Below are 144179 nucleotides of genomic sequence, written 5' to 3' on the forward strand. Positions count from 1 at the left end.
ACTTCTAATATGTGGAAAAAATGCAATAGCTTGTTAATTTATTGAGTGCCCATTCCTAGATTAAAGAACATCATTTATGGCTAGGAAGATAGCTCAGTAGTAAAGCAACTGGGTACCTTATGCAAGGCCCAGGGCTTGATCCCAAGCATCTCTCTCTCTCTCTCTCTCTCTCTCTCTCTCTCACACACACACACACACACACACACACACACATACATAAACAAACAAACAAATAAAGTAAGCAACATTTCATTTTCCAAGGGTTTTTGTGTCTGCTTTTGTTTCTCTGCTTACTTCTAGTGAGACATAGTCATATTGTGAACAAGACAAAATCACCAGCTAATCAATCAGATCAATATGTGTCTTATTTTGTATGCAGATATTTGGGGAAATAAGCATGATGTGTCATAAAAATAAATGAACTGCTTATGATGGAAGCTTTGATATGTATACTCCAAATTTATGTGAGCTGTTCAGAAGAATGTTGTGAACTTCTTTTTCCCTTTTAAGTGACTTTAAGTAGGCATAGTTGCCCCTCCCAAAAAACTTTTGAATGAATTACAGTTCTTACTAGCAATGTTTATGGAATACAGAAGCTTACCAGTTTGCTGGAGAAGCAAAAAAGAAATCAATCCAGAATAGTCAGTTTGAAATCTTCAATCAGCCTCGGTGCATTGCATAAATTCTGTTAGAAGAGTTCTTCTCTCCTGGGTAGTGATCAAAAAGTGCCAAATTCTCCAGGTGGGAAAAAATGGAGAATAAAACATCAACAAGAAATGTGTTTTGAATCTTCCAGGATTTCTTTCTGTTTTATGAAATATTCACAGTTTCTTCTCCTTTGTAAAATAAGCATAATAAGATTACTTTGTTCTCACAATCCACAGAGTGTTTCTGTAAATAACAGATAGTTCCTCCATTACCATAAAATATGTGGTGAAGAGATATTCATTTAAAAATCAATGAAATTTTTAAGTTTGAGTGTGCTCCCTGACCAAGGTTGAAGACTCACAGAAATCCTCAGGTGAGAAGAAGGCCGGTGTTCACGTAAAAAGATCATCACTCAGAAGAATGAATGTTACCCAGTGGGGAGTGGCATGCAGATGTCCCTTCCAAAACCAGAATGATGCTTGGTCATGTTTGATTAGATTGGCTATGGCATGGATACATGGCAAGAGTTATACAGACTTGTGGTCTCTGGAGATTTTCCCTGTGAGACCATCTACGGCTCCTGAACCTACTTTGTTAGAGAAGAAGCAATTAAGCTGCCTGGAGGGATAAATCTGATTATTATTCTTTTAAAATTAGATTTTTAACTGATAATGAAAAACATAAAAATTGTAAAGATGTATTGAGGTAACCTGACATGTCTACACATGAATGCATAGTGTAATGCATTAATTAGGTCAAACACGTCTAATCTCTTGAAATATTTATCATTTCTTTTTTTATTGGTGCATGTTTATTGTACAAAATAGTGGGTATTGTACATAATAGTGAATATTACCGTGGCACATTCATACCTGAATTTAACAAATTTTAACCATTTAATTTCTTTTTTAAAATTTTTTTGTTTTAATTAGTTATACATGACAGTAGAATGCACTTATATACTTTGATAAATCATACCTAGATGGGATATAACTTCTCATCTTTCTGAGTATACATATTGTAGAATCACATTGGTCATACAGTCACATACATACATACATACAGTAATAATGTCTGTTTCATTCTACTATCTTTCTTATCCCCACATCCCCTGCTTTCCCCTCCTTTCACTTCCCTCTATCTAATCTAAGGTAATACTATTTTTTTTTTGCATTACAATTCTTAATACACACATATACCACAATTTTTGTATCTCTCTTTGTATATAAAGTATGTTGACCCCCAATTCGAGTCTTCATACATGTACTTTGTATAATGATGTCCATCACATTCCACCATCCTTGCTAATCCCCTGCCTTCTCCCTTTCCCTCCCACCCCTCTTCTCTATCTAGAATTCATCTATTCCTCCCATGCTCTCCCTCCCAATCCCACTATGAGTCAACCTCCTTATATCAGAGAAAACATTAGGTATTTGTTTTTTGGGGGGGAATTGGCTAACGTCACTTAGCATTATCTTCTCCAATGCAATCCATTTACCTGCAAATGCCATGGTTTTGTTCTTTTTTAATGCTGAATAAAATTCCATTGTGTATATATGCCGCATTTTTTAATCCATTCATCCACTGAAGGACATCTAGTTTGGCTCCACAGTTTAGCTATATTCAAACTTCTTTCTTCTAAGTGAAATCATTCAATAAATGTCTTTCTGCCTTGACTTATTTCACTTAACGTAAGATCTCTAACATGTTGTTATAGATGTCAAGTTTTCATTTTGTTTCATAACAGACTAGAATTTCACAGGGCATATGTACTATGTTTTATTTTTCTACTCATCCATTTGTGGATGGTTGTTTCCATTTCTGGCTATTGTAAACAGTGCTGCAAGGAACACAGATATGCAGATGTCTCTGCCCACTGATTTCACTTCCTTTGAGTTCATACTTACTAGGGGGAATGCCAGATCATATTGTAGTCCCATTTTTATTTTTTTGAGGAACTTTCAGTTTCTCAGAATGTCTGGAGTAAGTTACATTCTCATTGACAATGGGCAAGGGCTCCATTTCTTTCTACATCTTTGGCAGCACAAGTTATCTTGAGACTTTTTGATGAGGCCAATTTTACTGCAATGATGTGAAATCTCATTTCGGCTAGATTTGCATTTAGATTTTTATAAACCCATAGCAATTTATAGATCTCCTTTTGTGAACTATTTATTTAGGCTTATTGCCCCCTTTTGATACCATGCTATGTATTTTTTACCTATTGATCTTTTGAAGTTCATTATATTCTAAATATCAACCAATTTTTAGATGCATACTTTTCAAATCTTTTCTCCCATTGAGTAAATTGTCTCTTCTCTTTATTGATTATTTCCTTTGGTGTGCAGAAGTTTTGCATTTGATATCAATGGGTATTTGGTTATTTTTCATTTTGTTTCTTGTGCTTTGGAAGTGTTCTCCAAAAATATCTCTGTGCATTCCAGTGTCCTGAAATGTTTTCCCTCTTTTTTCTTATAGTAGCTTTTTTTTCTTTTTAAGGCTTGCATATAAGTCATTAATACATTTTAAGTCGTTTTTTGGAAATGCAGAGAGAAGTCTGCTTTTCTCATTCTGCATGTGTATATCTAAGTTTCACAGCACCATTTATTGAAAACAACTGTCGTTTCTCTGAAGTTTTTTAGTACCTTTGTCAAAAATCAGTTGTTAGTAGATGTGTGGGTTTACTTCCAAGCTCTCAATTTTGTTCCTTGGTCTATGTGTCTGCATTTACAACATGCTGATGTGAATATCACAGCTCTTCAGTTTATATTGAACTCATTATATTAATACATCCGGCCCTTTTTCTTTGTCAGTATGGCTTTGGATAGCGATTGCATTGATCCTATAGATTTCTTCGTGTAATTCAAATATTTTAATAACATTGACTCCTCCAGTCTATGAACATGGGATGTTTTTCCATTTTCTTGTATCCTTTTCATTTTTCAAGAAAACTTCAAAAGTTTTATTATAGAAGTCTTTCACTTGTTTTCTTAAATTTATTCTTTGATTTTTTTGTAGTTATTTCAAATAAGCTTATTTTTTATTCCTATTTCAAATAATTCAATATAGGCATATAGCAGTGTTTCCAATTTTTATATGTTCATTTTGTATTCTGCAACATTGCTGAATTCATTTGTTGGTTCTAATAGTTTGTGAATGTCAATCTTTATATCAATATGGATGCCTTTACTTCTCTCTCTCTCTCCTGATTGCTGTGGCTGTTACCTCCAATACCATGTTGAATAAAAGTGGTGAAATTTTTATCTTTGTCTTGTTCTAGAGTCCAGAGAGAAAGCTTTAAGCATTTCCCTATTCAGTATAATGTGAACTTTGGCTTATGGAAATGGACGTTAGTATTTTGAAGTGTGTTTCTTCTTTACCTAGTTTGTTGGGTATGTGTTAATGTGAAGGGATGTTAAATTTTACCAAATGCCTATTATGTAACTGTTGAGATCATAATAGGGTCTTTGTCCTTTGATCTGTCAGTGTAGTGCATCACAGTTGTTGATTTACCTATTTTGAGCAACCCTTGCATCCCTGGGCTGAGTCCCAGTTGGTCATTGTGAAACACCTTGTTATTATGCTCCTGGATTTAGTTTGCTAGTGTTTTGTTGAAGCATTTGCATCTGTGTCCATCAAGGTTATTGACTTCTTATTTTTTAGCTGTATTCTTATGTGATTTTTGTATCAGGGTAATTCTGGACACATATAATATATTTGAAATAATTCCTCCCTCTGCTTTTATTCAAAACAAGGAGAGGAGAATTTGTATTACTTCTTTCTAAAGATTTACTGTAACTCAACTGTGAAGACCCTTTGTCTGGGGTTTTCCCTTGGTGGGAGATGTTTTATAACTGATTCAGTCTTGTTACTTGCAACTGATGTGTTCAGGCTTTCTATTTCTTCATGACTAAATCTTGGCTCATGTATCTGTCTATAAATGTATCCTTTTTTTTTTTTTTTTTTTAGATTTTTCAAATTTGCTTGCATAACCTCTAATGATACTTTTAATTTCTGTGGTGTCAGTTGCATGGTCTCCCTTTTTGACTCTAATTTCATTTATTTGAATCCTCTTTCTCTTTTTGTTCATTTTTCAAGACAATGATCTCTCTATTTTGTAAAGAAACCTCCGTTTTCCTGTTTCTTTGTTCAGTGCTTTTAGTCTCTATTTCTTTATTTCTGCTTTTATGTCTATTCTTTCTTTCTTTTCCCTTCTTTTTGGTATAATTTGTTCTTGTTTTTCTAGGTTCATGATGTACAGTGATTGGTACTTTCTCTGAGAGTGTGTGTGTGTGTGTGTGCATGCGTATTATTTATGTGAACTTCCCTCAGTACAGATTTAGCTGTATCTCATAGGTCTTGGAATGTTGAGTCTTAAAGTTCTTGGTTCCAATAAGTTCTTAATATTTCTTTATTTATTGGCTGTTCGAAAGTAGATTTTTAAGTTTCCAAGTATTGTATAGTTTTCAAAGTTTTTCTTCTTGATTTTTGGTTTCATTGTGTTGTGGTCAAAGGGGGAGTTTAATATGTTTTCAATTTAAAAACTGTGGAGTCTATTTTTGTGGCCTATCATATGATCGATCCTAAAGAATGCTCTATGTTCTGATGAGAATAATGCCTATTCTGCAGCTGTTGGATGCCATTTTTGGATGGAATGTTCTGTAGATATCATTTTGGGCCATTTCAATTGGGTAATATTTAATTATGCTATTTATTGGGTGATTTTCTTTTGAGAGCCATTGCTGAAAAGTAGGATGTCAAATCCCAAGTTACGTTTATTAGCATCTTTTCTCTGAATTTATATATTTTCTTTGAGTATATATTTGCTTTATATATCTCGGTGCTCCAGTATTGTATGTATACACATTTAGAACTGTTATTTCCTCTTGCTGAATTGATCCCTTTATCATAATTTAGAGAGCCTGTGTTTGTGTCTTTATATTGTTTTTTGCTTAAAGTCTGTTTAATCTTAGGTATTGGGTTCCACTTGGACGGTGTACCTTATTTCATCCTTTCACTTTCTGTCTATATGTATGCTCAGAGTTGAAGTGACTCTCTTGTTTTTGTATCCACTCCTCTATCATTTTTAATTAGAGAATTTAATCTATTTTATTCAAGGTAATTTTTGATAATATAGTTTAACTCATCCACTTTTCAGCATAATTTTCTACTTTTATTGTAGTCTTTTCTTTATTTCCTACTCTTATGCTCTCTCTTTGATTAAGTAAGTTTGTTTGGTAATCATTTTTGATTCTTGTGTATTGTTTTTAGTTTGTCTGTCATAGTTTGTGCTTTGTGGTGACTAAAAGGCTAACAAAAATGTATCTTTCGATTCAAACAAGCTCTTTTTTTTCCCACCGCCATAGCACTTAACATGATTGTAAAGGTGACAACAGAAACAGCACAGCAAATATACTGATAAGAAAACTCAACAGTGACACTCCATTCCCTCCCATTTCAAATTTTTAATATCACATTTTATGTCTTTCTATATAACCTCTAACAGACTAATTTAAATAGTATTATTTTTATTATTTCTTGTCAGTGTTCATAGTAAAGATACGAATGTTTCAGAAATACAGTGAATGGCTAGACAGTGGATGGCTTACCTTCAAATCTTCATTAAAATCTTTTTCTGTCACATTGAAGAACACCTTTTCAGCATTTCTTGTAGGACATTTCTGGTAGAGATGTATTGTCTCAGCTTTCATTTGTTTGGACACACCTTTATCTTTCTTCATATATAAAAGATAACTTTCATGGGTATTGTATTATTTTTTGGCACCGTTTTTCTTAGAGTACTGTGACATATCTTTCCACTTTCTCCTAACCTGTAGGGATCTCTGCTCAAAAGTGTACTTTCTACAAATCCAAACATGCTTATGTGTTATGTTTCTTTTCTTCTGTAGCTTTGAGAAATTCCTTTTTATCTTTCACCTTTTGATTATGAGATATCTTTGGGGAGGTTTGGTTGAATTGAAGTGACTTTGAACTTCTTGTACCTGGATATTTGCATCCTTCTCTAGGTTTTGGAAGTTTTCTGTTATGATTTCTTTGAATAATTTTTCCACTTCTTTGCATCTTCTAGACCCTATTGAACCCCAATAACCCAAGTATTTCCTGTTTTAGTACTATCCCAAAGTTCCTGTAAATTTTATTCACTCTTCTTAATTGTTGTTTCCTTGTTCTCTTCTGACTCTGTATTTTCAACTAGCCTGTATTCAAGTTCACTAATTCTTTCTTTGGTTTTATCTATCCTGCTGTTGATGCCTTCTATTTTCTTTTGTCCACTTGCACTGAGTGTATTTTCAACTCAAGAACTTCTGTTTGAATTTAAGAAACTGCTTGCATCTCTTCTGTACATTTCTCCATTAGAGAATTGAATCAATTTGCTCTCTTTTCTTCAAGATCATTGAGTTTCCTTAAAACAAAGTTTTTAAATGATTTACCTGTGGTTTCTCCTCTGCTGATTGCTAAATGGTTAGTTTCTGGCATTTTAGTTCAAATGTTAGGTGAGATCGTGGTTTCCTTAAACCTCTAAATGCTTTCTGGTGTGCATTTTAAATGGACATTGATTGGACAATAATCCCTGTCTTTCTGGTATGAAGGCATTTGTGACTTTCTTCTTAGAGTTTAAAGCAGGCTGCCTGTTTCTCTGAGGTTATAGCCCCTTCAGCTCTTTTAGCACTGAATGGCACCCAGGTCAAGTCAGCCAGGCATCTGCTGCTGGGGTGTCATCAATTTCAGCACTAAAAGGCAGCCCCCGCACAGGTTTGTCCCAATCCACTCTTCATTTGTGGTTCAGCATGACCCAGATAAGTGTTAGAAAGCATAGTCCACCCCCAAAGCCACCTGATGGGGACAAATTAGGCCCAGAAACAGTGTCATGGTCGTTAGCCGGCTCTGGGAAGAATCATCATGAATTGGGCAGCCCCAGGCTCCTATTCCATGCTGGAGGTCAAGAAAGCTGCAGTTCTGTGTTGCATTCTAATGCCTCAGCCTGCCAAGGCCAACACAACACTGGAAAGAACCAAGGTCACAGGGGGTAATTACTTATTGGTGAATTGGACTCTCTTGGCCCAAGACTGTTGAAACTGAAAAGAAGTGCTGAAGAATACAAGTCTGATATATCAGGGTCATGTGTCTTTTTCTGGCCCCAGAGGTATTCCAGAGGCTTTGCACAGCCAGACCTTGGGAAATGATCTTTCTCATGTGTCCAGTCGTAGCATTTACCAGACCAGCACTAAATTCCAGGGCAAAATCCTGAAATAACTATCCTGATCCATTCCCAGGGAATCAGGTCTTTCTTCACACTGTGTGGTCTGAGGTAGGGGTAATTTGGGCAGTCCATTGTCCACCTAGGTTTATAGTGAACTGAGCTGGTCTCAAATATCACAGTTGCTAAGACCTGCAAAGTCTCAGGGGTGAACTGAAGCCCATACTACTTGTAGCACTGGTGCAGGTTAAAACTGAGTTTCTGCAACTCAGATGGAAGTCTCTGCTTGAGGCCTGAGGGTATCTGTGTTTTCCCAAGATTTTACACCTTTCTCAGTAGAGGCAAGTGTCATGGCAAAATATTTGTTCTGTACATCTCAATTGCTTCACCTCAAATTCAACTAAGAGGTATAACCTCTTCTAATTTTAGCTTCTTTCTGGTAACAAAGAAGATAATGATGTTTTGTCATCTTCATAGGATTTTTAATAACATTTTAAAATTACATATAGAAAATGAAAGATAGTTTTTATCACTCATCTGGGATTTGATGTGTTAAATATTAATGTCTGGCACTTACATAATTTGATACAGCATGGGTAACTAAGTGGTACTGAAATAATTTTCTTGGTTCCAGATGGTCTTGCCCCTGTTTACTTAGGCAGAATATATAATAGTTCTAGATAATGGACCATAAGATTAATTATTATTAATATTATTAATGATAATTATTGAATTATAATTAATTATTAATTATCATCATTATAATAATACCATTGTTGTTATGCAGATTGAGGCATACACAATATTCTTCAGTTGTCTTTCTCTAGCCCTGATAATCAGCAGGCTTCCTATTCTAGCAATGATTCATGCCTTCATAAACAGGCATCTTTGAGTGAGACATACTGAGAAAGTCCCCCACTTATTCATGAAAAAAAATGTAATGGACATGAACTAGCATAAGATATTATAAGTAAGATGCAAATCTTTTAGAGGTTAAATAATGCCCCCTTAATCAGAAACTAATATCTGATATCTCTAAATATCAACTTCTAAGACTATGGCTTTGCAGTTGTAATTAAATTTAGTATAGAACAATGAGATCTTAATCTGGGTTATTTATTGAGCCCTATGTGCTGCTTCCAAATCCTGATAAGAGAGAGGCAGGAAAAGTGGTAGATTAGGTACTTGTAGGTCTGTTACTTCATGGAAACAGACCTGTGAAGAAAGTAAACAGGCTGAGAAAGAATGTGAAATGTGTAAAAATCAATTTTGTTACAATTATGAGCGGTTGTCTAAAAAATTAATTCAATGATGAATCAATAAAAATGTGACTTCAAATGATATTTAAAGAAGTCTTTGTCAACTGCCAGCTGACCCAAAGGAAGGGAATATAGGCATCAAACCACACATGATGAACACTTAAGAAACTCACTAAATACAAACTATGTCCAGAGCAAGCAACAACAAAATTTTCTTGGAAAGTGTGAAGAATTCCATTTTCAGAGTTACTACAATATAATATTTTAAATACATAGTTATTAATGACAACAAATCGATACATAAAGAAATAAGAAACAGATTAGTAGAGAATTTCTCATCAGAAATCCTGAAGGCCAGAAGAGAGATGACATATTTAAGATTTTTGAAAAAAATCTAAAATCTGACCAATCAGTCTATTCTAAGGAAACTTTCCCTCAAGAAAGATAGATAAAATAGAGCTTCTAAGGTAAATAAAACTTGAGAGTTGGTCGCTGGTAGAGCTGCCCTACAGGAAATGCAAAAAATTATTTCATCCTAGAATTTAAAGATTCTAGAAAGTAACTAAAAGCCATATATGATCATCACGTTATACCGCATAAATATATGATTATTGGTCAAGTAATAATTAAAGTATATTTTATAATAAAGTAAACAGTTAATATTGAAAAAGAAAGAGAAATTTATGGAGGTAATTATACAAGTAAATAAAATATAAGTATTTTGTATTTTTTGTTTATAACTTTAGTCTTTAGTCTATGATACATGGCTTTAAAATGTATAAAATATTTATTATAAACCCATGGTATTGGGTACAAAGTATATAAGAAGAGATGAGGTATCAAAAATTTCCTGAAGTTGTAGGATTTGGTCAACATATTACAACTGAACTTAAAGTTTAATTATTTTATTCATTTATTTAACAAAATATTTACTGAGAATGAACTATAATATAGGCTTTATTCAGGCTCAGATGATCACATTTGAATAAAAGAGATAAGTCACTGTTCTCATAGAATCTGTATTCTTGTTGGGTAAGATAAATAAGAAGCCAATAAGCAAAGCCATCGTAGGTGAGTGTGGAGAAGGTCCGTGATGGTAGCGTGGTACAAAGGAGGCACTCCATAGAGTGAATGGAAAGTGTTAGATTCTGCAAAGACCTGGGGGGAAATGAGAGCATTCCTTAGAGGGAGCACCGAAGGCAAAGGTCCTGAAGCGTGGCCATGACTGGAGTTATGGGAAGACAGAAAGGAAATTGGTGAGGATGAAGTTGGGCACAAGATTATGGAGGTGAGAGGGTTGGAAAGATGGTGCAATCGAGAAAGGAGGCACTTTCTACTTGTCCTGCTGCTAGAAATTTGAATAACAGGAAGAGCACTGCATAATGACTTTATCCCTTTGGAGAAGGGAATAAGATGGTTCTCTGTGTGTGTGTGTGTGTGTGTGTGTGTGTGTGTGTATGAATTGCCAATTTCTAAAAGCATTCAGTAGATGGGAGGAAGGCCAGGGAGATCTGGGTGGGTGGAAAGGGGAGGGAGAGAAGTGATAATGGGGACTAAGTGGAGTGAATTATATCCCACGAATGTTTAGTTATATCGAAATGAATCCCACTCTTATATAAAGCTATAATGTACAGAAAAAAACATAAGAAAATATGACTAATAAAACAAATAAACAACAACAACAACAAAAATAGGAAGTACTGATGTTTTACAGCCTTTCTGGAAAGAAAAAATGTACATCAATACTAGGTTTCAGTGTACCTTATAATTAGTCTGATAAATTGTCATATGTGAATACATTAAAATGCTTTTAGTTCTCCATTTTTCTGGTAATCTTGCAATTTTATCCCTTTAAGCATTACAATATGGGGTGTTGGTTGTATAAAATGACAAAATCAAACAAATATTTGTTTATCTGAGAAGCTAGCTTTATATATCATTTGTAAAAATGTGCAAAGAAGAACATACTTCATTCAATAGCATATCTTTTTTTCCCTCAAAATAGGACTCTTAGAATAATAGAGAAATAAATAAAAATATTAGATATAATTTTATTTTTATACCATATTAAAGGTTAAATGATTTTTGAACACTATTAGTCTGGGTTCTACAGACAAACAGAATCAAGAGGACATGTATAGACAAGTGAGATTTTTATTATGGGTCTGGGCTCATGAGACGCAAAAGCTAAGAAGCCCGTGCTGTGTCCTCTGCCAACTGGAGAACTAGGAATACTGCTGGTGCAGTTCATTGAGACTTGAGAAGCAAAGATGTGATGCGTGTGTTTTAGAGACCGAAGACCTGAGAGGCTGTAGCTCTGAAATCCAAGAGTGAGAGAAATGGATGTTTCAGTTGGAGAAGGAGGAGAAGGAGAAGGAGAATAGGAAGAAGAAGGAGGAGGAGGAAGAAGAGGAAGAGGAGAAGAAAAGAAAGGATAATCTGCCTATTGTACACTATTTTGTTCTACTGTGAGCTCTCCATGGATTGAATCAGACCAAAACACATGGGTAAGGAAAGATTTTGCTAAGACTACTGATTCAAAAACTAGTGAAAAAACTCCTCACAGACACACTCTGAAAAATGTTTTACTTGTTGTCTTATTATCCCTTAATATGGTCCAACTGCCAGACCCCCCATCCTGCCCCTCAAGAAGTTGCCATGACCAGCCACATCAAAATCAATTCTGGCAAACTTGCCACACCAATGTAGGTGTATGTTGTCCTCACAGGACGGCCACTTCACTTCTTCTCATGGGCTTTTGTGTGCACTTGGTTTACAAACCCATTGACATGTGGAAGAAAAATATTGCATGGAAAATGATCGTACACATCAATATCTTTAATCAGTGATTTAACAAGCAGGCCCCAAGATATCACAGATATTGTTATCTAGGTGTTATTTTTATGGACATTAAATTTTTTTTCTCAGATGAAAAATTTTTTCAAAGGTAAAGGTATTACTTTAAGAAGTTGAATTTCAGTGTGAGTTTAAAATATGATTTGTTACATGGATAAGAAATCACAGGGATGAGGACACATATTTGAAGACACATATTGTGAATCTCAAAGAATTAAAATCAAATTGGTAAAGATTATTTTGCCTTCAAAAAAATCTTTGAGAATGCACTCTTGACCTCCTTGTTCCTCAGGCTGTAGACCATAGGGTTCAGCATGGGGATGACCATGGTGTAGAACACAGAGGCAACTTTGTCTGTGTCCATGGAGTGACTGGAGCTGGGCTGTAAATACATAAAGATAACAGCTCCATAGAAAATGGAGACTGCAGTGAAATGAGAAGCACAGGTGGATACAGCTTTCCGATACCCTGCAGCTGAGTGCATTTTTAGGATGGTAATAAAGATAAATATATAGGATACAAAGATAAGTAGGAGAGCAAAAAAGATATTGAAGCTGGCTACATAAATAAGAACCAGCTCATGGAGATGTCTATCAGAGCAAGACACAGCCACAACTGCTGGAATATCACAGAAGAAATGATGGACCACACTGGACTTACAGAAGGTGAGACTGAACGTGTTCCCAGTGTAGATGGAGGCATTCAGGAAACCACAGACATAGCAGCCTATGATCAGATATGCACACACACGTGTCGTCATGGTAGTGGTGTAGTGCAGGGGCTTGCACACTGCTGCATAGCGGTCATAGGCCATTGAGGCCAAGAGGTAATTTTCCACATTGGCACATAATGCAAAAAAGAACATCTGAGCAGCACAAGCATTGTAGGAAATAACTTTGTCTCCTAGAAGGAGCCCGGCCATGACCATAGGAGTGACAGCTGAAGAGTAGCAAAAGTCCACCAGAGACAGGTTACTAAGGAAAAAGTACATGGGAGTGTGGAGACAGGAGTCCAGGAGAATCAGCAGGATCATCCCCAGGTTCCCAACCAGAGTGACGGTGTAGATGAGGAGGAAGGTCACAAAGAGAGGAAGCTGCAGACCTGGGTCCTTGGTCAGTCCCAGCAAGATGAACTCTGTCACTTCTGTTCTGTTCTCCATCGGTTACCTGAGAATCACTAGATGCTAGGTAGCAATGAGGACAAAGGAAGAGAATGGCAAAGGCATTGAATTTTAATTGGGGCATATAAGTACAAGATATATTCTTTCATTATCCCAATAACTTGTTCTTTTAAGACTCCTTGAGAAACACATTTCTGCTTTAATTACATAGTGAGTACAAGCTGTTGGATCTGAGAAATCTTAATAGGTCATCTACTAAATTTAATCATCATGTATAATTCTTAGAGGCATTTTAATATTTTGAAGAAAATGGCTTGTGTGGGTGAATCTGTTTATCACTCCTCGGCTCAGTAACAGCTGACACAACCATGTTTCTCATCTGCCAACAACTGCTGTAGACACTTTAGATTTTCATCTTAGTTTCCTCTCAACAATCTTATGGGTTTAATTGGTGTTACATCCACTTAAATTATGAAACACAAGAGATAGAGCCCTTAATACGTATTCACACAGTGTTATTTGTCAATCACTTGCTCTGGACCCAGGTGAATTTCTAACCCAAGCTGAGTGGATCCTAAATCTCATAGTCTAAAATGAACATAAAAGAGATTAAACTTAATTGAAATTACAATTACTCCTCCTCTCATCTACTTTGTTTCAATCTCAGTGTTTGATATTTCATAAGTGAAATAAATAAAGAGTGAGTGATTGGATGTAAATTTCATCTCATTCGTACTATATTTGCCTCTCATGGGAGCCCTAAATGAATTAACAAGATCTAAATTGCATTGTGACCTTTTCCTAACTCTCCCGTGCTTATTATTCTCAGCATATCTGCATAGGTTGACTATGAGGACTATGATGTGGCTATAAGCATAAACTATGATTAGGCTGAGGAAGAATTTAACTCTTTCTGATTTCGTTCTTGTTCCTGGGGATTTAAAGCAGGGGCACGTTGCCACTGATCTATTTCCCAGCTCCTTTTTAAATTTTTTTAAAAAATTGAGATAGCATCTCAATAATTTGCTGAAAGTCTCCCTAAGTTTCAGAGTCTGGCCTTGACCTTGAGATGCTCCTGCCTCAACCTCCCAATTTTCAGGGATTTCAGGTGTGGACTACTGTACCTGGCAGAGTTTACCTCTTGAGTCACCATAGCAAGTCTATGTGCAGTAGATGTGGTGGGATAACTGGTGGGTGGGAGCATGTTCAGCCTGCAGAAGCAGTTCTGAGAGGAGGTGTATCTGATACAGCAGATACAGGGCTGAGGTTCCTGGCAGAGACACATATCAGACCTACTGTTTACCACCTGGGTATCATTGTCCCTAACCTAACTCTCCTGAACATCATGTTTCCATTTGCAAAATGAAGACAGTATTAAAACCTATTTTTAGGTATTAAGAAAGATACTGTGTAAAGGACAATGGATCTTATATGTGTCTGGCAAGCAGAGCCTGGTGAGTCTTGGTTATATTATCATTAGAATGCAATTATGGTCTTTATTTTTTTTTATTCATTTATTTTGGCATAGTCAGAGGCAGAAGTTTATTTAGAAAGATGGATACACATTCAAGGAAGAATGCAGGCTGCAGCCCTGACTTGGGCTTGGGGTCCAATATTTATAGAAGGGCTGGGTCAGTGGCTGGATTGGAAGTGGATTTAGGGTAGAACTGCAATTTCCCACCAGTTTTTCTGCACTTGTGTATTTCCCTCATTTTACAAGGGCAAGGACCAAGAGTGTGAGCCAAGGTTTGCAACTGTGTTTTCTGCACATCAGTGGCTTGATTCTGCATTTCAATGGCTTGTTTCTGTATTTTCTCTCCTTTTCCTAAATCCCCATCTCCTCCCCACACCCCAGACTTTGGTCCCTTAATCTTAAGTGCTAGTGAGGGGTGAAGGGGATCATGGTTTTTATCATGGTTTGATCAGGTTGGATGCTGACTATCAGTTCTGGGTGAGTAGAAGTCTCCAAGCTTCTCTTCTAGCCTTTTTCCTGCACAAGGGCCTGTGAGATCTTTTGTGCTCTCCTTAAAGGCTGTTCTTACTTTAAGCACAAGATTACTGCTCCAAAAGTTTCATGTGAGCGACTTAAAGAAAAAAATTTCCCTATAAACTAGTAATTTAGATGGGGTAAAAAGTCCATTCTACTTAAAAAATTATTCTTTCTGTCATTACTGTGACCAGGTGGCCAAATCACAGAACAAGGGTTGAAAATTCCCTATTTAAGGGCTGTCTTTAGCTCACAGATCTCTTTTGGTGGCAAGTCTACATCTTAAAACACATTATTTGAATATTTTCTTGTGTTAGTAACAGTATTTAAATATTCTTTAATTGAAAGAATTTTGGGGAAGCATATCTGTCCAATACTACTATTCCCTACTTATTTTTACTAAGACTTTGGTTATTTTCACTTTATGAAGACATGAGGTTGGTCTAACTTAACATCTATGACCACTTTTAGCATGTACCATCTTGCAAAATCAATAAGGGTTTCACATAGTAGTGTGTGTTTGTGTGTGTGTGTGTGTGTGTGTGTGTGTGTGTGTGTGTACACTCTCTCACTTCTGGGTGTATGTAGGCCTATGCCAGGTAGGGTTACTCAAATGATCTACCTCATCCCCTGGATCTCCCTTTTATCAAAATACAAGATTGAAAGCTATCCTCAATCTAATAACAAGTGCTTGCTTTTAGTCATGCCATTCTTAATGATTGCCAATATGCTAGTAAAAGTCAGCCTGAGATTATGTGGGAAAGTTTAATATGCAGGTCGGAGTTTATTAGTTTGTTGAGGAACCTTTTCTAGTTTAAAGAAGTATGATTTCACTTTTTCTGATTTTTGTTTTTGTTTGTTTGTTGACCTCAAATGAGAAGTAAATATATAGTGAACAAGACAAAAATCACCAGCTAATCAATAAGAACATTATGTGTCTTATTTTGTGTGCAGATTTTTGGAGAAATAAGTACAATGTGTCATTAGTATTACAAAATCACCCATGATGGAAGCTTTGACATTATACCCCCTATTCACCACAGTTTCTCAGAGAAATGTTAAAGATTTCTCATTCTCTTTTTAAGTAACTCTAGGAAAGCATAGCTGTCCCACTACTGTTGCATGCATTACCCTTCTCACTGATGATGCTTTTGGAATGCAGAAGCTTACTAGTTTGCTGCATGAGAAAAAAGTTGATCCAGAAGAGTCAGTGTGGAGGCATCAAATCAGCCAGAGTATAGCATAAGTTCCAGTAGAGCAGTTCTCATTCGGGTAGTGGTCCAAAGTTTCCTCATTCTCTAAGAGAGGGAAAATGGGGGGAGAGATCCTTAACATAGATCAAGTTCCAAATCCTCACTGCATTCTTTCTGTTTCCTGGAAGAGTCACTTTTTCTTCCTTATTTATAAAATAAACATGACAAGATCACTTCTCTCCTAAAGTCCCCACATCAATTCTGTATATAACCAATAAAGAAGGTCTGTAGAACATCTGGTGAAGAGGTTACCATTTGAAAGTCCGTCTATATGATTTCTTTTTTTGGTGCTTTCCCTGACCAGGTTGAAGACTCACAGTAAATCCTCAGGCCAGAAGAAAGCTCTCTGCACTAACAATGCTTGGCATTTAGGTGGGTAAGCAAGGACCAATGGAGCATTGTGTGGAGTGAGCTTCTTCTGAGTCACACTGGGATTACAGAGAGTGATACCTGGATGCCAGGAGAGAATTATAGAGACTTGGAGATCTCTGGAGATTTTCCCCATGAGACCATCTACAACTCCTTATCCTTCTTTGGTAGGGAAGAAGCAAATAAACTGTCTGGAGGGATCAAGCTGATTATTATATTTTTAAAAGTAAAAATTTTAACTGATAAATGAAAAACAAAAATTGTCCAAAAAATAAGATATTAAGAAATGTTTGTATAAATGAATACATTGCACAATGTTTTAGAATATACACCTATCTCCTAAAGCATTTGCCATTTCTTTCTTAATTGGTATATATTAATTATACTGAATAGTTGGTATCCTCTTGGCATATTCGTACATGCATACAACACATCATTATCCAAAGTACATGCATGAAGACATGAATTGGTATGAATGTACTTTGTATACAACCAGAGATATGAAAAAATTGTGCTCTAAATGTGTAATAAGAATTGTAATGCATTCCATTGTCATATATAAATTTTTAAAAATTAATAAAAAATTGATCATGCATTGGGTTTTAAAAATACTTTTATTGATGAATCATAATTATATACAATAGTGGGCTTAAGTGTGATATAGTTTCCCTTACACATAGTGTAATCTGTTGCATTTCATTCTCCTAACTTCCCCTTCTCTCTTCTCTCCCTCTACCTAGTCCCCACTCTCTAACTGTACTGTTCTTCCTTCTATTTTCATGAGATACTTTTTTCCCCAAAATGTACTCTAGCTTTCGAATATGAAACAAAACACATGATCCTTGACTTTCAGAGTCTGACTTATTTCACTTAACATCATGTTCTCTGATTTCACCATCTGCCTACAAATGATATGATTTTGTTCCTTTTTATGATTGAGTAAAACTCCATTTGGTATATATACCTAATTTTTATACATTTACCCAATGACAAACATACACACACACATACACACACACACACAAGTCTGTACACTTTAGTTCCTTTGGATAAATACCAAGAAGTACTATAACTGGGTCATATGATGGATTCCATTCCTAGTCTTTTGAGCACACTTCATACTTATTTCTATAGTGTTGTTCTAATTTAATCTCCCACCAGAGTGTATTCACTAGCATGTTCGAATTTTCCACCTTCATAAATACATTAAGTCAATTCCTCATAATACAGTTAAAACAATATATAAGTGTATTCCCCTTCTCTCTCTCTCTCTCTCTCTCTCTCTCTCTCTCTCTCTCTCTCTCTCTCCTCATTGTCTTGAGACTCTACCCAAACCAGATTTTATAGAGTTACAGAGTTTTGTTCTGGTGGAATAGAACCTTAAAGATTAAATTTCTGATTTGATTCTGGAGTTTCTAGAATTAGAAATTAAATTAAATTAATGGAACTCTATATAGGCCAAGAAAAGGTGGTTATGCTATTGTAGCTGATGCAGCAGTCCTGAAAAACAAGTCTGATTGTCTTCAGGACCCCTTGCCACTGCTCTTCACCTTAGCTCTCTAGCTAGTTTCAGGTCCCAGAAGTTCCTTACGCAGTATGTTATAGATAAGGAGGAGGTGCGCTGATCTACAAAACCACTACTTGAGTTTTCTAATTTATGTAGAAATAAGTCTTGGGCTTAGGTATGGCCATAGATATTAATAGTATGACTGTGTGAAAGAAAGAAAAATCTGAATTAGGCCCAAATTGCTATTATAGGTCAAAAAAAGATAAATTCTGCATTAAATGTTGTGTGTCAAAGAGTTACAAGGATTCCTAAATTTCTTTATATTTGGATGAAACAACAAAAGGTGGTCTTCAACATATGAAGTAGAAATCCATGACACCTTTTGGTTTATTTTAGAAGAAGGGATTCAAAGCCTTAGGTAAACTGCAGTGTCAGAATGGATTTGTTATTGTAAACGTGCTTAGCCACTTGTGAGTTGATAAAGAAAACACACCTTATACCACAGCAACGAGAAGAAATAATTTTGTAAGGAGAAATCGAAGCATCTTTTTAGAGCTCTATGATTACACATCCCTGTAGGCCAGACCTTAAAGTCAGAAGTGAGGCCTCTTAATTGGAAAATATTAAAACATGGGAATGATTGAATCCCAATGTGGCAGGGGCCAACTGCCAAAAGCAAGATGTTTGTGATTAACATAATGAATAGCAGATTCAAAGTAGCAGCAAGAATAGTGGGATGTGTGTAATCCTATAGCATTGCTTTTCCAAAAAGTTAACCAGAAATTAGGTCTATTAAATTTAAAAAAAAATAGTTTTTAGTTGTCAATGGATCTTTTATTTAATTTATTTATATGTGGTGCTGAGGAGCAAACCCAAGGCCTCACACATGCCAGACAAGCTCACTACCCCTGAGCCAAAACTCTAGCCCCTTAAATTCTTATTCGATATATATATAAGAACAGATTCTAAGTCAAGTGATCAAAATCTACCTGATTCATAAGAACAGTCAAAATCTGTCAATCAATTCCCAGACTTAAGTAAATTTAAAGATCAAGACATGCTCTAAAATTTTTAAATGTTGGTGCAGTATAATATACATGTTAATGGTATTTATTGTAATTTTTTTATTATGTGCACATAACATAACTTTCCTCCATTTTATTCCCCAGTACTTCCTCTTTATCTCTTTCCTTCTTCCCTCAGGGTGAACCCTTCCTCTACTCTGCTGGTCTCTCTCTCTTCCATTTTCATAAGATCCCTCTTTTATACCTCGATTTTTCTAACTTCCACATATGAGAGAAAACATAACCCTTGATTTTCTGCATACTTTATAATGATTCTTTATAATCTTGCTATTAATACTTTTCCTTGCCTTATCCAAAATTTTAATGGTGTTTTTTACTAGGGCAATTTTTACTCTGATAAAGAAAATAACTAGATCTTTTGAGGGCTACTCAATGATGGCTCTAAATGGACACTCAGATGCACAAAACATCCCAGTGGAATATTAGTACGAGGAGGGCACTTATGCTTTTGGCATGAATTGTCCCCCAGAGGCTCAAGTGTTGAATGTTTGGTCACCAAATTCAGCAATATTTAGAGATGGGGCCCTTGAAAAGTGATTGGATCACTGGGCTCTGACCTCATAAGTGGTTAGTCTATCAAGGCATTCATAATTTGAATGGACTATTGGGAGGAGGTATAAACTGTAGACAGGTGGGGGCATATTTGGAGGAAGTGCACCATTGGGGATGGTAGCAAGAAGTTAGGTGATTTCTGTGAATTTACTGATGTGGTTCAGAAACTTTTTGAACTGATTTGTGAGAGGTTTGGAAAACTTTGAAGATGCAAGTCAGAGAAGTCTTAGTGTGGAGAAAAGGCTGTGCCCTGCTGAATTAGTGTATAATGTATACAACAGTGGTTTTCAGGCTGTTCCCTGCTCTGAATAGATAGAAGAGTAGTTTTAAAACTGTGCCTAACCCTCAGTTACTCTATTTCATAAAGTGGAAGTTTGCCTTTAGTTAGTGCATTTTCAGTACACATGCTGAGACAGAACGACTCTACACCTTGTTTATACAAGTAAACAACCACCATCTCCCAGCACAACCACAAATTGATAATAATTTATATTTTCCAACTTATCAAATTAAATTAGGAGTACCAAATCAAATTAAATTACTAAATTTATCAAATTAAATTAGGAGTCACAAATCACATCAGGAACACCAGGCACAGGAGCTTATCAATCTCATCTCCTAAGACCCAGAAAATGAAGAGCCCTCAAGACTGAACACAGTCACACTGATCCTGTCACCCAGTCAATCATCAGGAGCCTTGCCCATCACCACAGTGATGAACATTTGATTTCTTTCCCACTGGACTTTGGCACAGCGTGATTTTTTCCTGCCTTTGAAGAGGGATCACTAACTGCCTTCCATCCAGACTCTCTGCCTGGACAACTCTGCAGAACTGATTTGTTAAAATCCTTGTCTGAATACCTATTGTGACTCTTTGATGCTTGACATTAATATCTTATTCTACTATGTCCTTGGCACAGGATTCTGCAACCCTGGGTCACCTTAATCATTTCTTAGTCTTTCTGTGAAAAATAAATATATATTTCACACAATGATATGCATTTAATTGTGGAACACTAGACACATATAAACCTGCTGAGCTTACCATCCATGTCACTCCAGGTTGTTTTGGATGGAACTTATGATAGCAGATTAAAGGACATAAGACTCCCATTGGATTTGGTCAATAGTTACAGAAGCAGGTAGAAGAACATTATAGGCTGTTGAAAAGACTTGTACTGTCTTTTTTGTCACAGAGCCCATTACCAGAGAAACACCAGTCATGGCTGTACAACAGGTGAAGATAAGATGGTTGTAGGAAACCTTGGCAGAAGAAATTGCCATTAGACTTCATTGTAGACTAAAGCATACAAAACTATGTGGGCAGCTATGACATGCTGGGAACTGCCCATAAAGATATCGGATGTTGGGTTGGGGATGTGGCTCAAGTGGTAGCGCGCTCGCCTGGCATGCATGCGGCCCGGGTTCGATCCTCAGCACCACATACAAACAAAGATGTTGTGTCTGCCAAAAACTAAAAAAAAATAAATATTAAAAATATTCTCTCTCTCTCTCTCTCTCTCTCTCTCTCTCTCTCTCTCTCTCTCTCTCTCTTCCCCACTCTCTCTTAAAAAAAAAAAAAAAAGATATCTGATATTGTTGCTGTATTCCAGAACTGTCTTGCCTGCTCTCTCTTTGGTGCTTATCAAGGTGAGAGTCCTAGCCCATTAGCTTATTTCTCTCAGCAGGAGAAATGTGTGCCTAATTTAGAGGTGGGATGACTTCCAAACTCAATCTCTTTCCCCCAATACTGTGGGTCACATGATAGTCCTAAACTGGGCAATCACAAGTTCTTTTATTCCATTATAAGCTTAATTAATAACACCTATTACACTAAAGTCACACATTACATTTTAGAGGGAGCTGTGGACTCTGCTTTTATTAAATCTCCTAACTGGAGAGGCTTATTTCTTGTCTCTTTTTGGAGGAAGAGTCCACTCTACCTTTGAGATCGCCTCCCCTTTTGTTTTCTTATTGAGAGGTAATGGCCAGAACCTCTTGCCCTTCAGCAGTCACTTCCACAACTGTACCAGGGTGGCATTAGGTTATTGGTCTATTTTCCTCTGATCTACTCCCTCTGCTATTAAGTCTACCCACATGTGTCTATGAGAAGCTCAGAGAAGTCTTTCCAATTTGGGCTGGGTGTCACTGTTTCCTGTCACAATCTTTCTGTCTCCCCTAGATCTGTACTGCTTGCTGGAGGTGCTGCCTTATTAATGGAAAAATAGTTAATGTCATGGCATAATAAATGGGTGGAGAGGCTGTGTGTTACACTGCACTCCTCATCCTGGCAGCCCAAGTCATACTGTCTGGTCCTGGGAAGAGTAGCATATTTAATTCCCAGTATCCACAAGTAGCTTTATAGTTATTTCATATAGGCCCAGGTACCTATGGGCATAGAAATATCTCTGGAATTTTGCCAAGAAGCAGCCAATCTAGTAGTGTCCCAACACTTTCATCTGCAGAACTGATGTAAAGCTCCTGACATAAAGCTGGGTGAGCAGCTATCACATTCAACATAATTCCATCGGTTCCAGGGCCCCACAAGCAGAGCAGACATGCCTGTATTTGGACCCCAGGTCCACCAGCTCCATGGAGATATGTGGTCTCATACGAGTATGTAAACATGTCTCTGGAGTGAGGTGCAGATCTGGATTCACCCAGCACAGGGTGCTTCTACTGGGGCTTCCTCCATTCATCACTGGTCTACCTTTGATTATATTTTCATTCTCCACCTCAGCTTGTATGTCACTAGAAGTAGAGGACTCCCTGAGTGGGTCCTAGGTCTGAGGGTTCCAGTTTTCACTAGTCACTCCGGCTGACTCTGGGCACTCATACTGACTCTGGGGATGTGCTTTTCCCTCAGTTTAGCCTATTAGCCTGCTATGGACAGTCATCTGTAAATTCTAGGCACCACAGCAGCCCATCCTTGCTGTTAACTTGTGCTAAAGTAGCATCTTTTTCTAGTTTTAACGCTTCCTATATTCTACAGAGCTGAGCCTCAGTGGCTAGCTTCTGGTATGTGACTAACTTTATTGCATACAGCAGGAGCTTTGTCCCCACTGCAGCAGCAGCAATGCTTGTTCCTTTCGCTTTTCTGTGACCACTTTGGACACTGCTTCCAACACTTGCAGCACCCCTCTTTGTATTTTTAGGGTGTCCTTTTATTCATTGATGGCTCCAACCTCTCTGATAGAAAAGTCACCTCCAACCACATGGAGACTTATGGCCGGCCTGGGATTTTCCTTTCAGACACCAAGTCCCTCCCCAATTCTGGAGTCAACTCAACAAGTCCCCCTGTGGAATCCTGCTGACTATGCCAATTCTTCAACCCCAGGGCTATAAACACCCAAAAGCATACTGTTTACTGATCCCCCAAAACGAACATGGGGACCAAGCAGGCAGGTTTTATTACTTACTCTCAGTGACACTAGGGCAGGATAAAATGGAGGGATGCCTTATGTCTGCAAGCAGAGGAAATATATAGGATAGCTTGCATGCCTACTGCACAGGTGGATTTTCTCAGATATTTTATGAGTATATTCCTTTACTGTAAAACCAGGATCAATGTGATTAGATTCTCTCCTAAAGACTGGAACTAAGGGAAGTGGGCAGCTTCCCTTCTCCGTTTCCTTTGTTAGAATATTCTTTGGAGAGCATCTTATCTCACTGCAAGCTTACTTAGACACTCATTAGTGTTTCATTCAGTATACATTTCAGCAAGAAACTTGTCCATATCTTGTCCATATCTGAGAATGTGTGTGAGGCTGAATATAAATCTGGTAGTGAATAATAATTAATCTGGTGGTGAAAAGATTAAGGAACTACAGCATCAGGCAGAGGCATGGTATTGCTGGCAACTTTTACCAGGTTTACAGTGAGAGTCAGAAAGAGGAAGAGAGCAGAAATATAAAAAATATTTCAGTTTGGCTAGAAAAACACATGTGAAATTGGTACCACGGAAGGTGTGGTTAGTGAAGAGATAAGCACCGTTAACGAAAAGCTAGGTACTTTTTCACCAGAAGAGTAGAAAAGATGCTTGAGAACATTTCAGGAACTGAATAGTGTAGAGTTCAATAGTGTAATGTGAAAACTTGTTTGAAAGTCTTTGCTATGAGAAGAGAGTCCTGGGTTCCCTTTTCCCACAGGGTTGCCTAGAAATTTTTTCTACAGAGTTTGTTTCAGGCTCCTAGGCACTCAGAGCCACCTGTGAAACTGGGCTTTGATACTGTTTCTGCTGGTAGCAGACCTTGGTGTCTTCCACCTGGTGTAGGTTTTGCAGGCATAAACAATGTGAAGGTTTGGATCTGGGGTATCTCTCCAAAAAAGCTCCGAGTCAATGCAAGAATATTTGGAGATAAAAATAATTGGATTGCGAGAGCTGTAACCTAATCAAGCCATCCTAGTTTGAATGGACCATCTGGGTAAATGCAGGCACGTGGGGTGTAGCTGAATGAAATGAATCACTGGAGGCATCCCCTGGAAGGGTTTTTCTTCTTGCAACATCTCTCTCCCTACTCCACTCCTCTCCTTCCTTGTTGCTATGAGGAGAGAAGCTTCTCTTTACTACAGTTTTGTCCCATGATGTTCTGCCTTACTTTGGACCCAGAGCAATGGAGTCTCTCACCTATGGACTGAGACCTCTGACCATGAGCTAAATAAAAATTTCCTCCTTTAATTTGTTCTTTTTGTGTATTTTTTTTTTGTCACAGTGATAAAAATATCTGACCAAAACAGAGACTGGTACCAAGAAGTGGGGTCATAGCTAAGACAAACCTGACCACATGGTTCAGAAGCTTTTGGAGCTGGTTTGCAAAAGGTAGTTTGAAAAGTTTGGAGATGCAGGCTGGCAGAGGTGAAGCTTAGTGGGCAGTTCTGGTGGGAGCTCAGAAGACTAGAATGCCAATAGAATTATACATCATGCTCATGAGGTTTTGGAGGATTCTATTGGAAATTTGACTAGAAGAAATTCATGCTACATTCTGGCAAAAAAAAAAAAAAAAAACCTAGTCAACTTTTTGCCCGTGTCTTGAGATTTGGTGTGAGGCTGAATTTAAAGGTGATGGACTAATTAATGTGGTTGAGAAAAGTTACAGCAGCACAGCATTCATCCAGTGGCATGGACATTTCTGGTAGCTTTTAGTCAGCTTACTGTAAGAATTGAGAGCAGAAAACAGCTAAAGGATTTTTAAAACTTGAAATTTGGCTGGAAAAGTACATACAAAGCTGGAGCCAAGAAAGTTGTGTTTGTTGGAGAAATTACAGTCCTTAATGCTATGCTAAATACTTTGCACAGAGAAAATAGAAGAGATGGCTTGAGAAATTCTCAGGAATTGATAAAACAACATCCATTGCAAGCTCAAGGATGTAAAAGTAAAAATTCCTTTGAGAAGGGATAATGAGGAAACCCTGCTTGCAGAGTGGGGCTAAAATGTTGTTTCACCATTCTGGGACACATAGGTACTCAGAAGGCGCTGCAGCCATGATACCAGGGGATCCATGCACTAAATGAGCAGGTGGTGTACTTGGCAGCATTCTTATGGTGATGGTTTTACAGGAAGAGAGGATGCTAAAATTAAGGGGTCATGAAGGTTTCCCCTGAGATTTCAAAGGAAAGCTCGAGAAACCAGTAAAAGTATGGCAGGGTTAGAGTCAATACCCTGAGAAGGTAATATATAAAGTTATGAAGGTGAAGCTGGAACTGGGATGGAGACCCCAGGGATTAAGAGATGCCAGTAATGTGAACTATTTGCTGAGAAAAGCTGTTGTCTGCAGGAAAAAAAAAAAACTAAAAGAAAACCCATATGTTCTGCTACTGGCAACCAGAGCTGCCCATACACTTTTGGAAGCACATCTCCCTATCAGGTGTTCTAGAGATGCCGTACTTGGAGTTACTGGACCTGTTTGACTGGCTGGGCTTTAGTCTTGTGTTGACCGTAATTCAATTCTGTTCCTTCATTCTGTACCCATATTCCTCATTTCAGAATAGAAATGTTTACTCTGTGCCACTGTCTATTGGATATAAGTAACTTGCTTTTGGTTTCTACAGGGACTCACAGTAAAGACTTTGCTTTGAGTCTCAGATGATATTTTTGACTTGGATTTTGGGTAATGCTGAAACTGTAAACACTATAGGACTCTTGGAGATAAATTAAATGAATTTTATATTGTGAGATAGACATAAATTTGGGGAGAAAGGGGGCAAATATTTTGGTTTAGCTATAAGGTCTTCCCCCAAAGCCCTTGTGTTAATAACTGAGTATTTGGAAGTGAAATGACTGGATTGTGAGAGCTATAACACAATCAGACCACCCTAGTTTGCATGGATGACTGAGAGATAACTGTAAGCAGGTGGGGCATAGCTGGAGGAGGTGGGTCACTCAAGCTGTGCCCTGGAAGTATTTACTCTTCCTGTGGCCCTTTCCTTTTTCTCTGCTTCCTTGCTGCCATGAAGGTAGTGATTTCTCTTTGCTGTGCTCTTCCCCCATGATGTTCTGCCTCACTATGAGCCCAGAGTGAAGGAGTCCGCTGTCTCTGAACTGAGACCTCTGAAACCTTGAGACCCAAATAAACTTTTTCTCCTCTAACTTTTTCTTTGGGGGGTATTTTGATCACAGTTATGAAAAAGCTGATGGGTGAAAATGGGATTAATTCAATGGCTGGAGAGTTTACATAGAGTTTACTACCAGGGGAGTTTACATAGATTCTAGTGAACTACAAGTCAATTTTTCCATTTTCTCATTGAGATTATCATTCATCTGAATCATCCATTGAAGAAAAATTTTGCATTTCTTATGATTGTTTAATCACGAGTAACATGAAAACACTAAGCTACTGTTTCCTAGTAGAGGTAAGGAAAATTGCACAGGAAATACAAGATATTCCTTAGGGTTGTCTTAGTGTTATCATTCCCATTGAATGGGAAACTATGACAACTCAAATAAAGGCTAGTAATGTTCTTGGCCCTTCAGGAATGGAGATTTAGATCACCCCTACATGTTAAGAACAATAAACAAATGAAATGTTCACTGAAGGAAGGAAAATAAGAGAATGGGTAGTAGAACTAGGTATTTAGAACACTAGTTATATTCCCACAAGAAGTTAAAATTAAGAATACAGTTATGAGTATTTCTTCTTACGTTGTTTATGAGCATATGTGTGCTATTTGAAATATATTTATTTCCCCCTCTCTCTTCTCCCATTATCATGAATCACTTGATGTGTTCACTTTAGTTCATAGTATTTAAGTACAATGTTATTACATTTACATAACAGTTATTGGATATCAACAGTAAGTGTAAACATCATCCAAATTATTGGCATCCTGTGGTGAGGAGAGATCAGTATGTGTTTGCTTATACTCAGGACATTATATTATGTTAGGTGGGCGAATTGCCTTGTTATTGCCTTATTTGGAGATAAAGTATGTTTTAAAGAAATGTGTATCAGTGCCAAGTCAACAAATGTAGGACTTGTGATGATTAATTTTAATTCATCAACCTAGGAAGTGTTTTTAGATGATATTAACATTTAATCCAGTGAAACTTGGGTTGGGCAAAGTATGAATGAGTCTCATCTAATGACTGAAGATCTCAACGTAACATAACCACTTGCTTCCTGAATTACAGGGAATTCTCCAACAACTGCCTTTAGAGTGATTGCACATCAGCTCTGTGGAACTCTTCTTGAGGCTTCAGACCTGAAATACACAATTAGTTCTAGTAAGTCTTTCTTTGCTGGCCAACTCTGCAGACCTGAATCTGCCAGTCTCCATAATTGTAAGAATGAATTCCTCATAATGTATCTCTCTCTTTCTCTTCTCTCCCTATTTCACACACACACACAACACACACACACACACACACACAACTCTCTGTTTCTATGGAGAACACTAACTAATAAAACTATTTGGGGAAATTAATACATGAATGATATAGGAATAAAAAGGTACATGACAAAAGTAATTCACATAAAAGGAAGTTGTATCCAAACATTTTAGGAGCAAGAACATACGCTAGATCAAAACCAGAAAAACTACAGCAGTTCTTTATTATCATTTATTACTGAACAATAAGTAAATGAAACTTTTCAACAAGGTAGACAATGGAAGAATGGATTTGAAAGGATGATTAAACTGTGCAATATTTACAAAAAAGCTACTTATATACAAAGACACAAATAGCATGAAAATTAAATGATGGAAAAATATTCACTCATTATCTGCTCCTGGAAAACAAAAGAAGTTATTATTTGACAAAATAGGCTTTAAGAAAAAAATATGTTAGAAGAGAAAAATAAACAATATATCTGGAGGCACCAGTTATTGAAGAGAATATTATTAAAAACAAATGTGATGGACATTATTACCCTCGGTCCATGTATGACTGCATATGTGGTGCAATGCTACACTGTGTACAATCAGAGAAATGAAAAGTTGTGCTGCAATTGTGTACAATGAATAAAAATACATTCTGCTGTCATATATACCTAATTAAAATAAATTAATTAATTTAAAAAATAGTCATCTATCAACTGGTTCTCAAAATATATGAAGAAATGTAAACAAAATTAAAAGGAGATCTAGACCATTCTATAGTAATAGACTTTACTATGTGACTTTTAATAATGAATAAAACAGATAGAAAGAGGATCAAGATGAAACTGAGAATATGAATAACATAATAATCCAAAAAGTCTTAACAGACATACTGAGTCTTCTGTCCAAGAACTGCTTATTCTGAGTTGCACATAAAACCTTCCCAAGGACAAACTACATCTTAGGCTAAAAATCTATTCTCAATAAACATAGGAAGATTTAAATCTCATAAAACATCGTCACCCACCACAATGCAATTGAAGTAAAAATCAATAACAAGAAAAATTTTAGTATTCCTACATGTAAGAATACATTATAATCAATAAGTAAGAGAGGGAAAGAAATTAAAAATAATTTGAGACAAACAGAAGCAAAACAACAAAAAAGTAAATTTTGGCAGAAGCAGAAAGTTGTCATTGTAAGTGTCTATGTTAAATAAGTGGAGTGATCTCAAGGAAGTAAGCTGACTTCAAATTTGCAGGAAATACTATTATAAAGTGAAAGCTTAAACTGAAAGTAGCAGAAGGAAGAAAATAAATATTAGATCAGAATAAATAAATAAGATATAAAATAAGAATAGGGATAATCAATAAAACCAAATATTGATTGTGTGGACAAAATGACAAAACTTTGAAGACTATGAAAAAAGAGAGAAAATTAAAATTAACAAAGTCATAAATAAAACTGAGAATATAACCTCTGACCTTATATGTCCAAGAACCAAGTGAATTTCGTGAATAGCTCTATTACAATATATTGGAAAACACTGAAAAATTCAGATTCCTGAAAATACCCACCCAAGCAAAATGGACTATAATAAAGAACTCTAAATATACTTATAAAACTGCAAATAATCAATTAGTAAAAAACTAATATTTCAACAAAGCAAACCCCAGGAGCAGATAGTTTCTCTTTGCATTCTCCAAAACTAATATATAATTGTAATGTATCATAGTGTCATGGAAAAGACTACATGTTTTGGCTGTTTTCTATGGTTGCTATAACTGTATTGCATATATGAAGTTTAGACAGCACATATGGATTCTAAACCAGAAGCTTGAAACCATCTTCCTGAGCTGTGACCAGTGTGTCATCAGAGTCTTAGTCTCTACATCATCTCTAGGTGCAACTCCAACATTCACACCTTCTACCTTGAGGTGGCAGCTATCATAAATGTTAATATCCCCTGCGTCCATGGTCTTCTTGCCAACTCCCCTGTTTTCTGTGGTTGTGTTTTTCTGACTTTATTTAATAATATGCATGGTATTGGCTTTAAGGTATCCATGGTTAATTTCAATGGCTTCTCAGTCCTAAAAGTCTCAGTTAATCATACCTGCAGAGTTAGTTCCTGTGTGCCAGGTAGAATAACCAAAAAAGGTTTTAGAAAATAGCACTTGACTAATTATAGGGCCAATATGGAGCTTGTCAGTATTCGATATGCCAGTCACCGTGTTTGAATTTTTCCACCAATGCATAATAATTTCAAAATTAAAGACCATGAAATATGTGCCACATCACATGGAAAAGATCATAAAGAAATGAGTTCAGGTACTATGCATCTCAAAAAAGTTAGAAGCATAATCATAAAGATTATTTTGCCTTTAAAACTGTCTTTGTGAATGCACTCTTGACCTCCTTGTTCCTCAGGCTGTAGACCATAGGGTTCAGCATGGGGATGACCATGGTGTAGAACACAGATATGATTTTGTCCGTGTCCATGGAGTGACTGGAGCTGGGCTGTAAGTACATGAAGATTAGAGTCCCATAGAAAATGGAGACTGCAGTAAAGTGGGAGGCACAGGTGGACAGAGCCTTCCTATGTCCTGTATCTGAGCGCATCTTCAGGATGGTGATGAAAATGAATACGTAGGATATTACGATAACTATAACACCAAAAAAGATATTGAAGCTGGCTACATAAATAAGAACCAGCTTATTCACATGTCTCTCCGAGCAGGAGAGAACCATGACTGCTGGAATTTCACAGAAAAAGTGATGGACCACATTGGAAAGACAGAACACAAGACTGAACGTGTTCCCAGTGTGGATGGAGGCATTCAGGAAACCAATGACATAACAGCCTAAGGTCAGCCACATACACATACTTGTCGTCATGGTGGTGGTGTAGTGCAGGGGCTTGCACACTGCTGCATAGCGGTCATAGGCCATTGAGCACAAGAGGAAATTTTCAACAGTAGCCGAGACTACAAAAAAGAACATCTGAGCAGCACAAGCATTGTAGGAGATGACCTTGTCTCCAAGGAGGAGGCCAGTCATGACCTTGGGAGTGACAGCTGAAGAGTAGCAAAAGTCCACCAGAGACAGGTTGCCCAGGAAAAAGTACATGGGAGTGTGGAGACGGGAGTCCAGGAGAATCAAAAGGATCATCCCCAGGTTCCCAACCAGAGTGATGGTGTAGATGAGGAGGAAGGTCACAAAGAGGGGGACTTGTAGATCTGGGTCATTGGTCAGTCCCAGAAGGATGAACTGTGTCACTTCTGTCCTGTTCTCCATCTATGTTATCTGAAGAAGACTGTGATATTCTACAGCATGAGAAAAATGATAAGAAAATCATAGTGAACTTGGGAAGTATGCATATCCTATGTAGTCTTTCAAAAACTTGCATGCTAAAAATTCTTCACAAAAAGCATTGAACTTAAAACCATGTTTGGGAAATAAAAAACCATGTTTGGTGTACAAGTTATATATATAATTATTTATAACAAATTATATATAATTGTATATGTAACAGGGTTACATACTGTCAAATTGAGGAACATTCATGAATTACAAACAATTTAAAATTTTTATGCTATTTAAACTGTGATTAGATAATTCATTACCCTTTGGAAAATAACATAAGGGTAGGTACATCTCTGCAACCATGTACTTCTGCTGAGCTGTCAAAGCTGGCCCTTCCATGTTGCTCACTGACCTACAACTGCTCTAGACATATCAGATGTGTATTCATTGTTTCCTCCCAATAATATTAGGAGTTTGGCTGATTGCAATATTCATGCAAATTATGAAGCAAGAGAGGCTTGGAAATCTCTTCACTTATTTGTAAACAAGTATTACCTGGCAATTTCTGTTCTGGAAACCTTTAACTCATTGTGAGTGGTCCCTGAGCTTAATCGTCTAATCTGAATTCAGACCAATGTGAATTTTACTCAGTGTACAATTACACCTTGTCACCTTTAGTTCCAACACTGTGTTTGGGACATCACAGAGAACTGGGTGAGTGACTGATTGGGGGATCATTTCCTTTCCTTCAGTATATGTTTGTCTCTAGTTAGAGGTAAAAGAAGCAAAAAATCATCCAGAACAGTGTGGTGATCCCTCTTTCAACTAAGAATGGATCCTAAATGAAACAGCAATCTCTGAAGGGCATGTTGACTTTTTCCAGCACCCTCCTACTTGTTTTTGCCAACATGTCTACACATGTTGATGGCGAACAGGATAACTTTTTAATTAGGTTCAAGAGGGATTTAAATCTGGAATCTACACAGATTATCCCTGAGAATAGGGATCACAGATCTAGAAAAACTCTATTCAGCATGCAGAAGTGATTTAGTGAGAAGCCATGTCATCAGATTTAGCAGACACAGAGTTTGGGTTCTAGTAAGAAACTCACATCAAACCTACCATTAACCACTAAGAATCACCAATCCTAACACAACTACCCTGAGCACATTATGTCCACCTGCAAAGTGAAAATCACAAGGAGAACTATTATGAGGTATCATGGTGGGAATCAAATAAGATATGCAGAAAAGATAACAAAATACTGGGTGTAATCACAGCATGTTGAATGTAGCTATCATGTTCTTATTAGGATGGGATCATGGTCTTTATCTTGATTTGATGGAGGGCATGCTCACATGCAGGACTTAGTTGTGGGTGAGTTTGAAGTTTTGAAGCTTCTCTCCCCAAAGAGCATTTCTCCCACACTAGGTCCACTGACGTTTTGTGGTCTCTCCACTGACATTCTGTCCTTGCCCCAAGCATGTGACTGATGCTCCTGTAATTTCAATGGGCCACGCTCTTAAAATTTCAACAGATGAATAGATAAAAACATGGGGTGTATGTGTGTGTGTGTGTGTATATATATAAATAAATATTACTCATCCTTAAAAAACAATGAAATTATGGCATTTGCTAGTAAATGGATGGAGCTGGAAAATATCATGCTAAGTGAAATAAGCCAATCCACAAAAGCCCAAAGAAGAATGTTTTCTCTGATATGTGGATGCTAATTCACCATGGTTGGGTAGGGGAGCTAAGAAAAAATAGTTACTTTAGATTAGATAGAGGGGAGTGAAGAGAGAGGAGGGGGTATGGGGATAGGAAGGACAGTAGAATGAATCAGACATTATTACCCTATGTAGATATATAACTGTATGACCAGTGTGATTCTATATCATGTACAACCAGAAGAATGAAATTATACTCCATTATATATGATGTATCAAAGTGAATACTACTGTCTGTATAACTAATTAAAACAAATAAAAATTATTTCTTAAAATCAATATATTTAGTTTGGGTAGAAGAGTTCGTTTTTCTTTACAACAACAACAACAACAAATATTCTTTCTCTCCTACTGTCATTCCATAGGCAAATCTCAGAAACCCAGGGTTAAAAGCTCCCAGTTTATGGGCTGTCTTTAGCTTTTGCTCTACGTTCCCTGTCCTGTAATATCATATTTAAATTTGTTCTTTGTAGTAACATTATTTTTATTTTTTAAAAAATTTCCATTGAGCCTTTGGAAGAATATCTACCCCAAAGTAACTATTGTTCCCTAAAATTGCATCTCCTAAGAATTTGACTTCTCCACTTTCTGTGAAGTCATTGTGTTGGTCTAATGTAACACACATCACCTTAACCAACACACTATTTCCACAAGAAATTATAAGGGCTTTAGGCATTCATGTGTGTTTAAGGTAGAGAGCATACTATATTTACATAGTCTTTTAAAAAATTGAGGATTTGAGAAGTTTCTGATCTTCCAAAATTACCTAGCCAGAATGAGAAAGTCTCAAAATGAAACATTTAATGTCATCTTCTCCAGAATCTAAATGAATGCTTTCAGCTCCCTCATTGTCAAAGTGTATGGAAGTTCTAGTAATGATGAGCAGGAGCCTGCAGGGAGGTGAGAGAGAGCAATTCAGAGCTTCTTAATCCTGAGGACCCCTTTCTAGTTTAAAGAAGGATCATTTCTCTCTTCTAGGATTTTTTTGGTGGGGGGTTGTTTGTTTGTTTGGCCTATAATGAGTCATATATGCATAGTGAACAAGACAAAATCACCTGCTAAACAATGAATCTTCTTTTTCATATTTTCATGTGTATTTTTGTAAAAGTAAGCATGATGTGTCATGAGAATCACTAAATTCATTGTAACAGGAATTTTGACTTTTGTATCCCAGAGTCTTCTCAGTTTTTCAGAAAAGTGTTGAATTCATTCCTTTCTCTTTTAAAATAACTCTCAGGTATTATGGCCACCCCACTGTTGTTGTTGTTTTTTTTTTGCATAAATTACACTTCTTATTAAGAATATTTAAGGAATACAGGGCTTACCAGTTTGGTGTAGGAGAAAAAAAATCTCTCAATTCAGAATAGTCAGTCAGAAATCATACAATCCACCATGGAGTACTGCATATATTCTGTGAGTGGATCTCTCCCAGGCAGTGGTCAAAACTTTCCAAGTTGTCCCAGGCATGGAGAAATGGAGGGCAGAACACAAACATGGGTGAAGTTCCAAATTTATCATGAATTCTTTCTGTTTCATTGAAGAATCTCCTTTCTCCTCCTTATTTGTAAAATAAGCCTGATAAGATTATATCTTCCACATAATTCATGGACTGTGTCCATAAACAACAAGAAGCCCGGTCTCTAATACATCTTGGGATGAACTTATCGCTTAAATGTCAAACAATGGGACGATTGTCTTTGTGTGATTCCCTGACCCTGTTTGAAGGCTCATAGCAAGTCCTCATGTCAGAAGGCCTGTGTGTCCTCAGGACAATCATCAAGATTAATAAACAATGACCAATGAAGCATTGGCACGTCATGTGTTCCTTCAAAAACAATGTGACATTGAGTCCTATACATTTTTTTTTCTTTTGAGAATAATACATAGAGATGTGGAGAGAATTATATAGACTTGGGGATCTGTGGCGTTTTTACCTGTGAGACTCTGCAGTTCCTCTTTCTATTTTCTGGGAAACAATCAATTAAACTACCTGTGGGAATCAATAGGCTAACATAATATGCACGTCTTCGTATTGCCTTTTTGTTTTTCAAAAGTTCTAGTTAGTGCACAATTCATATACAGTAAAATACACATTTTATAGTAGGTAGTTCTAAGGACTTTGTCAAACACATGGCCCTATAACCACTCGCACAATCATGTAAAGCTTTTCATTTGAGCTTCTATTGGATAACTTGCCCATGTCAACTGTTTTCATCCAATTGGTTTTGTCTTTGGTAGAACATCTCTAGCTATTAATATGGAGTACTGGAATACGTTGCCTTTGAATTCCACATTTTTACTTAGTATTTGAAGTCTATTCCTATTTTCAACTGTATCATTGTGGAAACTTACGTATCAAAGATTAGTAAGCCTATACATTAATTCCATTCTGTAAGGAACATTTGCCTTTGCTTTAGTCTTTGATTATTACATCTTAGACTGATCTAGACAGTTGTTTCAACATTTTTTGTGTGAGTGAATATCAGCTTTATGGCACATGTGTAAATATAAAGGAGTCTGATTGATTCGTGAAAAGATAAGTACTTCTTGATTGAATAAAAAATTTTGAAACTATTTTCTGAAAGTCTCTTCTCCTTTGAACTCATAGCATGTATATATAAATATCATTTATATACAAGCAATCTATTTGTGTTGTTTCACATTTTTATTTTTATTTGGTATTTAAGTTTTTGAATTATTTTCTTATATACTTTAATTTTTGGTATTCTTTAATACACCTATAGAAATTTCTTTAGCAAAATTTATTTTTCTTCTTAAACAGCCACTGAGATGAGAGATGAATGTGAATTACATAGGGGGTCTAGATGCAAGCTACCATTTCCTTATATGACAGAACTGAAGTAAAAGGTAGTTTGGGGAATACCAAGGGCTTGTTACACAGAAATACCACAGAAATACCCCAAAAGAAAGCAAAACCTCTCTGACTCCAAAGGCTGGTTCCTGTGAATTTTTCTAATATTTTTGGAATTTTATAGTATTTTTAGAAAATTAGTGATTAGTGAATCAGGAACAAAATCATGTCATTTACTGATAAATGGATAAAACTGGAAACCAATGTGCTAAGTGAAATTAGCCAGCCATAGAAAATGTCAAATGCTTTTTCTCATACGTGGACAAAGAGAAAGTGATATCATAAAAATAGAAGGTATACTTACAGAGTAGAGAAGGGATTGGGAAGGTATGTGGGGAGGACATAAGGGAGCATCAGGAATGAAATCTATCGAATTATGCTATGTTCATGCCTGATCATAGTACAATGAATCCTACTTTTTATATATATATATATATATATATATATATATATATATATATATATACACACACACATATATAGTTTATATATATAGTATGTGTATATATTACTTTATACATATTATTTACATATATAATATATAACTATTGCTTATATACATAGCATGTATATATATCATTTATATACAGTATATATACATATTATTATGTATTATACATATTATTTTATATATATTTATACACTATTTATATATGATATATTATATTATAAATATTATTTTTACACATTATATATAAACTATATTTCAATTATTTTGATTGTATAGAATTGAAATCAACAACTTAAAATAATAATAAAAGGCAGATCAGCAGAATAAACTATGTTGATCATGTGGAGAAAGAGGAGGTGAAGAAAAAGGAGGTACTTGGGAATGAGACTGATCAAATTACATTATATGAACATATAAATATTGAATAATCAATCCCACTGTTATGTGTAATTGTAATCTACCAATAAAAATTTAAAAAATAATAATGAAGAAAGTTAATACGCATGGAATTTAAGAAATATTTGTTAAACTTCCAATTTTCTCAAGGAAAAGGACAGAGGTTTCAGACCAAAGTTGTCAAAGACTATACACTCTTGAAAGTATTTTAGGAACTGGGACTCTAGCTCAGTGGTAGAGTGCTTGCCTTGTATGCACAGAACCCTGGCTTCAATACCCAGAACCAAAATAATTAATTTTTAGAGAACTCAACAAAATTAGCAACAGCACCCATAACAAGCAATGACCTTGGTGATGGAGAAATATTTGATTTACTATGTAACCAAACTAAAATATTACCAATGTCCAATTGTCAACCATAAGGAATATATATATGAAAATAAATAATAAAATATTTCTCATTCACAGAAAGCAGAAATTCACAGTAACCAGCCTGAGAGGATGAACATTATATTTAGAAAGAAAAGAATCTAGATCAGCTGTCTTAAATATACCCAAAGTAATTGAGGAAATATTGAACGAGGAAGTAGAGCAATATAGGAAAATGATGTTTCATAAAAATTTAATATCAATAAAGACACAAAAATTTTAAATAGACCCAGATAGATTCAAGATCTAAAAACCTTAGTAAGTGAAATTAAAAAATTTATTAGAAAGTTCAAATGGTGATTTGAGCATGTAGAAGAATCAGCAATGTTGAAGATAAATCAATCACTATAAATCTGTAGAAAGAGTAGAAAAGATTCAAGAATGAGTAATAACTTAATGGAGCCTAACAGACCTATTGCTTGCCCCACAGTCACCAACATATGGATAACTGGAACAAAAGGAGAAAAAACATGAAGAATTGAAGAATAGTTAATATAATATGACTAGAAGCTCACATTTGATAAAAGATGTGAACCTCCTCTTCCAAAATATTTATAGAACCCATGAAGCCTTAGTACAAACCTAAAGAAATGCACACATACATCATAATTCAACTGCTCAAAGTCAAAGAGAGGAATGTAAAAACCGGAAAGATAAGAACCTTGTTACATCTTGAGTAACTCGAGGGATTACTAATCAGATTAATAGGGGTTTTCTCATAAATAACCATGGAGCCAGAAGTAGTAAGAAGACATATTCAATATTTGTGAGTAGGAGAGAAATCTTGAACAAATCTACATACAATAAAACTATTGTTGCTGTCAGTTTCCCTTCATTGTACCAAAAGACCTGACAAGAACAATGTAGAGGAAGAAAGTTGATTAAGGTTCATAGTTTTAGAGATTCACTGCATTGTTGCTCATCTTCATAGCTCAGGCAGCTCCCGGCCCCAGGTGTGGCAGAATATCACAATGGAAGGGTGAAGTGGAGGAAAGCATCTCAGAACATGGCAACCAGGAAACAGAGTGAAAAAGAGCTCTGCTCACCAGAAACAAAATGTAAACCACAAAACACCCCTCAGTGGCCTGCTTCCTCTAGCCTGTACTTACCTCCATTACCACCCAGTTAATCCTTATCAGTAGATTAATCCACTGATTTGATGAACGCTCTCATCACCTAGTCATTTCACCATATAATTCTTGCATTGTCTCACATAAAAGATTTTCGTGGGACAGTTTATATCTAAGTCATGAGAACTATTCTTCAAGAATCATGTACAAAACAGAAACTGCATGAGATAAAGGAAACCTGAGAGTTGGCCACTGGTAGAACTGCTTTTCAAGAAATGCATAAATTTTCCTCCAACCTGAAATGAAGTGACACCATAAAATAACTTGAACCCACATGGATACAAGGTTCTTCATCATAATTAAAAAATTGCTTAAAAATAAAACAATTTTGAAAAGATATCAAAGTCCTGCTGAAGATGACTGCCTATAATAATTAAAAATACATATAATTGCATAGTATTGCATTTTTTGTTTTAATTCCACTGTTCCTCACTCATGGTCTTTTAAATATACAAAGCATCAATTATAAATCTATGGCAGTGGGCACAAATATATGAACATGTAACTTTTAATAAAATGACAAGAAAAAGGAGGAGGTATTCCATACACTATTGGAGCTTTTTTGTCAGCCTACTAACTAGAGAACTACCGGTTCTTCCAGGTCTTGAGCATGCTCCCTCTTGCATATTGGTCTTCTCAGTCTCCATATTCATGGGAACCAATTCCATAAGTAGATAAAAATAACTTATGAGATATTCTATTAGTTTTATTTCTTCTGAATATTTGATAACCTTTTTTAAACCAGAATTTTGTATTGATATTGGTTCTAGAGGAGACCTACTTTAAGGATGAGTTTCCTGAATTGGTTCTAGAGATTGGGAAATGGAGCCCTATCAGATGGGTCAGATATAAATTCACGCAAGACTGTTTTCGGTAGTGAAGAGATCTAGCAATAAAGACACACAAAACAGCAACATTGAATACTCACATAAATCAACTACTGCAATCCCATGCACCCAAGTGAACATTTGCTATAATTTAAAAGTACTTAAATCTCTTAAATATTTTTTGGAGTCTAAGACCAAATTTGATGGTTTTAAAAGGTGGGACCTTTAAGAATTGATTAAGTTTCATCTAGAAGGTGATTTAGATATTCCCTCATGATTGGATTTAGTGTGGGTACCGGAGAGCTTTGGGAACTAGCTATTCTTTTGTTGCCTCTGCCTTCCACTTTATGAAGATATAATAGTCTCCATTTTGGCCGTGTGTCAGGTTGATTTAAAATACAAATAAAATTTTTAATCTGCCAGGGAATCTACTACAAAAATGATGCCATGGGTTGGGCATGAAGATCTAGATGTCGTAATCAGCAAATTTGAGAAGATTCCAATGAAGATGAATAAATGGAAATCCTAAATTCTGATTCATCTTCTTTATCTGTGGAATAAACCTTTCTTCCCACCACTACTAGAGAGTAGTAGTGTCAGACTGTCCTGGTGTTTGAGGGAATTAGCCATACATTCTTTTCTGAAATTTGGACCACTAAGTGACCTACAATGTATACTTGAAGTCCTTAACACACTGTCATGGTGTAGAAGCAAAGATTCCAAAGCTTAGGGTTATTGGACTATTATAATGGATTTGTTATTGTAAGCCTCATGCGCACCCCAAGAAGGCCTAGGAAACACACCTTTTACCACAACTATAAGAGAAAATAATTTTGTGAGGGGAGCCAAAACACCTTTAAAGAACTCTGTAATCACACCACTTTTTAGGCCAACCATCAAATGAGAAGTGAGGTCACTGAATTGGTGAAATAATCATAGTGAAGCTATGTGACAGGAAAACTGTGTGATACTGTCAAAATGCACAGAAAATTGAAAGAAGCAGTCAAAATATTCTGATGTGTGAGTCTTATGGCATTGGCAAGGTGATTACGGAGTTCCTGGAAGCGAAATAGAAAGCCACACTATTAATTATTATTTGATGTGTGTGAGCAGAGATTCTAGTTAAGTGAACAAGTCCATGAGAATCAAAAAAGCCAAGAGACATTATCACTCAGTCTATTCTCATAGGTGAACCAGTTAATGGCTCCAGGATCCCAATAACTCACAAAGATGTATGTTGTATATCTTTGTCTAAACCTTCTCCAATGTATTTTATAATCCTTTATCAGAGTAATGTAAACCAGATAAAGGAGATAGCTGGGACTTTGGATGACTACTGGACTTTAGTTCTAAAACTGATGCTATTTTTAGATGAAAAGCATTATTGTCGTCCACTCTTAATCTCACACCAGTAATATTAACGAGTCAATAGTCCATTGGGCCCAGTGCATTTCCATACCATTATGTGGTTAAGACCAGAGTTTCAAAATGCATAACTAAAACAGTTACACTTAGCCATTGGCAGAATTTCCATATCATTTGCTGGCCTATGAAGTGCAGCTGTTATGGTTGGAAAGGCCATGGGGAAGTCAATGCAACTGCATATACCTAACAAACAGTATGTCAAAAGCAATTCCACGTGCTTGGAGGAATTTCAGAATGATTCCACTATCAAGGACTTCAAGTGCAAGGGTGGTGAGTCCCACGATATAGCAGTCATATTAACGATTTGGCCAGTGCACAAAGCAGACATATCTTGGAGAACAAAAGTAAGTTATGTGGAGTTAAATAGAATGTACACTCAAATGATAGTCACTATATTAGATGTGGGTTTTTTTTTGTGAACAATTAACACATCATCTGGTATTTGGGTGGTAGCTGGTTTTTCTGTTTGTTTGTTTTTTATCCTTGTTAGTGATGATAACCAGAAGCTATCTGCTGAAAACACTTTCAATGTCCCACCTCAGGGCTGCTTCGTCCCTCTGGTCTACTTGGTAATTTAATCCTCAGGGAACTTGGTCACCTTTCCTTTCCGCAAGATACCACTCGGGCCCATTAGATGGTTGACATTATGGGGACTGGATATAGTGAGGGAGAATTTACAAATATTCTAATATTATTAGAAAGCCATTTGAATGTCAGTGAGTGGGAAATAAGTGGTAGGGGTCATTTTCCTCAGTGAAAATGGCCCCTTCCATTTATTTCCTCAAGGGCCATTTTCCTCAGTGAACTTTATAGAAATTCAGTTGTTTGTTGCATCTTGAGATATTTCTTTGAAATTAAAGGATAAATTACTTCATCTGGCCTGCCTTTCTAACATATACATAAATGAGTAGCTGTCTCTGAATTTTAAAGACAACCTATCCTTTTTTTGGTGTTACTCAAGTCCATTTTCCCAGTGACCTGAAAAGCTGCTAGGATTGAATGGGGTCCAAGTAAGAGAAAAAAATATATATTTTAGAAAAATATATTTTTAAAATTTCATGTATTTTATATTATTATTTATAACAGTACAAATATATATCATTAATAAAATATCTATATTTTATTGTTTATATATATATATATATATATATATATATATATATATATATATATAAACAATTAGAATTTTGTGAATAACTATATGACAACAGATTGGAAAATATTGAAAAAATACAAAGTTCCTTGAAATACTCACACTAGCAAAATGAACTACAAAGAAAAAAGAACTCGGAATATACTTATGAAAAGTGCAAATAATAAATTATTTTTCAACAAAAGAAAGTCCAGAAACAGATGGGTTCACTCTGAATTCTCTCAAACTAGCATATAATTGTAATGTATGATGACAGGGAAGAGACCCCACGAGTGTTTTTGCAGGTTTCCTATGGCTGCTCTACCAGGATTGCAAACATGAAACTTTTGATGACTCATATGGATTCTTTGACAGTTTTGGAAAACAGAAGTCTGAAACCATTTTCCTGAGTTGCAGTCAAAGTTTCATCAGAGCCCTGGTCTCTATATCATTTCTGGGTGCCACTCCATCATCTATCCCTTCCACCTTGAGGTGGCTGCCACCTCAAGGTGGAAGGGATAGATTACTGAAGTGGTAACACCACTTCAGTGCTGCATCCATGGTCTTGTTACCGACTCCCCTGATTCCTGTGGTTAAGTTTTTCTAACTTCCTTTCATCATATGCATGGAATTGGCTTTAAGGCATGCATGGTTAATTTCAATGATTTCTCAGACCTGAAAGTCTTAAGTTGATCAGACCTGCATAGTTCCTCTGAGCCATGAAGAATAACAGTAAAAAGTTTTGGAAAATATAACTTGACTATTCTTAGGGCCATTAAGGAACCTGTCAGCATTTGGTATGTCAATCACACTATGCACTGTCTGAAATTTTTCTACCAGTACAAAATAACTTCAAAATTAAAAATATTGAAAACATGATTTAAAAATTTTCCAAGTGGAGAAATATCACTATAAATAAAGAAATGAATGTTAGTGTTAACTACACTATTCCAAAGTATCAGTATGCCCATATTAGCACATTCAGTTCCAGATATATTGATGTTGATGCCTATTATTGCATAGCAATAAAAAATTATCCATGGGGGCACAGTACTATGCTTGAGTATTGTATAATGTTGAGTTTTTTGAGGATTAAATTTAAAATCCAGGATATAGTGCATGATATAGGCATATTGAATATACCTTATATCTGCTATTGACAAATACTGTCATGTGTATGTTCCACGTGGACTTTTTGAATATTTTCAATTATGTGTGTGAAGTAATTTTAAAAATATAACAACGAGGGAAAACTTTAATTCATCTCATACTGAATTTATGGTTTCCTGAATAGTACTTAATCGACATTTTACTTGCCATTTAATGACAAACCCCTTGTAAGTAAAAATTATGAGTGTTTGAAATGATCTACTCCATGGTGGAATTTCTAGGAAATGATTTCCTTAAAAGTGTAGCATGTGCTGGGCACAGTGACACATGCCTGTAATCCCAGAGGCTCATGTGGCTGAGGCAGGAGGATCGCGAGTTCAAAGCCAGCCTAAGCAAAAGCAATGGGCTAAGCAACCAAGTGAGACCCCCATCTCTAAATAAAATACAAAATAGGACTGAAGATGAGGCTCAGTGATCAAGTGCCCCTGAGTTCAATCTCTGGTATTCCCCTGTCCCCCAATAAAGTGAGGCATGTGAGAATTGAGACACAATGTAGTAAAGCTGTTGAAGAAAAGGAAAAAATTCACTGTGTCCCTACAATGCATGTTTATCTAGATGGTTTATTTCACTAAAGACTTGGCAATCAACAAAGGTCAACAGACTCATAATGAGCTTAACTATTTTATTCACCCTTCAAACAAATATGTATTGAGAATTTACTATGAAACAGGTATCTATGCAATTACTGATGGTCATGTTTGAACAAAACAGGAAGTCCTTGCTCTTACGGAGTTTACATTCTGATTGGGAAAAAAAATAGGAAACTAGTAAGTAAATATATAGTAGGAAAGTGTTTATAATAACACGGTAATGAGACAGTTTGTGGTCAGGGAAGGACTTTAGGATGGGGTAAGAAAAGACCTGAATGGTATGAGGGTGTTCCTCACAGGGAACAGAAAGTGAAAACACCCAGAGATGTGAACAAGGTGAAGAAATTTGTGAAGAAATAGCATAGAAATCAGAGATAATGGAATGAAGTAAAACATTAGGGACATGACAGTAGAGAATAAAACTCAACAAAATTTAAAAAATAATAGTAGTATGAACAATTTCAAAACACAGAAAGAAAAATGTACAGCATTATTGATTTCTCTGTGCAATTTTTACCATGTCTAAAAAATTGAAGTAGTAGTAGATAAACATATTAAAAACTGCTTTTATTATTCTTTCATTTAACTAGTAAGATGCCGCAGTCTGGCTGGGCACAATATCACGAGCCACTCAAACAGGAACAAACTTTATTTGAAAAAACCGCCAATACCACGTTGGTGCCCGGGAAGCTTCCCTATCCACCCACGCGGCGTTTCGTCGGTTCCTTCCCGGAACTCCAGCGCAAGCGCCTCCCCCAGAATTCCCTCCTACTGCACTTTCCCAACCAATGGGAACTCTCCAGGAGTCCCGCAGCAGGAGTTCGGTATCCATATGAATGTAATTTTTAACATAATCATATCATCTCAATGGCTAGCTGGCATCACCTTTCAATCAAAAATGCCATGCATCATATTAATTGGCTGTGGCTCCCAGCAGTAAGAAGACTATTTTATTCTTTCAAAATTTAAATCATGAGTATAATGGTTGTATAACATAATACATTCAAACAGGTTCACTAATTCATATGAGATGCCAGATGCATGTGTTTCTTGTTAAAAATTGCAAAGAACAATCACAGAGTTGATTTGATACTGTACCATGTTTTCATAATCCTTAAAAGCTTGTCTATGAATCAGGGTTCTGTAGCAAAACAGCATCAATAGAACATGTACAAAAGTATAAGAGGAGATTTATTATAAGTATATGCTCTTGAGGTTATGAAAACGTAGTAGACCTACACTGGGCTGTATGAAAGCTGGATGTCAAGGAAACTGAAGTGTAACTCAATCTGGTTCAAAGACCTGAAAAAGTAAATGTATGTATCAGTGTACAACGTGTGGGGGTGAGGATAAGGAGAAGGAGGAGGAAGAGGAGGAGAAAGGAGAAAGATGGGGAGGGAAAGAGAGACAGAGAGAGATTGATTTACCCTTATTATGAGGAAAGATTATTATTAGTTAAATCTACTGATTCAAATAGTAGACTCTTTAGGAAACAGACTCACAGACACATGAACACCCAGGATGTTTTATTACCTATCTAGTTATTCCTTCATTCAATTAAGGGATATACTAACATGTAGAAGTCAGCAACACACCTTACAGATGGCACTTAATTCTGGGACATTTCTGTCTGCATTCTCTCAGGACACCTTAATGCAATGTTTGTATTCATGCTCTTCCTTGTGCACTTGTTTTACATATATCTGCACTGATATGTGATAAAAATTAGAAGGGAAATTTAAACGTTTGAGGAGACAGAGTTCTCTCTCAAGAACTTGAATATGGTGTAAGGTTTAATATGTGCCACATTATATAGAGGAAATTTGAAAGAAATGAATATAGATACTGTACATCTCAAAAAAGTAAAAAGCAGACTCATAAAGATTATTTAGGCTTCAGAAAGATCATTGTAAATGCACTCTTGACCTCCTTGTTCCTGAGGCTGTAGACCACAGGGTTCAGCATGGGGATGCCCATGGTGTAGAACACAGATGCAAGTTTGTCCGTGTCCATGGAGAGACTGGAGCTGCGCGGTAAGTACATGAAGAAGTATAACAGTCCCATAGAAAATGGAGACTGCAGTGAAGTGGGAGGCACAGGTGGACATAGCATTCCTATGTCCTGTACCTGAACACATCTTGAGGATTGTGATGAAAATGAACATGTAGGATATTAAGATAATGATAACAGCAAAAAAGATGTTGAAGCTGCTACATAAATAAGAACCAGCTCATTCACATGTCTTTCAAAGCAAGAGAGAATCATAAGTGCTGGAATATCACAGAAGAAATGATGGACCAGGTTGGACTTACAGAGGAGAGGCTGAATGTTTCCCCGGTATAGATGGAGGCATTAAGGAAACCAACAATATAAGAGCCCACAACCAGATATGAACACACACTAGTTGTCTTGGTGTTGGTGTAATGCAGGGACTTACACACTGCTGCATAGCAATAGAGTCCATTGAGTCTAGGAGGTAATTTTCAACAGTACCAAAGGCTCCACAGAAGTGTATCTGAATAGCACAAGCATTGTAGGAAATGACCTTGTCTCCTAGATGGAGACTAGCCATGATCTTGGAAGTAACAGCTGAAGAGTAGCAAAAGTCCACCAGAGACAGGTTACCTAGGGAAAAGTGCATGGGAATGTGGAGACAGGAGTCCAAGATAATACTAGGAACGATGATCATCCCCAGGTTCCCAGCCAGAGTGATGGTGTAGATGAGGAGGAAGGTCACAAAAAGGAGGACTTATAGACCTGGGTCATTGGTCAGTCAGCAGGATGAAGTGTGTCACTTCCATCCTGTTCTCCATCAGTGTTACCTGAGAATTACAAGATGTTCTGTAACCATGAGAAAAGGGAAAAGAATGATAAAGAAATTGAATTGAAATTGGGAAGAATACATAGATTGTGTATTCTTTTAAAAACCTCTACTCTAAAAATCTCCAGAATTTTATGCACAGGGTTACTGTCAAATTAAAGAATTTTAATTGATCATGTACTTAATTTTAAAATTCTGTGCTTTGTGAACTGCTATTTAGACAACTTATCAAGTTGGTAAAATGACTTGTGTGGATGAATCTCTCTGATGATATACTTTACCTAAGCTTAGTAAAAGCTGCACCTGCTATGTGTATTCATTGTTTCCTCTCAAAAACATTAGGAGTTTGATTCTTGATTTTAATTCGTGTGCTTTAGGAGTCTTGTTAAGGAAGTCAGATCCTAAGCCAACATATTGAAAATTTGGGCCTACTTTTTCTTCCATTAAGTGTAGGGTTTCTGTTCTAGTCTTTGATCCACTTTAAATTGAGTTTCATGCCTGATGAGAGACATGGATTTAATTTTATTTTGTCACATGTGGATTTCTAAGTTTTCTAATACCATTTGTTGAAGAGGCTATCTTCTCTCCAGTGAATGTTTTTGGTGTGATAGGGAAGACAATGACTGCATTAGGCATGCACACATATTACCATAACAAAATAAGGAAGAAATATTCATTGAATAACAACCTTGATTTTTTTTTTAATGAGCAAGTGGTAAAAGCTGTGTTCATAACTACATGTTTCTGCTCCCCATTCTGTTATTACCTTTGTCTTTAGCAAGCATGTCAGGTGGTCATGGCTCTTAATTGGTGGGCTCACCCAAAACTGTAATCCTACAAGTTCTAATAGTCCTTCCTTAATTGAACCATTGGATTTTTCCTTTTAGTCAATTGAAATACAATTTACAATAAGCAGCTAAGGTTGCTGGTAACTTGGGGCCCATGGTTAGGGTTTCAGTGTCTGCCAGGCCCAATATCTTTCTATTTCTCAATATCTGTTTTACAAAAGGAGAGTCATTATTCACAAAGGACAGCAGGATCTTCTCGGAGTCTGTTTTGAACTCTTGCATAACCTCCTCATTATTAGTTGCATGCTAATAGTGAAAGGAGTCCCAAGGGGTCTCCTGCACTCCAAGTATATTTTTCCTTACCTCCAGTGAAGTAGAAGTCCCCTTGCTAGTCAGGGTCAATCACCAGAGAATAGTTAAAATTTTTCATAACCTTCCATTTCAGAAACATGGAAAGCTCAAAGTGGTTGAGCACTAATCTTAACTTCCACCCCTAGAACCACTCTTGTGTCTCCTGGTGAAAGAATTTCTCACTAGCATTAATGTCATTTTCTTTGTCACCCCTTTGTCCCTTGTCCTATGCATCTTAGCAATGAGGAAAAAAACAAATATGGGATTCTAATTTTGAGCATATAGACTTGAGACCAATGCATAGGACCTACATAATATTGCACCCAACCAGCCCTGTAACTGTGTCTGTAAAAGGCTATTGCAGCATTCCATCAAGTCAGCTACTTCCGAATGATGGGGTGAGGGCATCCCAGTGAATTCCATGAATATGGACCCATTGTCCCACTCCCTTTTCTGTGAAATAATAATTGGTAGCAATTCTACTGGAATATTATTATAGAGGATAAGGCTTTCTATCACGGCACGAATGGTAGTTTCGGTAGAAGCATTGCATAAAAGGAAGGGAAGCCTGTATATGTGGTAAGTGTCTATTACAGAGAAAATAAAATGCTTCCATTCCACAATGGTGTGGCCAAGTAGGATGACTTGGCACCAGCTCACTGGCTGGTTTTACTAAGGAATGGCATCAATCGGGTACATGGAGTTAGTCTCTGCTTCGACATATTGGACACAAACAATGGCTATAATCAGATCTGTCTTGGTGAATAGAAGTCTAAGATTTGAACCCCTGCATAACTTTGTAAAAAAGTGGAAGGTAAAAAGAAAAAGAGGACCCAGCAAGTTTTCTCAAGCCCTTCTATAAGTGCACTAATCCTAATCACGGTGGCAGAACTTAATCACCTCCTAAAACGAGATTCAATCATGTTCTAAAAGCCCACCTCTTAACAGAATCAGAATGGGTCTTAGGTTCCAACATGTCAATTTCAATGGGGTGGGGACCAATACTTTTAAATATAGTATAGCACATGTTAACTCAGATTTTTTAAAAATTATATTATTGGGGGTATTCAATGGTTGTATTTTGTGTTCCTCTCTTGTCAGATCACACCAAAGACTACCATGCTGTCTTTAAAACTGAAAATTGAGGTGGAAATTTAACTCAGTGGTCAACACGGTCTATCATGCACAAGGCTTTGGGTTTGAGCTCTAGCACTGCCAAAAATAAAATCCCTACAAAACTACTAAAAATAGTCATAATGGTTTCTATTCTATTCAATATATGTGTACATGTACATTCTATATATATGTTTGTATATATATTTTATATACATGCATATATATACACATATTATACACACAAACACACACAAAATATGAAATAATTGGCTCATGTTAATATGAAGGCTGAGAAGTCTGAATCTGCAGGGGGGCTAGCTTGCGCATGAACTGGGAGAGCCAACGTGATATCTTCCTGCACTGAGAAAGTTACGAAAAGTTTTCTTGGAACTGTGGACTGAGAGGCAACTATGTAAATGAGGAAAATGAATGTTCCTCTTTTGTTGTAAGAAAATTTTAAAAGCTTTTCTAGACTAAAACTATAATAATTTTGGTGGGTATGTAAGAAGAAGAAACAAATATATTCACTAAAATTTCTTTAGATATGTTAAAGAATGACCAAAAATGAAAGTAAAATAAAAGCAATGATTTTAAAACTTAAAATAACAAATGTTGATAAAGGTATTAGATTATATAAGTGACTGGCTGGTATGAGTTCAAATTGCAACAATTACTTTAGAAAACAGTTCAGCAGTTTCTTATTAAAATAAAAAAAAAAACACACCTGACTTTGACAAATCAACTTGACTCAACACATTTACTCATGTGACATGAAAGCCCATGTCCATGCAACTGTTTCCAACAGATGTTTATGCCTCAGCCTTGTTTATATTCACAGCCTTATTTATAACCACAAAACACTAAAACCAACATAAATGCTGTCAACTGCAGAACCAAAAATCTGTAAAGTCAGGCTGGGGATGTGGCTTAGTGGTAGAGAGCTTGTGTAGTTTGAAAAGAGTTTATGGGTTCAATCCCAACATCACTAAACAAAACAAAACCTTGTGGAATTCCACATAATAGATGCTATTGTTCAATAAAACAAACAAACAAACAAACAAACAACAACAACAAAAAACCTCTCCTGTCTCATGGTGGCCACAGGGATGGATGTGAAATGATATAGTTAAGGAACTGCTAACAAAGGCGAAATATTTGGGAAAATACAGTTTATTTGATGCCAGTGGGAGTAGGTGGGAAAAGAGATCATGAGAGAAGGCCAAAATTGGTTTAGGTGATTGTCATAGTGGTTAGTGACTACATATTAGACAAAATCCTTAGGCCTATCCACTAATATATGTGGCTATTGCTTTTTGAACATAATGAGTTATTTAGAAAATCTAGAAAGAAGAAAAACCCAAGTGATACAAAAGCATTCATACATGGTAAAACAACTAATCATAACTAAGTCAGTTTCCTCAAATAGTTTAATTGTTTTTTCCCTAGGAAAGCAAGATCAAGAGCTGGAGCTGCCTCATGGGAAACCTCCAGAGATCTCCAGTCTCTATAATTCTCTCCAGGTCCCCATGCGTTTGCCTCTGAAGTCCCAACATGACTCAACATACTTTGCTCGGAGTGAACCCTCGCCATGCTGTGCCTCGCTGGTCATTGTTTACGTGTGTGAAGGACAATCACTGAGAGCACATTCAGGCCTTCTTCTGACGTGAGGATTTGCTGTAGGACTTCAACCATGGTCAGGGAGACACTGGATGATGAAAGTTATCTTCATTGACATTTAAATGATGACCTCTCACAGGATGTTTTATAAACCTCTGTTATTTGTTATTTATTTTTGTTTTAGTTTCTCTAGGCACATTCTATGGACTACATGAAAGATATAATCTTATCATGCTTATTTTGCAAATGAGGAGGAGGTAAGAGATTCCTCTTTGAAACAAAGTATTAACAGTAAATTCAGAACATGATCCATGTCAATGTTCTTTCCTCTGTTTTCCCTTAGACAACCTGGATACTTTGACTACTACCTGAGAGAGATCCTCTAAGAGAAGGTATGAGGTACTTCACGGCTGACTTTAAGATCAGAATGACATCTTGGGTGGGATGTTCTTTCTCCCCCAGCAAGCTGGTAAGCACCTGCGTTCTGTGTACGTTGTTCTGTGATTCATGCAGAAGTAAGGACAGCTATCTTACTGAGGTTACTTAAAAACAGCAAGAGGTGGCTTCAATGTTTTTCTAAAAATTGAGGGGAATCTGTTTCATGACTGTCAAAAGGAGGCTAGAGATTCTCTCTAGACACAAGAACAAAAAATAAGACATGAGCTGGAGATTTTCTCCTTTTTCTATACATTCACCTAACACTTGAGGTGAAAACAAACAAAGCCAAACAAATAAAAAATTCAGAAAAGTGAAATGATCGTCTTTAAACTACAGAAGTGTCCTAAGTGAATTAACAAGCTACCTTCCAACTGTGGAGTGTGAGAGAGAAGCAATCATTCCTGTTTATCTTACAAATGCAGAGGAGGTATGTGGCTCTTTGAAAGACACAGAAAGAATTAAAAGCAAAATCAGAACTTGATCTGTGTTAATCTTCTTTTCTCCATGTCCCTGCTTTAGAGATTTGGAACCCTGGACCACTGTGTGAGAGATTGTGCCTCTACTAGTATTTTTGCAATACCCACTGCTGAATTTTATGATTTCAGATTGACTATTATGGACTGACTGTGTTTTGTTTTCTTGCAAACTAGTAAGTTTCAGCAGTCCATAAACATTTTAGTGAGAAATTAAAGTCATGTAAAAGCAGTGGCCTGTCTATACCTACTATGACATATATAAATGGAAAGAAGTGTTTTACAAATATTTCTCAAATTGTGAGGTTAAGACTGGGAAATAAATGACAAATTATGTATTATAGTGGATTTAGTGATGCATATGACAAATCTCAGTGTATCCTAAAAATTATAAACTAACATTAAGATAGTTGAAGCCCTGATTGATTATGTGGTGATATTCATTTGCATCTCCCTGGAGATTAAAAAGCAAAAAACAACAAACAAAAACCTAGAATTTTAAAAAAATGAATCTTCTGTATGCTACAAAAGGGTTCTAAATGAATTAGCATGCTCTGCCCTGCCTTTCAACCATTTTAAATGCATCTCATGCTTATTCTTGGAAGATGGTTTTAAGTCTAGAACCTTGACTCTTTCTCATAATATGTGTATAATATTAGAGTATCACACACAATCTCAAATTCTCAGTGTCCTTATGGATAAAGAATTATAATAATTAATGTAATTTGGTCCATTTTTCCCCCAGTACCTCCCCTTTCCTTCCATGTACATACAACAATGAATCCCAATTTGAGATATAATTATAGTGCACCAAGTAACACAATGGAAGTGAAACCAGTAGAGTAGAGGAGCAGGATTGGGAAGAGGAAAAGGGAAGGAAAACAGGAGGTTCTGGGGAATGAAGTTTATCAAACTGTATTTGTTCATGTACAAATATGTCACAACTAATTCCACTGCTATGCGTAATTCCAATGCACAAATAAAACATAATGAAGAATAATACTAACTGCATTATACACGCACACACAAAACACACTTGTATGCAAACTCCTTATCATTTGCTGTATAATATGGTACGTGCTAACTATGATCATGTGTGCTAACATCAGCCACCGTGATGTCTTCATGGAACAGACTTGTAAATTGAAATGTCACAGGCTAAAGAGACAGATGTTAGTCAAAATTAGTTAGTCTTGGAAGGATATTTTCCAAAGGCTTTAATTCAGATAAAGAAGTTGAAAAATACTCTTTCTATTTAAGAATCAATTCAACTTAAATCTTTTACAATATGTAACTTGCCACGAGACAGATCTGACAGCTAAAGACAGCCCCAAAACTGAGTCCTCTCAAGCGTGGTCTATGCTTTGGCTAAGGGACATCAGTAGTGAGAGAAAGAATAGGTTTTAAGAACAATAGACCCTTATGTCCAAATTAAAATGGGTAGCAAGGAAGAAATTTTAAAATGATAAGCTCTCGTGGAATTGTAGAAGCAGAAATCATACACTTGAATCAGACCAGACTGAGAATCACTGGAGAGAACATCACAGAGACCCTACCATGGGAGAAGAGGCCCACTGGGGAGTTATGTTCCAAGAGTCCAATGTCACCCCCAAGGAAGCCCTGCATGTAGGCATCCACCTTGACTAGGCCATGATCTCAGCCTAAGGAAAACACTGTGATGGCTGCACTCTGCAGGCTGTGCCTGTGCCCATCAGGCTGTAGTCCTCTGGGCGTTGTCTTACTTAGCTCTCACAACATTAGCTCAAAGCAGGTCTCTTCACTGTCTTCCTTTTACAGATGGAAATTGGATGTCTGAGGGCTTGGGATAGGACCAGTGACTCCTGGGTGGTAAATGGAAGGTCTGATATGCATCTCCTCCAAGAGCCTAAGCTCCAGGTGTCCTGTGCCTTGATGATGCACCTTCCCTCAGAACAGCATCTGCAGGCAGCTCAGGGTCCCCAAACCCTTTGTTACCCTACCACACCTGCTGTGCAGAGAGATGTGCTATGATGCTTCAAAGCCAAACTCATATTCAACCTAAATCAATGGTTTATGCTTCAATCACACCAACCATATCAACGTGGGCAGATATGCTGAGGATAATAAACATTTTATGATGAGAAAAAGGTTAAAATGCAATTCAGAATTTTTTAATTTACTTATGATAATTTTGTTATTAAAGAGGGGTCAATTTAACATTCTGGGTTTTCTTTTCTTTATTTGTCATCCTTAGAGGCAAATATATAGTGAATAAGATGAAACTACCCTCATCTATCAAACCCTTTGTTCACCATAAATTCAGTTAAAATACTCAGATGAGACCCTAAGACTTAGGAACTACTCAACATGTATAAAAGGTTGTCGTATGTCCAGAGCCAGGATTGTCAATTAACACTTGTGCAAATGATGATTAAATTACTGTACCTCTTGTGATTTACTATATACATGAGGGAACAACCAATAGAACTCATGATGTTGAGAGGAGACAGTGGATACACAGCCTCAGGGCCTTCTGCAGTTCTGGGCATGTGGGCAAAAAGGAAGGGTCAGTTTGCAATGAATTCAGCAGAGGAGCCTGGGCAGATTCATCCTTAATAGTCCTTATGATCAAATTTTTAATTGACTATACATGTCAGATGCTAAAAATGTGTGTAGTTTTAAAAATTGTGTATGTGATTGATTAAGATTCTAAAGATTTGACAGTATGTAACCCTTTGCATAATTAATGCACCAGATTTGATTCTGATAGCCATGTTATTTTTGGAGAATCTCAAAGTACAACTTGTATGCATGCTTTCAAATTCAATTAATTTCTTTATCATTCTGTTTTTTTCCCCTCGTGATTATATAATATATAGTGATTGTCAGGTATCACTGATGGAGAACTGGACAGAAGTGACAGAGTTCATCCTGCTGGGACTGACCAAGGACCCAGGTCTGCAGCTTCCCCTCTTTGTGACCTTCCTCCTCATCTACACCATCACTCTGGCTGGGAACCTCGGGATGATCCTGTTGATTGTCTTGGACTCCCGTCTCCACACTCCCATGTACTTTTTTCTTGGTAACTTGTCTCTGGTGGATTTTTGCTACTCTTCAGCTGTCACTCCCAAGGTCATGGCTGGGCTCCTTTTAGGAGACAAGGTCATCTCCTACAACGCTTGTGCAGCTCAGATGTACTTTTTTGGAGCCTTTGGTACTGTTGAAAATTACCTCCTGGCCTCAATGGCCTATGATCGCTATGCAGCAGTGTGTAAGCCCCTGCACTACACCACCACCATGACCACACGTGTGTGTACCTGGCTGATCTTAGGCTCCTACATTGTTAGTTTCCTGAATGCCTCTATCCACATTGGGAACATGTTCAGTCTCTCCTTCTGTAAGTCCAATGTGGTCCACCATTTTTTCTGTGACGTTCCAGCAGTCATGGTTCTCTCTTGCTCTGATAGGCACGTTAGTGAGCTGGTTCTTGTTTCTATTGTGAGCTTCAATATCTTTTTTGCTCTCCTAGTTATCTTAATATCCTACATGTTCATTTTTATCACCATCCTAAAGATGCGCTCAGGAGCAGGATATAGGAAGGCTCTGTCCACCTGTGCCTCCCACTTCACCGCAGTCTCCATTTTCTATGGGACTGTTATCTTCATGTACTTACAGCCCAGCTCCAGTCACTCCATGGACACGGACAAAATCTCATCTGTGTTCTACACCATGGTCATCCCCATGCTGAACCCTATGGTCTACAGTCTGAGGAACAGGGAAGTCAAGGGTGCATTCTTGAAGACTAAGAGTTTATTCATTTGTCAGAAGCAAAGTAATCTTTAGGGTTTTGAATTTTGGTGCACAATTACTGGGTTCATTTCTCTCACCTTCCCTCCATGTGATAAGTTGCATTTTATCCCCACACTGAAGTTCTTGAGTGATATTGTTACCTGTTCTTATCTGGAAAAGAAAAAGAAATATTTTGTCTAGAAAAAAAAATGAGAATAGCTCTCTTAGGGGTCTGCTTGTGAAAACCCTCACTGATGATATTAATGTATTCACTCCTTTTTCATGTGTCTTTTTTTTCTACCACATGTTGATGAAAATATGGTGGATAAACAAAGTCCAGAAACAGAGGAAATTCATGCAGGTGTCCCATGAGATGGCATATAGATGGATGAGGTATATTCACCAGAACTAATTGTGATGTCACTATTTGTGGTGGTTAATTCTATTTGTTGGTTTGAGTAGGTTGAGTGATAACCAAGTAGCCACTGAAGCATGCTTCTTCATGTGTATATGTGTCTCCCGAAGAGTCTAGTATTTGAAGTGGTAGGCTTATTAAAGAAGATGCCCTCTTCTATGTCAGTGGCCGTGATCCAATCCATTCAGGCTTCCATAAATACAGCTAAAGTGGAGAAGCACTTATTCTTCTCTCTCTCTCTCTCTCTCTCTCTCTCTCTCTCTCTTTCTCTCTCTTTCTCTGTTTCTCTTTCTGTCTCTGTCTCGTTCACTCTTTCCCCCTTGCCCTGTCTCTCTTTCACTTCTTCAGCTGGGACACCCATCTTCTCTCATTCTTGGATGCCGAGCTACTGATTTGGCCCTGGGTTCTCTTAGACTGACACCATTCACACTCAACTTCTCCTTCACAGTCATTTGAACTCAGACTGAACTAAGCACCTGCTTTCCTTGTTCTCCAGTTTGTGTGCAGCACGTGAAGGGACTTCCCAAACTCCAAATTACATGATCCGATATTCCTAATAAATCTCCTTTTACGTGTCTCTCCATATCCTACTGATTGTATTTCACTGGAGAACCCAGACTAACATATTAGTGTTTAATAATCATAAATTAATATTTGACTTAGGTACTAGAACAAAACTTTGTCTGATATTTCTTCATTTCCTTTACTGCTATTCTAGGAGTCCTTTTGAGAAAAACTGTGATATATTATTAGCATATGTGCTTTGGACTTTTTAATGAGAGATAAATAAATGTTATCTCATATGAATTCATATTTCTATTTGACTAACTCATTTTGTGCCTTCCACATGTCCACATTTAAGTTTTTAAAAGGATAAAAAAAGTATATAAGAAAATTCAGGAATGATGAAAGCATTTTAATGTATTCATCTATTACCACCAACTTTCATCTTGTTTAAAAATTAAACTGAATAACAAATATTATTTTAAATTTCATCTGCAAATGCTTTGAAATCAATGCTGACATTCAGTTTTACTTAAGCCGAGTTACATTCTCTCTTGTCATTCCCCAGTCTCTCTCTTTTTATTGATTTCTTTTGTATTTCTTCACAATTCCAACCATGCTCATGCCTCAGGGTCTTTCACTTAAGACTCCTTATATGAGAATGTTCTCACCCCCATTCAGACCTTTGCTCCAATGTGTCCCTAACATGGAGTCCTTCCCTGACCACCTTTATATAGTGGGTCCTGTCTACTCACTACCTAAACCTTCCCTCATCCTGTATCATTCTTCACAGTTCTTATCAACCCTCACCTATTATATACTTGTTCAGCTGTATCTCAGAATGTGAACTTCACAAGAGCAGTGACCTTGTTATGTCCTCAACATAAACATCAGCGCCTAAATACATGTCTGTTTCATAATATCTTCTAATACATGTTCGTTAAATGGATGAATAAACTAATGAGCTTTGAGTTTAATTGTACTAATATGTTGACTCTTTGAATCATTGGTTTTGTGATGACTCCTACTAATGAAAAACTTCTAGATCAATATCCAGTGCATTCCAAAGGCACAGGTAATTTTCTGCTCTTTTGAAATATTCTTTCTACATTTTCAGTTCTCACACTCCTTGTTTTTAGACAAAATGATTTCCTTGAAATCCTATCACAAAGTTGATCATTTAAAGCCCTCTCATAATGTTTTATGGGAAGTGAGGTCTCATTCAGTGTCAAATAACACTTGATAGTATCAAACAATTATAATAATAATTCAGAAGGACACATTAAATATAAAATTACTTAAAGAATTCATATATGATTATACTTGAGCAATTACAATATATACACAAATTATAAAAAATAATTCTAAATTTTTATGTAGAATATCAATGTGACAATATTTGTCATTAGAAATGTGATATGTTAACTATGCTAATCTAAAGCACAACCTTCATGTTTTCAATTTTGATTTCGAGGGACCTCAATGTGGGGACAAGTGCATGGAGTACTGCATACATGGCATACATTAAGGGCGTCTAAGTGGCAGGCCACTCCCTTGTGCTAGGCATGTGAGTGGCAGACTGCTTACCCTGTAGGCACAGCCCTGGGTGTGAGGCCATGTGTCCAGTCCCTGCACTTGCCCCATGGCCCACTCCTTGATTGGTTGCTGCAAGGACAGTGAGCAGAAATTGCATTGGTGGCTGCCTGTAATCTGCCTAGCTACTGCCTGAGTATACATACATGGTAATTGTGGAAAAAATGAGACCTGTTTCCTGCTTGTTCTCCCGAGGTCTTGATTATCGACTCAGCAGCCACACTCTCCTCTACCCTGTTCCGTGAACCTCCTCGCTGGCCGAGAGAGAGCCCATGCACCTCAATGCTATACAAAACCTACCCATAGTCATGGGACTCCACCTGGTGTCTGATACTCCTAGAAAGCATGAGGCTTCATCTTAGCATTTGTAATACTGGGCTCTAACCTGCTGTGTGGTTGTGATGCTCCATGTGGAGCAGTGCTGTCTAACACAGATCTTCACTTCCATATTTGTGGTCAAAGTTCTCCAACAGGAACCATTTCTAATTACTATTTTAATGATTTGGTAGTATTCTAGAATTATCTCAGATTTATGGGAAAATTTCAAAGATAATGTAGGATGTCACAGTATCCCACCATGGCAGGCTCAATAATGCGCCCCCCACACACACATACACAAAATCTATGTCCTAATTCTAAAACATTTCAATGTTCAAGGTGCCAAAAGGGACTATGCAGATGTGGTTTTGGATTTTAATGATGAAAAATTATGCAGGATTATCTGTATGTGCTCCCTAAATGCAATCCCCTATACTTCATGGGATAGAGTTAAAAAGATTTAACCACAGGCAAAAGAGGAGCTGGAAAAGTCACCAGGGAAACAACATTGAAGTGGTAAGACCACAGGCATGGAATTCCACAACCCTGGAGGATGGAAAAGGCAAGGAATGCAATGTACCCTGGAGCCTATGAAGGGACAATGGCTCATGGAGATGATTTCACACTTCTGGTTTCCAGAACTGAAGAAGAGTAATACGTGCAGTTGTAAACCTCCAAGTTTTCAATAACATTTTCCCAGAGTTGTAACAAAGATCTTTGTTACATTTTTTTCATTGTTTTTCAGTGTTTATGTCTAGTAACAGGCCATTGAGATACCCCAATCTATCATTTTTCCTGTTTTGGTTTTATATGGAATTGGTAGTTGAATTTAGGATGCAGTAAACAAGCCAGATTAATCTCTCATCTTACTTAATCTACTGTAATGCAATTGTCATATAAGATAATGTATACAGACACCAGATATTAGGTTCTGATATCTGATATCATGATTAAGCCTCCTACAGATTTGTGTCTTGCTCATGCTTCTACATGTTCAAACAGGCTGTGTGGGTTAGTTGAGGACTCTGTCTACATCTCAAAGATAAGGCACCTGCTGGGACAGGAAGCCCGCTGGTTCCTAGGGTAGAAGAAAAGACAAATGGAGAATCATGCATGAGCAAACACATATAGTGATTCTTCCTCATTTCATCAGCCAGAACTATTACATGTCCTACCTCATCAAATGGGGCAGGAAGATATGAGGAAGCAGAAAAATTATTTTAGTAGCTGTACTTTTGTGACCCATGTTGTATCAGATTTGATAAATAGTGAACTTAGTAATTATCCTGTAGAACCCCCAATATGTGGACAAATTGTGCTATGCTTTGTGTATATGTCGTGTAACACTGTTCTTGAAAATCCTATGAGGGTGACAAGATTTTACCATCTCTTTTGTTATGATGGAGAAGCTGAAGTTTGAAAAGGCTAAATCCCTGCCTCAATTTGAAGGGAAGCAACATAGATGCATAGAACAAGCGTGTCATGATCACACGTGCCTGTCCTGAGAAATCTCTGATCAGTCAGCTTGAGAGTGTGAACTGAAAGCAAACGTGCAGATGAAAAAAAAAAAATGACTCTCATCTTTCTTTTGCCAGAAGAAATCATTCCTAGGCCAGAGCTGTAATAATGGTATATGGGTAATAATGGTAGGTGTTAAAAATAAATAAGGATTTGCAAAGGAGATTTATGGAGATGTATTAGAGAACAAGCAAAAATGAAAGAGAACAATAATAATTTTAAAAGGTACAGTAGAAAATGTCGATAAAGATGTGAAAAAAAATTTTGAATGGATTGCTAAGGAGAGCTCAAATTGGAAGAGTCTCTTTAGAAGTCAGGTTGGCAGTTTCTTATTCAGATAACAATTCTTATTTGAGAAATCATCCTGCCTGCTAGGTATTGAATGACATGACATGAACACCTATGTCAACACAAAAATATTTCAGTGAACACTTAGATCAGCCTACTTATAATCACCAAACACTAAAACCAGCACAGATGTTACTCAACTGCAGAATGGAAAAAAAAATTTGTAATTTCCGTATAGTGAAATACTACTTCAAAACAAAAATATTGTCCTATCACATAGGTGACAAAAAGGATGATCGCAAAGGACAAAATGAAAGTGTCAGACTCAAAGATCAAATATTATAAGATACATTTAAGGACATTCTAGCAAAGGCAAAATAAGATGATGGCAGGTGTAAGACGTGAGAGATGTTATGAAAGAACAACTCAGAGAATTTGTTTTAGTGACTGCGGTAATGAATACAAGAAGACACACTAGACAAAATTCTTGGAATTAGATGCTAACACTATAGGGGTTACCCTATGGAAATTATGCATTAATTAGGAAATATAAGAAATAACAAGGAACACCAAAACATGTGTGCACACTAAATATAACTAGCATAATCTCTACGGACTGTTTAATTGCTTCTTCCCTAGAAAAGTAGGATGAGAACTGCAGATATTCTCCTGGGAGGAATCTCCAGAGGTCTCAAAGTCTGCAATCCTCACCAGATCTCCAAGATTAGCCTCTGAAATCCCAGTATGACTCAACGCCACATTGTTTTAAAAGGGTCACATTCATGGCCTTCCCCATTGGACACCAATTATTCATCTGAATGATAATCAGTGCTTACTATCTATGGGCCATCTTCTGACCTGAGGATTTGCTATGAGCCTTCAAACCACAGCCAAAAATACTCAAATTTAAAAATTTCATTGATTGACTTTGAAGTAATAAGTTCTTCACAAAGTATTCACTAGACTTCCTGTGTTTTCCATATTCAGACACAACATTATGTGAGAGATGTAATCTTACCATGTTTGTTTTGCAAATAAGGAGGAGGTAAGTTATTCTTCCACAACACAAAGAATCCATGGAAGACTCAAAAGTTGATACATGCTGATGTTCTTTTGTAGAGATTTTGCAAACTTTTGATCACTTCCTTGGATCTCCTCTGATGCACTCATGAAAGCCCATGGATTACTTTATGATTTCAGGCTGAATGTTCTGAATTGACTCTTCTTTCTCTTCCAACAATATGGTAAGAGTCTATATTCCATGAACATTATTAGAGAGAAGCACAGTTCAGGCAAAAGCAGAGGTGCAGTTGTACTTACTGTGAGTTGTTTTTAAAGAGAAAGAGCTGTTTTCAATGCTGCTCTTAAAACTGGAGGTGAGCCTGTTGTGTGAATGTCAACACTTTTGTCATGGGGAACTTAGCGGTGCAATTTCTCTAAAACTATGGACAAAAAAGTAAGACATATTGCACGTTGATTGGTTAGCTGTTGATGTCATCTTTTCTCTCTATATTTACCTATTACTAAAGATAAAGAAACAAACAAACAAAAAAATCACCAACAACAAAACCAGATCATGAAATGATCCTTTATTAAATTACAAGAGTCCTAAATGAATTGGCATGCTCTGAATGCATTATAATTTCCCCTATAGTCTCAGATAAATTATTACTATATAGATTATTACTACATATAATACTAGATACATCTAGTGTTTATGATGCTGTGACTAAAAGTATACATTTTTTAATTAGGTTGAAGATGGCTTTAAATTGTGAATTTTTAGTCTTTCTTGTTATTAGCTACATAATGTTTTTGAAGATCAGATAACTGCATACACCCTGGATTTACTTCATTGTAATGTAAGAATAAAAATACAGAATAACTAATAACAATCCTTACACTCACACACACACATACACACACACACACGCACACACATATGCACATTCATACACAAAGCCATTATCATTGGTTATAAAATTTAATATTTGCTAAAAATGTTCTTGTAAATTAAAGGTTGGCCATCATAATGACTTCATAAGGGGGAGCTCAAAAATTGGAAATGCCAAAGGTCTTGCAGGAAAATGGGAAAGAATAGTAGTTAATTTTAGATACAAATGCTTCCCAAGGCTGCATTCAAATAAGAAAGAGCGAGGTGCAGTGTCGCATTCCTAGAGTCCCTGTTGATCTGGAGACTGAGGAAGATGGAACAATTAGGCACCGAAATTCAAAGCCAGCCTAGGCAGAACAAAGTGAATGAAGAAGTTTGAAATACTGTTGCTATACAATGAAGCATTTAAATAAAAATAGATCTTGCCACCACAATAGGTCTTTGAGCTCAAGACAGCCCATAAATAGATCTTTCAACCCTTGAGCTCTGTGACTTGGCTATGAGAGTGACAAGAGAAAGAATGAATCTAAGAAAAATGGATCTTTACTCAAGTAAAAACACAGATTTTAAGGAAGTTTTTTTTTTAATGAATAGCTCATATGGAATTGCAGGAGCAACAATCATTTGTTTAAGGTAAAGATAGAGGACACTGGAAATCACAGGAAATGTGAGTGGTACTAATGCAGGGGAAAAGGCAAGTTGGGGAGGGCAGAGGGAAGCTTCAAGACTATAAAGTTACTACAGCCAAAGCCCTGGATGTCAGCATTCACCTTGATCAAATCAACATGGACCATAATCCCATCCTAATAACAGAATAGCTGACACTCAGGAGGCTAGGCTTAATACCCAGCATTCTATTATTTTCAATGTACTTCCTTATTTAACTTTCACAATAATACCTGAGCATAGATCTCTTTTCTGACTTCACTTTGAAGATGAAAGTGGGATGTCTTGGGGAGGTAGGTTAGGACTAGTGTCTGCTGTGCGGTAATGGCAGCAGGTTTGATATGCGTCTCTTCCAAGACCTAAGCTTTGTGCCTGCTATGCTAGATGACCTGCCTTCACACAGAATTGCATCTGCCCATTGAACTTGCTCCACCAACCTGTGATCCCAGCATGTGGACAGTGCATACAAATGTGCTACATTGATTCAAGAGGTAAAACTCATCTTCAGCTTGATTAAAAGTTTGCATTTTTAGGCACATGGTTTGTCAACTTGTGTAGATGTGCTGCTGATAATAAGCATGAGATTGTGGGGGAAAGGTCACAGTGCAACTCAGAGTTCGCAAAGTTAGTCAGTACACATATGTGGTTGAAAGAAGGATCATTTCACTCTTCCAGATTTTGTTTTACCACTGATGAAAGGCAAACATATGTTATGCTCGAATTCGGGACCCCCAAAGACCACCAGAGAACCAAGATCGATGTAAGCAGCAAAGAGGTGTTTATTGCGAGCTAGCTCGGTCCTCTGCACGCACACACAGCAACTGGTGACGCTGAGAGGCCCTGAGCCCAGGGTTTGCAGCAGTTTTATACATTCTTTGGAGAGGGCAGGGACTTCACATGCATCATAGCAAATCATCACACACCGCGGGAAAATCAAATAACAGCTCTAAAACATGATTAGCACATTCACTGGCAGGAACAAGTTGAGTAGGGGGGATTGGTCACAACAAGAGGGGTATTCATTTGAACTGATTGGTTTAAGCCAAGAGGGGTGTACGTGCTGAACTACATGGTTTCCCAATATGTATCAACCACCATAAACCACGGGGAGGGTTATCTGGCATCCCAGGTATTTCCCTGTCTCATGCTGATTGGTGGCTGCTAGGGGACTGCTATGGATCCCCACCTAGCCTGACTGAGTCAGGGACACCTGGCACAGTAGATCTCTCCTGTTATTTGCAGATAGACAACTTAGCAGGGTGGGAATGTGCTTAGGAGTGCTCTGTGGGTTTTTCCAAGCACTAAGGTCATGTCCCTTCCTTGAACAGGCTTTGTTCTGAGGTAGAGGCTGGTTTTTCACATACAGTAAGCAAGATGAGTTTTTCACCTATTCAGTCATTTTCAAATTCACCATGACTCCTAAACACTGAGTTGAAAACAAAATGAACAATGAGCAATTATGAATTTAGTTAGAAACAATTTTATCAAAATTTAAATGGGACCCTGTATTAAAGATTGGCATGGGTCCAGGGCTGAGGTTGTCAATTAACAATTGTGCAATTATGACTAAATTTCTCTTGTGGTTCACTATATACTTGAAGTTGAGAGGAGACAGTGGATACACACCCACAGGGCCTACAGCAGTTCCAGGCAGGTGGGCAACAAGGAAGAGTTAGCTTTTATTAGGTCATCAGTAGTGAACTGACCCATAGAGTCATACAATTAATTTTTATCAAGCAATTAAATTGTCCACAAGTGATAAAATTTCAAAATTGCATACATAATTAAGATTCTACAGATTCAAAGGTATGGTACCCTCCACGCAAGTAATGCACTCATGGTTTTTCGAGAACATGCTTTTCTGGAAATATTCCAAGTACAGGTTATTGTTATACTGGCAGAATTGTAAAGTATAATTACATGTTGTAACTATACTTTCCAGTTTTGATTCAAATTCTTTGTCATTCTGTTCTTTGTTGCTGATGTTGTTACAGACCATGTAGGATTCTCAGAAAACATTGATGGAGAACAGGACAGAAGTGACACACTTCATCCTGCTGGGACTGACCAATGACCCAGGTCTGCAATTTCCCCTCTTTGTGACCTTCCTCTTCATCTACACCATCACTCTGGTTGGGAACCTTGGGATGATCCTGCTGATTCTCCTGGACTCCCGTCTCCACACTCCCATGTACTTTTTCCTGGGTAACCTGTCTCTGGTGGACTTTTGTTCCTCTTCTTCTGTCACTCCCACAGTCATGGCTGGGCTCTTGATAGGACACCAGGTCATCTCCTATAATGCTTGTGCTGCTCAGATGTACTTTTTTGCAGCTCTGGTTACTGTGGAAAACTACCTGTTGGCCTCAATGGCCTACGATCGCTATGCAGCAGTGTGTAAGCCCTTGCACTACACCAGCATCATGACAGGAAGTGTGTGTGCAAGTCTGGTCACAGGCTCCTATGTGATTGGTTTCCTAAATGCCTCCATCCATATTGGAGACACATTCAGTCTTTCCTTCTGTCTGTCCCATGTGATCCACCATTTTTTCTGTGATATTCCAGCAGTCATGGTTCTCTCTTGCTCTGACAGACACATTAGTGAACAGGTTCTTATTTATATTGTGAGTTTCTGTATCTTTTTTGCACTCTTAGTTATCTGGATATCCTACATATTCATTTTTGTCACCATCTTAAAGATGCGCTCAGGTACAGGACACAGGAAAGCCATGTCCACCTGTGCCTCCCACTTCACTGCAGTCTCCATTTTCTATGGGACAAGTATCTTCATGTACTTACAGCCCAGCTCCAGTCACTCCATGGACACAGACAAAATTGCCTCTGTGTTCTACACTATGGTCATCCCCATGCTGAACCCTGTGGTCTACAGCCTGAGGAACAAGGAGGTAAAGAGCGCATTCCTGAAGGTCAAGGATATTTTTATTTGTTGGAAGAAAAATAATCTTTAGAAGTTTTGTCTTTACTTTGTGGATGCATGATTTCTGGATTTATTTCACTTAGCTCTTTTCCATGTATGTAGACATTTATGGACCACACTGAAGCTAAGTTCTTGAAATGATATCCTTAGATCTGCAAGTATTATTTCTTGAAATTAGTACTTAAAGGAGAATGGCTATAATATCTTAGGACCAGCTTGTCAAAACTCCCATTAAGATATTAATGCATCCATTCATTTTACATGTGGTTTCTTTCTACCACATTCAAATGCAAATGTACATAATATGAGCTCTAATGGGCCCATAAATAGAAGAAATGCATGCAGGCATCCCACGATGACAGGTATCCATGAATGTAGATGATTTGCCAGAATTACATGTAATGTGGCTCTTTGTGTTGGTGAATTTCATGTGTTCAACTTTACTGCATTGAGATATCCAAATAGCATGATCTAAGTCAGCACATCTTGTGTTTCATGATAATGGGATTACGTAGGGAAGAAATAGATTCTATAAGGAGGCAAGCACACATATATCAATAACAAAATAAAAAAGAGATATTCATTACAATAGCAATTTTAATTTCTTTAATGGTGATGTAGTCAGAACTGGAATTCATAGCTGCCTTCTTCTGCTAATCATTCTGTTATTACCTTTAGCTCTAGCAAGCACGTCAGCTGGTCATGTTCTTATTTGGTGGGAATATCCAAAACTTCATTTCTGAAGGATCTGGGATATTAGTTGTTCTGCTTTAATTGAATTGTTATAATTTTCCTTTATACTTAATCACAAGGCACATTTATACTGAGAGAAGTCCTAAGGGATCTCCTTTATTCCAGATGTATTCTCCTTACCCAATATGCTCAGAATTGTTATCAACAAATGGTTTTGTTTCACCCATTACCAAGATTCATAGGTCCAGAAATAGGTAAAAATGGAAGTGACATCAATGGGAGTGTGAAATGCTTCCTCCAGGAGATATGAGAGTGATTTTATTGAACTGGAAGTTAAAATTGCTGCTTAATCACTTTGTGTTCCTCATGCCTCTGAACCACCAGGCAATGAAAAAATTAATGGTGATCGATCCTAACCTTTGGATAGATTGAATCATGAGCTTTCCTACATCTCTGCCTGAGATGGAAAGTCAGCCTTCAATTCTTTAGCCTTTGTTAACTCTCCAAGCTTACTGATTTGGACTTGCTCACCTCCAGAATTGTGCACAGTCAATTCCCAATGACAAATGCCTCTCTCTGCTTTTTCCCTCTGTTTCTGATTCTATCTCTCCCTATTTTTACCTCTTTGCCTCTGTACACATGTGTGCACTTGCACACACTTGTATATATACCAAATACCAAAATGGAGATGTAAATGCTTCGTTTTCATTAGGAACTTAAGTGTAAACTCACCAATAAAAATAAAGATTTGAAAGAATTTATAAGAAAAATAAAATTAACCTGAATAATGCCTATAAACACCTGTTTACTTTGAAAGAAACAAATTGGAAGTAAAAGGAGGGAAAAATATATATACCATAGTATATATACCATACTAATGGAAACAAAAACAGGTTTCTTTTTAGTATGATGATACTAATAATAGAATAGACTGGCAGTCAAAAGCTGTTCTTAGAAGAGTGAAATAAGACATTGTATATTGATAACAGGGACAATTAATTAGGAAAGTGAGTATAGGTAATATATAAATGTGTATGTATAAAAATGTATACACACACACACACACACACACACACACACACACACACAAAACAGAGGCCCAGAATATAAAAGCAAATGTTGACCACAGAACTAATTGGTTCTGCAATGAGGGCTGAAGACCTCGGTACCCCATTTCAATAATGAATACAATGGCTAGAGATAATCAATAAGAAGCAGAGGATGTGAGTAAACCCACAGTCTAAGCCATATAGACAGATATATACAGAGTACTGTTCCCAAGAGCAGTGGAATTCCAAATTGCCTATGAATCAGTCAGTCTGACAAACCCTATATTAGGCTGAAAACCCAGTCTGAATAAGCATTAAAGATTTAACTCAGATAAAACAGCTTCACCAATCATAATGCAATGGCACTAGAAATAAATAACAAGGAAAATATTAAATATTCACATAAGAGTGAAGAACAAAAACATCTATAATCATTGGGTAAAAAATACATCAAAAGAAAAGTAAAAATAGTTATAGAAAAACGAATTTGAAAGAACAACATATCCCATTTTGTGATAGGAAGCAGACACAGTGGTCATAAGAAATATATAACTCTAAGTGACAAAAATAAAAAATAATCTCAAGTGTTTAAGCTAACTCAAAATTTTAAGGATTACCTGTGAAAACAGAATCTGAAGGAGCACAAAGAAGAAACTGTGATTAGAGCAGAATAAACAAAACAGAATGTAACAAAATAATAATAAAAATCAACAAAACAAAAAATTGATTATTTGGAAAGATTATTCAAAATGACAAAACTCTACAGACTGATTATGAAAAGAAAAGAGAAAACTCAAATTATTAAATTAATGAGTGAAAGCGAGGATATCATGTCTGCCCTTATAAAAATAAGAATAATATAACAAAATATTATATATAGCTGCATACCAACAAACTGGATAACAGATAAAATTCAAATCACTGGAATACACACTACTAAAACCGACTATAGAGAAAAAGGAAATCTGAATATATCTACAAGTGTAGAGAGTGAAACAATCACAAATAACTTCCCAACAAATGAAATTCCAGGACTTTCCTGGTGAATTCCCCCAAGCAAATGTGCCATAGTAATGAAGATTATTACATGGAAAACACCTGGTGAGGATTTGTATTAATTCCAGTGACTGCTGTTAACAAAGTACTGAAACGTGGAGGTTTACAACAGCACATATTTTTTCTTCCACAGTTAAGGAAACCAGAAGTGTGAAATCATCTCCAAGAGCAGAATCAATGGTCTCTCAGAGCCGTGGTCCCTTCATGGTCTCCAGGGGACACTGCGTTTCTTGCCTCTTCCATCCTCCATGGGTTATGGAATTCCATGCCCTCTGGTCACATGGCTTCAGTTTGTCACCCTGGTGACTTTGTGGCTTCAGTTTGTCACCCTGGTGACTTTGTGGAATCTTGTTTTGGCTATGGTTAAATGTTTCTGACTGTATTTTATAGAGATACAAGAATTTTTTAAATTTTTATTAGTGTATTATAATTACATATAACATTGGGGTTCATTTTGACATAATTATACAAGCATGGAACATAATTCCCTCCATTTCAATTCCCAGTACATCCCCTTTCCCTCTTCTCCCTCACTTGCTCCCTTTCCTCATTCTACTGCGTCGTTCTTCTATGTGCTTATAGCTCTTTATAATTAGCTCATTATAGATATACAAAAAGGGGAAACTCACTGTGATATGTTCATACACACACACACACACACACACACACACACACACACACACACACAGTTTGGTCAGTTTCTTTCATTCCATCATTACTCTCTTTTCCCATCCCTCTCCCTCCTCTTCAATCCCTTTCCTCCATTCCACTGATCTCTCTTCTATTTTCGTGGGATCCCCCCTACCTTTTTTCTCTATATTTTTAGGACTCACAGAGATAATCCTGGATAATGTCATATTCTTTTTTTAAAAAAAATATTTTTATTGGTGTGCATTAATTATACAGAATGGTGTGTTCATAGTGGTGTCTTTGTACATACAGGGAAACATAATTTGGCCAATCTCCTCTCCAGTATCTTCCCACTCCTTCCCATGCTCCCTCCTCCTGATTTCTCCTTTACTCTAAAGGTTTTCCTCAACTCTTATTCTTCAAGTACTTAACTTGCTCACATCTACAGAGACCTTCAAAGCCACATAGAGGAACATTGAAAGTTTCAGAATTGGGACTTGGATCTCTTTGGGATCCACCATTGAGTTGCCACAGTGTCATATGGCAGCATTACACAGTCTCTTCTCTTATAATTTTCCATAAATCCTCTGAAACTATGCAATTAAATAATCCTTGCAATGATAATTAGGAGTGATTCCCCTAGAACCAGGACTATAGAAGAGAAGTGAATACTTGTTTTATATTACACAGCTGCACAAGGAACAGCAAGACCATTGCAATACATTTGATCCAAAACTACAAATGAAACAATGCTGAGGTCTCCAATGATACGAGTTGCAAATCACACATGGAGACGTGTTCCTAGGTATAGGTTTTGCTTACTATTCAGCTCCCTGAAGATTGAATGAGAAGGTTGTGCTTTCTATTAAAATGTTGAATGTACTTTATTTTTTCTAATGGCAAATATTATCAAATTTATATTCTACATAGAATTTAGGATCATTTCCATTTATCTCATAATTTGTATACGTGTGGTCATTGTTCAAACATAATCAAATAGGAATACTCTAATTTTATATTTCATGTGTTTTATGATTATAAAATAATACTTCTATAATTGAATAATATGACATCATCCAGGATTATCTTCTCTTAATGAGACAACACTTCCTACTAAACAATATAAAAGGTTTGGAATGATTGACTTGATGTTGGGATTTAAGGGAGGCATTTTTCCTATAAATAAGGAGTGTGAGATTGAGTGGCAATACAGAAAAATATTGTTCCAGCAAAACAGAAAATTAGCTGTGCCTCTTCAAATGCACTGAATGTTGATCTAGAAGGTTTTCATTATGCAGGATTCATATCCTAAAAAAAGACTCAAAGCTTCAAAATATTAAACTCAGTACAATTAACTCATAACACAATGATTTTATTTATTCATTTAATAAATATTTATTAGAATCGACTGTGAAACATTTATGCAGGTGCCGATGATCACGAGAGCATAACAAAGTCACTCTTCTCAGAGTTGACATTCTAGTTGGGGGAGATAAATAAGATACAGCTGAACAAATATATACTGGGAGGAGGTTGATAAGAACTATGAAGACATAGGAGGAGGGACCATCTTACGTGGTGAGTGAAGAGTGACTATTTCATGCAGGTGGTCAGGGAAGGACTCCATGACAGGGTGACACTGAAGCAAAGACCTGAATGGAGTGACGGCATTGCCTCAGGGAACACGACTCTCAAAGGCCCTGGGGCAGGAGCATGCTTGGAGTTGTGATAAGAGAGAACACAACTCAACTGAAATAAAAATGAATGGTCCGATTTAACAATTAACAATCTCAAAGAATTTGCAAAAAGCAAAATGCTTACTTAGAAGTCTGAAAGTTTGAGGTAATACAATTTCACTACAAACTTTAATTTTTAAATACTCTGAAAGTTTGTAGTAATACATCAGTATATTAAATATACTTTTATTTCTCCTGAACTTTCTTATTGTCTATTTTATCCTTTTGAAAATTAAAATATGGCCATCTTGCTTGTGAGAAGGACTTAGTCAAAGAGAAATATGAATTCATATGAGATGTCACCATTTTTGCATCTCTTGCTAAACTGTACTAATAAAAGTGCATACATTTAGTTATATAGCATATTTTTCTTCTCAAAATAGAACTATTAGAAATGTAGTGAAAAATTAGAAAAATATCAGCCAAAATCTGTATTATAATACCCAAACAATATATTATATTAGGTTTTTTAAACTTGAGTGTTTTAGGTTTCTCCAAAGGAGATATATATCTCCATATATATCCTTAGATTATATGATGTATAAAATATATGTGATTTTTCATATAAGAGGAAATTTATTATGGGTATTGCCTTCTGTAATTGTAGAGACTGTAAGGTTCCTTAACGTGCTATATGTAAGCTGGAGACAAAAGAAAGCAAGTGGTTATTCCACTCTGAGTTCAAAGCTCTAAGGAGGTAAAGTAGCTGATGCTGCTCTTGAAGACCTAAGGCCCAAGATTCAGGAACAGATCAGCAGACAGATCATAGAGCGAGAGAAGATGGATGTCTCAATTAAAAGAGAGAGAGGGAAATAGAAATGGGGAGAATTTGCCCTTCCTCTACTCTTTTGTTCTATTTGGGTGAGCCCTCATTGGATTGGATGATAGACACATACATTAATGAAGACAGATCTTTTTACCGACATCCACTGTTTTAAATACTAGACTCTATCAGAAACACACTCACCAACATAAAAGGAAAAGTATTTTCCCAGCTATCTGGGAATCCAGTTGAATCAACACATAAAACTAACCACCACAGTTACATAACATTTAATTCTGACAAATTCACCACACCCTTATGTGAGTGATAGCATAAGACACCTACTCCATTTTTTCTGTTTGTGGGCTATTTTCTGCACTTGTTCTACATACCTGTGTGTTAGCATGTGGTACAAAGTTTACATGTGAAATGAGTGAATACATAAAAATCCTTAATGAAGGTTTTGACAAGAAGATCCCAAAATAATTTAGTCATTCTCACTCAGGTATTTATTTCTGGGTATAATATTTCCTTTTTCCCAGTAAATAAAGGTTTACAGAAGTAAGGGTATCACGACAAGAGTGTAACTTTAGTGTAATCTCAATGTATCTCAGTACATGAAGATTTGATAGGGATGAATCCAGGAATAGTGCATATCACAAGGGTAAAATCAAGATCCTAAAGTTTATTTTGATTCCAAAAATTTAATGAATTTTTGAGCTTTATAAAAGCACTTTTGACCTCCTTGTTCCTCAGGCTGTAGACCACAGGGTTGAGCATGGGGATGACCATAGTATAGAATACAGATGCAATTTTATCAGTATCCATGGAGTGACTGGAGCTGGGCTGTAAATACATGAAGATAACAGTCCCATAGAAAATAGAGACTGCAGTGAAGTGGGAGGCACAGGTGGATATAGCCTTCCGATGCCCTGAAGATGAGGGCATCTTTAAGATGCTGATAAAAATGAGCGTGTAAGATATCCAGATTACCAGAAGAGCAAAAATGATGTTGAAACTCACAATGTACACTAGAAGCAGCTCATTCACATGTCTATCAGAGCAAGAGAGAACCATGACTGCTGGAATGTCACAAAAAAAATGGTGGACCACATTGGACTTGCAGAAGGTGAGACTGAATGTGTCTCCAGTGTAGATGGAGGCATTTAGGAAACCAATGACATAAGAGCCTGAAATCAGCCAAGGACACACACTTGTCATGGTGGTGGTGTAGTGCAGGGGCTTACACACAGCTGCATAGCGGTCATAGGCCATTGAGGCCAAGAGACAATTTTCCACAGTAGCAAAGACTGCAAAGAGAAACATCTGAGCAGCACAAGCGTTATAGGAGATGACCTTGTCTCCTAGAAGGAGCTCAGCCATGACTGTGGGAGTGACAGCTGAGGAGTAACAACAATCCACTAGAGATAAGTTACCGAGGTAAAAGTACATGGGAGTGTGGAGACGGGAGTCCAAGACAATCAACAGGATCATCCCCAGGTTCCCAACCAGAGTGATGGAGTAGATAAAGAGGAATGTCACAAAGAGGGGAAGCTGCAGACCTGGGTCATTGGTTAGTCCCAGCAGGATGAAGTGTGTCACTTCTGTCCTGTTCTCCATCAGTGTTATCTCAGAGTAACTGCATGCCCTATAACCACTAGAAAATAAGAAAAATAAATTAAATGAAATTGAATAATAATAAATTGAATGTAATAATTATATTACAGTGCTGCATACTATGAATCTCAGGAATTCATTGGATCATGTGCACAATGTTAAAATCTTAAACATTTGTTAAGTCATAATAAAATTGAATGTATTAATTATATTACAGTGCTGCATACTATGAATCTCAGGAATTCATTGGATCATGTGCACAATGTTAAAATCTTAAACATTTGTTAAGTCATATACAACTTAAAGTGATAAAGATGACTTGCCTGGATATATCTATTTATGAATCAACTTCTCTTGAGCTCAATAAAAGCTAAGACTTCCATGTTGCTCACCCCAAGAACTGCTGTAGACATTTGAGATGTGTGTTCACACTCTTCTCTTCAAAATATTTTGAGTTTGGTTGGTTGTCACATTCAAAAATTATACAGCAGAAGAAGTTAAGTTATTCCTATTTGCAAAAATATTAATTGATGATCAGCTATGGACACATACCAACCCTTCAACGCATAATAAATGGTTTCTAAATCCAAAGTTCTAAAGTGAGTTTAAATAAAACCGTGTTTAACTGAGCTTAAAATGACTCATTATCTCCTTTGGTTCAAACTCAGCATTTGGTTTCACAGCGAATAAGACAATGGTTGATTAGATGGTAATTCCATTTTCCTCTCATTGGAGGTTAAACAAAACAAATACAACAAAAATTCAGAAGAGTTGAAATGACCCCTTTTTCAAAGACAATAGTGTCCTCAATGGATTAACAAGGTCTTGGTTGAATGGTAAAATTGCCTGGAGCTCTCAGCATCAAGTCTGCAAATGTTGACATGGATGGTGTGGTTTTAAGCATTAACTATTGATTAGCTTAAAGAGAAGTTTTCCTTCTAAACCACTGTAGCACGTCTCTTTGCATAGTAGATGCAGTTGAGTAACTGTGGTGGTGGGAGCAGGCTTATCTTGCAGGTGCATTTCTGGGCAAAGGCATATCCTCAAAAGCAGCAGGCACAGAGCTCAGGTCCCTGGGAGAGACACGTATCACACTTACCATTTCCACCTGAGAGACACTGGTTCTGAACCATCTCACCTGAATATCATACCTATAAGATCAAGAAAGCAATGAGACCTACTTTGAGGCATTATTGTGAGAATTAATTAAGATAATAAATACATAAAATACAATAAAATGCTAAAAAAAAACTTAGAAATGTTAAGGTCACATTATTATTAGGATGGGATAACAGCTCATCTTGGTTTGATCAAGATGGTTGCCAACAAGCAGGCCTTCAGTCCTCAGTGAGGTAAAAGACTTCTTGAAGCTTCTCTCCCAATTTACCTTCTTCCCCATTCAGGGTGACTGTGATATTGTGTAATCGTCAGTGTTTCTCAGTCTGCCCTTAACCAAGCATGTGATTGCTGTTCCTAAATTCCATGTGGGCCACTGTTGTTAAAAATTTCTTCCTTGAAATCCATATTTTAGTTTGCGTAAGAGTCTGTTGTTCTCAAAACTCATTCTTACCATTATTGCTGTCATCAAATAGCCAAACAATAGAGACACAGTATTGAAATTTTTCATTTTATGGCCTGTCATTAGGTCACTAACTTTATTGTACAATCCCCATTGTACAATATTTTATTTGAATTTGTTTCTATGTCATAACAGTAACTTACACTTTTTTGAAGTCACTATTATTCCTTAACATTTCTCTCCTAAGCCTTTAGTCACTTCAATTTATGAACCTGTCCCTGAAGACATCGTAGTTGCCAGTCTTCACACACATGATCACGTTTACCATATAGCATGCTCTAGAATATATTTTCTAGAAGAATAACACATGAAAATTATAATGTATTTACAAGTAAGTGTGCATGTGTAAGTTAGGCCATATGATTATTCCTACTGCACAGTAAGGAAGCAGGATTTGAAAAGGTATGCAAAGTTAGACAGATAGTATGAGGAAGATTTGAGATTTCCAAGTTAAATACACCTCCTGAGAAAAACATGATATGATTATGAAAGTGTTGTAACGCAGATCATAGCATGTTAATTCACTTAGGACCCTTTGTGGTTGAAAGAAGGATCATTTAACTATTCTGAGTTTTAGGGTTGTTTTGTATGTGATTATCTTTTAATCTCTAATGAGGTACAAATGTATAGTGAATAAGATCATATCACAAATCAATAAAGCTCCACCTCTTAATTTTGATTCATAAGTGTCTTGAGAAAGAAGCATGATTTGTTATATAAATCACTGAATGTACCATGCCCGCCATTTTGACCTTTAGACCCCAGATTTACATCATTGTTTTAGAAATATTTTGAAAGCATCTCTTTCTATTTGCAAATAACTCACATCAATATTTTATGAATATTTTGAAAGCATCTCTTTCTATTTGCAAATAACTCATAGGATGTTTGACAACCTACTGCTTTTGAATGAATTCCACTTCTTACTTAAATGTTGTGAATTATAGAAGTTTAACACTTTGTTATAGATGAAAAAGGAGTCCATTCAGAATAGTGATTTTGAAATATGAAAACCAGAAGTGCAATTTTGCGTAGGTACTGTTAGAACTTTCTCTCAGGTCATAATCAAAACATTCCAACTTCTCCAAGGAGGGGAAGATGGAGGCAGTAATATTAACACTGATCAACGTCTGAATCTACAAATTCTTTCTGTGCTCTTGGAAAACCACTTACCTCCTTCTTATCTGTAATACAAAGATGATCGGCAACTTCTCTCACAATTCATAGATCATCTTTGTAAATAATAAACAAGAGAGGTCCATAAAATATGGTGAAGGTGTTGTCATTTAAAAATCAATCCATGTGATTTTTATCTTCTGTTTCCTTGACCTTGATTGAAGGCTCACAGGAAATCCTCACTTCAGAAGAAGGGCTGTTTGCACTAACAATTGTCATTCAGATGAATGGCATAGAGTGGGGAATGTCATGCATGTGTCCCTTCTTAAATGACAATAATGTTTAGTCATACTGAGATTTCAGAGGCTAATGCATGGAGACCTGTAGAGAATTATAGAAACTCAGAGATCTCTGGAGGTTTTCCCTATGAGAATATCTGAACACCCACATTCCATTTTCCTAAGGTTGAAGCAATTAACCTGTCTGTAGGGATCAAGGTGGTTATTATATTTTTAAAATAAAATTATTTTTCAACTGATAAATGGAAAACAAAAATAGTATATATACATATGGGTACCTGAGATGTTTATATATGTGTATATATGCGTGGGGGTATACGTTGCTTGATGTTTAAGTCAGGTTAAACATGACTGTCCAACACTTACCATTTTTTTTAATACTAACAACTTTAAAATTCTTTTGTCTACTATTTGGAATTGCATGGTACATAATTGTTATCTATAGTCACCCAAATATGCACGGTTCTCTCTGATATTGTAAATAGTGCTGCAAGGAACACAGTGGTGCAGAGGTCTCCCTCACATGCTAACTTCATTTCCTATGAGTTTAGAGTCAGTATGGGATTGCTGTATCACATGGTAGTTCTATTTTTAAATTTTTTTATCACCTCCTTACTGACCAGGCTGATCTACTTTACCAGGAGCAGGGTGTGTAGGGTCCCTCTCCTCCACATCCTTCCCAGGCAGGGCTGGTTATTTTTAATTTTTCTGAGAAGGCCATTTGTACTGTGGTGAGGTGATATCTCATTGTGGTTTTGATTTGTCTTCTGCAGATAATTAGTGAACTGGAGCATTTTGTCATATCCCCGCTGACCATTTTTGTGTCTTGCATTTTCAAATGTCTATTGCCCAGTTTTCATCCCATTTTTTTCTGTTGAGTTTTGGAGTTTCTTCTGTGTTCTGTATATCAATCCCTTTTCAGATGTACAAGTTTCAAGTATTTTCTACCATTCTGTAGGCTTTCTTGCTAATCTGTTGATTGTTTCTTTTGCTTCTTAGTTTGATATGATCTCATTTGTCTATTTTTGGTTTTGTTTTCTGTGCTCTTGTAGAGGCAGTCTTCTGCAAAATTCTTTGGCAATTCTTATGGTTGAAGCTTCACCCTACTTTTTTTTCTATTAGCATAACAGTTTATATTTATATACTTAAGCTTTTAATTCATTTTGAGTTGATTTATAAAACTGGCAAGAGATAATTTCCTAGTTTCATACTTTTTTTCATATGAGTTTTCAGTTTCCAAACATCACTTATTTAAAAGGTTCTCCTTTCTCCAATCTGTGTTCTTAGCACCCTTGTCAAAAATCAGTCTGAAGATAATGTGTGGGTTTACTTCTGGCCTATTTTATTCCCTGGTGTATGTGTCTGTATTTATGCCACTCTGCTGCTGTTAGAATCATACAGTTTGGGCAGAATATTGTCAAAGTAGCCATATTACCAAAAGCACTGTACAAATTCAATGCATTTCACATCAAAATTGTGTTGATGTTCTTCATAGGAATAGAAAAAGCAGTCATGAAATTTATTTGGAAAAATAAGAGGCCCAGAATAGGCAAAGCAATAATAGCAAGAGGAGGAGTCATAATATTGGAACTTAAATTATACTACAGAGCTTTAGGAACAAAAACAGCATGGTTTTGGCATCAAAACTGACATGAAGACCAAATGAATAGAATAGAAGACACAGAGACAAGCCCACATAAATACTGCTATCTCATGCATGACAAAGGTGCCAAAAGCATACATTGGAGAAAAGTTAGCTCCTTCAACAAATTGTGCTGGGAAAATTAGGAATTCCCATAGAGTAGAATGAAGTTTACCCTCTATCTATCACCCTGCACAAACCCAACACAAAGTGAATCAAAGACCAAAGATGAGAATAGAAACCCTGCACATGCTAGAAGAAAATGTGAGCACAACACTCCAACATTTAAGGAGCCGACTTCCTTAACAAAAGACTCCTAAAACATAAGAATTGAAATAATAAATCAATATTTGGGATGGCACCTAAGTACAAAACTTCTTCATAACAATGGAAACTATCCAGAGTGTGAAGAAAGAGCCTACAGAGAAAATCTTTGCCCCTTGTATCTCGGGATAGGGCATTAATGTCCAGGATAAACAAAGAACCAAACCAAAACAAACAAACAAACCAAAAAAGCCCACAAATAAACTGGTCAATAAATGGGCAAAGGAACTAAACAGACATTTCTTAAAAAAAAGAAATACTAATGGTTTGCATTTATATAAATGAATGTTCAACATCTCTAGGAATTGGAGAAAAACAAATTAAAATTACACTGAAATTTCATCTCATTCCAGGAAGAATGGCAACAATCAAGAATACAAGTAACAAAAACAGCAATGAAAATTAGCAGAGGGAGGTAGTACCCTAAAGAAAAAACTAATCAAAGAAGAAAATCAAGTGAAGTTAAATAACAAAAATAAACAATTATGGCTGGGAATACAAACCACGTATATCAAAAATAACCCTGAATGTTAATGGCTTAAACTTACTAATCAAAAGACATAGGATAGAAGATTAGATCAAAAAAAAAAAAAAAAGACCCAACAATATGCTGCCTCCAGGAGACTCATCTGATAGGAAAAGACATACACAGAATGACGGTGAAAGGTTGGGAAAAATCATACCACTCATGTGGACTGCAGAAGCAAGCAGGGGTTTCCATCCTCATGCCAAATAAACTAGACTTCTAGCCAAAGTTACTCAAAAGGGATAAAGATGAACATTACATACTACGCAAGGGAACCATACACCAACAAGACATAATAATCATAAATATATATGCCCCAAACAATGATGCAGCTATGTTCATCAAACAAATTCTTTTCAAGTTCAAGAGTCAAGTTGACCACAACACAATAATCTTGGGGGACTTTAACACACCTTTCTCATCACTGGATAGATCTTCCAAAGTTGAATAAAGAAACTATAGAGAATGGGGTAGTTTTCCTCATTTCCTTTTCTGAGGATTTGTCACTAATATACAGAAATGCCTTTGATTTATGGGTGTTGATTTTATATCCTGATACTTTGATGAATTCATTTACTAGTTCTAGGAGTTTTCTGGTGGAACTTTTAGGGTCTTCCAGGTATAGAATCATATCATCAGCAAATAGTGCCAAATTGAGTTCTTCTTTTCTTATGTGTAAACCTATAATTTCTTTCATCTAACTGCTCTGGCCAGTGTTTCAAGAACTATGTTGAACAGAAGTGGTGAGAGATGGCATCCCTGTTTTATTCCAGTTTTTAGAGGGAATGCCTTCAATTTTTCTCCATTTAGAATGATGTTGGCCTGGGGCTTAGTATAGATAGCCTTTATGATGTTGAGATTCGTTCCTGTTATCCCTAGTTTTTCTAGTGTTTTGAACATGGAGAGGTGCTGTATTTTGTCAAATGCTTTTTCTGCATCTATTCAGATGATCATTTGATTATTATCTTTAAGTCTATTGATGTGATGAATTACATTTATTGATTTCGGTATATTGACCCAACCTTGCATTCCTGGGATAAATCCCACTTGATCATGGCGCACAATCTTTTTGATATGTTTTTGTATTCAATTTTCCAGAATTTTATTGAGGATTTTTGCACCTATGTTCATTAGAGATATTAGTCTGAAGGTTTTTTTTTTTGTTTTGTTTTGCTTTGTTTTTTGGTGTGTCTGTGTCTGTGTGTGTGTACCTGTGTCTTTGCCTGGTTTTGGAATCAGAGTGATATTGGCATCATAGAATAATTTGGAAGTGCTGCTTCTTATTTCTGTTTCCTGAAATAAATTGGAGAGTATTGGTATTAGTTCCTCTTTAAAGGTCTTTTAGAACTTGGCTGTGTATTCATCCAGTCCTGGGCTTTTCTTAGCTATAGATTTTTGATGGCTATTTTGTCACTTGAAATTGATCTGTTTAAACTGTGTATATCATCATGATTTAATTTGGGCAAACTATATGACTCTAGAAATTTGTTGATGCCTTCGATATTTTCTATTTTCTTGGAGTACAAGTTTTCAAAATAATTTCTAATTATCTTCTGTATTTCTGTATTATTGTTGTGATATTTCCTTTTTCATCATGTATGTTAGTGATTTGAGTTTTCTCTCCTCTTTGTTATCATGGCTAATGTCTGTCAATTTAATTTATTTTTTCAAACAACTAATTTTTTGTTCTGTCAATTTTTTCAATTGTTTCAATTTCATTGATTTCAGCTCTTATTTTAATTATTTCCTGTCTTTTGCTGCTTTTGGTGTTGATTTGTTCTTCTTTTCTAAGGCTTTGAGATGTAGTTTTAAGTTATTTATTTGTTGACTTTTTCTTCTTTTAAGGAATGAACTCCATACAGTGAATGGTCCCCTTAGAACTGCTTTCATAGTGTCCCAGAGACTTTGATATGTTGTATCTGTGTTCTCATTCACCTCTAAAACTTTTAAATCTCCTCCTTGATGTCTACTGTAACCCATTATTCATTCAATAGCATATTATTTAATCTCCAGGTGTTGGAGTGGATTTTATTTCTTATGCTATCATTGATTTCTAATTTCATTCCATTATGATCTGATAGAATGCAGGGTAGTGTTTCTACTTTTTTATATTTGCTAAGAGTTGCATTGTGGCCTCGTATATGGTCTATTTTAGAGAAGGATCCATGTGCTGCTGAGAAAAAAAGTATATTATCTCATTGAAGGTTGGAATATTCTATGTATGTCAGTTAAGTCTAAGTTATTGATTGTATTATTGAGTTCTATAGTTTCTTTGTTCAGCTTTTGTTTAGAAGATCTATCTAGTGATGAAAGAGGTATGTTAAAGAGACCCAAAATTATTGTTTTGTGGTCTATTTGACTCTTGAACTTGAAAAGAGTTTGTTTAATGAACATAGCTACTCCATTGTTTGGGGCATATATATTTATAATTGTTAAGTCTTGTTAGTGTGTGGTTCCGTATATCAGCGACAAATCCTCAGAAAGGGAAATGAGGAAAACTACCCCATTCTCAATAGCCTCAGAAAAAAATAAAATACTTGGGAATCAACTTAATGAAAGAGGTAAAAGATTTATATAATGAAAATTACAGAACCCAAAAGAAAGAAATCAAATGAGACCTTAGAAGATGGAGAGATCTATCTTGCTCTTGGATAGGCAGAATTAATATTATCAAAATGACCATACTACCAAAAGCACTATACAGATTTAATGAAATTCCAATCAAAATTCCAATGACATTCCTCATAGAAATAGAAAAATCAATCATGAAATTTATCTGGAAAAATAAGAAACCCAGAATAGCTAAAGCAGAAAGAGTGAAGCAGGTGGCATTGCTATACCAGACCTTAAACTATACCACAGAGCAGTAGTAACAAAAACAGCATGGTGTTTCTCCTATGTTTCTTTTTATTGGCTTCATAGTTTCTGCACATACACTTACATTTTTAATTCATTTTGAGTTTATTTGTGAAACTGGTGAGAAATCATTTTCTACTCACCTCATTGTTTTCATTTGAATGTTCAGTTTTCCAAATACCATTTATTTAAAAGGAGTTCTTTTGTCTAATGTGTGTCTTAGCACCTCTGTCACAAGTCAGTTGATTGTAGGTGTGTGGGTTTCCTTCTGGTCTATTTTGTTCCCCTGGTGTATGCATCTGTATTTATATCACTATTTTGATGTTTGAATAATATAATTTTGGCATTTTTGTTAGGGATGACATTGAATATGTGGGTTGCTTTGGGTAATACAGACATTTTAATATTTTAACAATGTTGCTTTTTTTTCAATCCAGGAACGTGAGATGTCATTCCATTTTTTGTGACCACTAATTTTTTTTCATCAATATATTATAATTTTTATTATAGGAAATTTTTACTTCTTTAGTGAAACTTATATCCAGGTATACTGTTGCTCTTGTAAATGGATGGTTTTCTTTATTTGTATTTAAGATAATTTGCTATGGTGATATAGCAATGTTGCTTATTATTTAATTTTCATTTTGCAGCCTGCAATTTTTGCTGAACTTATTAGTTCCAAAAGTTTTTCGGAACCTGTTCTTTCTGAGCCAGATTTTTACCACAGACCCTTCGAATGACCCAAAACATTCCTGAAAAGGGAAACTCAAACTGGTTGCTCCACATCACCCACTCTCAGCACAAGCTAGCCAGAACAGTCATCATCCATATTCTGCTTCAACAGTAAGGTTTCCCTTAAATCAGAGGACAGATTGAGATGGGGCAAAAAGACAGACAGTGCAGATAATGAATGACTGGGTCAGGAAGGTGGGGGCTGATTCAAAAGGAAATAAAATCCTAGGATCTCCAGAGCACTTCCCACTCCTCCAACTTGTTGCCAAGATCACCTGACTCCAGGGAATTGTTCTTCCTGCCAAGGAGTTGTTAGAGAGTACCCCCTGGTGGCTCCTCCTCCAACCTTGGTCACTCCACCTTTTGATCACCACATAGGTAAAGTGGGAGAAGGGAACATGAGAAGAAAAAAAAGAAAACCTAAAATCTATAAAAGTGGCAAGATACCTCTACTCCCTTGCGCAAGAGCTCTGGACACACACACACCCTTTAGAAGAGTCTCTCTCTCTCTCTCTCTCTCTCTCTTCTATTCTTTAAACAAAACTTTTTGCTCTTGCTCAGCGTTTCTCAGTGTTCTATCTTCAACACTTGGGAAATGGGACCTGATGTTGGTCTTTAAGACTGGTTTCAGTAGAACTGTGGAATATAGAAGATATAGAAATTTAAAAAAAAATAAACTTTTCAGTGTGTCACAAGTAGTTTCTACAGACTCAGTCTGAGGCACAGATTTGACCAAATCTATTTTATTAATGCTCACACTTCAGATACACTAAGTCTAAGTCGTAACTGAGTCTACACCCAAGGGTCCCAGACACTCACCTGTGACGTGTCTTGAGTCCATGTCGCTAGAACTAGATCTGGTCCAGAGGAGTCTGGTGCAGGGGGACAACAGCGATGGAGGTCTTGGTCTTTCTGTCCAGGTCCTGTTAGTCCTGCTGGCCCCCCAAAGACTGGGTTTTTAAGTCTTACTTTGGTTGTGCTTGCAGATGATAACTGGGGTCTATGCCCAGGCATAGACTCTTATATCACTATCTAAGTCTAAGTTCTGCAGTTTACATTATATCATGTACCATGTACATAGTGCTTAAGGACGTTATCTAACACACACTAATCAATATACTCCACAGTCAATAATCCTATAACATTTTCTGGCACTCATATGATGGTGGAGATTTGGGAGTTTTCTAAGTGCAATAGCAAGTGTTCTTCAAACAGTAACAATTTGACTTTGTTGTTTGCAGTACAGATGTCCCTTAATTCTCTCCCTTGCCTGATTGCTCTGCCTGGGACTTCTAGCACTAAGTTGAATAAAAGTGACGAAAGTGAGCATCCTTGCCTTGTTCCAGACCTTAGAAAGATTCCCACATTTTCCCAGTCATCATAACGTTAGTTGACTACATAGTATGACTTTTATTCTGCTGAACTATTTTCTTTCTGTATCTAGTTTGTTATGTATATTTTTAATCACAAAAAGATATAGAATAACTTTTTTGTATGTATTAAGATGATGCAATTTTTGTTCCTAGTTCTGTGGATGCAGTGTATCTTGTTTACTCATTTCCATATCTTGAACATCCTTACATCTGAGATACACTCCACTTGACCATGGTGAATAATATTTCAAACAGACTATTGAATTCTCTTCATGATTATTCTGTTGGGGAATTATGCATATATGTTCATTGATACTCACCTTCAAGCTTCGTTTTTGATGTTCTTTTGCCCTTTATGGGTTTTGATATGATGGTAATACTGCCTCATAAAGTGTATTTGGGAGGATTCTTTCTCCTCCTCCTCCTCCTCCTCCTCCTCCTCCTCCTCCCTCTCATCCTCTCCTTCCTCCTCCTTCTCCTCTTTGGAACAACTTAAGGAGAATTGGTATTATTTCTTCTTAAATGTTTCCTAGAACTCAGAAATTTTTGTTTTTGATAGTAGGCTTTTTATTATTTAACATCTTAACTTGTTATTGCTGTATTCAAGTTTTTCTATTTCTTCTTAATTCCATCTTGGTTGTTATATGTGTCTAGAATTGTCTCCATTTTTTCTAGGTCATAAAATTCATTTGTGGAGCATTGTTCATAATAATCTCTAATGAGCTTCAATATTTCTGAAGCATCTATTATCTTTCCTTTAATCTCTCATTTTATTTAATTGAATCTTCCCTCTCATTACTTTAACTAATGATTTTCTATTTTGTTCATATTTTCAAAGAACCAGCTCTTCATTTTCTTGATCTTTTGTAAGTTTGTTTTTATTTCATGTATTTTTCCTTTGTTCTATATTATTTTGAACATCATATTACTTTTTCATTTAGATTATTCTTCTTTTATTTGGTTCCTTGAGTTACAGTGATAAATTGTTTATTTGCGGTCATTTTGTTTCTTTCTTTTAGACATTAAATACTATGAACTTCCCTAAACACTGCTTTTGATGTATCTATTGGCTTTAGAAAGTTTCCATTTTCCTTTGTTTCAATAAATTTTTAAATGTCTTTCTTGATTCCTTTCTTGACCATCTGCTTGTTCAAAAATAGATTGTTTAATTTTCATATATTTATATTTCTCAAAGATTTTTCTTGTTATTGATTTTGACTTTCATGTATTATGGCCAGAAAAGGCATTTGATGAGATTTCAATATTTAAAGATTTGTTGAGACGTTTTATGGCCTTATTATCTAGCCTCAAGAACATTGTATGTGCTGAAGAAAAAAATGCTAATTCTGCCTTTGTTGAGTGCAGTTCTTGGATGAAGTGTTCTGTAAATGTCCCGTAGTTCTAGAAGTGATGGTTATCTCCTGTAGATTTAGTGCTAAAACTGCTGAGATGAAATCAATTCTAGGGGAACTTAACTTAAAATGCAAATTGGATTCTTAACCTAACAGTGTGTCTACTTTAAGACTGAAGGCACTGACTGTGAAGGTATTGAATCATGGTGCCTGGAATAGAGATATGTAGGAAAACCCTATAGAAACTCAAGGCATCCAGCCCCTATATTCTGATGAGTCTTATTTGTCAGTAGAATTAGCCTTTTTACTTCCAGCAAAATAAACCTCTACATTGTATCTCAGGGAATTAATTCTGATTTGCCTAAGGAAAGTTTCTTTTGACCTTACATTTCACAGGCAAAATTTGTTGTATCACATTAAGGCTGTTGCTCCGCAAGATAAATGGATGGGTTGCAAGACCTACCACCATGGCTCTTTGCTTCTTGATCTCTACTAGACTCAAGTCTCAGATGCCCCCTAAGTAGCATGTGACATATGGGGAAATGAACTAATCTCCATATGAACTGCTTATGTTTTATAAATATGTGGAATGAAACCTTGGGCACATATATAGGAAAAGATAGTAAGGTTTTAGTTCTTGTGGAAGGAATAAAAAGCTGAATCAGGACAAAATAATAAGATGAAGACCCCTCTATCAGAGATTCTGCATTAAATGTTTATTTCAGGGAGTTAGTAAGGGTTCAACGGGTTGTTTGTTTAGTTGGCTTAAAGGTAGAATCAAAGGTGGCAATAACATGAGAATTAGGACAAGTGGAGTGGTAGAGAGGATGTGTTATTTTAAATCTGCTACCCACTGTGGGGTGGTAAGAAGCAAACCTTTGAAACTGAAGCCATCGGATTAATTGGGTCCCACCATTGCAGAGTAAATGCTCCACCCAAGAACAAAAGACACTAAGACTGAGCTCCCCGAAGATCTAATTTAAAAACACGAAGGTCCAGATCTAAATTAGTGTGCAGAATGTACCTGTGTTTTCTACTAACATATCCAGTCATTTATAATCTACCCGCAATGTTAGAATCATTTCAGTTAATTGCATACTTTGGTGTATGTAATAATCACTCAAATATAAGCAGATATGCATCTTTTAAATAATTTTATTATCAGTGTGTCTTTATGAATTATGAAATAGTATATCTTAAAATACACTCTACTGTCATGTATGTCTAAAAAGAACTAAGAAAAAATTATTATAATGAAATTACATTAAGAATTTTAAAAATATATAAAAAATGAAAACCGTTTGAGCCAAAGTGAAGAGTATGAAGACTGAGTGACAATGTGGGAAAAAATAGTTTCAGCAAAGCAGAAAATCAGCACTGTCTTGAGGTGCACTGAATTTTGATCTATAAGATTTTTATTATGCAAAATCCACTTAATAAACAATGCTAAAAAGGTTCAAAATGTTGGTACAATTAAATAGAAATCTAAATTATTCATTCCTTTCATAAATATTTATTTGCTTTAATGATGAAATAGTCACCTATTAATATATCAATAATCATGTTGGGACAAACCTGATAAAGTCCATGTTCTCATGGAGAGTTTACATAGTTGGGGGAGTTAAAAAAGAAACAAGTAAGCAAAGGTGCAGTCGATGAGGGTTGATAAGAACTATGAAGAATGACATAGGAGGAGGGGTTACTTAATGTGGTGAATCAACAGTGACTATTTACTGCAGGTGGTCATGGAAGGACTCACTGACAGGGTGGCATTGAAGCAAGACCTGGATAGAGTGAGGGCATTCCCACGGAGTAGAGACCATGGGTCTCATTGTGAAGAAAGAACAAGGAAATTAGTGGGAAGGAAGAGGTATAAAGGACTGGGGAATGGCAAAAGAGAACGCAACTCAACTAAAGTAAAAATGAGTGGTCAGAATTAACAATTTCAAAGCATTTTCAGCAATGAAAGTGTGCAATATTATTTCTTTCTCTATTTAATATGTCAATGGTCTGAAACTTTACAGCATTGTATGAGTGTATTAAAATGTCTTATTTTTCCTGAACTATCTTCTTTCAGGCTCAGGAGATATGGAGGTCAGAAGTCCTTATTCTCTGCAAGGCAGAGAATGAGGAAAGGAGATGGTATGATTCTGAGTTTAAAGGTCTAAGCTAGAAGGTGAGCTATGACTTGGGCAATTCTTGAAGACCACAGTGACAAAACCCATGGTCCATGGTCAAATCAGTAGCTCTTGTGTCCAGAATGGGAGAAATGGATGTCACAATTAAAGAGTGAGAGACAGAGACAGAGAATTTTCCCCTTCTCTGCTTTTTGATCTATAGGCAAGTTGTCAGTTGATTGGCAGATGGCCCCTCACATTGATCACCAAGTCTACTGCTTCAAATACTAGATTCTCGGGAAAACGCTCACAGACACACGTGGAAAAATGTATTACTGTGTATCTGGGTATCCCTTAATCTATTCAAATTAACACATAATTTAACCAACACAGTAGCCCCACTACATTCAATTCTGGCAAATTTGCCACATCAATGTGAATGTGACACTGAGTGACATTAATGTGTATCTGTTCCATCCTAGTCCTGTTGTTTTAAATAAATTTGCAACAACAGGTGGTAGGAAAAGAACACATAAAATGAGTAACTACATCAGTGTCCTAAGTGGGAGTTTTGAAAAGTAGACATCAAGATATTTTAGCCACTCTAATTCAGGTATTAATTTCTGGACTTGATGTTTACTCTTCCCATAACAACACTTTGCAATGGTAAGAACATAACATCAAGAACTTAACTTCAATGTGGCCTCAGATGTACCCAATACTTAGAGAAGACCTAAGAGGAATGAATCAAGGAAACTTACCCCAAACCACAAAGTTAAAATCAAAATCCTAAAGATTATTCTTCTCACAACAAATGAACATACTCCTGACTTTTAAGAATGCAATCTTGACCTCCTTGTTCCTGAGGCTGTAGATCACAGGGTTCAGCATGGGAATGACCATAGTGTAGAACACAGATGCGATTTTGAATGTGTCCATGGAGTGACTGGAGCTGGGCTGTAAGTACACGAAGATTAGAGTCCCATAAAATATAGAGACTGCAGTAAAGTGGGAGGCACAGGTGGATATAGCCTTCTTATGTCCTGCAGCTGAGCGCATCTTTAGGATTGTGATAAAAATAAATATGTAAGAAATTAATATTATGAGGAGAGCAATTAAGATATTGAAGCTGGCTACATAAATAAGAACCAGTTCATTCACGTGTCTATCAGAGTGAGAGAGAACCATCACTGCTAGAACATCACAGAAAAAATGATGGACCATGTTGGACTTAGAGTAGGTGAGACTGAATGTGTTCCCAGTGAGGATGCAGGCACTCAGGAATCCACAGACATAGCAGCCTACGATCAGGTGTGAACACACACTTGTGGTCATGGTGGTGGTGTAGTGCAGGGGCTTGCACACTGCTGCATAGCGGTCATAGGCCATCGAGGCCAGGAGGTAGTTTTCCACAGTGGCAAAGGCTCCAAAAAAGAACATCTGGGTGACACAAGCATTGTAGGAGATGACCTTGTATCCAAGAAGGAGCCCAGCCATGACTGTGGAACTGACAGCTGAAGAGTAGCACAAGTCCACCAGAGACAGGTTGCCCAGGAAAAAATACATGGGAGTGTGAAGACGGGAGTCCAAGACAATCAACAGGATTATCCCCAGGTTCCCAATCAGATTGATGATATAGATGAGCAGGAAGGTCACAAAGAGGGGAAGCTGCAGACTTGGGTCATTGGTCAGTCCCAGCAGGATGAACTGTGTCACTTCTGTCCTATTCTCCATCAGTTTCCTAAAACTCATTAGGTGTTCTATAACTATGAGAAGAAAGAACAGAATGATAAATTAATGATTTGAAAATTCAAAATATATATACAAGATGTATTCTTTCATTGTAGCAATAAGTTGTAATCTGAGATTCTCTAGTAAAAGCATAACTTTCTGTATCAAATTGATTGCATCACTTTTACAATGTTGCATGCTGTGAAATTCAGGAATCTTAAGGGATCATGTACACAATTTAAATTTTTTTTTTTACAGTGTTGATGCAGTCAACTTAACGGCTTAATCTAAATTACTTCTATGGTCAAATCATTCAGTTCTTTCAGGTATCCTAGAAAAGAGAATGATACTTTCACATTGCTCACCTGCTGATAATTGCTGGAGGTACATTAAATGTGTATTCTGTGTCTCCTCACCATAACATTTTGAATTTGTTTCATTGTATTATCCATGTAAAAATTGATGCATAACAGGCAGAATAACTCATTCATATTGGCAAAATCTAATTGTCCATCTCTGCTCTGGACCTATCCTTAACCCATGTTGAATGGTTCCTAAGTCTAAGGATCTAAAGTGAATTACAAGCAGCAATTGGGGTTTCATAGTGATATGAAACTATGAAATATGCTAGTTTTCACATATATGGGAGTCATTGATAAGATGCAAATTCATCCTATTTACAACAATACTTGCTTCTCATTAGATATAGAACAAACAAGCAAATCTATAACAGTGAAATAGTCCTTGTTTCAACCACAGAAGGTGCTCAAATTAATTGATAAGCTTTGTATTATATATTAACCTTTCCTAGCAACCTCATGCTTATCATTAGCAGCACATCTATACATGTTGATACTGATGTGCCTAAAAGCATAACCTTTGATTACGCAGAGATGAGTCTGACTCTTGAATCAACATAGCACATCTCTACACACAGTGGCTATGGTTGGTTAGCTGGGATGGTGGGACCATGTGCTGCCTGCAGAGGGGATTGAGAGTGAATCCATATCAGATACAGAAGACACACAAAGCTTAGATTCTCAGTAGAGAGGCACATCAGACCTGCCATTTATCACCTAAGAGTCACAAGTCCTAAGGTAACTCCTATGAACATCCAATTTCCATCTGCAAAAGGAAGACATTAATGAGAGGTATTCTTTGAGGTATTCTTGTGAGAACTAAATAATACTAAAGGAAAATAAAGTTTGGGGTGTAAGCACATCCTGATGGGCACTAGCTATCATGTGGCTAGAAGGGATAATGGCCCATGCTGAACCAGGTGGATGCTCAAATTTATGACTTCAGTTCTGAGTGATGTTGATGTTTTAAGCTTTTCTCCCCAATTTTCCTTTTCTCCCTGGGATGGCCATTTTGGTGTTTTGTGCTCTTGATTGTTTCTAGGTCTTCCATTACTCTAAGCTTGTGATAACTGCTGCTGCAATTCCCTGTGGATCAGTCCTGTTAAAAATTTCTTTCTGCAAATATATATGTTCATTTGGATGCCGCCTTCCATATTTCTCCTACGTATTTGACAACTTAAATTTCCAGGAAGACATCATGGTTGCTATTCTTAATGCACTTGAGATACTGTGTTCTACAACAAACGGTAAGAGATTTTCCTGGAAGTGTTACATGTGTGAAGTAGATTGTATTGTTGTTCTTATTTTACCAGAAAGGCTACTGGGAATATGGGGAGTTGTGTAAGATCTAAAATTAAACAGGTAGTATAAGAAAGACTCAAGATTCATGAGTGATAGTCACCTCCCAAGAACAGGCCTGAGACAATGGTGAAAGGGTTAAATGCAGATCAGAGTCCGTTCATTCATTGAGAACTACTTTATAGTTTAAAGAAGGATCATTTCACTTCTGGGATTTTGTTTTGTGTTTGCATTTTAAACTCTGATGATGTCCAAATATAGAGTAAACAAGATAACGTCACTAATCAATCAAAACATCATCTGTAATACTTTTTGTTCATTTTTAAAGCTAGATTTGTTCTTGTTCTATGAATCATTAAAGTCCCCATAATAGATGTTTGACATTTGTGCATGGACTTACCTCAGTTGTGAGAAACATTTCTTTAGTTTTCAAATAACTGAGAGCAGGCACAGGTAGCCCAGTGCTTTTGCATGGCTTACACTTCTCTCTGAAATGTTATGGAATAGAGAGCTCACCACTCTGCTAGAAGTGAAAGACAGCTTATTCAGAGGGGTATTTTTAAATTCATTAAATCAGGAATGGAAAATGGAACAAGTGCTATGGAAGAGGTCTCTCTCAGGTAGTCGTCAAAAGACTCCATGTTCTCTAAGGCAGGAGAAAAGGAGGAAAGATAGTTAACATGGGTCCAGTTGAGAATCTACCATGAGTTCTTTCTGTGCCCTGGGAAGAATTACTTACCCCTCCTTCTACATAGAATACATAGGATAATATTACTTCTCTCCCAGGTAATTCACAGATCCTGCTCCTGAATAAATGAAACATTTACAGAAGATCTCAGAAAAATAACATCATTTAATATCAACCAATGTGATTTTTTTTTTCTTTTGAATGTTTCTCTGACCATAAATGAAGGTTCATAGCAAACCCTCAGTTTTGAAGAAGGCTGCATACCAGCAATAATCATGCAGATGAAGAAAGGATGTCCAGTGGAGCTGGCCTGTACCTTGTTTCTTCTAAAACAAAGTGATGTGAAGTGCTTGGGATTTCAGAGGCAAATACTTGGAGATCTGGAGAGAATCATACCGATTTGGAGACCTCTGGAGATTTCCCCCATGAGACTATCTACAGCTCCCTGTCCCACTTTGCTAAGGAAGAAGCAATTAAAGAGCCTCTAGGGATCAAGTTCATAATTATACTTTTAGAATTAAATTTCTCTTTATTGATAAATGAAAACACAAAAATTGTATAAATTGACTCATATCATTAGATTGTTGTGTACATGAATATAGTGTGTACCACCTAAGTAATTTTAAACATACCTATCTATTAAGTTTAAACATATGTTATATCTTATAACTTATAAGTTTAAACATAGCTATCATTTCCTTGTAGGGAAAACTTTAAAAATCCTTGCTTCTGGCTTTTTGAAGTGCACACTATGTAAGAGTTACCTGTAGTCTCCCTACTGTGCCTTGGCTCACCAGATCTTCTTGCTCCTAACAGCAAAGTAGTACCAATGATCATTCTCTCCCCAGCGCTCCTTCTTCCCGTTGTATCCATCCTCTGATAAACACTGCTTAATTCATAACTTCTATTGGAAGGACTTTTCAAGGTTCCACACACGAGTGAGATTATTCAGAAAATGTCTTTAGATTGGCTTATTTCACTTTATGTAATGAACTACTTTTGCCAATGACAACAGTTCATTCTTTATGACTGAGCCAAATTTTCTATTGCATCGGTGACACACTTTCCTAATCCTTTCATCAGTTTTTGGACACTCAGGTTGTTTCCATTTCTTACATATTGGAAGAAATTCCAAGGGAACATGAAGGTACAGATGTCTTTCTGACATACCAATTTCATTTCTTTTGAATTCATTGATTAATTGTAGTATTATGTGTTGAGCCCAGGGGCTCTCTACCACTGAACTAGATCTCTGATCCTTTTAAATTATTTTTATTATTTTATTTTTTGCAATAGAGTCTTGCAAAGTTGCTGATCTGGTCTCAAACTTGCCATCCTCCTGCCTCAGCTTCTTGAGTAGATGGAATTAGAGGGATGTACTACCATGCCTAGCTAATTTCCTTTGAATATAAACTTATTGTTGAAATTACTGGATTGCATGAAGTTTCTATAATTATTTCATTAACTTCTATATAATTGTCCATAATGACTGTGCCAATCTGTATTCCCACCAACAGTGTGCAGGGTTCCTTCCCTTCCTTCTACTTCTTGCCAGAGTAATTATTTTTAGTTTTTTCAATAAAGCTGCTTTTGCTGTGGTGAGGTAACATCTCACAGTGGTTTGGATTTGTATTTCCTTGATTATTAGTGAAGTTGAGCTTTTACTCATACATCAGTTGGCCATTTGTATGTCTTCTTTTGAGGAATGTCTGTTCTTGTCTATTTCCCATTTTCAATCAGGTTATTTGCTTGTTTGGGTTTTGTTGTTGTTGTTGTTGTTGTTGTTGTTTTGTTTTTCTCTTGAGTTTTGAGGTTCCTTCTATATTCTGATTACCCACCCCCTTTTAGATGTAAAGTTTTCAAATCTCTTCTCCCATTCTGTAAGTTATCCCTTCTCTCTCTTGATTATTTTCTTTGCTGTGCACAACCATTTTAGTTTGTTGCAATCCCATAGGTCTATTTCTGCTTTAGTTTTTTGAGTTTTGGGGATTTTCTTTAAAAAAAAAAAAAGGCTTTGCTCATTCCAGTGTCTGAAACCACACTGGTTTCATGGTTTTTGTTCTTATGTTCACGTCTTTAATGGACTTCAAGCTGGTTTTTGAAAAGATGAGAGAAAAGGGTCTAGTTTCCTTTGGGTTCTTTTGCGTGTGGCTATCCAATTCTTTCCATATTATTTAAAAGTGTTTTCTACAAAGTGTGTTTGAAAAATCAGTTGCCTATGAACACGTGGGTTTATTTCTTGGCTCTCTATTTTACTTCCTCACAGCATCTCCCATCGACATAAAGTTAGCTGACAGCTTGTTATAAATAGCCTTTATTATACTGAGGTATTTTCCTTCAATACCTAGATTGTTAAGTGTCTTTTTAAAGCATGAAAATATATTAAATGCCTTTTCTTCCTGTATTGAGATGATAATATGGTCTCTGTCCTTTGTTCTTTGTTGATGTGGCAGATCTTGTTCACTGATTTGCTATGCACCCTTTCATCTGGGAGAAACCCCACTTGACTGTGGTGCATAATATTGCAAATATGCTATTGAATTCAGGTGAATATGATTTTGTTGGGGAATTTTGCATATATGTTCACTAAGGATATTCAACTATAAACTCCTTTTTTGCTGTTGTCCTTGTGCCTTTCATGTGGTTTTGGAATCATGGTAAATGCTGACATCATATGATGAACTTGGAGTAATTCTTTCCTCCTCCTCTTCCTCCTCCTCCTCCTCCTCCTCCTCCTCCTCCTCCTCCTCCTCCTCTTCTTCTCCTTCTTCTTCTACTAGTTCTCAATATTTTATTTATTGATTGATTATTTATTTATTCATTTATTTTGAGCCACTTAAAGAGTATTGGTATTTATTTCCTCTTTAAATGTTTCTTAGAACTCCCTAAGGAAACCAGTTTCCTATGGTAGGCTTTTTATTACTTATTTAGTCTCATTACTTGTTACTGGGGTATTCAGGTTTTTAGTTTCTCATGGTTCCCTCTGGGTTGTTATGTATCTAGGATTCTATCCATTTTGTCTAGGTCATCAAATTCATTTGTGGATCATTGTTCATAATGATCCTTTAATGGTCTTTTGTATTTCTGAGTTCTCCAATGTTTTCCTTACATCTCTGATTTTATTTTAACTGAATTTTCTCTGTCTTTTTGTTAGTTATTCTAGCCAGTGCTTTGTCTATTTTATTAATATGTTCCAAGAACCAACTCTTTGTTTTCTTGATTTTTTAAAAGTTTCCATTACATATATTTCTCCTCTGATCTTTATTATTTCATTTCTTCTGTTACTTTTTATTTCGGGTGTGGGGATTACCAGGGTTTGAATTCAGGGGCACTAAACCACTGAGCCACATCCCCAGCCCTTTTTTGTATTTTAGTAGAGACAGAGTCTCACTGAGTTGCTCAGAGCCTTACTGTTGCTGAGGTTGGCTTTGCCTCAGTCTCCAGAGCTGCTGGGATTACAGGCCTATTCCACCACGCCCAACCTTCTCCTCCTCCTTTTAAAGTTGGCTTATTTTTTTATGTCCTCAAGCTGCAATACGTGATGAATTGTTTATTTGAGGTAATTTATTCTCTTAGATGTAGGCACTGAAGGCTATGAACTTCGTCAGTAATGCTTCTGTTATATCTATTTGGTTTGGAAGGTCTCTATTTTCATTTGTTTCAATAAATTTAGAAGTATCCCACTTGATATCCCTCTTGATGCACTGCGTGTTCAAAAGTAAGTTGTTTTCACCTACTTGAACAATTTCACATGATTTTCATGTTATTGATTTCTGTTTTCATGTATTGTGGTCAGAAAAGCCATTTGATAATATTTCAATTTAAAAATTTTTGTCAAAATGTTCTCTGGACTTATAATCTATCCTAGTATATATTGCATGTACTGAAGAGAGGAATGCTAATTTTTCTTCTGTTGAGTGCAGCTCCCAGATGGAATGTTCTGTAGAACTCTCTTTGGCCCGTTTGCTTAGTTAGGCGCCTTCAATTCTGCTGTATCTGTGATGATTTTCTGGTTGGGTGACTTGTCATTGCTGAAGGTAAAGTAGTAAAGTCCCCAACTATTACCATTTTGGAGTCTGCATCTGTCTGAAAGTCTGTAAGTTTTTTCTTTATACTAAAGCAAGAAAACTGATGAATATAACTACAGAAGTAGAAAAAATGAAATATAATAAATTCTACTTCTAACACATGTTTTTCTTACATGGATTTAACAATGCATAGCACATTGATTATAAGCTTGTTAGTGGTCACAAAATATACAAGAATGCATTCTGTGTTACAAAAACAGTAGCGATGTGGCTATTTTGGAGCAAAGACTGTGTACTATTGAAACCTCTTTGGCAATACTCATCCTCTCCAGGACCTAAGCATACTTCCCAGCTGAAAATGTGGACTATTCTGCCCCATAGTCACAAGAACTAATCCTTATAATATCATGTATGTTAATTACACAGTATATATCAATAAATTGTCAGTTCTGATTCCCTGAAGAATCCTATCAAGACCGAATGTTGGTTCTGAAATTGGTTCTAGTGGAGCAGAATCTAAAGGATGAGTTTTATGATTTGGTTCTGAGCGTTCTGGAACTGGATCTCTAAACTGGTTAAATTGAAAAAGCACTAAAAATTCTATTTTCAGTAATAAATAGAACATGGCAGGCCAAAGCATCCTCTGGCAATAGAGCAATGCAAAATACCAACATTGGATACTCAAAATAGAATACACCCCAAACAAGGATCGGAGTAACCACAAGCTGCTGCGGTTCAAGGTAAGTGCCCACTCAAAGGTCACGTTGAGACCAAGGTTCCAGAGTCATCATATTAGGAGGCATGACCTTGAGGAGGTGATTGAGTCTCAGTCACTAGGTGATTGAGCCCTGTTCCCATGCTGGAAATAAATGCCCTTAGGAACAGCTTGAGGGTCTTAGGGGGGACCCTTTCTGTTTCTCTGTCTATGACCATATGAGGGCACTCTATTCAATCATCCTATCACGTGAAATTCCCACAGTGTTCCTCTCTTCCCTCCCTACACCCCAAATTGTAGCACAACTGTGCCTCATAAAGAACAGGACCTCAGCAAACTCCAGATCCCTGGCTCCTGGATCTAAGACTTCCCACACTTCACAACAGTGGAGGAATGAATTTCCATTCCTTCTAAATCACAGCATCTAAGTATTTCACTGTAGCCCCAGGAACAAATTGAGACACCATGAAAAATTGTCCGAACTAATGAGTACAATGTAACTGGTTGTTAAACCTAATATGGCTGAAGAAAGTGGAAGAAAAAAGGATGGAATCAGGAACTGCATGACCTTTCTAACCCTGAAGAAATTATTTGAAATTTTGTCCATGTTTGTTCTGAAAGTGACCCTTTATCTCCTATAGATTTAGTGCTGAGACTGCTGAGATGAAGTCAATCCTGGTGCCTAAATTAAAATGCAAATCGGACTCCTAAACCTAACAGTGTGTCTATTTTAATTTTGAAGTGCCTGTAGAGTTCCTTTGGCCATTTAGTAATTGTGGTTTTGTTTTTTGTTTGTTTGTTTGTTTGTTTTTGTTTTGTTTTGTTTTGTTGTTTGTCTGTGATAAGGTTTTTTAAAAATTCCTTTTTATACCCTAGAGATTACTGCTCTGTCTGATTTGAAGCTGGCAAAGAGTTTTCTCATTCGGCAGGCTCTCTTCATGCTAGTCATTGTTTTCTTTGCTGTGAAGAAAGGTTTTAGTTTGGTACCATCCCATTTATTGATTCTTGATTTTACTTCTTGTGCTTTAGGAGTCTTGTTGAGGAAGCCAGTTTCCAAGCATTCGCGACGGAGCATTGGATTTATATTTGTAGGTCTTTGATCCACTTTGAATTCAGTTTGGTCAAAAAATATATTAAAAAGAGGTTCAACATCTTATCAATTAGAGAAAGACAAATAGAAAGTATGCTATGATTTCATCTCACTTTAGTCAGAAGGGTAGCATTCAAGAACATAAGTAAATATCGGCAAGGATGTGGGAAAAAAGGTTCACTGATACATTTCTGGTGGAATTGCAGATTGTTGCAACCACTATGTGAAACAGTATGGGGATTCCTCAGAAAACTTGGAATGGAATCACCATTTGACTTAATAATCCTACTTCTTGATATATATGCAAAGACTTAAAAACAGCATAATATCCTAAGTGCCCTACAACAGATGAATAGATAAAGAAAATGTAGTATATACACAAAATGGCACATTACTTACCCAGAAAAAAAGGACGACTTTATGACATTAGGCAGAAAATGGATGGATCCTGAGACTATTATGCTAAGCGAAATAAGCCAATCCACCCAAATCAAAGGTCCAATGTTCTCTCTGATATGTTGATGCTGTCACACAACAAGGGGAGAGGGGAAAGGATAAGAAATTCTAATTCTTTGTATTAGACAAACAAGAATGAAGGGAAGGGAGGGGGCATAGGAATAAGACAGTGGAATGATTCTGACATAACTATCCTATTTGCACCACATTGAATCTCTACATCATGTGCAATCACAAGACTGGGATCCTAGTTAGAATAAGATGTACTCCATGTTTGTAGAAATAAGTCAAATTGCGCTCTATTGTCATGTATAACTAAAAGGAACAAAAATCTGAAAATAAAAACAACAACAACAACAACAACAAAGTGTGAAGGCACTGACTGTGAGGTATTGGATCATCCTGATGGCTGGAATAGAAATATGTAGGAAGACTCTATGGAAACTCAGGAAGCGATCCCCTGTATTCTGATGAGTCTGCTTTGGCAGAAGAATTAGCCTTTCTACCCCCACAGAATAAACCTCTCCACTGTATCTCAGGGAATTAACCCTGAGTTGCCTAGGGAAAGCTTCCTGGACCTTGCATTTCCCAGGCAAAGTTTATTGCATCACATTAAGGCTGTTGCTCTGCAAGACAGTGGGATGAGCTTCAGGACCTACCACCACTGCTCCTGGCTTCTAGATCTCTAACTAGACTCAAGTCTCAGAAGGCCACTAGATAGTAGGTGACATATGGGGAGATGGGTTAATCTCCAAATGGCCTACTTGTGTTTTGTAATTTATGTGGAAGGAAATCTTGGGCACATACGTGGGAAAAGATATTAAGGTTTTAGTCCTTGTCGAAGGAAGAAAAAGCTGAATCAGGACAAAATGGTAATCAAAGATTCTGCATTAAATGTTTAATTTCAGGAGTTAGTGAGGGCCCAACCAGTTGTTTGCTGAGTTCACGTAAGTGAGGAAGCAAACAAGGGGGCTCTAACATGAGAAAAATCCACACTATCTTGAGAGGCAATGAATTTTGATCTATAAGATTTTTATTCTGCAAAATTCACTTTATAAACAGTGCTTTCAATGTTTGAAATATCAGTACAATTAGATGCAAATCTCAATTATTCATCCATTAACAAATATTCATTAGAATTTACTATAAAACTGGTGTATATTAAGGTACTATTCATCACGTTGGGACAAATTTGATCAAATCACTGCTCTTGTGAAGTTTTCCTAGTTGAGGAAGTTAAAAAAGAAACAAGAAAACATATAGTAGATGAGGATTGATAAGAACTATGAAGAATGACACAGGAGGACAGGACAGTTTATGTGGCCAGTGGAGAATGGCTGGTTTATTCAGGTGGTCAGGAAAGGACTCCATGACAGGGCGGCACTGAAGCAAAGACCTGGATAGAGTGAGGGCATTGCCGCGGGGAACAGCAACCTCAGAGGTCCTCAGGCATGAGCTGTAAAGAAAAAGAAAGGAAATCAGTGAGAAAGAAGAGGTGTGGATGGAGGGATGACAAAAGAGAATGCAACTCAACTAACATAAAAATGAGTGGTCAGAATGATCAATTTCAAAGCATTTGCAAAAATAAAAGGGTGCAAGCTATTTGTTTCCCTATTTAACATTTCAATGGTCCGAAAATTTGCAGCAATGTATCAGCATATTAAAACTTATTATTTTTCCTGAATTTTCTCATTTCAGGCTCAGAAGATATGGCGGTCAGAAGCCCTTGATGTGCTGTCTGCAAGGTGAGAATGAGGAAAGGAGGTGGTGTGATTCTGTCTGAAGATCTTTAAAGGTCTAAGCCTGGAAGGTGAGGTGTAATGTGGGCAAGTCTTGAAGACCATAGTGCCAAAATCCATGGTCAGATCAGTATTTCTAGTGTCCAAAGTGAAAGAAGATGGATGATCCAGTTAAGATAGAGAGAAAGACAGACAGAGACAGAGAATTTCCCCTTCTCTTGCTTTTTGATCTACAGGAAAGACGTCAGTGGATTGGCAGATGGCCCCTCACATTGATCACCAAGTCTACAGTTTCAAATACTAGACTCTTGGTAAAACCCTCACAGACATACATGGCAAAATGTATTACTGTGTATCTGGGTATCCCTTAATCTCTTCAAATTAACTTATAAAATTAACCAACACAGTAACACAAAGCAGACAGAACATTTGGCCTTTGGTTTTTTGGGATTGGCTTATTTCACTTAGCATGATATTCGCCAGTGTCATCTATTTAACAGCAAATGTCATAATTTTATTCTGCTTTGTGACTAAGTAATATTCCATTGTGTAGATATACCACATTTTATATTCCATTTTTCTGTTCAATGGCACCTAGGCTGTTTACATATCTTAACTATCATGAATTGAGATGCTGTAAATATTGATGTGACTGTGTCAGTGTAGTATGCTGATTTTAAGTCCTTTGGGTATAGACTGAAGAATGGGATAGCTGGATCAAATGATGGTTCCATTCCAAGTGTTCCAAGGAATCTCCATACCGCTTACCACAGTGGTTGTACCAATGTGCAGTCCCACCAGCAATGTGTAAGATTACCTTTCTCCCCTTATCCTCTCCAACATTTATTGTTATTTGTATTTTTTATAATTGCCATTCTAACTGAAGTGAGATGAAATCTCAGTGTAGTTTTAATTTACATTTCTCTAGTTGCTAGAGATATTGAATACATATTTTTTGACCATTCATAATTCTTCTACAAAGTTCCTGTTTAGTTCCTTTGTCCATTTATTGACTAGGTTATTTGTTATGGTGTTAAGTTTTTTTGAGCTCTTTGTATAACCTGGAGATTAATGCTCTATCTGAGATGCAGTGGCAAAGATTGTTCTCCCATTCTGTAGGCTTTCCGTTCACATTGATTATTTCCTTTGCAGTGAAGAAGATTTTTAGCTTGATATCCTACTATTTATTGATTATTTTTTTGGGGGGAGGCTGTGTACCATGAATTGAACTCAGGGGTACTCTAACACTGAGCCACATCCCCCACCATTTTTTTTTGTATTTTATTTAGAAACAGGGTCTCACTGAGTTTACTTAGCTCCTTGCCATTCCTGAGGCTGGCTTTGAACTCTCTATCCTCCTCAGACTCCACAGCCACTGGGATTACAGGCATGCACCACTGTGCCCGGCCCATTTATTGATTACGGATTTTACTTCTTGCACTTTAACTGCATAGTTATGCATATTTATATATCTTTAATTTTTCTCATTTCTACCCTTGTACTTGAAGGCAATTATTTTTCATGGATCAATATGTTGAGGACTAAGATATTTGATTAGTATATATGAGTTTTGTTCTTATACATTTTTATTTCTTTTCTGTATTTTTTCCTTTTTTGAAATTTCATATTTTAAAATTTTATTTATATTTTTCTCTCACTTTTGGATTCTCACTTTGGATTCCTCTGCTAATAGCCAAACACTATTCTTTCTTTCATTCTTTCTTTATTTTTTTAATTTTACTTTTCTCCTCTTCTAATATAATCATCACATTCTACATTACTTCTGTTTTATCCCTAAAATTGTAAACCCTTATGTAAACTCACTGTTTTTACTGTGAGCAAGAACTGATCATATAATTTCTGATTATTGTAATAATCAACATTGTAGATTTTATCACAAGATCTATTTGGTTTAATGTTGTAAATTGTTTGCATTGGTTGTTGTTATTATCTGTCTCCCTCTAAACTGTCAGGTACTAGAAAACCTTGATGGACACTATAATTTCACAAGATAAAATTCTACTGCCTCGAAACCAACTGCTAGATGAGTAGACACACACACGCACACAAAAACAAACAAAAAAACAAACAAACAAGGGAACAAATTGTCTCAAACAAAAATACAACAAACCTGAATTCATTGACTGAATTAAAAATTGATTTCAGGAGTTTAGAATGTTCATAGTTAAATTCATCTGTGAGGCAAAGAATAATGTCAGGGAGAAAATGCAGAAGCAAAAGATTACATTAATAAAGAGATATAAATTCTGAAAAAAATTAAGCCAAAATCCTCAAAATGAAGGAATCAATAAACTGAATAAAATTTCACTGGAATCTATCAAGAGCAAACAAGACCATTTTAAAGATGGAATCTCAGGCAATGTGAACAAAATATATATAATCTTAAAAATAAATTTGACCATGGAGAATAGATGTTAAGACACCATGAGCAGAACTTTAAGATATATAGGATAAAATGAATAGACAAAACTTAAAATTTTCCAGGATAGAGGAACGCTTGGAGATACAAACAAAAGGAATGCATGATATTTTCAATGAAATAATATCTAAAAATTTTCCAAACCTTAAGAGTGAAAGGGAAAATTAAATACAGGAAGCATACAGGACCCCAAATATTCAAAATTACAACAGACCCCCACCAAGGCACATTATTATGAAAATGCCTAACATTGAGAATAAGGATAAATTCTAAAGGCTGCCAGAGAAAATCATCAAGCCACATGTAGAGGAAAACCAATTCAAATCTCAATTGATTTTTCAACCCAGTCCCTTAAGAATTCAATCTTGACCTCCTTGTTCCTCAGGCTGTAGATCACAGGATTCAGCATAGGGATGACCATAGTGTAGAACACAGATGCAATTTTGTCTGTGTCCACAGAATGACTGGAGCTGGGCTGTATATACACGAATATTAGGGTCCCATAGAAAATAGAGACTGCAGTAAAGTGGGAGGCACAGGTAGATATAGCCTTCCTATGTCCTGCAGCTGAGTGCATATTTAGGATTGTGATAAAAATGAACATGTAGGATACTAAGATAATGAGGAGAGAAAAAAAGATACAGAAACTCACAATATAAAAAAGAACAAGCTCACTAATATGTTTCTCAGAACAAGAGAGAACCATGACTGCTAGAACATCACAGAAAAAATGGTGGACCACATTGGACTTACAGAAGATGAGACTGAAAGTGTTCCCAGTGATGATGGAGGCACTCAGGAATCCACAGACATAGCAGCCTATGATCAGGTGTGAACACACACCAGTCGTCATGGTGGTGGTGTAGTGCAGGGGCTTGCACACAGCTGCATAGCGGTCATAGGCCATTGAGGCCAACAGGTAGTTTTCCACAATGGCAAAGGTTCCAAAAAAGAACATCTGAGCAGCACACGCATTGTAGGAGATGACCTTGTCTCCTAGAAGGAGCCCAGCCATGACTGTAGGAGTGACAGCTGAAGAGTAGCAAATGTCCACCAGAGACAGGTTGCCAAGGAAAAAGTACATGGGAGTGTAGAGATGGGAGTCCAAGACAATCAACAGGATCATCCCCAGGTTCCCAACAAGATTAATGGTGTAGATGAGGAGGAAGGTCACAAAGAGGGGAAGCTGCAAACCTGGGTCATTGGTCAGTCCCAGAAGGATGAACTGTGTCACTTCTGTCCTATTCTACATCAGTTACCTGAGAATCACTGAGTGTTCTACAGCTATGAGAAGAAAGAACAGAATGATAAAGGAATGAGTTGAAAATTGAAAGTATATGCACGTTATTTATTCTTTAATTGCAGTAATAAGATGACATTCTCTAGTACAAACATGACCTTCAGGATCAAATTGAGTGCATGGCTAATATAGATGGTCGCATGCTGTAGCATCTCAGGAATCATGTAAACAATTCAATTTTTTTTCAATTGTTAATCTGAGATGTAGTCAGTTAAACTGCTTAATGAAAATTATTTCTATGGTCATATCTCTCAATCTACCAAAGCCTCCTAGAAAAAAAAATGAAATTTTCACAGTGCTCACCTTCTAGTAATTGCTAGAGGCAATATTAAGTTTGCATTCTGTGTCTCCTCTAAACAACATTATGAATTTGTTTCATTGTCACATTCATGTAAATATTGATGTATAACAGATAGAATAACTCATTCATATTGGTGAAATCTTTAATTGACCATCTTTGCTCTGAACCCATGCCAATCCTTAACCCATGCTGAATGGTTTCTAAGTCTAAAGAGCTAAAGTGAATTACAAGCAGGCTGGGGATACAGCTCAGTTGGTAGAGTTTGTGCCTTACATGCACAAGACCCTGGGTTCAATCCCCAGCATCACCAAAAAATAAAAATAAAAAAATTTTTTAAATAAAGTGAATTACAAGCAGCATTTGGGGTTTCATAGTGATCTATAGGAGTGATTGATTAGACGGTGAATTCATCCCCTTTACAATAATGTGTGCCTCTAATTAGAGATAGAAGAAATAAGCAAATGTGTAACAGTGAAATGGTTCTTGTTTCAAATACAAAAGACCCTAAATTAATTGATAAGCTTTGCGTTGTATGTTAACCTTCCCCAGCAATCTCATGCTTATCATCAGCAGCACATCTACACATGTTGATACAGATGTGCCTAAAGGCATGACCTTTGATTAGGCAGAGATGAATCTGACTCTTGAACCAACACAGCACATCTCTACACACAGTGGCTGTGGTTGGTTAGCTGGGATGGTGGGACCATGTGCTGCCTGAAGAGGGGATTGAGAGAGAAGGCATATCAGATTCAGAGGTCTCTGAGTTCAGATTCCTAGAAGAGATGCGCAGCGGACCTACTGTTCACCACCTAAATGTCACTGGCCCTAACGTAACTCCTATGAACATCATATTTCCATCTGCAAAATGAAGACATTAAAGAGACCGACTTTGAGGTATTCTTATGAACACTAAATAATACATAAAGGAAAATAAAATGTTGGGTGCCTAGAACATCCTGATGGGTGGTGCTAAGCGTCATGTGGCTAGAAAGGGATAACAGTCTGTGCTGGTTTGATGACTGGATCACCTGAGAGGTGGATGCTCAGATTCGTGCCTTCAGTTGTGGGTGACCTTGATGCGTAAAGCTTCTTTCCCCATTTTTTTCTTTTCTCCTCACGACTGGCCATTTAGGTCTGTGTGTTCTCCACTGATTCCGTCGTTACTCTAAGCATGTGACTGCTGTTGCTGCGATTCCATGTGCACCAGTCCGGTGGAAAATTTCTTTCTTGAAATCTACGATTTGGATACTGCCGACCCTACTTCTTTTAAGATTTGACACCTTAAATTTGGAGCCTTCCCATGAAGACATCATGGTTGCCAGTCTTAATGCCCTTGGTCACTTTTGGTATATACCGTGCTTTATCGATATCCTAAGGGATCTGAATGGAAGCGTTGTGTGAGTGTGCAGGTGTAAAGTAGGTTGTATTGTTGTTTATGTTTTATCAGAAAGGAAAGAATAAGAGAAGTTGGGCGAGGCTCTAAAATTTAGGTAGAATGAGAAAGACTCAAAATTCACAAGTGAGAGCCACCTCCCAAGAATAAGCCTAAGACAATAGTGAAAGATTTACATGCAGTTCCCATCCTGTTAATTCATTTAGGATCATTTTGTACTTTAAAAAAATGATCATTTCACTTCTAGGATTTTGTTTCTGTTTGCATTTTAAACTTTGATGACATTCAAATATAGACTGAACAGGTAAGTTCTCTAATCAAAGTATCATCTGTCACACTTTTTGTCTTTATTTTTTTAGTTGTTGAAAAAGAAGCAAGATTTGTTCTATGCATCACTAAAGTCTCCATCATAGATGTTTTGATATTTATTCATAGACTTGCTTCAGTTATTAGAAACTTTCTGAAATCTTTCTTTCCGATTTCGAATAACTCATAGCAGGCACAGGTAGCCCAGTGCTCTTGCATGACTTACACATCTCCCTGAAATGTTACGGAACAGAGAACTCACCACTCTGCTAGAAGTGAAAGGCAGTTTACCCAGAGGGGTACTTTTAAATTCATTAAGTCAGGAATGGAAAATGGAACAAGTGCTCTGAAGGAGACCTCTCTCAGGTAGTTGCCAAAAGACTCCATGTTCTCTAAGGCAGCAGAAAAGGAGTAAAGAGAGTTAACATGGACCTAGTTCAGACTCTACCATGAGTTCTTTCTGTGCCCCGAGGAAGAATTACTTACCCCTCCTTCTACATAGAATACATAGGGTAATATTACTTCTCTCAATTCACAGATCATGCCCATAAATAAATGAAGCATCCAAAGAACGTCTCATAAAAATAATTGCCGCAGTCTCTGGCTGGGCACAAATCACGAGTCTCCACACAGCTTGTAGATTCAAACAGCAATTCTTTATTCCCGAACTCACACCGGCCGTCTACAAACACGCTCTGGGGGAATCCACGTTCTCTGCCCAAATCCACCCTGCCCAAATCCACTCCGCATGGGCTTCTGTCTCCCAAAATATACTGTCTGACCCTAAGCACTCAAGAGGAACTCAGCAGCAGGATACGCCCTATTCTAAAGGGGGAACACCCTAATCTCCTATTATGCTAAACTGCCCTATTCTAAAGGGGGAACACCCTAATCTCCTATTATGCTAAACCGCCCTATTCTAAAGGGGGAACACCCTAAACACGGATCCTGCCCTGGTCCTTGAGCAAGGTCACCTTTCAGAAGTCCTTCCACTAGACAGCATGGGAGTAAGCTGGCAAGGAATTTGTCATACCTACTTGGCTGATGGCTCCCAGCATCTCCCCCCTTCTGATTAATTAAACAACAAGTAATGTGGCTTAAGGACCGTGCCTGGTAGGTTGTCCAGTTCAACATATGGCTCTTACCCGTCATTGGAAAATTGACCTTTAGGCGTCAGCCTCCTGTCTTAGGTTGATACCACTGCAACTGGATCATACCCGTCACTGACTACCAGTCCAGCATACAGCCATACTTGTGGATAGGTCTATGTACCAGTGGGGGGGTGAGGTTCTTTGCCTCACCTCTGTTGGCCCCCAAATTTGGCCTTGGTGCCAGTGGGGGAGTGAGGTTAATGTGGCTTAAGGACCGTGCCTGGTAGGTTGTCCAATTCAACATATGGTTCTTACCCGTCATCGGAAAACTGACCTTTAGGCAACTGACCTTTAGGCGTCAGCCTCCTGTCTTAGGTTGATACCACTGCAATTGGATCATACCCATCACTGACTACCGGTCCAGCATATAGCCATTGGCCCCCAAATTTTAGACCATCACTAGCAGAAGGGAGGAGGATACAGAAATGCCACGACACCAAGCCAATTGACAGTTCCTTTGGAAAAATTGCATCATTGGTGACACCATCAGCAAAGATCACTGGTGACACCATCAGCAAAGATATGCCAGCATTACCACAATTTGCTGCACTAAACGTAGTTACATAGTCCAGGCAAGTTCTGTAAGCAGTTCAAAGGGGAGGAATCTATCAATCTGTCCGTCTCTTCCCAAAGTCCGTTTCCTCCCAAAGTAAGTTGACTCCTTGATTGAGCATACTTGTTGAGTTATATTTATTGGGATGAAGATAGGAATTCTGGCAATGATGTTAAAAAGACATTAACCTGAAAAGAATTATTAAATATAATGAAAAGGAAAGGTGAAAGTAAACAAACAGATCTGTTAACCTCCTTAAAAAACAATCCTTAACAGCTGTTTACCTGATTTAAATTAGTAAACAAGCAGATCTGTTAACCACCTTTAAAAACAATCCTTAACAGCTGTTTACCTAATTTAAATTAAGCCATTTAAATCACGTGAATAAAAAAAATAATAATTTGGATCCATATTTTATGAGCGCTCCTCATATATGAAATACGGACATACGCACACAGACATACAACACAAAACACAAATGTGCAAACAAATGTACAACACATAAGATAATAATAAAGGTCTTGTAGCTTTACCTAGGTGAAATCTCCATTGCAATGTTTAAAAACTCCACAGTCAAAAAATAAAACTGATCAAAAAAACATTAACCTAGGTTTGTATGAGCTCAAAAAATAAAAATAGAACCTTATGATGTGGAAAATGCAATAATAAAATAGATATTGAAAAAAGCATCCTGGTTAATCACAGTCGCAGATGTAAGAATGGCCAAGCTGGAGTTCTGGATATCAGCTGTTATGGATTTGAGTCAAATCATCTTCTTTTCGATCTGTAGAAATCGTTTTGGTTAGTCTTTCTGGAATCCAAATCGGCTGCTGTTCTCCCCGTGGAAACACACAAACAAAACCCCGACTCCAGACAATCACTGGGTCAGGACCTTTCCATTGTCCTGTTAGAATATCTTTCCAAAGAACTTTAGGCTTATGTACATTTTTTGCATACATATGCCTTTCCGCAGCACTAAGTCCTGATGAATCCAAATTTAAAAAGTTTAGAGTAAAAAGGGTTATTTTAAGTTTATCTTTGGGGGATATATACCCCTTTCCAATTTTTAAGATTAACTAGGCTTCGAATGACACAATCTTTTCTCCGTCATGAAGGCATCTTAACCACCTTCAAATTAACCTTTTAAAGCCTTCCAATTATCATCTATACTGTACTTTTAAATGTACTTTTTCACCACCTACAGCTTCACTCTTTTAAACGAGGCTTAGATTCTGTTTAAATCGCTTAATGTTAGTTTACATGGCTGCCCTTAAACCAAAGGCCTTTTTTACTCCATTAAGAAGCTTTGTCTCAATCTGCCATGTACAAATAACTTTTTTTTTCTTTCTTCCTTTCTCAAACTTTTAAAGTAAGTCTAGTTTCCTCAAAATTTTTTTAAATGACATTTTACAACTTTTTACTTTACCACACAGAGATTATCTCATCTAGAAACATTTCTTTTTCTTTTAACCTTCCATATTAAAATATATTTTCACATCTTCAATCTTTTAATATTTCTTTTCTAGCCATTAACCCTTTTTATAAATTCACATTCTGAAATAACCCTTATAAAATTTTTGATTTAGATAAATTACTCCACTTTAATAAGATGAAATACTTTTATGTTTTTATGGTACTATAATACTATAATTGAAACCCAACTGAAACTTCTTATACTCTTTGTATGTAAATTACACCTGATAGAATCTTAACACTTAGTAACCTTGTTTCAGCAAAGACATAGACCAAAGCAATATTAAACTTTTTTTCATTCACCAATTTATGAAAATACACATAATGATTAAATATATTACCTTATGGAACTTAATAAGTAAAGAGTACTTGATTTCATATTTAGTGGTTGATATTTTAACACTTTAGCTTTGTAAATTAATCAGATGTCTGTAAAAACCAAGATCTTAGATAAGCGTAGTAAACAGAATTAGCCATCTCTTTCTTGTTGAAGAAAAATCCTTCTACAGGATACCATGATGGCCCCATTGATATATTTAACAACTTCTCGCTTAAAAGCCACGGGCTGCATTTTTGTATTGTATCAACATATGCCCTAGCTGTTCTTGGTCTTACTGGAGTTCCTCCTTCCTCTAACAATTTCTCTTCCTTGGAGGTGAACAACTTAAACCCTTGAGTCAACCATTTTCCCCAGTTTGCCTGAGAAAGTTCTAGGAACAGGCAATTTGAAATAAAAACAAAATAAATTAGAACAAGAACACATTGTTTTTTGAAATGCTCACCCATTCTTTCGCTCTTCCTCAGGGGCGAACAATTTCACTTACCTTCTTTTCAGATGTTCCCTCGTACGGACCGCCAAACCAGATGCCGCAGTCTCTGGCTGGGCACAAATCACGAGTCTCCACACAGCTTGTAGATTCAAACAGCAATTCTTTATTCCCGAACTCACACCGGCCATCTACAAACACGCTCTGGGGGAATCCACGTTCTCTGCCCAAATCCACTCCGCATGGGCTTCTGTCTCCCAAAATATACTGTCTGACCCTAAGCACTCAAGAGGAACTCAGCAGCAGGATACGCCCTATTCTAAAGGGGGAACACCCTAAACACGGATCCTGCCCTGGTCCTTGAGCAAGGTCACCTTTCAGAAGTCCTTCCACTAGACAGCATGGGAGTAAGCTGGCAAGGAATTTGTCATACCTACTTGGCTGATGGCTCCCAGCAAATAATATCATTTAAAAGTCAACCAATGTGATTTTTTTCCTTGGAGTGTTTCTCTGACCATAATTGAAGGCTCATAGCAAACCCTCAGGTTTAAAGAAGGCTGCATACCAACGATAATCATGCAGATGGAAGAAAGGATGTCCAGTGGAGCTGGCATCTAGTGTGTTTCTTCTAAAACAAAGTGATGTGGAGTCTTTGGGATTTCAGAGGCAAGTTCATAGAGATCCAGAGAGAATTATACAGATTTGGAGACCTCTGGAGATTTCTCCCGTGAGACTATCTACAATTCCCTGTCCTGCTTTTCTAAAGAAGAAGCAATTAAAGAGCCTTTAGGGATCAAGCTCATTATTATATTTTTAAAATTAAATTTATTTTTACTGATAAATGAAAACACACAAAAAAATATATTGACTCATACCATTAATTGTCTTATACATAAACATAGCGTGTACCATTTAAGCAAAGTTTAACATATCCGTTTTTTCAAATACTTATCATTTCTTTGAGGAAAAAACCTTTAAAATCCTTGCTTCTGACTTTTTAAAGTGCACACTGCTTAAGAGTTACCTGTAGTCTCCCTATTGTTCCATGACTCACCAGATCTTCTTGCTCCTAACAAAACACTCCTGCCCCCTACTATATCCATCCTCTGGTAAAAACTGCTCGATTCCTAACTTTTGTGAGGACTTCTCAAGATTCCACACATGAGTGAGGTCATTCAGAAACTGTCTTTCGCTTGACTTATTTCACTTTATATAATGATCTCCTGTGGCCAATGACAGGATTTCATTCTTTGTTATAACTGAACCAAATTTCTTAATGCATATGTATCACATTTTCTTAATCCACTTATCAGTCCTTGGACACTTAGTTTGTTTCCATTTCTTAGCTATTGGAAGCATCACACGCAGAACACTAGGGTACAGATGTCTTTTTGACATACTGATTTCATTTCCTTTGAATTCATTTTTTTTTTAAATTTTTTGTTGGGTGGGAGTGGAACTCAGGGGCATTCAATCACTGAGCCACATCCCCAGTTTTATTTTGTATTTTATTTAGAGACAGGGTTTCATTGAGTTACTTAGTGCCTCACCATTGCTGGGGTTGGCTTTGAACTTGCTATCCTCCTGCCTCCACCTCTGGAGCCACTGGGATTACAGACGTGTGCCACTGCCCCTGGTATTAACTATGGTATTATGGATTGAACCCAGGGCTGCCTACCATTGAACTATATCCCTGACCCTTTTAAATTATTTTTATGTATTTATTTTTGAGTTAGGGTCTCCCAGACTAGCCAATCTGGCCTCAAACTTGCCATCCTCCACCTCAGCCTCCTGAATAGATGCAATTAGTAGACCATGCTTACCTAATTTACTTTGAATTTAAACTCAGGGTTGAAATTGGTGGATCACAGTTTTCCATATGGTTGTGATAATCTGTATTCCCACCCACAACATATAGGGTTGGTTTCCTTTCTTCTACATCTTGCCAGCACTAGTTAGTTTTAGTTTTTCCATAAGGCTGCTTTGCGTTGGTGAGGTAACATTTCACAGTGATTTGGATTTGGATTTCCCTGATGATTAGTGAAGCTGAGCTTTTATTCATATACCAGTTGGCCATTTGTATGTCTTTGAGAAACGTCGCTGCACAGGTCTGTTTGCCCATTTTGTAATCAGGTTATTTGCTTGTCTGGGTTTTATGTTTTGTTTTGTTCTGTTTTTCTCTGGAGTTTTGGATTCCTTCTATATTCTGAATATCCCATGCCCTTCTAGATAGATGTAAAGTTTTCAAATCTCTTCTTCCATTCTGTAGGTTGTCTCTTGACTCTCTTGATTATTTCCTTTGCTGTGCACAACCATTTTGGTTTATTGCAATCCCATGTGTCTTATTTCTACTTTAGTTCTCTGAGATTAGGGTTTTATTTGTAAAAATAAATAAATAAATACATAAATAAATAATGCCTTTACTCATCCAATGTCCTAAACCATCTCCACTGGTTTCACGGTTTCTGTTCTTATGTTCATATCTTTAATGCATTTTGAGTAGTTTTTGAACTGAGAGAGAGGGGTCTGGTTTGTTTTGGGTCCTTTTGCCTGTGGCTATCCAATTCTCTCCATGTCATTTATTAAAAGACTGTGTTTTCTACAAAGTGCATTTGATAAGTCAGTTGCCTACGGTCCTGTGGGTTTACTTCTCGGCTCTCTATTTTGCTTCCTTGTTCTATGTGCCTAACTTGATGACATCAGTGTGGCTTTAATTCCTCCAACATGGTTATATTTTCCATCAGGTAGTTCAGTGCTTCCTGCTTTATTATTTTTGCTTAAGATGACTTTGGCTTTTTAGGAACTTTGAATTCCATAAAAAAAATTTGGTTTCTTTTTTTCTATTTCTATGAAGAGATCATTGTTATTTTGATAGGGATTGGTATCTAACTGTATCTTCCTCTGGGTTTTACAGGTATTTTAACAGCATTTTTTTCCTTCCAATCCATAAACACAAGATGTGTTTCTATTTCCTGTGCCATCTTCATTTTTTATTGATATTTTGAAATTTTCTTTGATTTTTTTTCTTCCTTGCTTACATTCATTCCTGTAATTTATTTTTTTGTAGATATTGTAAATGGAATTAACTGGTTTCTTGATTTCCATTTCAGAGAGTTCACTATTGCATATAACAGTGTTACTGATTATTGAATGCTGATTTTATATCCTGCAACTTTGTTGAATTCATTTATTAATTTCAACAATTTTGGGAGGTGAGATTTTGGGATTTTCTGTAGGTCCTATATCTCTTTTCAACCTTGAAAATGTGATTTCCAAAATGGATGCACTTTAGTTCTCTTTTGCTTGATTGCTCTGGCTAGAACTTCCAACACTCTGTTGAATAAAAGAGGTGAAAGTGAGAACTCTTGCCTTGTTCCAGATCTGAGATCAGCTTATCCCCATTCAGTTCTATGTTAGTTGTGGGTTTAATGTAAATGGCCTTTATTGTGTTGAAGTATGTTGCCTCTACACCTAGTTTGTTCAGCATTTTTTAATAGAGGAAGTTTAAATATTATCAAATGCCTTTTTATTGGGATGATAACATAGTTTTGTCATCATGTTTATTGATTTGCATATGTTGGCCCTTCTTTCATTCTGGGATAATTCCAGCTTGACCTTAGTGAATAATCTTCCAGAGATGCTACTGTTATCAGTTTGCTAGTGTTTTAAGAATTTTGATATGTGTTCAAGAATATTGGCCTCTTTTATAGTTTTTTCATTGTGTCCTTACCTGGTTTGGGTGTCAAAGTATTGTCAGCTAAGAAAATGTATTTCAAAGAATTAACTTCCTCTTACATATTTGGAATAATTTAAGGAGAACTGGTAACAGTTCTTTTTCCTAGAAATCCATAGTGAAGACATTTGTCATGAGATTTCAATTGTTGTGAGATTTTTCTTATTGGTTCAATATTGAGGATTTCTGGTACTTTATGATTCAATCTTGGTTGGTGTCCATTTTATAGGTTATTGAATTTCCTTCTGTGTAGTTGTTCATAGTAATCTCAAGCTTTCGTGTTTCTGTTGTCTGCTGTAAAGTTTTCCTTTTCATCTGTGAATTGGTTTATCTGAATCTTTATTTTCCTAGTTTTCAAGCCAATGATTCGTCTATTTTGTCTATCCTTTGAAGAACCAACACTTTGTTTTGTTGGTCTTGAGAGTTTAAGGCTCCATTTTTTTCTGGTTTGACTTTTTTTCTTTCTTTTTTTCCACTCTATTTTAGTTTGCTTTGTTCTTGTTTTCCTAGTTCCTTGAGATGCAAAGATAAGCTTTAAATTCAAGATCTTTTTGCTTTTTTGATGTAGGTATTGATTGCCGCCAACCTCTCTCTCAGTACTGCTTTTGCTCTATCTGTTAGGTTTTGGTATGTCGTATCTCAATTTTCATTTGTTTCAGTACGTTTTTAAAATGTACTTCTTAATCTCTTTCTTGACACATTGGTTGTTCAAAATCAGCTTGTTTTCTTTTCATGTATCTCTCTATGTTTTCCATATTTTTTCTTATTACTGATTTCTACTTTATTGCATTGTGGTCAGAAAAGAAAAACAGTAAGATTTCAACTGAAAATTTTTGTAGAAATTTTGTGGTCTATGGCATAATCTATTTTGAAGAATGTTGCATGTGCTGAGAAGAAGAATGTGTATATTTCATTTGTGTCATGAAATGTCAGTAGATGTCTGTTTGTTCCCTTTGGTCTGAGTGCAGTTGACTCTGCTGTTCCTTGGTTGGTTTTCTACTGGATGATTTGTCCATTGATCAAAGTAGAGTGTGAGAGCCGACAAGTATTACTGTTATAGCGAGCATCTCTCTCTTTATGTCAAATAGTGTTTGATTTACATATTTGCTACGCCAATATACTGTGCATAAATATTTAGAATTATTACTTCCTTTTGTGAATCAATATTTTTATCAATATATAGAGAACTTCTGTTTCTCCTTTTTTACTTTTTAAAAATTTTAAGTCTATATTATCAGATATGTCTTCTGCTTTCATTCAAATTCTGTTTGCATGGAATATTTTATTCCAATGGTTCACTTTTTATTTATCTATATCCTTAGAGGCAAACTAAATTCTTGTAATAAATACATAGCTGGGTCTTGTTTTATTATCCACTCATTCAAGTGTCTTTTTTTTTTACTGGAGAATTTAATTCATTTACATTCAACATAATCATTGATAGGTAAGGTCATACTAACACCATTTGGTGAGTTGTTTTCTGGTTTCATTGTAACTCCTTTTCTTATTTTACTTTCTTATATTCTCCTTGTGATGAGGAGATTTCCTATGGTAGTGTATTTTGATTCATTGATTGTTGTTTTGGGGTTGACTGTTTTTGTTTTCTTCTTACCAAAACACACACAAGTGAATTTCCTTTTTTTTTTTTTACTGTAATAGATTTTTGCAAAGGTAGTACTTAAAGTGATTATAAATCTAAGAAAAGAAATAAAATAGTGAAAATAGACTGATAAGAAAACTCTCCGTTTGCACTCCATTCATTCCCTGCTATGTTGAATTTTTCATATCCCTTTCTACATCTTTCTATATTTCCTAGCTCTTAAAATTCATTTAGTTAGTTAAATTTAAACTTTTGGTTTTGAGCCTTCCATCAAAGCCTTCCATCGCGCTTACAGCATCAGAGCACTTGGAATGTGTCTGAGAATGACTCTTACCTGTTAGTTTAATAGCTCCCATGTGGACTGTCTCTCTCTGTTTGAAAACCTTCCTTTAGCACTTCTTGTAGGACAGGCCTGCTGAAGGTCACTTCTCTTGGTTTTTCTTTGGAAATGCCTTGATCTGTTCTTCATTTCTAAAAAAAAATGATCTCCTCTGGATTCCTGGTTGGCAGGGTTTTTTTGTTTGTTTGTTTGTTTTTGTTTTTGTTTTTGTTTTCCCTTTAGCCCTGTGAAAACCTCTTGCCACTCTCCTGTAGCCTGGAAGATTTCTGCTGAGAAGTGTGACCATCTGGCCAACTGTGACACCCTTATGTATTATGTGTTTTGTTCTGTTTTTTTTTTTTTTTTCCCTCTTCTGGCCTTGAGAATCTTGATTTTTTTCCTTAGCCAGATTGACTATGAGTTATCTTGGGTTGGATTCATTTGATCTAAACTGTCAGTATCCAGTGACTATGACACCTGACCCAGTAACTGAATCTTTACTCTTTTAATACTGTTACAATCTTCCCTCAAGTTTTCTGTATTCATCTTCATTCTATTTTCCTTTTACTCTTCTGAATGTGCATTTTCAAGCTTCCTTTTGCCAAGATCACAAATTCTTTCTTCTGTTTGATCTGTCTGCTTTTATGCCTTCTGTTGTACTTTTAGTTTACCTGAGTATATTTTTGACATCCAGGATTTCTCTTTAATTTTGTAAGTAGCTTCCATCTCTTGCTTAAACTTTTAGAGTATTGAATCACTTCTCTGTGTTTTCCTCAAGCTCATTGAGTTTCCATAAAACATCTCTTTCAAATTCTCTAAGAGTCATCCCTACTTCTTACTATCAGGCCAGTTCCTGCCATCTTATTTGAAGTGTTACATGAGAACAGTTTCTTAAGACCTCTTGATACTTGTGGTATGCTTTATCATATGATCATTATTGAGTTGTGTATTTAATCCAGTCTATCCAACCTGAAATTGATTGCACTTCTCTTCCCAGAATTGTTAAGCAGGCTGCTTATTTTTGTGGCATCTATACCACTTCCACTAAGTGTTTGAGCACTTAGTGACCCAAGTTCAAATTCCAGGAGTCTGCTATTGATAGGTTGCTACTGTTTTAGTACTAGAGGGCAATCTAAGCCCAGGTTTGTCCTACGCCACATTTGATGTGTTGTTCAGATGAACCAGCGGAGTGTGTAGCAGGCACAGATCATCCATATAAGCCTCTCTCTAGGGAAAAGGCAAGCCTCCATTCCTTTTCTAGAGTCACCATCCTGTGGTGACTCGTGCTACGCCACATGCTTTTCCCAATGGTAGTCTAGAGTTTTGTCTTTTGCATCTGCCTAGTCTTAGCTTTTGCCAGCCACCAATTAATACCAACGAAAAGTCTTGAGCTTACTCTGCTGACCCACCCCCAAATAAATGTGTCTTGTTTCACACTTGTCTTCCTGTGGTGGAGGTTGGATTGGTGAAAGAAGTTCCTTGCCCATTCAGGTTGACTGTTGTCAGGTTGTGCCTGAAGAACACAGCTGCTAGTCTTGGTACATACTGTGGCACATTCCACAGTGGGCACTGTGGAATTGAATGCCTCCTGCCTGTGTGCAGGTCTCTGTCTGGTGCTACAGAAGTTCCAAAGTTCCACTTTTGAACACAGGCCTGTGGATAATCGTGTTTCCCAACATTATCTCTTTTAGTGCAGATGGATGTCATAATTATATACATGTCCTGTGTATCTAGTGTGCTTTGCCTCACACTCCTATAAGGAGTAGGTGGTCTTCAAATTTTAGCCTCTCTTTTGTTCCAGAGGATATATGAGATCATGTCATCCTCAAGGGATTTTCAAGAAGAAAAGTACATGACATTTATGGAATATATAGCACAATCTTTACAACATATTGAAGCTCCATGAGTTAAATATTAAAACTGTTTGTTTATAAGGTATTATACAATATGGTTCACGTTCACAAAAGTAATTAATCCTCTGATTATATCTTCCTGCCCCATTACAGCTAAACAGGATGAGTAATAGTTCTTAATTATTTGCAGGAGGAATTGTTATTTTTGCCTCAACTTATTGGTGCAATAGTACTCAATGTTTAATTAATCTGTTCCTTTGTTTACTAAATATTTTTGAGAATCTACCATGAAACAGACATCTCTTCAGGTACTGATGAGTATGTTGTGAAAAAAAAGATAAAATCATTGTTCTTGGGAATTCATATTCTAGATGAGAAAGATAAATGAGCAACAAGTAAGTGTCTGTGTCTTTGGAAAGGGGTGATAAGAACCGTGAACTGTGAAGAACAACATAGGAGAATGCAGTGTGTAAGTGGGGAGTGCAGAGGGACTATTTATAAAGGCGGTCAGGGAACGACTCCATGACAAATAACATATCTGCAATGACTTAAATGGAAACAAAACATTCCACACAGGGAATGGCTATTGCCAAGGCCCTGGGGCCAGAGCATGGATAAAGTTGTGAAGCAATAGCAAGAAAATCAGAGAAGTGGGGTGGAACTCTAGGGAGCGGCAAGAGAGAACACAACCCAACTAATGTAAAAAGCAATGGTCAGAATTAAGTTCAAAGCATTTCAAAAATGTCCAATGTTATTTTTTTCTCAGTACAAATTTTCAACAATCTGAAAAACTTTAATAATATATAAATACATTAAAACTGTTGTTACTTTTCCTCAATATCTCTGGTGCTCTGGCTACATACCCTTTGAAAATTAAAATAGAAATCTGTTGTTTATATCAAATGACTCAAAAAGACATACTAATTCACATGAAATTCCAGATTTATTCATCTATTGTTAAAACATGCAAGGTAAAAGCACATACTTTCATTTAATAAGTTTCATTTTTTTTCCTCAAATTGGGACTCTTACAATAGTGGGAAAAGATAAAAATATGATATATGCATTTATATTCAAACAGAAATCAAATATTAAATTATGATTACTAAGTATAGAGCACTAGTCAGGGGTCTCCAGTGAAGCAATCAATTGAATACACAGCACATATAAGAGATTCGTTATGGCATGGGATATGGAGGTGAAGGAGGACCAGCTTGGCTATCTGTAAATTGAGAATCAGGAAGGCTGGTGTTGTAACTCAGTGAGTAGAAAGGCCTGAGAGAGAGGGGCAGAGGGGTGACTGTGTAAGTCTTGGAGAATGAGGGCTTGAAAAGCACTAGCTATGCTGTCTAAGAAAGAACATGGATGTTCAGGAATGAGAGAGGAGATGACTGTTCTTCCTCCCCTTTGTGTTCTGTTCAGGTGAGTCCTTACTGGATTGTACAATGGCCATTCGCACTGATGGGACAGATCTTCTTTACTTCTTTCAAACTATAAGTAGCTTCAGAAATATCCTCTCAGCTGCACAGTAAAATGGTTTCCTATTTGTGTATACTTTTATCCAGTCAAAGAACACATTACATTCAACACCAAAAATATCCTCATGACATTTAATTCTGGCAAATTAGCCACACCCGTGTGCTAATATGGTCACGATACACCAGTCTCCATTTCTTTTCCTTGTGAGATTTTCTGCAATTATTTTACATATATTTGCATTGATAGAAAAAAAATGCATGGGAAATTATTGATCGTATCCATACCTTTAATAAAGCTTTTGATAAGAAAACACCAATGTATAAGATATATTCTCATTGAGGCATTATGATTCTGAATCTGTTGTTTCCTTTTTCCTAGACCACAGTCTTTTGCAGAAGTAAAAGACCTTGAAGTCAGGTGGGTTTTAAAATGTGATACAACATGGACAATGAAATGAATGACCAAGTATTATGTGCCCCAACAAATTTAATCTAAACTCTAAAGATTATTTTGCCACTAAAACAATCTTTGTGAATGCATTCATGACCTCCTTGTTCCTCAGGCTGTAGACCACAGGGTTCAGCATGGGGATGACCATAGTGTAGAACACAGATGCAATTTTGTCACTGTCCATGGAGTGACTAGAGAGAGGCTGTAAGTACATGAAGATGGTGGTCCCATAGAAAATGGAGACTGCAGTGAAGTGGGAGGCACAGGTGGATATAGCCTTCTGATGTCCTGCACCAGAGCGCATCTTTCCAATTGTGGTAAAAATGAATATGTAGGATATTGAGATAACAATAAGAGCAAAAACCACATTGAAGGCACAGACAGGAAGAAGAACAAGCTCATTCATGTGTCTATCAGAGCAAGAGAGAACCATGACTGCTGGAATATCACAGAAAAAATGATGGACCACATTGGACTTGCAGAAGGTGAGACTGAAGGTGTCCCCAATGTAGAAGGAGGCAATCAACAAACCAGAAACATAGGAGCCTATGATGAGACACATACACACACGTGTCGTCATGGTGGTGGTGTAGTGCAGGGGCTTGCACACTGCTGCATAGCGATCATAGGCCATTGAGGACAGAAGGTAATTTTCCACAGTAACAAAACCTGTAATAAAGAACATCTGAGCAGCACAAGCATTGTAGGAGATGACCTCATCTCCAGGAAGGAGCCCACCCATGACTGTGGGAGTGACAGCTGAAGAGTAGCACAAGTCCACCAGAGACAGGTTGCCCAGGAAAAAGTACATGGGAGTGTGGAGACGGGAGTCCAGGAGAATCAACAGGATCATCCCCAGGTTCCCAACCAGAGTGATGGTGTAGATGAGGAGGAAGGTCACAAAGAGGGGAAGCTGCAGACCTGGGTCCTTGGTCAGTCCCAGCAGGATGAAGTGGGTCACTTCTGTCCTGTTCTCCATCAAGGTTGTCTGAGAATCTCTTGATGTTCTATGGTCAAGCGGGGGTAGAAGTACAGAATAATGAAGACATTGAATTGCTATAAAAAATATGCATGGAAAATGGGTTATTTCTTTATACCAATATCTATAATTTGGGATTCTCCTGAAAAATCACATCTTACAAATCAAATGTGTTGCAGATAATTACATACAAGGTTGAATTCTGTGAATTTGAAGACTCTTTATGCATTATCTGCCCAATTTTAAATTTTTCTGTAATTCTTAACCAAGGTGTAGACTATTTAATAATTTAATCAAAATATCTGTATGTACCTATCTGTGAATTCACTTCTGAGCTTAGGAAAAGCTGATGCTTCCATGTAGATCATCTGCCCAGAACTTTTGCTGTCACTCTAGATGCACATTTCCTGTCTCCTCTCAGCAGTGTTATGATTTTATTGAGTTGTTATACTCCTTTAAATTATTAAGCATGAGAAATCTATTCTATTGATACAAGTACTATTTGTCAATCTCTATCCTCGACTCATCCCAACTTTAACCCATGTCAAGTAGTTCCTAAATCTAATTTTTTAAACTGGATTTCAAACAAATTGAAGTTGATTCACTTTACAATTTTTCCTTGGCTCCTTTGTCCAAAACTGTTTAGGGTATAACTGTGAATCAAATGATTGAGTGGGTGAAAATTTCACCTTCTTCACTATGTTTTTCCTTTTATCAGAAGAAAAGTAATAAGCCAACAAACAACGAATGTAATGACCCCCTCAGCTAAAAAGAATCATAAATAAACTGACAAGCTTTGAATGCATTTAACAGATGCCCCAGAATCTACACAATCTAAAGCCTGTTATCAGCAGAACACCTACACCAGCTGACAGTGTGAAATTTGAATAGGTTGAAGATGATTTTAATTCTTGAATCGTGCCAGCAAATCTCCATATGCACTAATGTGGAGGGGTGACTGGTGTGGTGGGAGTATGCTCCCCCTGAAGGGACAGTTCTGAGAGAAGGCACATCAACAGGATTGGCAGACATGGAGCTCAGGTGCTTGGAAGAGATGCTGCCATATGCCACCTACCAGGCATTCATCCTAACGTAACTCCCCCGAGACAGTAATAAGACTTGCAGTTATTATCATAAGAATTAAATAAGTAACCAAAAATTAAATTAAATAATTCATAAAAACTAACACTTAAGATATCTGGATGGGGTACTTGTTTTTACTTTGGTTTTATCGACCATCATGCTGACATGCAGGTCTTTTATTGTGGTGAGTTTAAAGTCTTTGAACTTTTCTGCCCAGTTTGCCTTTCTCCCCCTATGAGGCCACTGTGATTTTCTGTACCTTCTGTGTTTCTCAATCAGTCCTTACTCCAAGCATTTGATTATAGCTCTTGATAGTCCACGTGAGCCCATGCTTTTTAAAGTTTCTTTCTTGAGCTCCTTATCTGCCCAATTTTAAATTTTTAGTTTGAGTAACAGAATTCTTTTTCCTTAAACTCATTCTGTCATTCATTACTGTCACTCCATAGCCAAATCACAGAAACAAGCACTGGAAGCTTCCAGTTTTATGGGCTGTCACTTCTGTTTTGGTGGCAAGTTCCACATTGTGAAGTGTTTGATTTGAATCTGTTCTTGTGTAACAGTATTTTGAATTTCTTTGTTGGAACTGTAGCTTGGGGAAGGATATCCATCCAATACAAACTATTCTTCCTGCATCTTTTTCCTAAGCCTCTGGCAATTTGAAGTCAGCCCCTGAACACATTCTTCTGACCCTCAGTATTCACAGCACTTTTAGCTTACATTGTGTTCATCAACCAGTGATCAGAACTTTGCATATAAAAGTGTGTTTGTGCATGTGTGTGCTTGCATGCGTGCACATGGGGAAATTGAAAATATGTGGGAAAATTTACATGCACCTCAGAGCTTAGTAATTTATTTAGGACCCTTGTGTAGTTTAAAGCAGGAACATTCACTTTCTGAGAAGTGAGAAGAAAATGTATATAAATAATATGAAATTACTACCTAATCAAGCAGAATGTCATGTTTTAAGTTTGGTTCACATTTTTGAAGATTCCACTATTGTCATGTATATAAGAAATAGAACTGATTTTTTTCATGAGAATCTCTAAGTTCCCTCTCAAGGGGCACTTGGGTTCCAAAAAAAGCCTCATCCCAGTTTTTTTTAAAAAACATATATTTTATTTTGAGACAAGATCTTGTTAAGTTGCTTGGGGCCTCACTAAGTTTCTGAGGCTGGTTTTAAACTTGGGATCCTCTTGCCTCAGCCTCTGGAGCTGCTGAGATTCCTTTCATGGAAGTTTCTGACGGGTACAGCACCATAGTTTTTTTGAAACAATGAAACCATCTATTTATCTTTCGTATTAAATCTTAGGTATAGCTGCTGCTCAGATTTTATATGAATTTTATCCTCACTTAAATGTTTATGGAAACTTCCAAGTTTGCTGGAAAAGAAAGAAGAGTTAATCCAGAACAAGGAGACTGAAATTTCCACCAGCCCTGGAATATGGCATAAGTACCATTAACAGAGCTCTGTCTAAGGCTGTGTTCGAAAGGTTCCAAGTTCCCAACACAGGGAAAAACAGAGGAAAGAATAAGAACATGAACCAAATTCTGAATCTCCAACTAATTCTGTTTCCTTAAAAGATTCATTTATTACTTCTATATTTATATAATAAGTATAATAAGATTACATATCTCCAATAATTCACATAACTGTATCTGAAAATAAATAAATCAATAAAGATCCACAAAACATCTCATGAAGAAGTTATCATTTAAAAGTCTTACCTACATGAGTTTTACGTGTTTATCTGTGACTGAAGACTCACAGGAAATCCGAGGTCAGAAGAAGACCTGTTTGCACTAACAATGATTGTCATGCCAATGAATAAATGATGCCCAATGAACATGGTACATAGAGTGTTCCTTCTGAAACAGGTAATTTTGAGTTATGTTGGGATTTCAAGGTGAATACATGGAGATCTGGAGAGACTTATAGAAACTTGAGACCTCTGGAGATTGTCCCCATGAGAGTACCTGCAGCTTCTGATATGACTTTCCTAGGAAAGGAGCAATTAATATGTCTGTGGGGAGCAAGCTGGTTAGTTTTAATGTACACACAGGCTTTTGTATCATAGTTACTTTTTTTAATGAATGCATAATTTACGTACAGTAGTACCTTCCGGTATTGTATACTGAAGTATATAATTCTAAGAATTTTGTCAAATGTATGGTCCTGTAACCACTACTACAATCACCTGGATCAACTTATCTGAGCTTCTCTTTGATGATTGCTCCAACCCATTACCTCTGACAAGTAAACTGTTTTTATTCAAACAGTTTTGCCATTGTTAGAAAGTCTTTGTAAAAAAGATTATAATAGAATGCTATAAATAACTGTACACCAATGAATTGGATATCACAAATGAAATATAAATTCCTGCAAATGCACATAGTACCAAAACCAATTGCAGAAAAAAAAATCTGAATACACCTATAACACATAAAGAGATCGAATTGTCTAACTTCCCAATAGAGAAAAGCTTAGGAACAGAAGACTTCTTTGGTAAATTCTCCCAAACAAACATCCAATAGAAATGAAAGAATATAGCTGGGTGCAGTTATGCATGCCTGTAATCCCAGTGGCTCTTGAGGCTGAGACAGAAGGATAGGAAGTTCAAAGCCGGCCTCAGCAATCGTGAGGTGCTAAGCAACTCATTGAGACCCTGTCTGTAATAAAGTACAAAATAGGGCTGAGGATATGGCTCAGTGACTGAGTGCCCCTGAGTTCAATACTTGATACCCCTCTGCCCAAAAAAAGATGAAAGAATATCTTAAAAGTAACTTCTATCACTTTTATTTGCATTTTGTTTTATTGGATGCTTATAATAACATGCCCATTCCTAACTGCAAAAGTCTGGAGAGGTCCCTAAACAGAGGACAACTGCAATATTGGTTAATAGCCCTAAGCATCATAATAGGTTACCTAGAAGGATACACTACACTAACTTACTTTTTATTTTTTCTCTCTGTTTTCTCATTATCGTTAACACTCAGTTTATATGCAGTGAAGTGCATATGACATAAGTCTATATCTTGATGAATTTTTGCAGATGAAACACCAGGTACCATAAACTAAATCAAGATACAAAATCTATCCAACACCCCAAAGATATTTTCTTCCCTCTGTCACCATCTGCAAAGGTAACTTGTAATCTGACCTCTACCATAACACAGATTAATTATTTCCAGTTTTGAACAACATATAAGTAGAATTTTATAAATGCAATCTTTCTAGTCTTTCAATAAACCATATATTTATGAGAACCATCAATAATATAACATGCAACAGAATGGTTTTCTCTATTGATTACATGAATACAACACCTTTTATTTCCATTCAACTCTTGACGGACATTTAGGTTTTTTACTTTATTAGACTACTGTGGACAGAGCTGCTATTATTGTACACATCTTTTTGCAGACACATGCATTCACTTTCACTGGTTTATCATACAGAATGAATCTCAGGCTCAAAGGTATTTAAGTAAAGGGGTTCTGTCAGTTTTCCATGGTAAATGTACCAATTGAGGATTCCAGTTGGTCCTTTTCTTCCTCAGCATGCTCGTTTTCAGCAAGTGATACATCACTGTGTTGTTAAATTGCATTTCCCTGATGTTTCATTGTCCTAATAACCTTGTTTTTCCTCTTTTATGAAGCTCCTATTCAAGGGTTTTTTTGTCCATTTCTTTAATCTTTTAGATTCTCTTATTTATATCTTGATGTCCTTTATATATTCTGTATACAAATCCTTATTGGATAACAAATTGCAAACATCTTGCATTATGTGGCCTGTATTTCCTTTGATTTGTGTATCATAATAAGTAGTTATTAATTTAAAAAAATAAATAAAAGAATACAACAGAGAAGAAATGAGGATTTCTGTTAGTGTCCTTTGGCTGCTCAATCTATGAGGCTTACAATGACAAATATTTGTTCTTTCTCAGGTCTAGATAGTAGAAGGCCAAACCAGTGTCATCAAGCTGGAACCAATTGGTCATTGGAGCCCTGTCCCATCATGGGCTCCAGGGGACATTTCATTTCTTGCCTCTTCCTTTAGGTGGCTGCTGGCACACCATAGCTTGTTGTTTTGGAGTTCACATTGCCAATTCTTTTTTTTCTATGTTTCCTATATCTTTCTGACTCTATTTTGCAAGGATATACAGGATAATGTTTAGGATACACATGGATAATTCTGATGATTTCTCTTTCTTTTTTTTTTAATCCTATAACCCTTAATTTAATCTCATCTGCAAGTTCTTTAGGACACATAGAGTAATATTGAAAGGTGCCATAATTAGGACTTGGACCTTTTTTGGGAGCCATTACTGAGCTTGCCACAGTGTCTTATGGCAGTATTCTGCACTAACTTTGAAAAGGTTCTGTACCTCCAAAATTATTATCACATTAAATACCTGTTTAAAATAATAATTAGAAATCATTCCCACAGGAGAAATATCTCTAAATAAATGTGAACATTGCTGTTACATTACGCTGCTCCAAAAGTAAAGCCTGATTCTCGAGCATGTTGAAGCCCCAAAATTACAAATTTTGAGATGGTGAAGCCTCCTAAAGTGAGGCAGTAACAACACAGGGAGGCTCATTTCTGTGCTTAGGATTTCCATAATATCAATTTTCCTGTGGATCAAAATTGAAAGAATTGTACATGTGGAATGTATATTATCACTGATACTGATAAATATTATATTCATATTCTACATGGACCACCATTTCATTTTATTGCTTAATTCATATAACCAAATATTAAATCTTTAATCTCATATTTAATGGATTTTTAGATTTACTAAATAGTACCTACTTAATATATTACAAAGGTAAAGATAAAGTAAAAGCAATACCACTGAAGAGGCAGTCAGTACAGATAGGTCAATTGAGTCAGGTTGGATCAAGGAGGCCAATTGGAGTTGAGCCCAGGAAGTCGGAGACTCTCCCCTGAGGGACTGAAATACCTTCCGAGCCCCTCCTCCACCCTTATGAAGATAACCTACCCCTTCTCCAACCTGTTGCTAAGGCAACCTGCCCAGGAATTGTCCCTCCCTACAGGGAGTTGTAACAGTAGTTAATTGATGTGTCCTGGGCTGCTCCATCCAGCCCTTTCCCCATCATCTGCTTCTCACCTTTTTTTTGGTCCATCCCATCTGAACATCTCCTGGGCCTATTCACATAATACGAAGGAAGGAGAGAGATAAGGGGAAGAAAGCAGGAGAACAAAGGAAGCCTCATATATATAAAAAGGCCAGACATCCTCACTTTTTGGGATAACAGGATACCAGCTATGCCTCATTCTCCTGGCAATAGTCAATGTTACTCCTTTTTAAATAAACCCTGCTTTATATGCTTGCTTTAACGTGCTTCTCTAATGTTATACTTCAACGTGTGAGGGAGTAGAATTTGTCACCGCTAAACAGTGGTATCACTATCTTACGGGAAGAGTTGCATAGATGGGTGTCACCACCAAGGTCCTGTAAGAGACATGGGTGTGAATCCCATGACCCATCAACTTAGCTGTGGGCGATATGAAGAAAATATGTGGCTCTTGGAGAATCAGTGATCTGTGGTAAGCTTAATCAGGTGTGGAATGCAATCACAGCTGTGAATCCAGATGAGCTTTTATGTTGTCTGGTATTTGGGATGCAGTTGCTTGGATCTATCAAAAAATTGTTTTCCTACTTGTTAATGAAAACCATCAAAAAAAATAGGTTTTACTTGGAAAGGTCAGCTTCCAATGTTCTAAATCAGAGCTTTATCAAGTCTTTAGGCATATGCAGTAATTTAGTTCTTGGGGCCTTGATAAAATTTCCCTTCCATAATATCATACTGGTCCATTCCATTAATTACATTATTGTGGTTGGAATTATTGAGCAAGAATATTGTGTTTTGTTCTTACTAGAAAAGACACTATGGATAAAGGGTTGCCTTCCTCATACATAATGCTGCTATCAGACCTACCATCCATAGATTATCAAGAATCTCATGTGCTACCATGTTTATCCACACAATAATAATTCTGAACAAATAACTTGCTTCACACAAATGAAATGAGACAATGGCTCTGGGATCCTGAAATTTAATAGTGTACCATATTCTTCACCGAAAGCACTTGACTTGAAACAATGCCAGAAAAGCCTTTGAAGTCTGTTATAATTGCAGTTGATGCAGTATTTTGGACTATAGCAAGGTTCTCCAGAAGGTTGTAGAAGCTTGGTATTAGCATTGAACTTGTGGTTCTTCTTCTCTAATTGCCAGAATGCATGTTCCAGGAATTAAGAGGTGAAAACAGGAGTGACATCAACGGCTGGGGAATGTTCTATCAGAAAATGCAAGGATTCTATTGAATGGAAGTTAAGTTTACTCCTTGTACTCTTAGGGTTCAACATGCCTCTGAATCAGCCACTAAAGAAAAGATTTTCCATTCTGGCTATGATTCATCCTGATTACAAAGAAGGCACTAATATACTATTTCATAATGAATGTAAGTAAGAAAGTGTCTGGAATATAGAAGGTCTTCCTTAGGGCTTCTCTTATTATCATTCCAGGAAGTTAAGGTCAATGGAAGGCAATGTCAAGTCAATGGATAAAGGACTATCAATGTCCAGAACTTTCAGGAGAAAAGATTCAGATCATCAACCAAGAAAAAAACCTTGACCATCTTAAGTAATACTGAAATAAAAGAGAACAATAAAATGTATAGTTGTAGTAAGTATACTTATGGATAGGAGTTATTAAACATGATAAGTTTAAAAAATGAAGATTGTAACTATCGTGACTATTTCCTCCTATCTTCTTTATTTTGTAATGGATCTGGGTTTTATTTCTGAAATGTGTGTGTGTGTGTGTGTGTGTGTGTGTGTGTGTGTGTGTGTCTGAGTTCATTATCATGAAAAGTTGGATATGCTGACTTTACAACGTGGTATTTAAGAAATGCATTATTAACTTCATGTGAAAGTTGTTGGTTACAAAAATCACTAATGCTCTAATAATACTAATAACTAATACTCTTGGGATACCAAAGGTTAATTTGACCTTTGTCAGATTTCTTTGCATCCTTGAGTGAGGAGAGGACAGTATATTTTGGTTGTGTCCAGAACATTTGCATCATGTTAGATGGATAAGTGTGTTCGTTACTCTTTTTATTTGGAGATTAAGTGGATTTTTTTTCAAGAATAATTTTTTTATTCTAATAGTTATACATGACTTCAGGATGCATTTTGACATAATACATAAATGAAGTGCAATTTATTCTTCTGGTTGTACATGTTGGAGAATTACACCAGTCATATACTCATATATGTACATAGAGTAATATGTCTGATTCATTCCAAAGTTCATTTTCCTGAACTCTTTCATTGAATAGAATAAACAACCCAATATTACATCTCAAAGCCCTAGAAAAAGAACAAATCAATACCCAAAACAGTAGAAGACAGGAAATAATTAAAAGCAGAGCTGAAATCAATGAAATTGAAACAAAAGTAACAACTTAAAAAAATGACAAAACAAAAAATTTGTTCTTTGAAAAAATAAATAAAATTGGTAAACTCTTAGCCATGCTAACACAAAAAAACTCAAATTACTGAAATTCATGATGAAAAAGGAAGTAGCACAACAGACACTACTGAAATGCAGAAGATAATCAGAAACTATTCTGAAAATTTATACTCCAATAAAATAAAAAATCTTGAAGACATCAGCAAATTTCTAGAGACATATGACCTACCCAACTGAATTAGGAGGACACACACTATTTAAACAGATCAATTTCAGCAATGATATAGAAGACGCCATCAAAAGCCTACCAATTAAGAAGCTCATGACCAGACGGATTCTGAGCCAAGTTCTACAAGAATTAACACCAATATTTCTTAAATTATTCCATGAAATAGAAAAAGAAGGAACCCTTTCAAACTCATTCTATGAATCTAGTATATCCTTCATACCAAAACCAAAGACACGTCAAGGAAACATTAAATGGATTTTAAAGAGACGTGTGTGAGTGCCAAGAGGACAGAATGTGGACTTGTGATGACTGATTACTGTGCATCAACTTAGTTGGTGTTTTTAGATGATATTAACATTTAAACTAGTGAACACGGGGTGAGAAAGTTGCCCTTCACAGTATAGATGACCCTCAGCCAGTCAACGGATGGCCTGAATAAAACATAAATACTGCCTCAATTAGTGAGCGGGATTTCTCCAATAGACTATTTTTGACTGATACCAGATTTTCTTGGTCTCTTGCTGCGACCATCAACCAGGAATCACAGTCAGGTCTTGTAGCTTTGTCTCTGCTAGACAATACTGCAGATTTCAACCTCCAAACTTTCATAACTATGTGAGTGATTTCTTAATAATAAATCCTCTCCCCTCAGTCTGTCTTTCTCTGTGTCTCTCTCATATATATATATATACATATATCTTTCTATACACACACATCTTATTAATCTTAACTCTTTCTATGGAGAACCCAGAAAATACACCACTAACATTAATGTATAAATGTGAAGGGAATCAAAAAGTGCAAAACAATCAACTAGACACAAAGGAGCTATAAAACAAGATGTAAAAACAGCCAGCATACATTGGAAACAATAGCATAGTGACAGAGTAAGGCTGGTGAGTTATTTTTGTCACTAATTTCTTAGTCATAAGTGAATTAAACTCTCCAACATAAGTAGAAAATGGCAGAACAAAGAAAACACGATAAGACAAACTATATAATGTTTATAAAATACTTATATCCATACAAAGACCCAAATAGTATGAAAGTGAAAGGTTGGGAAAATGAAGATTTATGGTAAGAACAAACACATTAGTATTAGGCAAAATGTACTCTGAGCCAAAAATTATTAGAAGTGTAAAATAAAGACAATATATATTGATAGAAGGGCCAATTAATGAAGAGAATACAATGAAAAACATCTGACAATACGCAACCAAACTACACAACACCAATCTTGACAAAATGTAAGAAAGAAACAGTTTCACTCTAAGAGATGAAGAATTGAAAACCTCACTTTCAATAATGAAAATCATGACAAGGGAGAAGATTAATAAGAAATAAAGGATGTGAACAAAACCATAACCCAACAAATGTAAACAAAATTGTACTGGACAATCTGCCCAAGGAACAGTGAATTCTCAATTGAAAATGAAACATTCCTAAGAAACCATATAGTAGGTCAAAGGTCTAGTTTCAGTAGGCTGACAGATTCAAATCATGTAAAACATCTTCACTAACCACAATACAGACTACCTAGAAATCAGTAACTATGGAAATGTAAATGTTTACACACATGGAAAGAACACACTACAAGCAATGGATAAAAATAGATGAAAAGAGAAATTATAAAATACTTTGCAATAAATAAAAATAAAAGCACATCCTATCAGAGTTTTGGTAAGGAACAAATGCATTTGTTATAGGAAGTTTTAAAGCCTATATGACTAAATTTAAAAAAAGTGTGATCTCAAGGGCATAGCCTGACTTTAAAACTTTTGGAAAGTAATACTTCAAAATTAAATTACAAGTAACAAAAGAAAAATAGCAAATATTAGAGCTTTTAGTAAGCAAAGTAGAATATAGAATGGGAGTAGTGAAAAGAGGAAAACGGAAAGCTGATTGTGTAGAAAGATCATCCAAAATGACACAACTTTGCAGACTGATTAGGAAAAGAAGATACAACTCACTTTACTAAAATTGTAAATGGAAAGGAGACTATGCCTATTCATGTTATAGAAATAATAATAAGTTGGAATACTAACATTATTGTAATAATATGAAGAATAACTACACAGCAACATGTTGGATAACAGATAATATACAAATTCCTGAAAAGACACACAATACCAAAACTGACTCCAGCGAAAGAGAAAATATGACTCTATCTATCAAAAGTGTAACAATTAAATTAATAGTGTATAACATTCCTACTAAAAACACCTATGGAACAGATGGCTTCTCCTGTGAATTCTACCATACTGGCATTTAGTAGTATTGTGATTCTGACAAGAAACCTGGTGAGGGCTTGAATTAGTTTCCTGTGGCTGCTGCAAACTTGGAGGCATACAACAACATGTATTGATTCTTTCACACCTCTGAAAACCAAAAGCGTGAAAACATCTCATAGAGCTGGAATCAATGGTGGGTGAGAGGCGTGGTCTCTTCAGAGACTTTAGGAGATGCTCCATCTCTTGCTTGTGGCCATGTCATTTTAATGTTGCTTCCATAGTCACACCACCGACTCCTCTTGGTCTATGGTTAAATCTTTCTAACACCCTTTCTAAGCATACAGGGCATTGCCTTTAGGGCACACAAAGATAAGCCCAATGTTTTCTCATTCTTAAAATCCTTGATCTAATCCAATTTTCATAGTCTTCCAGGCCCTGAAAGAGAGATATTGGAAAGTTTCAGAAATTAACCTGAGAATCTTTTGGCCTGTTATTGATCCTGCCGGAGTGTTACATGTCAATCACACTATCTTTGAAAATTTACCACAAAAGCAAAATATTTACAAAATTGAATAACCATTGAAACAATAATTTCAATAGGAGAAATATAAATGCAGAAGTGAATCTTAGTGCTATACTACATAGCTCCACAAGCATAACATGGCCATCTCAGCACATTCAATCCCCTTGATGTTAAAATCTCCTATTATATTAGTGACAACAAATTACATATGAAGGCTTGGATTTTTGCATAGTACTGAGCTTGCTGAGGATCAAAATTAAAAACTTAAATATAATATGTTCCACACACATTTTTAGAATCACTTTAGTTAAATGTAAATTTGTGTTCATAAAGTAATGTTTGAAATATAACCAGAAATGAAGCATTTAATTCCTCTCATATTTAATTTCCTTCATGATTTCCTAAATAGTTCTTACAAGATGTGTTACTTGCCATTGAATAAGACATCACTTCCAAGAAAACATTACAAGAGTTTTGAAATGATCTACTCCAAGATGGGATTTGCAGAAAATCATTTTGTCTAAAAGTGCGAAGTGTAAAAACTGAAAGAAAATGTGAAAAAAATAGTCTCAGAAAAGCAGAAAATTAACTGTCCCTGTGAATGCACTGCTTATTTATCTTTCAGAACTTTAATCTCATGCAAAACTCGCCGTCTCCCTCAACCATTTGAAGGCCAACATGTGGGTGCAATTGAGCAAAGAGCTTTATTATTATATTCACTCATTTAATAAACATTTGTTGAGAATCTACTATAGCATAGACATTTATTCAATTAGCAATGATCATGCTTGAACACAACAGATAAAGTCACTGTCCTCGTTGAGTTTACATTCTCATTGGGGAAGATACTAAGAAACATGCTAGCAAATACATGAAAGGTAGACATTCACAAGATCTATGAAAATTGGCACAGGATAAAGGGACAGTTTCTACAGTGCAATGAAAGTGAATATTTTATAAAGTATTGCAGGGAAGGGCACATGACAGGGTCCTATTTTAGAAAAGGTCTGAATGGGTTGAGAGTATTCCTCACAGGGAAAAGAGTGCAAAACCCTGAGGTAGGAGCATGATTGGAGTTGTGAAAAAGTAGCAAGGGAATAAATGGGTGTGGAATGAAATACAGACTGGGGAAGTGCCAACAGAGAATATAACTCCAATAAATAAAGGATCCATGTGCAGAATTAATGATCCTCAAGGTTTTGCAGAAAGAAAAATGATATTATTATTTGTTTCTCATGTTAAATTTTAAGTAGCTGAAAACTCATAGTAATATATGAATATATTAAAACTGCTTATATTTTTGTCTCCATTTTTGGTAATCTAGTTACTTTATCCCTTTGAAAATTAAAACATGGGCATGGTGATTGTATAAAATGTCTCAAACAGAAATTTAATTCACATGCAGTGCCAGCTTTATCTATCTCTCATTAAATATTCAAAGAAGCACACCCTTCACTTCATAGCATTTTTTTTCTCAAATGAATACTCTCAGAGGAGTTTAGAAAAAAATTATATCTAAATTTACATTTAATATGCAAATTAAATATTACATTTCGTACATTAAACCATAATGTTTTATTTGGTAAAACAGAATCAATAGTATATGTATGGACAAATGAGAGGAGATTTACTATAGATATGGGCTCATGTGATTGTAGAAGCCAAGACGATCCATGATGTTCTATCTGAAAATCAGAGAACCAGGAAAGCTGAGAAGCAGTGTGTGTGTGTCGGGGGGGGGGGGGGGGGTGACATGTAGAATCTGAGGTCCAGAATGAGAGATGTGGATGTTCTCAATGCAAGGAGAGAGGGAAAGGAGAGGGAGAATTTGTCTTTTTCATACCTTTCTTTTCTATTTGAATGAGCTCTTGAGGAATTGGATATTGACCACCCACTCTGATAAGAGCACAACTTCTTCACTAAGTCTACTGACTCAGACAACTCCCTCTTTTGAAAACCTCCACACACACACACACACACACACACACACACACACAGAGAGAGAGAGAGAGAGAGAGAGAGAGAAAGGTTTACTGGCTATCTGGATAGCTCTAATCTGGTCATATTAACATGAAAGTAGCCAGCACAGTAGTCACATTACATATATGCTAGCAAGTTTACCACATGCATGTGCATTTGTCCTGCATTCACTTTTCATGTTAATGAACTTCTTGTGCACTGTTTTACATATATTCATAGGGACATGTGTAGAAAAATTACACAGACATAATTGAATAATTTCTCCTAAGGATTTTTATAAACAATGACAATAAATCAGACACATTCGCATTCAGAGATTATGTTTCTAGACATAATATTTCCCTTTTTTCCTCACAACAGAGTTATGCAGAGGTAAATATATCACTTCAGGAATTCAAATTCAGTATGATTTTCTTTCTTTCTTTTTGTTACCAAGGATTGAACATAGGTGTGCTCAACCACTGAGCTATAACCCCAGACTTTTTTATATTTTATATAAAACCCTTTTTTATATTTTATTTAGAGACAGGGTCTTGCTGACTTGCTAAGTACCTTGCTAAGTTGGTAATTGAACTTGCAATTCTCCTGTCTCAGCCTCCTGAGCTGCTGGAATTATAGGAGTGAGCCACCACATTCAGCACAGTGTGGGTTTTAATATATTGCTCATTACCTGGGTAAGATCTAAGAGGTAAGAATATGAGTTTTTTGCATCCTAGTTAAAATCGAATTCCTAAAGATTATTCTACCTCCCAAATGATCTTTCTGAAAGCATTTTTGACCTCCTTGTTTCTTAGGCTGTAGACCATAGGGTTGAGCATGGGGATGACCATAGTATAGAACACAGAAACAATTTTATCTGTGTCCATGGAGTGACTGGAGCTGGGCTGTAAGTACATGAAGATTAGAGTCCCATAGAAAATGGAGACTGCAGTGAAGTGGGAGGCACAGGTGGACAGAGCCTTCCTATGTCCTGTCTCTGTGCGCATCTTTAAGATTGAGCTAAAAATAAATATGTAGGATATTAAGATAATAAGAAGAGCAAAAAACACATTGAAAGCACAGACAGGAAGAAGAACAAGTTCATTCACATGTCTATCAGAACAAGAGAGAGACATGACAGCTGGAATATCACAGAAAAAATGATGGACTACATTGGACTTGCAGAAGGTGAGACTGAAGGTGTCCCCAATGTAGAAGGAGGAACTCAAGAAACCACAGAAATAGGAAGCTATGACCAGACATGCACACACACTAGTTGTCATGGTGATGGTGTAGTGCAGGGGCTTGCACACTGCTACATAGCGATCATAGGCCATTGAGGCCAGGAGGTAATTTTCCACAGTAGCAAAAGTCGTGAAAAAGAACATCTGAGCAGCACAAGCGTTGTAGGAGATGACCTCATTTCCTACAAGGAGCCCAGCCATGACTGTGGGAGTGACAGCTGAAGAGTAGCAAAAATCCACCAGGGACAGGTTACCCAGGAAAAAGTACATGGGACTGTGGAGATGGGAGTCCAGGAGAATCAACAGGATCATCCCCAGGTTCCCAACCAGAGTGATGATGTAGATGAGCAGGAACGTCACAAATAGGGGAAGCCTCAGACATGGGTCATTGGTCAGTCCCAGCAGAATGAAGTGTGTCACTTCTGTCCCGTTCTCCATCAATGTTGTAGGAGAATCTCTAGATCCTTTGGAACAGAATGATCAAAAAAAGAATTGAAATTGAAATTATAAATGCTGGAATAAGTTAAACTTCAAGTTACTCCAGAACTTATCTTGTTCCAGTAACTTAAACTTCCTGATACTCCAGAAAATGCACAGTCTTAAAAATGAAATTTTTTATATTGCTTACCTACAATATTAAATGGCATGATTCTGAGTAATTTCAACATATCATATGCCCAATATTGGATTTTTATACAGTATTGTATTTATTTAACTGAGATGTAGACTATTTGATATCCTGATCAAAATGACGTTTCTGGTATCTATCCATTCATTTCTCTGAACACAGTAAAATCTGACACTTCCATGTTGCTTGCCTGTCAAGAACTGCTATGGACACGTTATATATATATGTCTACTATTCTCTCAACAATATTAGGAGCTTGCTTGATTGCTAAATTCTAGTGCTTGAGGATTTTATTAAAATTTACACAGGTATTGTTTGTCAATCTTTGCTCTGGATTCATGCCAACCATTAACCCTGCTGAATGTTTACTCAGTCTAATTGTCTATAAAAAAATAATAGCCAGATGCATTTACTGATATGACAATCACTCCTTGCCTGCTTGGTTTGAACTCAGTATTCAGGGTTTCACAGCGAACTGAGTTATCATGTAGTAATTTCATTTGTTTACTATGTTTGTCTTTCTCCAGAGGAAAACAAAATAACCAAGCAAACAAACCTAAGGTTGAGATAATCCATTCAACTTCAAGAGTCCTAAGTGAATGAATAAGCTCTGACCTGCATTTTAACTTTTTCCAACAATCTCAAGCTGATTATCCCAAGACATATACACATTGACAATGGTGTAATTGAAAGCACAAACTTTGGATGATTTGAATATGAGTTTAATTCTTGGGTCATCATAGCACATTTCTATATATCTATTAGGCTGGTGTGGTGGGAGCCTATTCCAACTGCAGAGGCAGCTGAGCCAAGGCACATCACCAAATGTAGCAGGCATAGAGCTTAGGTGCATGGAAAAGACGCAGATCAGTCTGACCGTTTACCTCCTAGCAGTCATTGCTCCTAACCTAACTCCCCTCCCTCAATGTCATATTTCTATCTGCTAAATGAAGACATTGGTAATATCTATTTTGGGGTATCTTTGTGAGAACCTAATATGATACTTTACAAAAGGGAATAGCTGTAGCATTATTATTAGGATGGGCTGATGGTCTTTATGTTGGTTTCCTCAAGGCAGATGCTGACTTGCAGACCTTTGGATTTAGGTGTGTTTTAGAGTCTTGAAGCTTCCTTCTCCAAATTTGCCTTCTCTCTCTAGGGCCACTGAAATTTTCTGTGCTCTCTGTGTTTCTCAGTCAGTCCTTACTCCAAGCATGTGATGACTGCTCTTACAATTCCAGTTGAGCCGTTTCTTTTTAAAATTTCTTTCTTGAAATTCATAGTGTAGTGTAAAAGAATTCATTTTATAAAACATTATTTCTCTCACTATTGTCATGCCATAGCCAAATCACAGAGATAAACATTGCAAGTTGCCAGTTTATGGACTGTCTTTAGCACATAGATCTGTTTGGGTGGCAAATTCTTCATTGTAAACGTTTTGAGTCTGTTCTTGAGTACTAACCATATTTTACATTTCTTACTGGAACTGAAACTTTTGGAAGACTATCCACCCAATACTAACTACTATTCCCTGCCATCTTTCTCCTGAGCCTCTGTCAAATTTATGTTGCAAGTCAGCCCCTGAACACATTTGTTGCAACCTTTAACATTCAGATTCACCTTTAACATATACTCTGTTCTACAACCAGTGAAAAGGACTCTATATGTATGTGTTTGGGGAGGGGAGGAGAGGAAAGTAGCATTATTATTCTTACATCATCTTTAAGGAATTGAGGGTTTGAAAAATTACGCAGCACTTTAAGATTGCACAATGTAATGGAAGAAAGACTCCAGATTCAAGAGTTAAAATCAACTTCAACCTAACCAAACTCTATGCTCTTATCCACATTGCTGTCCACATGTGTAGAGGGGCTAGCAATAGCAAGCATGAAATTATAGGGAAAAGGTTACAATGCAGTTCAGAGCCTGGTGATTCACTTAGAACCCTTTTGTAGCTTAAATCAGGATCCTTTCATCCTTCTGGTATTTGTCTTGTTTGTTTAACTCCAGTGAGAAGCAAATATATAGTGAACAAAATGAAATTATTATTTCATCAAGCACAGAATCATGAGTCTTATTTTTCTTCAGATTTTTGGACATATAAGTATAAATTGTCATCAGTGTCTCCAAAATACCTTCTATGAAAAATTTCTCATTTATACCCTAAAGTCATCTCACGATGTTTAGAAACATATTGAAAATATCTATTTCTCTTTTTAAAATAACTCATAGTAGGTATAACTGCCCTCTTTCTTTTGCACACATTACACTTCTCATGAAAATGTTTGTGGGATATAAAAGCTTACCAGTTTCCTGAAGAGAAAGAACAATCAATCCAGAATAGAGATTCTGAAATCATAATCAGTCATGGAATATGCATAAGATTATTAGAGGATCTCTGGTTCAGGTAGTGATCACAAGTTTCCCTTTAAGACTTGAACAAATAAAATAGAGAACATTAGCATGGGTCGTATTCTGAATCTTAGATGAATTATTTCTGTGGTCTTAGAAGAATCATTTTACCTCCTCCTTCAATAAACATGATAAATTACTTCTTACATATAATTCTCAGAATTGAGTCTATAACCGACAAGTAAAGGAAGCCTATGAAACATCATCTGTAGAGGTTATCATTTGAAAGTGTATCAACGTGATTGTTATCTTTGAGTGTTTGCCTGGCCATGGCTGAAGGTTCATAGCACATCTTCAGATCTGGAGGCCTGTATGTGCTAACAATGATCATCATGCAGATGAATAGATGATGTCCAATGAAACATGGCCTCGAGTGAGTTCCTTCTAAAATAGATCATTTTGAGTTGTATTGGGATTTCAAGGGCTAACACTTGAAGATCTAGAGAGAATTATATAGACTTGAGACCTCTGCAGATTGTCCTCTTGAGGCTATCTACAGTTCCTGGTCTGACTTTCCCAGCAAAGAAGCAATTAAACTATCTGTGGAGATCAAGCTGGTTAGCTTGAGGACTACATTGTACAGCCTACGGTTATTTTTCAAAAAAAAAATAAAAGTATAGTCAAATAAACTAAATTATTTAAAAAAGGAAATAATAAGGAAAGGTCATGAAAGTAACTACAAAAATAAATTTAAAAGCAAGCATTATTGAATTTTTCATAACCCCGGTGCTTTCACCACATGGTTTTCATAATGCATAAAATATTAATTTTATCTCTATGTTTATGGGCACAAAATACATAAAGATGTAATTTGTGGCAAAAACTTCACAAGGCTGCAAGATGCAGCTGTAGAGGAGCAAGATATTTGTATACTCTCGGAGATTCTTTGTCATAATCCAGATGAGGTCTCTAGCACTCCCTTGGGTTTTGAACATGCTGGCCCATCTGCAAATTTGTACCACCCCTATAATACCTTAAGCCTATTCCCTATAATGTGTGTGTGTGCATGCATAATTTCTTTTCAATTTGTTGTGATTGTCTGGAATTGTGTTATTCCTTCTATTATTCTGATTGCCAGGAGAGCCCTGCCAAACCAGAATTTGGAACTCAATTCTAAAGAAACAGCATTTTAAGGATGAGTTTTCTGGTTTGGTTCTGGAGTCTCTGGAATGAACTCCTAAAGTGATCACTTTCAAAACTCTAAAGAGTCTATTTCCAGTAGTAAAGAGAGCATGGTAGGCCATGTTAGGATCTCACAATAGAGACACACAAAATATCACCCTGGACACTTCTAACAAAACACTGAAAGCAAAGATCTGAGTAACTATGTGCTATAGTTCAAATGTATATGTCCACTCAAAATTCATTATGTTGGAATCTAAGATCCAGTGCGGTCACATTCAGACATAGGGCCTTTAGGAGGGGGCCAGTCTGGAGGTGAATAAGCTCTGTTCCCATGATTGGATTAGTGTGCTTATAGAAATACTTGACAGGAATATCTAGGTCTCTTCCTTTCTCACTCACCATATGAGGACACAGCATTTTCCCTTTCCATCATGTGAGAAAGCAAAGGCATTACTCTGCTCCCTCCTCACCATGGGAAATGACAGCAAGAAGGTGCCTTATGAGGAACAGGACACCACCAGACACCAGATCTCCTGATCTAGGACTTCTCATGCCTAAGAGCGAGAGAGTAGCAGATTTCTATTTCTTATAAATTATCCCATTTAAGTTATGTTGTTATAGCAACACAAATGGTCTAAGACACTTTTGAACGTTTTTGTCAAACAATGAGAATAATGAAATTGTTAGTTATTCCTAATGTTGCTGAAGAAAGTCGAAGAAAAACACATAAGCTCAGGAATTTGAATTACCACCTTTAAATTAAATACCTGGATGCTTCCAAACCCTTCTTAAAAGAGGTTCATGGCCTGCATCTACTGTGCTGAGACTACTGATACAAAGTCAATTGTATGAGTAGTTAGTTGAAATAAAAACAAAATTCCTTGCCTAGCAGATTGCCTACCATAAAATTTGCAAGGGTGTAGAATCTTGAAAGCTGGCAGGGAGATAATCAGGAAGACCCTGATGAAACTGGAGATATTGATCCTCTAAATTCTGATGAATCCGCTTTATAAGTAGAATTAACTTTTCTAATCCCAACAGACACAACTCTCCACTCCACCTGAGGAAACTAGTTCAGCAGTGCCCACAGAAATTTTAATAAGTCACCTTCATGCAGTAGACCGGCAAGACAAGAATAATTTTCTTTAGGACTCATCCCCATTTCTCTTTGCTTCTAGTTCTCAAGTCCCAGAAGCCACTAAACAGTACATTATCTATAAGGAGGTGTGCTCACCCACACATAAACTACCAGAGATTTCTAATTCATACAGTAAGAAATCTTATGCACACACATGGGAAGAAATAAATAGTGTGGACTTTGTTAAGGAAGAGAAAGCTAAATAAGGCCCAAATAAATGAGAGGCCCACAAATAATAGATCCTGCATTAAAAATGTATTTAGCCCTACGGAAACTAGAAATTCTCAACACATTTTGACTTACTAAACATGAAGAAATTAAAAGCCTTACAGAAACTGGGATTAGAAGGAATTTATTATTTCAAATCTGCTTAACCACTGTGGATGGTAAGAACATGCCTTCTACCACAACTGAGATAAATAATGTTTTTGAGGGGAGCCTAAGCATCTTTGAAGAATTCTCCGATCAAATCAAAATAAAATAATGGGAGTTATTGAATCCTGATGTGGCAGGGGCCAACTGCAAGCTCTCTTTCTTTCTCAGGTGAAAGAAAGCTGGGTGTAATTTCCATAATGACTAGCAGATTCAAAACAACTGTAAGAATAGTGTGACTTATGCAATCTCATAGCATTGGCTAGATCACCACAGAGTTTAGGGAAGTAAAATTTAAAAAAAAATAAGCATATGAATTCTAATTAGATATGTATGGGCAGAAATTTTAGGTAAAGTGAAAAAATCTACCTGAACTATAGGACCACACAGTCATAGTCCATGTTTCAATTTCTGTGGTTCAGTGAGTTTATATAAAAAAGCCCCAATGTAGCCAAATATTACCTTGCTGATCTACATCCTGGCTATGTCCCAAAGTTTCAATGATCTTTTACCAAGATAATTGGTAATCTTGTAGAAACAACTAGACTTTTAGGAACTACTCAAAAATGTATACTAACTACCCCCCTAAAAGACCTAAAACCTCAGTGTGGCATACCAGTCAGAGTAAAGCTATCTGGAGGTCAGGTTATCATTGTAATTTAATTCAGTTCCCACTCACACTTGGCCCAGTGGAATTGCAATTCCATTCTGTGGTTATTTCCACAGTTCTGAAGTTCATCATTGGAATAGTTATACTCTGTAGCTTCATAATCTCTGACTTGTGAAGTGATGGCTATTATGGTGGTAAAGACCAAGTAGAAGCCATTAGAACTGCCTCTCTTTTGGAAATAGTAAACCAGGAACAATAATATATTTCTTGAAGAATTATAGAGATACATATCTCCATCAAGAACCTATAAGATGTGTGAGTGCTAAGTACCACACAAACCCAAGAACTTAGCCCTTGATCATTAGAGAATAATAGTGAATGGACAGAGGGATATTGGAGAACAACATTGAATTAGAGTGAGGTTAATCAGATTTGGAAGCCAAATTGCAGCTATCATTCCTGATATGCTTTCATAGTTCTTGGCTTTTGGGATGCAGCTATTTGATTTTTCTTTTTTCTTTTTTTTTTTTTTTTTACTCTTTCTAATGAAGATCACCAGAAACAATAGGTTTTACTTGAAAAGAACAGCTATAAACATTAATACTGTACATCAGTGGTATATCAACTGCTCAAGCATATGTGGTAATTTAAATCTCAGGGGTCTTGATAAGATTTCCTTTCTAAAATACCACACTGGTGCATTCTATTAATATTTTTGTGTTTGGACCTAGTGAGCAAGAAATATCAAACACTCTAAAGTTATTAGGAAGGCATTTCAATGCCAAATAGAGGAATGAATGTAAGAATTTCAGAAACTTTTTATCTCAAAGGACATTCTAGGGATCTAGTGCTGGGGAAATGTTTTGAGATATCCCTTGTAAATAAAGGATAAGTAATGCATCTGTTTGTCTTCACACCAAACAAGGGCACATCACCTGGTGATCCTGTTTGGATTTTTTTTAAAAATCTACTCTTTCTTTATGTATGTAACACATAGTAGGTAAAGGTTCACAAGGTCTGTAAAGAATGAAGGGATAAAATGATATGGTACAATGAAAGTGAATACTTTAAAAAGGAGCACAGGAGAGGGCACATGACAGCATCCTGTTTCAGAAAAGTTCTGAATGGATTGAGAGTAATCCTCACAGGGATCAGAGAGTGCAAAGCCCTTCGGCAGAAGCATGATGGAGTTGTGAAAAAGTAGCAAGGGATAAGTGGGAATGGAATGGGGTACAGATTGGGGAAGTGCCAACAGAGAATATAATTCCAATAAATTAAGAATGAGTGGGCAACATTAATGATCTCTAAGCCTTTGCAGAAAGAAAAATGACAGCAACGCTGGTTTCTCAGGTTAAATTTTAAATAGTCTGAAAACCCATAGTAATGCATGAATATATTAAAGCTACTTATATTTTTACCCTCTATTTTTGACCATCAGATTATTTTTTTCACTTTGAACATTAAAACACACTCATATTGGTTGTATAAAATGTCTCAAACAGAAATGTTAATTCACACGGGGTGCCTAATTCAAGTTTAAGTTTAAAGAATCACGTGTTTTCACTTTGTAATAGATCGTGTTTTTCCTCAAATGAGTACTCTTAGTATAGTCCAGAAAGAAAAAAAAAATATGTTAGACATATATTTTCATTTATTATGCTAATTAAATTATGATGTTTTAAACCCTAGTTTTTTAGTCAGGGATCTCCAGTGAAACAAGATCAATAGTACATGTATATATGAATAAGACGAGATTCATTAGGGATATAAACTAATGTGATTATAGAAGTTGAGACACCCATGATGTTCTGTCTGCAAGCTGGAGAACCAGGAACACTGAGGAGGAGGGGACAAAATGCATCTGATGTACGTCTTGGAGACCAAGAACCAGAGAGCCAGTAGCTCTGAGGTCCAGAGTGAGAAATATGGATGTATGAATGGAAGGAGAGAAGGAGAGTAAGGAGAGAGAATTAGTCCTCTGACACCATTCTCTTCTATTCGAGTGAGCTCTTAATGCATTGGAGGATGGCCACTCCTACTGATGAGGGCACACTTTCCTCATTAATCTACTGATTCAGACAGTACTTTTTTGTTTTTGTTTTAGAAACAACCTCACACAACTAGAGAATGTTTTACTAGCAATCTGGCTATTCCTAATTCAGTCAAATACATACAAAAAAAAATCACCACTATAGACAAACAACATTTAATTCCAGCAAATTTGCTACAAACATGTGTATGTATCAGCACAGGACACATGCATGCAAATTTTTATTCATTGACTTCTTATGCAGTTGATTTACATACAATCATAGGGACACGGGTGGAAATAATTAGATGGAAAATGACTGAATGATCAATATCCCCAAGAAGGTTCTCACAGGGAAATGCCAGGATATCATGTACATCCTCATGCAGGGATTGTGTTGCTAAATATGTTTCCTTCTCTTCAATTGAAAGACTTTTGCAGATGGAAAGGTATTGCTGCACACTTGTAAAACAGGTGTAAAACTCACATGTGAATTCAGTGTGTTTTATATATATGACAGATTATAAGAAGAAGATCTGAGGGGAATATATACAGGTATTATAAATCCCAAAAGTTAGAATCAAAATCCTAAAGATTATTTTCCTTCCAAAATGATCTTTGTGAATGCACTCTTGACCTCCTTGTTCCTCAGGCTGTAGACCACAGGGTTCAACATGGGGATCACAGTAGTATAGAATGCAGAGGCAATTTGTCAGTGTCCATGGAGTGACTGGAGCTGGGCTGTAAGTACATGAAGATTAGAGTCCCATAGAAAATGGAGACTGCGGTAAAGTGGGAGGCACAGGTGGATGTGGTCTTCTGATGTCCTGACCCAGAGTGCATCTTTAGGATACTGATAAAAATTAATGTATAAGGTGTCTATATTACTAGGAGACCAAAAAATATATTGAAGGTGGTACATAGATAAGAACCAGTTCACTAACATGTCTATCAGAGCAGGAGAGAGCCATGACTGCTGAAATATCACAGGAAAAAAATGATGGACCACATTAGAAAGACAGAAAGAGACACTTAATATGCTCCCAGTAAGGATGGAGACATTCAGGAAACCACAGATACAGCAGCCTATGATCAGATACGAACACATTCTTGTCATGGTGGTGGTGTAGTGCAGGGGCTTACACACAGCCGCATAGTGATTAGAAGTCCTTGAGGTTAAGAGGTAATTTTCGGCAGTAACAAAACCTGTAAAAAAGAACATCTGAGCAGCACCATCATTGTAGGAGATGACCTCATCTCCAAGAAGGAGCCTACCCATGATGACCAGGGGAGTGACAGCTGAAGAGTAACCAAAGTCCACTAGAGACATGTTACCAAGGAAAAAGTACATGGGAGGGTGGAGAAGAGAGTCCAGGAGAATCAGCAGGATCATCCCCAGGTTCTCAGCCACAGTGATGGTGCAGATGAGGAGGAAGGTCATAAAGAGGGGAAGCTGTAGACCTGGGTCCTTGGTCAGTCCCAGCAGGATGAAGTATGTCACATCTGTCCTGTTCTCCATCAATGTTGTCTGAGAATCAAGATCTTCTACAGCCATAAAGGAAAAAAAAAGAACAAAATGATAAAGGAATTCAAATGAATGGGAAAGTTTAAGTGCGAGATATTCTTTTACTGTGGCAACAACTTGTACTTTGAGATTCTCCAGAAAAATAATGGACTTGACAACCAAATTTAGTGCTTTAAGCAGGTACCAAGTTGCATTCTTTTTAATATTAGAAATTATAATGGATCATCTACCCAATTTTTAAATTTCATACATTTATTAAATAAAATGTAAAAATTTAATAACTTGACAAAAATGATTTGTGTAAATGAATCTATCTTCCAATTCACTTCTCCTGAGCTCAGTAAAAGCTGACACCTGTATGTTGTTCACCTGCCAAGAACTGCTGAAGACACTTTAGATGTGTGTACACATACTCCTCTCAATAATGAGTCTGCTTGTTATATTCATGTAAATTATTCACCATAAGAGGTTGAGTGGTTATTCATAGTATAAGTATTGATAATCTGCTCTGGATCTATTCCAGTATTTAACCCATGCCAAGTGGTTCCTCTAACAGTGTAAACTGAATTTAAATAAAAATTAATTTTAGTGCATTTACAACTACCTTTTCTCTGTTCCAGTTCAAACTCAGTGTTTGAGATTTCACAGTGAACTGAGTCGTTGATTCTGTGGTTATTTCATCTTGTTCACTACATGTTTCTCTCTCTTCATTGGAGGTAATGAACAAGATCTGAATTCCATTTTAACCTTTTCCCCATGGTCTCATTCTTATTATCACCAGCATGTCTACACGACTGTGATGGTAGAAAGCATAGACTTTTGACTACGTTGAAGACGTGTTTATCTCTTGAACCAGCACAGCACGTCTCTATGCATGGTAGACATGGTGGGGCAACTGGTATGGTGGGAGCATGATGGCCTACAGAGTGAATTGTGAGAGAAGTCACATCATCTCATGGAGCAGAGAGAGAGCTTAGGTTCCTGAAGAGATTCACATCAGACTTATCATTGATCACACAGAAGTCACTGTCCCAGACCAGCTCCCCAGAGCATTGGGTTTCCATCCGCAAGATGAAGAAGGTAATGAGACCTACTTAGTGAAAGTAATATTAGAATAACGTTATGAGACCTACCTGGGAGAATTAAAGACGGTAATATCTAAAGGTGGATAAAGTACTGGATGTAGGGCACAGCCTCATGAGGAACAGCCATGGTGTTGTTATTGGGCCAGGATCGTGTGGGTTTGATCAGCATGCATTTTGTCATGCAGGGTT

General features: G+C 36.6%; 9 protein-coding genes and 1 non-coding gene across 10 annotated transcripts; 3 read left to right on the plus strand and 7 right to left on the minus strand.

Annotated features, from left to right (window-relative positions):
* Positions 1 to 12214: 12214 nt before the first annotated feature.
* Positions 12215 to 13150, minus strand: LOC143391841 (olfactory receptor 5B3-like). The gene has a single exon (XM_076844595.1). The coding sequence runs from the start codon at positions 13136 to 13138 to the stop codon at positions 12215 to 12217; it is 924 nt and encodes a 307-aa protein (XP_076700710.1). The 5' UTR covers positions 13139 to 13150.
* A 16888-nt stretch (positions 13151 to 30038) lies between these two features.
* LOC143391842 (olfactory receptor 5B3-like) lies at positions 30039 to 30965 on the minus strand. The gene has a single exon (XM_076844596.2). The coding sequence runs from the start codon at positions 30960 to 30962 to the stop codon at positions 30039 to 30041; it is 924 nt and encodes a 307-aa protein (XP_076700711.2). The 5' UTR covers positions 30963 to 30965.
* A 22639-nt stretch (positions 30966 to 53604) lies between these two features.
* Positions 53605 to 54549, plus strand: LOC143390531 (olfactory receptor 5B2-like). The gene has a single exon (XM_076842904.2). The coding sequence runs from the start codon at positions 53605 to 53607 to the stop codon at positions 54547 to 54549; it is 945 nt and encodes a 314-aa protein (XP_076699019.2).
* Positions 54550 to 63712: 9163 nt separating this feature from the next.
* Positions 63713 to 64657, plus strand: LOC143390532 (olfactory receptor 5B3-like). Its single transcript, XM_076842905.1, has one exon. It carries the CDS (start codon positions 63713 to 63715, stop codon positions 64655 to 64657), a length of 945 nt encoding a protein of 314 aa, XP_076699020.1.
* Positions 64658 to 71231: 6574 nt separating this feature from the next.
* On the minus strand, positions 71232 to 72176 carry LOC143390533 (olfactory receptor 5B3-like). The gene has a single exon (XM_076842906.2). It carries the CDS (start codon positions 72171 to 72173, stop codon positions 71232 to 71234), a length of 942 nt encoding a protein of 313 aa, XP_076699021.2. The 5' UTR covers positions 72174 to 72176.
* Positions 72177 to 86875: 14699 nt separating this feature from the next.
* LOC143390534 (olfactory receptor 5B3-like) lies at positions 86876 to 87820 on the minus strand. The gene has a single exon (XM_076842907.2). The coding sequence runs from the start codon at positions 87818 to 87820 to the stop codon at positions 86876 to 86878; it is 945 nt and encodes a 314-aa protein (XP_076699022.2).
* Positions 87821 to 100950: 13130 nt separating this feature from the next.
* LOC143391843 (olfactory receptor 5B3-like) lies at positions 100951 to 105347 on the minus strand. The gene is made up of 2 exons (XM_077108607.1): positions 105328 to 105347; positions 100951 to 101872 (listed from the first exon to the last, which is right to left on the minus strand). Exons 1-2 carry the CDS (start codon positions 105345 to 105347, stop codon positions 100951 to 100953), a joined length of 942 nt encoding a protein of 313 aa, XP_076964722.1.
* Trnav-uac (transfer RNA valine (anticodon UAC)) lies at positions 102470 to 102542 on the plus strand. The gene has a single exon. It is a non-coding gene; the product is annotated as a tRNA-Val (tRNA).
* A 12020-nt stretch (positions 105348 to 117367) lies between the features above and the next one.
* Positions 117368 to 118291, minus strand: LOC143391844 (olfactory receptor 5B2-like). The gene has a single exon (XM_076844598.2). The coding sequence runs from the start codon at positions 118289 to 118291 to the stop codon at positions 117368 to 117370; it is 924 nt and encodes a 307-aa protein (XP_076700713.2).
* A 14289-nt stretch (positions 118292 to 132580) lies between these two features.
* LOC143391846 (olfactory receptor 5B3-like) lies at positions 132581 to 133504 on the minus strand. The gene has a single exon (XM_076844599.2). It carries the CDS (start codon positions 133502 to 133504, stop codon positions 132581 to 132583), a length of 924 nt encoding a protein of 307 aa, XP_076700714.2.
* Positions 133505 to 144179: the final 10675 nt, after the last annotated feature.

This window comes from Callospermophilus lateralis, chromosome 2, assembly GCF_048772815.1.
Source record: "Callospermophilus lateralis isolate mCalLat2 chromosome 2, mCalLat2.hap1, whole genome shotgun sequence".
Classification (NCBI taxonomy): domain Eukaryota; kingdom Metazoa; phylum Chordata; class Mammalia; order Rodentia; family Sciuridae; genus Callospermophilus; species Callospermophilus lateralis.

Coding starts and splice junctions, on each gene's coding strand:
- LOC143390531 (XM_076842904.2), top strand. CDS start 53,605: ATGGAGAACTGGACAGAAGTGACAGAGTTCATCCTGCTGGGACTGACC.
- LOC143390534 (XM_076842907.2), bottom strand. CDS start 87,820: ATGGAGAATAGGACAGAAGTGACACAGTTCATCCTGCTGGGACTGACC.
- LOC143391843 (XM_077108607.1), bottom strand. CDS start 105,347: ATGACGGGTAAGAACCATAT. Junction 101,873..105,327: donor ATGACGGGTAAGAACCATAT/GTTGAATTGGAC, acceptor GATGTAGAATAG/GACAGAAGTGACACAGTTCA.
- LOC143390533 (XM_076842906.2), bottom strand. CDS start 72,173: ATGGAGAACAGGACAGAAGTGACACACTTCATCCTGCTGGGACTAACC.
- LOC143391842 (XM_076844596.2), bottom strand. CDS start 30,962: ATGGAGAACAGGACAGAAGTGACACAGTTCATCCTTCTGGGACTGACC.
- LOC143391844 (XM_076844598.2), bottom strand. CDS start 118,291: ATGGAGAACAGGACAGAAGTGACCCACTTCATCCTGCTGGGACTGACC.
- LOC143391846 (XM_076844599.2), bottom strand. CDS start 133,504: ATGGAGAACGGGACAGAAGTGACACACTTCATTCTGCTGGGACTGACC.
- LOC143391841 (XM_076844595.1), bottom strand. CDS start 13,138: ATGGAGAACAGAACAGAAGTGACAGAGTTCATCTTGCTGGGACTGACC.
- LOC143390532 (XM_076842905.1), top strand. CDS start 63,713: ATGGAGAACAGGACAGAAGTGACACACTTCATCCTGCTGGGACTGACC.